Here is a 144,179-nt window from a genome sequence, read left to right as displayed (position 1 = left end):
TTCACTATTGCAAAATGATATAAAACATCCTGGCCAAATTCTTTATCCCCACTTTAGCCCCTTTGCACGACTCCCATGCTGCAAATGGGCCAGAAAACTTGCCTAGGGAAATTCCCAGCTGGTTTACAACCAGCATAGCTAGTTCTGTGACACCAATTCCCAATATTATTGGTATAGAGGGCATGTTGCAGATGGTATGGCTGCAGTAGACTCCAGTCTAGCTATTCTTGCTGACATAATTGTGGCTCCTCTTACTTGTGCCAGAAGCTGAACTGGTACTTATATCAGTACCTATTTCTAGACTGGGATTTTCAAAAACATCTAAGGGAGTTAACTTCCACTGGTTGTTGAACTCCATTAAGTGCCTATGAAAATCACATATCAAGACAGATCATCTAATTATTGTTCTTTTTGGTGGTAGGGAAAAATATATACTTCTGGATTTCAATAAAAGAGGGGTATAACTTATTCAGATTTCCTGAGCTCTCTTACTAAAAATCCTTAACTACTAACAAAAATATTTCCGAAGAGATTTTGCAATGTTTCGTCTAACTGTGCTACTTACATTTAAATATATGAAATTATGTAGTGTAGGCAATGACATTTCATGTTCTGTTAAATGTCATGTTAAATGTCATAAAATGTCATAAATCATTATTGTTTCTAGTTTCAGAATAGTGAGCTGGATGGTTGATAGAGCTTTTGTTCAGAAATATTTTTCTCTAACGCAACAACAGAGCTGGCTTTGATTTTTCTTATCAAAAATATCACCCTGGTAAGTTTTCTGTTGAATGCAAAGCTTGTAAAATTGCAGATGAATTAAGCTCTAAGACTTTTTAAATGTATTTGTATCCATTCACAAATATATAATAAACAAGGGCTGCAGGGGATCACCTTTTTAGCTGCTGCTTCTGGATTTTTGTTTTCAGTGCCTCAGAAGCAACTTGATGATGAGCCATTTTGCATCTTACAGGCATTGAAAATGTTTTAATTTTTCATTTATGAAGAACAAGAATATTGGATAAGAAAATATTAAATCCAAAAGGAAACAATTGCTTTGTGCTCATTGTAGCGCAGAAATAGCACCACATTTGTGAGCAGGTTTTGAGATCGAAATCAGTTTTTATTGTATCAGCTGAGGGGCTGCTCTAACTAATGCAACTGCCTTAGGGTCTCAACGTCTCAAAAAAAAAAAAATTCTGCCACATCCTTTCCCTACCTCTGACAGCCCTGTATTCTGGGGATGGGGACATCTGGTGCAGGAGCTGCCTCCACCAGCTTTACACCAGCCGGGAGTTTCCATACACCAGGGAAATTCCTGCTGCCCACTTATGGCCAGATTCCATCCCCTTTCTGCTGTTTGAGTGGTGCAAAAGGGATGAGTCTCAGTAGAAAGTCTGACCCTCCTTCTCTACAGGCCACCCAGAGATGGACTGTCATATGTGAGCAGCATACACGATTGACTCCAAAACAGCCAACAAAATGCTAGAATAACTGCCCTCAATTAACCATAGCCATTTTTTTAAATTATGGGCCATACACTCAGCTGCTATAAATTGCAATAGGGTCATTGAAGCCAATGGAGTGACACCAATTTACACCAGATAAGGATTGGACCCTATGTGATTAGAATAGATTTTATTCTGTTATACCAATGTAAATCTAGGTAGATCCACTTATTTCATGGAATCACTCCAACTTTACACTGGTGTAAATGAGAGAAAAATTTGGTCCCTAGTGCAGATTATACACCAATAGTTTTAAAAAAATGTGGAGAGTTATAGTTGATTTTCATGGGCCATTGAAAAGACATTTGGCCAAATACAGCAGTGATGTAAATGATTGTGTAAAATATGTATCTGATATAAAGTGGTCGGAAAATAGGAGTAAGAAGGTGTAACTTAGTTGCTCTTCCTGTACTCTCCCCCAACTTTTAACCCTCAACCACTAACGGAAGGCTGCGAGATACACCACCTCCTGTTTTGGGTGGAATTTTCCAAAGTACTTAAATGACTTAGGAGCACAAGTCCTATTAAAAGCCAATGGAATATATGTCTCTAAGTCACTTAGATGTATTTGAAAAATATACACTTTATGTCTATAACATTCTAAAAACATGGTCTCAGGGCTAATGTTTTCTGGATGTAGTCAGCACTGAAGTGAATTATTTTGGGTTTTGCCATTTTTGAGGTAAGTATGTGGAAAACTATCAGGCTTCACTTGTCAAGACTAAAATACAAATAAGCAGTTTTAAAAGGTTTTTGTTAAGGTGTTTTTGTACACAGATTATTCAAATACTGTATAGCTTTAAAACATCAGACTTGGCATAGATATTTGTGTATGATACTTAATGTGAGATACTGGTCAACCACAACTCTGATTGAAGCCAAAGGGAAATGGCGTAGATACTCAGAACCTGGCAGGATCGGGCTTGAATGAGGACTGGAGACTTTGCCTTGTTGAAGAATTTTTATTTGACATAGCTATGATATTGATTTTTTTTTTAACAAAACACACCGCAAATTATATATTTTATTTATTTATTTTTCTGGACTAGGTTCCTGTCAGATAAGGATATTTCTTCATTTGATGTTACTGGCTTGTTTATCTTCTTATATTCTGCACTGTCATTGTTTTCTGCACTGTCCAATGGGTAACATTTTGTAATGATTTTTGCCAGGGTGCGCTGTTATATTAGCATTGTTTGTTTATTTTTAATGTAACCCTTGTACATTAATAACCTGTTGTGTGGGATGGTAAGGTGAATGGTTAAAAAGTGTGCTGGGTGAGAATGCTGAGAACTGGCCAAGACGGATACAAATTTAAACCCAGACTGAGGGCCTGGTTCCACCTGCTTTTTATTTGGTTGGGCAGGAAGGGAAAAGGGCATAAAGAGCCATCTGAGGTGAAATCCTGGCCACACTGAGATAAACGGGAGTTCTGCCATGGACTCAATGGGGAAAGGATTTCATTCCTCTTTTGTGGCATGCATAAGGCCCAGGCAAATTTGCAGTCCCTGTTTTCTGTGGAGTGCAGAGGCTTCTCTCTCTCCACTCCTGTGGAAACTAATACCCAGAAAGGATGTGGGAGGAGGTGACTAGATCATGACTTTGATCCCCTTTATGCACTGGCAAGAGGGACTGGCCAGCCATATAAGGCAAAGTGAGTTGTGTCCCACAAAGGAGCGTGATAGCAGGTGCACTCACTTTGCATGCTTGGAAGCTTCAGAAGTTTTTCCAAATGATATGGTATAGCCCAGGGTTTCTCAACTGGCAGGTTGCAATCACATTGTTGGGGAGTCATAAAAGGTACGGAACATTTTATTATAATTCTAAAACAAAAATGAAAAACATTCACAGAATAACTTCTGGGAGGCCAAAACCTTCAAAGATTGTGATCTCAAATGTAGTAGTAGCTCCGCTCCTTTCATGTCTGCCCAGGAGACCCTGCCGCACTCTCTTGCCCCCCCACACCTTTCTGTGATGGGGTTTTTCCAATACGACCTGCTAGAGAAGAAATGAAAACCCAATTAGAGACATGCTGCATACCTGTGGGGTGATTGACTGATTGATTTCCTTCCATCTGTAGGAGGTAGAGATAGGTCATGAGCCATCGGTCACCTGAGTCTTGTAAGGAGCCTGAGTGAACTCAGTTCAGACCGTGTATGGGAGGAAGTCTGATGGTTTAAGGGTGGCTGTGACTAAGTGGTAGGAACAAAGTTAATTTCTGCAGTGGGCCCCTGGAACAAAGGTGAGCTGTCTAGGGAAGCAGTTTTGGGATCTGTGTTCTGGAAGGGGAAAAGAAAATAAGAGAGACCCACAGGGAGAGGGTAGACTCCTGTTGGGGGAAGTCCTGAGCTAGGATCTGTAAGGAATGGGGGACTGGAGAGAAGCATAGGAAGAACTGTGATCTGAGCCCAGGAGGGGTAAAGAGCCTTTTGTTTGTTTGGACTTTGAGTACCCTGGAAGGTGTTGAATTTTGTCATAGGGCTGGAGGGCTGAGCTGTGGAAGACCTAGAAAGAGGCAGATGGCCTGCAGGAGGTATTAGAGTTGAGGATACTAGTGATATTATGTGCTGATGCAGGGAAGTTTGCTCTAAAGGTGAATGTGCCTCATAACACCTTCCAGGCAATGCTTTGTTAATCTCTCAACACACACAATTAAACTTCTATAACCCTTTCAAAGTCAGATTCAAGGCTCACAGAATTTGTCAAACCACTCTGTTTATTAACAAAGCGCTTTGCCAATGCACCCAGATATGTGAGCTCTCTGCAAAAGCTCAAGCTAACTTATTTATACAGATAAGCCAAAGCCAATTTAACATAAGAGACAAAAGGAAGCAGAAACTGACAAATATACATACATATCTTATTTGCATACTAACATTTACCAATCTCCTAGCTCAATAGGAGCTCTAAGTTAGTTAGTTTGAGGACCCATTGTCTCACACTCCTTAATGTCGGATTTCCCCTGTTTCTTTGGCCAGGGCTCTTAAACTTTCTCCGGTTTCATTTGCCATTATTTCAACTACTGCTTGTAACCTTAGGAGCCTTTTTGCATGGTGTATTACTCCCCCTAATGGTATGAAGGAACCGCCAATGGCCTCTTCCCAGGTTAAGGGGCTTATGTTATTTACATAGTATTGGGCATCTGTTAAGTCCCTTCTTTTTCGCCTGAAATTGTGGAGGCGTTCTCGAGGGAAGGTTCCTAGCACTCGGAATTGTGGGAAGAGTTGGGCGGGATAACAGATTCCTGACCAATTAGCTGGTAGTGCAGTATAAGCTCTGGTACCACACACCCAGTGATGGCCTATTAAGGCCGGGAAGGGTTGGTTGCACCCATTTGTCATATAGGTGTTTGCAAAGGAAGAGGAGTATCTCCCAAAGGGTACAGGGTAATTCTCCTTATGAGGAGTGGTGTTATTTGCATGACTGTAAGGGTAACATGAGATTGATTTCTCTGTTTGATCCCAAGGTGAGAAAAAAATTCATGTCTCCATACCCGGCCCGCCACTTTTTAGTTTTGTTTGAATAATCCCATACACCATTGGCCACAATATGCTGAAGGCAATGGCTTTTCCCCAGATCCAGCCCTTTCCCATTACACACCCAACACCAATGACCCTTTCCCTCCACCACACTTATCCATTTAGATGTATTTATTCCCACCGCTTCCCAAGTGTCATTGCTGTTCCATATTTTGTTAAACGGATGAGGCCCTCCAGTGAGGTCTGGGGACTTGAGTGGGAAGCCAGGACAGGAACACCAGATTGAGACTGGGCTGGGATGTGGCTGCAGACCCAGCAATTAGAAATATTAAGGATCTGAGATATCCACACCTGCTGCTGGATACAAGAATTGTCACTGTGGTCTCCCCAGACCGTAAAATACCAGCAGCCGAGGAACAGGCAGAGGTGCATGTTGGAGGCAAGGCTCTTCTGGTTCTGACAACCTCAACTGAGGGAACCGCAGTCACGGTTTTACACCCACCAGGTTTTTTTTTTTTTTCTCGTCTGCTTCTGGCAACCCTTACGAGAGTGCAGACTGTTCCTCTACGTCTTCTTCTGGAATCAAAATTGACTCTGTGTTGTCCTGAGGTGATGACTGGTTCTCTGGGGATGGTGCCTTCTTACACTGTGAAGCATGTATCCATGCTGCGATGCCAGATAGTTTAATAGCCATCTGTGTAGTAAGCAATATTGATGAGGACCCTTCCACCGGGGCTCCAAGGCATGTTTTCGATGATGGCACGTACGTAGACCCAATCACCTGGCTCGAGGTTGTGGCAAGCGTCGGAGGTGGGTTCCATATGCCAGGCGGCTCGAACCTGTGAATGGAAGTGACTTACAGCTTGCATTAGTCCCTTACAATACTGAAGGAGCGTACTGTGAGTCAAGTTCAAATCTGGAACGGGAGTAATGGTAGTCATAGCTCGCATAGGGCGTCCCATAACAATTTCAAAGGGACTTAATTTATGCCTTTGGGATGGAGTGGATCTCATGTCCATAAGGGCTAATGGTAAGGCTACTGGCCAGCTTAATCCTGTAGAGTCACAAATTTTAGCAAGCTTATTCTTAAGTACACCATTTCATCTTTCAACTGCACCTGCACTCTGTGGGTGGTAGGGACAGTGCAACAGGTGTTTGATATGCAATATATGGTCCAGGTGTTGAACAAGTTGTCCAGGAAAATGTGTACCCCAATCACTGGACAGAGTAGCAGGAATTCCCTTGGCAGGCATAATATGATTTAACAAACATTTAGCAACAGACAGTGAGTCAGCCTTGCGACAAGTAAAGGCTTCAATCCAACCAGAGAATAAACATACCATAATCAATATAAATTCATATTGTTGACACTTAGGCATTTGTACAAAATCAAGTTGCCAGTGCAAGAACGGTGCCAATATTATGGCTTTGGCAAATGGTACAGGCTGCACAGTGGCAGGCTGCAAAAGAGCTAAAATGGGGGGCCCACCATCCTGTCTTAGTTACAGCAGAGACTATCCCCTCCTTTCCGACATGAGAAACACCATGTAGCAGGGCGGTCAGAGATGGGTAGAGTTAAAAGGGGGCTACAAAGGCACCAGTAGGCGAGTGCCAAAGAGAATTGGAATGTAGAGAGCAACCTTGGGCAACCCAGGATTCTTTCTCGGTTTCTGGGGCAGAGTCTTGGAGCAGGGTGAGGTCAGTGAGGGACCAGCAGAGTAAGAGGAGAGCGGAGAACAAGGGAATCAGACATTTAGACTAGGCGCACTGCAGCAGCCACAGCACACAGGCAGGGGGGTAAGCCTTGGGCAACAGGGTCTAAAGTGGCAGCGAAATAAGCCACTGGGCAGTTCTTTTCTCCGTGCATCTGAGTGAGAACTCCAAGAGCACACCTAGATTGTTCGTGGCAGAAAAGGGTAAAAGGCTTAGAATAGTCAGGCAGCCCTAAGGCAGGGGCAGAAGCCAAACCCTGTTTGAAGGAAACAAAGGCAGAATTGGCCTCAGGGAGCCACGGCATGGGGTCAGGCACAGAGAATTGAGTGAGTTCCTGGAGAGGTTTTGCAAGGGAGGCATATTGGGGAATCCATTGTCTGCAAAATCCAGCCATGCCTAAAAACTTTGGGACCTGGCGTGTGGAGCGGGGTTGGGGAAAGCTAAGGATAGCTTGGACGCGGGTGGGAGAAAGTGCATGGGAACCCTGGGAGAGGAGAAAGCCAAGGTATGTGACAGAAGCTTGACAGAGTTGTAGTTTAGAGCGAGAAGCTTTGTGACCCTTATTTGCTAGGGCAGTAAGGAGCACTAAAGAGTCAGTTTCAGAGGCAGACAATGAAGGGGAACAGAGGAGTAGATCATCTACATATTGGACTAGTGTGGACCTGGACAGGAAAACAAGGTCAGCAAGGTCTCGGGCTAATGCTTGGGAAAAATATGATGGGCTTTCATTATACCCCTGGGGCAGTGTGGTCCATGTGTACTGTTGCCCCTTGAAAGAAGAGGCAAACAGGAACTGGGAGTCAGGGTGAACCGGGAGAGAAAAGAAAGCAGAGCACAAATCAACAACAGTAAAATGAGTTGCATCTGGTGGGATAGAAGTTAGAATCTTTGAGAGAGGCAAGTTTTGATTCTGTCCACCTATGATTTGCCTCTTCCCACCACTGCATGAAACAATCAACGTCTCCTTTTGCCAATTTAGTTTTAGGTTGGCCAAGTTTGTCTTTTAAGACGTCTACTCGGTCTTTGTCCCAAGATCCTAACTGAATTTTGGGATTCTCCTGAGTTAGCCTAGACCATTTTTCCAGCAATTTACAGGAGTCTGGACCCTTCCTAAAATACATAAAATGAGCCGGCATTCCTTTAGGGAACTGTCCTGACTTAGACGTCTGGTTACCCATACAGGAGGACTTTACACACCAATCACACAAGAAGGAAAGTCGGGTTCGTCAGAGCGATGCCTGGTGCAACACACAAAAGGAGCCCAGAGGCTACTGCCTCAATCACCCTTGCTTTCATACCAAGGGTTTTATCCAAGGCACAGTGTGGCTGCAATTGTGCAGATTTCACTCACTCAGACTGTGTGGACAGGAACCCTTTGGTCAGCCGATCCCCAGATGGAGACGGCACCCAGACTCAAACACACCACAGGGAGGACGGATAGACACAGAGACAAGACAGTCCTCAGTCTGGACAAAACACAGAAATAATTACCTGACCAGATTCCTGATGTCAGATCCCGGGATCCCTACCAGAACAGAGTGGGAATCAACAGGTTCGATGGCGTAGACTTCACTGTGGTCATGCACCCTTCCGTTCTGGCGGAGGACCGCTTGGGCCAAATGCCCAGGTGCCGGCTTGCCACAGCCGTCCTAAGAAAGGTCAGGAGTCACACGGCCCCAGTGAAGATGGTTGCCATCTCAGTGGGACCTCCAAATTGTCAAAGTCAGATTCAAGGCTCACAGAATTTGTCAGACCACTCTGTTTATTAACAAAGCGCTTTGCCAATGCACCCAGATATGCGAGCCCTCTGCAAAAGCTCAAGCTAACTTATTTATACAGATAAGCCAAAGCCAATTTAACATAAGAGACAAAAGGAAGCGGAAACTGACAAATATACATACATATCTTATTTGCATACTAACATTTACCAATCTCCTAGCTCAGCAGGAGCTCTAAGTTAATTAGTTTGAGGTCCCATTGTCTCACACTCCTTAATGTTTCTCTTCCTGACAACTTTATTTCAACAAACCCACCAGATGCATTTCTTTAATGAATTATAATTTCAATATAATTCATTCTACTTTCACAACCCTTATCACTGATATTTATTCCTATATCGATACCATCTGTAATGGGATAAGTTCCCTTAATTGAAGCCCAAAAAAGGGTTGCTAACCTGAAAGTGATAAGAAACATTGGTCGAGTCCTGCGTCTCTGTTGCTGGAGTGAAAATGGCTCTTCCATTATACTTTATTTCTGCTTTGTATTTTGTGGCTTTCTTGAATTATAAATATTTTCTCTTCCTTTAAACACATAAAGGAAGTTATTGGCAAATGAACTTTGAGGCAGCTCTTCAGCTGGGGTAAATTATTATCGTTTCCTTGAAGTCAACAGAACTAATAGAGCTCACCTGATGAACAGGCCTCGAGTGGAATATTTTCCAAAACATCCTTCACTGTGTCTCGTAGTCTGAGATACCAAATTTCTTTCTCAGGAAGTAGCTTCCTGGTTGGGAGTTTTGTTAATACTTTTGTTAGTAAATATAGTGTTGAGGGGAACTGGAGGGTTAAGTTGATTGTATTGTGCAATCTGATGGCTGATTGGATAGTTGATAGTTTCAGTAACTTAAACTGAGTATTGAACATCTGGGAATGTCATTATTATGTGTTTGGGAATGTATTTTTAACAACTGTGGATGCTTACAGGTGGGGATGGATGCTTTTGTAATAAGAACATCTGACATTGTTCTTTTGTGAAGTTTTGATGGAAAACTAGATTTAACAAACTTTTACCCCAGAAAAAAACGCCTTTGCTCAAGGTCCAAAGTTTTTTGTCTTTGGGGGAAAAAAAAATACCCCCAAACTGACATTTTGGCCAAATACCAAAAAGTTTCAGTTTGGCAATGATACCACAGTGCCTTAGGGGAGTTGCAATTTAGCTGCCTCATGTCCTCATTCTCCTCTGTCAGCCAGATTCCCAAAGTGGACTAATTTGTTCTCATGCACCATAGCTAGGGACTCCTATGATGCACTGCAACACAATGGGGAGCCTGTGGTGCATCATGGAACACGCTGCCCAACCAAGGAGCCTGGATCATAGAGAGAGATTGGAGTGGGAGGGGGCAGGCACAAAGCATCCAAACTAAAACTCCCATGAGGCACTGTGGTGGGCTTTTCCAACTTGTAATTTTTCTGTTTAAACAAAAAGTCTTTGACTGAAATGCTTCAGTTTTTGGACAAAAGTGTGTGTGCACGCTCTTCCTTCTCCCCCCTCCCCTGCCCTTTGTTAAGGAAAAGTTAGCACATGTGACTCCATTTTGGTTTGGGGCCCACCATTGTCTAAAAGCAAGCACATCATGCACCAGGAGGAGTGTTCCTTAGATACTGCATTCCTGTGAAAATCCTCCTCTTTGTCTCCAGCCTTCCTTGACTCTCGGTATCTGTTCTTTGTCAGTCCCTAACAGGAGCCTTGACTCCTGGCCTTTGATGTGATTTGATGTGAGGCCTCCCATCCTGATAATAAAAGTTACTAATGCATGGCTTTAGGACCATGCTGTGTAATTAACATACTAGTTTAGCATGAGGAATGCACCAAGCAGGGATAGGTGGTAGATAAGAAAAGAGTTTGTTTATTGGCTAAGGTTTCCGATGCACGAGGGCAATATGCTTTGCTAAGAGGTATATAACTTTTGTATAATCTGTATTCGGGGTCCCCTCCTGGTTAGCAGGGGGGCACCACGCTCAAGCGTAATAAAGTTGGTGTTTTTTGGGAACTCGGCAGTTGTGGACTTTGTTTATGTGCCTCAGCCTAGATTCGAACTGTGCGTGTCCTACCAGGTGTAATTCGCAGCAGTTGTGTGCATGTCCTACCAGGTGTAATTCGCAGCAGTTGTGTGCATGTCCTATCAGGTGTAATTCGTAACACCTTGAAGACTTCCATGGAAATCTAACACAACATCTTCCTCAGGAAAATGTTTTTCCTAACTACCTCTTGTTTTGACCATTCAAATGGTCATGAGCTCTGGAGCTGCAGATCTAAAATGCTCATTCACATCTCACCTCTAAAATAGCTTTTTTCCCAAGAAAAATAGCTACAGAACAGTATTAACTAGACTGCATTAAATTTGCTTTACTGTCACATGAAAACATGTCAATTAACTTGTCATAACTATACATCCTCTGAAATAACTCAATGAATGGTGTGAAATAAAGGTTTCTTGTATATCCTAGTCCAAAAAATGAATAAGATAAATAGGATGATTTGCCTCCTCTTGCTTGCATCTGAAGCAGTAATGAACAGCCACGGTTTCTTTTTTCAAAGAATAGTTTTTCGTTACTATTAAGGTACCCAAATAACTCTTCCCTGTGGCACAGGGAAATCAAATATATGACAAACCTCTAATGTGCCCTTAAGCATCTGTTTCATTTCATATTGGGCCACAAACAGTAAAATACCTTAATCATACTTGTATGCTAATGGGTAGTATCATTACAGGGTTGTTAACGCTGTTAAGGAGTTAACTATGCATTTCCATACCTTGACATGTTTGGATTTCTTATGTGTCATCTTAATTCTAAATTTCCTGTTTCTAATGCTTGGTTTTTGGATAATTGCAATGTCTCTGTAATTGTTTTACCCCTCTTACATGCATCCAACCTTAACTCCATTTTAGTGTAGACTTTTTGTTTGGAATGTTATTAGTAACTGTTCCAGTTATAGAGTAGAAGCCGTGTTAGTCTGTGTTCACAAAAAGAAAAGGAGGACTCGTGGCACCTTAGAGACTAACCCATTTATTTGAGCATGAGCTTTCGTGAGCTACAGCTCACTTCATCGGATGCGTCCGATGAAGTAAGCTGTAGCTCATGAAAGCTTATGCTCAAATAAATTAAAGTGAGCTGTAGCTCACAAAAGCTTATGCTCAAATAAATGTGTTAGTCTCTAAGGTGCCACAAGTATTCTGTTTCTTGTTCCAGTTACAAAATCTTTTAACTTTTTTGGATGAAGCATGAGCTGAACTAGCACCCGCTCATTCTCTGTAGCTGTATTAGCTATGTAGTGCTAATAGAAGTGAGGTATGTATTTTAGTAAGTCTGAGTACATCCAGGGAGCAGATCAGTTGAATTGTCACTTTTACATAGGGCTTGGTTCTCCAGGGTTGAATGTAGCTTCCCAATTCAATGGGTGTACTTTAATTCACTGCTGACCAGCCAGCTACAGCAGCACACTCTGCCCTAGTCCTAACCCAGTCTGAAGGGGAGGCACTGGGCAAGGAGATATTGGAGAGCAGGCCTGTCTGACACTCACCTTGCAGCAATGGCTCCTGTCCCATGGGGCTGAGCCCAGCTCCCTGGTCTGGCTGTTGAAAGCTGGTGCACAAGGTTGCAATGCCACCCAGGTTTGGCTTGGCTGTCCCTCTGTCAAAGGGGTGACCAGGCTGAATCTGAGTGAATGGAGAATCACTGCTGTGATATGAGTGCAAGGTGGGCTTGTTCTCCAGCCTAAGGCCTCCCTGCTCTATCAGACCAGGACCAGAGTATGTTCACCTGTTTTTTGCACTCTTGGTTTCATGATTTCTGTGGGTGCAATTGAACCTGTGAGCACACACCAAAGCTGCCTCATTTGTCACTTACGTTGCTGTTATTTCATTCACTTCTTTAGTGGAGTTGTTCCTGATTTAAATCAGTGTCCTATAAGGTCTAATCTGAAGTCCACCTGAGTCTTTCCATACACTTTAATGGACTTTGGATCAGGCTTGTGGTCACTTTACTTTAAATTTTTGAACTTTTAGCTAGTAATTCTCTCTGCTGCCAAGATCAAATATCAAGATCAGACATAATTTTCCATTCACTTACACCAGTTTACATTGGAGTAATTCTACTGACATCAGCAGAGTTAGAATTATTCACATATAAATGAGAGGAGAAACAGGCCTCAAGTATCTTATTTCATCTTAAACATATCTGCCCTGTGAACACTTATTATAGTAATGCCCCAGAAATAAATGAGACTCTGGCAATTTTAAAACAATTGGCCTCTTTTACTCATGTTCAGACCAACTGGTAGTATACTAACTTTACTGCAAGTAGAAACTTATTTTTATATTTTCTTTTATAGAGCACTCCTGAAAAGGTAAAAATGTCATAGTTGTGAATCAGAAATAAAGTTGGCAAAGATTTAAAATTACACTTTTTTTGTTCCATTTGTGGTACACATGTTTCTTGTCGTGCAGTAAATCTGGAGACATCTGACAATTTTTAGCTCATAGAAGAAGCAGAGATTTAGAGGACATATGGCACTAAGGACAACTTCTGTTTTGAAAATCGAAATAGAACTTCATTTGGAAGTTGCATAAAAGCCTGTTTAAGCATAAATCTTTGAAACAACCAGTGATCTACTTTTTGTTTTGTATTGCATCAAAAATAGTGTCCTGGATGGACTAGATAGCGAACCTTCCAGTGGATCAGTCTGAGTCTGTGACTGAAAAAATAGAAGGGGATTTCTTTTTTAGTTATGAGATTATTGAAGCTGAAGAATAGAGGTGGGAGCCCTCCCTCCACATTTATATTACTATTTTAAATATTTTTTCAATATCTGAAAAAATAACTAACTGTGCATGTTATTCAGACTATAAGGCACCATCACATCAGTACGCATTTATTGGCCTGTAAACTATGGATATGGTATATCAGCCCATGAAATGATGGGGGGTGGGAGAGCAAATGCTGCTACTCAATGAATGGCAGGTGTGTGTGTGTGTGTGTGTGTGTGTGTGTATATATATATATACATTTTATTCCAACTGGTGAATCTATGAAATTCACAGGCCCAGAAACATGAATCCATAACTTCCCCTCCCCCAGCCATTCTCATCTGTGTGCTCCAAGGACTGGGCTGCAATTGACCTCAACTCTATAGTGTTCAGGGTTCATAAAGATCTCCTACAGGGCCTCTTCACCACTGCAATTTTGCATTGTGGCCCTCGTGAAGCTCTGGTGGCAGGGTAGCATTCACACATGTAATACACACAGGGACTTAACCTGAATACCACAGCTCAGTTTTTGTGTTCCCTTGGTGGCAGAAATTCCACCATAAGTAGGGGTACAGTAGTACAGGTGTCTCAAATCAGGCCCAGAACTTCCCAAAATCACTGAAAGGGTCTATATGGGAAAGGCCATATCAGCAAATCCTATGAAACCTGGAGCATCTTGGATGAGGTGATGGAGCAAGCATCCAGGAAGGATGCTCTAGGCTGCATTCTGGTGCCTTGCCCTCCCACCAGCTGAATCCCCTGACACACAACTTCCCAAACAGGCATGGTAGGGTCTGGTTTACACACTTGCACTTAGTGTGAATCTTGCCCTACAAGTGAATCTACTGTAAAGCACACTCTTTTAAAACTATGTTATCTTCTCTTACTGACCTGCCAAAGGTTCAGCGTTATCTGCTCAGAGGTCTCTATTTTTGCTGTGAGGATTGTTGCTGTCTCTGATACCTAAAGCAGCAGGATGTGTGGTTCCCTGCCTACTCCAGTGTAATCCTCTTTTCAGTACAAGCATGCAACTCTGAGTACAGATTTTGGCAGGTAAAGTTTTATTTTTTAAAGCCATTCCCTTTTACTCTATATTTGCATAATATAAGGCGACACATGTACCATTACTAATTTTAGATTCTAACTGGAATTTTTGCATTTTTAAAATCATCTCTGTCTGCTCTTAAATATATCCAAAACATGTAAATGAAGCTGGAGAAAACCGAAATGTACACTTACCACTGAACTCTAGCCACAGTAGCTGTTATCTCGTGAAACTCCTCAGGTTCCATGTGACCATAAAATTCCCTGCTTGCAGCTAACGTGCTGTGGTGGTCCTGCAAGGAAACCTGAGACTGGGTGAGGCTATCCAGGGAAACTGCAGTCCCAAGCTCTAGATTGGCTTGCCCTTGGGGCCTTGGGAGTGGCAGGGATCTATGAAGCGTCCACATGGCACAGGCTCCACACAGGGGTTTGGGAGATCAAAATGGGCTACTGCCTTGATTTCGATCCACACATTTTAGGAGCAGCCCCTCTGCACATGTGGCCCATGCACTGTCTGTGAACTGGAGAGAATATGGAAGTTCCCATGTTTGTCTCAAACAGAACCCTTTTACCTCGATTACACACAGAGGAGAATTTCACCAGTGCTGATGAATGAGTCCCGCAACCCCTCTGATTTGCTTATGACAGCTAATCCATAGTTAAAACTTAATTACAGTTTATGGCAGGTGTGCCCATGAAAATATTGTTAATCTGGTGCCTGGAGATTAGTAACGTGAAAGAAGCCAACAGAAAATGGCCTTGGAAGCTAGAATCTGTTTTATATCTCTCAGTAGGCTTGGAAAGTAGGAGAGTGGCATTGCATTTTTTTTCTTATTTCTTTATTTTAAATGAATCTGGAGTTGCCACTACCTTTAAGATAACAATTGATAGGTGTCTTAATGGGAATTGTAAAAGCCCTATGAACAAGGCATAACTAACTGAGAAAATGGAGATGGTGATAACATTCCAACTGCACCTGCGATTACAGTTCCATTTACTGCTCAGTTGGACAAAAAGATGATCTTGACCAATTGTAAAATAATATTCAAGAAAAATCTTTGCTTAGCAAGAGAGCAGGCTTCATTTTTTTTCTACATATGCCAGAGCAAACACAGGCATGGTAATGGTAATGTATTGTAAATTCCCAACAGGAGTTCTTTACAAATTGTGCTTTGTCCTTGAGCTATCATGCAGCAAACTGATTTATAACCAATTGAGGACAAAAGTATTTTGATGGGCTGTAATTCAGCAAAACCCCTCTTAGGCTAAAATCATGTTGTTATTAGCACTCTGAAGGATTGGTTGATAAAATAGACCAAGGTACTGGAACAAAACATATCCAGAAAGATGGTTTGGGGCTCAATCTTACAGGGTGTTGAGCAGTCTGGATTGGATCCAATTAAGCAGATGGTAACTTAAGCATATGCATACTCCTATGACTACACCACATTTAAGATAAATGATTTTTCAGTATCCTGCAGGGTCAAACTTTAATGTCTTATTTTAGGTTGGACAGTCATTAAGCTTGTACATGCTCACTTTGGGTACATTTTGCTATGTCCACTATCTATTTTGAAACATTTTTTATTTCCATTGGCACAAACCAGTCCATGGTTAGACATTGCTTTGTACATTTATAAAGAGACCCAACAAAGAACTTTTTTTTTTTTTTTTTGCAGATACAAAGAAATGTAGGACTGGAAGGGACATCAATAGGTCATCTAGTCCAGTCTGCTGCACTAAGACAGGACTAAGTATTATCTAGACCATCCCTGACAGGTGTTTTTCTAACCTGTTCTTAAACTTCCAGTGATGGAGATTCCACAACTTTCCTAGGTAAAATGCTCTGGTGTTTATCTGTCCTTACAGTTAGGAAGCTTTTCCTAATGTCTAAATCTCCCCTTGCTGCAATGTAAACCCATTACTACTTGTCCTGTCCTAAGTCCTGTCCTAAGGAGAACAATTTTTATCACCTTCTTTTTATAACAATCTTTTATGTGCTTGAAAACTGTTCTCTTCTCCAGACTAAAAAAAAAAAAAATTTTCAATCTTCCTTCATAGGTCATGTTTTCCAGACTTAATTATTCTTGTTGCTCTCCTCTGGACTTTCTCCAGTTCATTCACGTCTTTCCCAAAGTGTGGTATCTAGAACTGGACACACTACTCCAGTTGACGCCTTATCAGCACTGAATAGAATAGAAGAATTACTTCTCATGTCTTGCTTACAGCACTCCCATCAATACATCCCAGAATGTTTGCTTATTTGCAACTGTATTACATAGTTGACTTTCATTTAGCTTGTTATCTACTCGATTCCCAGATCCTTTTCTACAGTACTCCTTCCTAGATTGGCATTTCCCATTTTGTATTTGTGTAGTTGATTATTCCTTCCTAAGTGTAGTACTTTGCATTTGTCCTTATTGAATTTCATCCTGTTCATTTCAGATCACTTCTCGTTTGTCAAGATCACTTTGAATTTTAATCCTGTCCTCCAAAGTGCTTTCAACCCCTCCCAGCTTGGTATTGTCTGTCAACTTTATAAGTGTACTCTCTATGCGGCTATTCAAATAATTTATGAAGATATTGAATAGAACTGGACACAGGACCGATCCCTCTCAATTTGTCCTTTCAGTTTGATTGTGAATCACTGATAACTACTCCCTGGGAACAGTTTTCCAACCGGTTATGCACCCACCTTATAGTAGCTTCATCTCGGCTATATTTCTCTAGTCTGTTTGAGAAGGTCATATGAGACAGTATCAAAAGCCTTACTAAAGCTGAGATTGATGCATCACATTTACTGTTTTCCCCATCCACAAGACTTCTTTCTCTGTTGAAGAAGAAATCCTTCTTTGCAAACCCATGTTGATTATTACTTATCTTATTTTCTTCTAGGTACTTACAAATTGTTTTGCTCCATTATCCTCCTGGGTACTGAAGTTAAGCTGAGTGGCCTATAATTTCCTGGGTTGTCCTTATTTCCTCCTTATAGATAAGTACTACATGTGCCCTTTTCCAGTCCTTAGGTATTTCTCCCAGCCTCCATGAGTTCTCAAAGAAAATCTATAATGGCTGAAATCTCTTCAGTCAGCCCCTTAAATATTCTAGGATGTATTTCATCAGACCCTGCCAACTGAGATATCTGATTTGTCTAAGTGATTCCTCACTTGTTCTTTCCCTATGTTAGCCTCAGATCCTACCGCACTTAAACTGATGTTCACTGTTAAAAGTTAGCCATGACTGGAAACTTTGTTGTTGTTGTGAAAACTGAAATAAGCCATTTAACGCTTTGGCCATTGCTGTGTTTTCTGTTGTCTTCTCACCGCTCCCCACCCCTTGAGTAATGGGCCTACCCTCTCTTTGGTGTTTCTCTTGCTCCTCGTGTGTCTGTAAAATATTTTTTTATGACCCTTTATGTCCCTGATGAGTTTAATCTCATATTTTGTCCATACATTTTTTGGGTTTCTTATATTCATCCTTTGTCATTTGACCTAGTTTCTCCTCTGTATGACTTTTTTTATTTATTATTTATTTGTGGAAGATCTCCTGATTAAGCCAGGGTGGTCTCTTACCATACTTTCTAGCTTTCCTACACATCAGGATAGTTTACTCTTGTACTCTTAAATTGCCAACTCTCCTGAATTCTCTTCCCTTAGATTTGCTTCCCATGGGATCTTACTATCCATTCTGAGTTTACTGAAGTCCTTTGTCTTTATTCTGCTGTTTTCCTTAGAATCACAAACTCATCATTTCACGATCACTCATAGAAGGTGTCTTCTACCTTCAGATTCTCAACAAGTTCTTTTTTCTCAGAATCAAATCTCGACCCTAGTCACTGTCTTCACCTTCTGTAATAAGTGGTCTCGATGTGTTCCAAGAATTTGTTGGATAAGCTTTTATCTGAGTAGCTGAAGTCTCCCATCACCACCAAGTCCTGTGTTTTGGATGATATTTTAGGGGTTTTTGTTTGTTTGTTTTTTAAAGCCTCATTCACCTCTTCATGGTTAGGTGGTCTATGGACACCTACCATGCAGCAGCTTTTTTTTTTTTTTTTTTTTGCCACTTTTATCCTTACCCAGAGACTTTCAATAGGTCAGACTCCCACTTCTATCTCAAACTCAGTGCAAGTGTATACATCTTTGATATAAAGGGAATACCTCCTTCCTGAACAGGTTGTACCCTTCTAAAACAATATTCCAATAATGTGAATTATCCCAGCAAGGGTCTCTGATGCCAGTTATGTTGTAAACTTAATTATTTGCTAGTATTTCTAGTTCTTCCTGCTTATGTAACAAGTATGGGGAAATCGTATGCAGACATTTAAGATGTTTGTTGATTTCCCCTCTTCAGTCCCTTTTGTCTCTCTTTCATCCCTACTCTGATTGCCCATGTTCCCGTAAGATTCCAACTCCATATTTTGGATTTACTTGTGGGCTTTTGTCTCCTGCCCCATCAAACATAGTTTAAAGCTTCTTCATCAAAACCTTGTCCTCCAGATACATGTTCTTTGCTTTTTGTCTATCTGTATTGAGTTAAATACTTTGCGTGTACGGTGTTTTCCTGCCTATTGACACAACACCCTTTGTCCTAGACATGTTTGCATCCTGTTGTGATTATCTTCACACTTATTGCAAACAAATCTGGCTTCTGTCAGTGGTTTACCCTTGTATTTTGTTTACCTTGGTGTGCACTCTTAGGTAGATGCACTTCATTTTTCTCTGCTAGCTAACACTTGCATTTGGGAAGCAGTTTTCACTAGTTCTGCAAATACCCACTGTGCTTTGAAGTGAAGTTCATTCCTCACAATAACCTTGCTTTGACCTGCTATACCACATACAATCTTTAACTAGTTTCCACTGGTCAATTTCATATTACTGTGCTTAGCTTTATTACACATGTCTATAACAAATGGTCTTCCTTGGCACCTTGTAAAGCTGTCTTTCCCAAATAACACTTTTTCATGGATCCAAGTATTCTTGAAACTTTTGAAAGACTTTGTGCTTCTAATGGAATGTAGTATAGCTCTCCTGTACTTATGGGGCTCTCACAGTTGTGTGGAGGACTTTCTCATCAGTATCGCTTGATTAAAGACAAACCTGAAAGCACTGCAACCAGCTCCTAATCTTCCCTCGCAGGGGACCTTCCAAAATGCAGGGATTCGGGTGGCTTAATTTTACTCCACTTTTGCCACAGATTCAGGCAAGAAGAGTTTTAATTTCATGGTTCCTGTCACATAACAAGGGGCAGGGTTAAATCCCCTGATACCTAGCAAAGGCTGCTAACCATTAATCCCAGTGGCTATTCTTACAAACCCCACTACAAGTTTGGAAACTTGACTCACAAAGGCCACTAAGGGATTTCTTGGGCATTTGTGGGGGCGGAGATTGTTTCTGGTGGAGGCCAGGGGAATTTTGCTCCCTTCTCTCCCTGGTTGAGTAAAGCAGTGGCACTCCCAAGACCCTTTTTTTGATCTGGTGCAGTGAGAGCTCCCCCTCTTGTTTCAATCTACTTTAACCACTGGCTGAGAGTACCAAATGCACAGGCACAGTCGTTACTTGTGCCTGTTAGCGCTGCAAGAGTGAAATGTGGTGGATATAGTGGTGCTTTAGCCTTGCTCCGGCAAGTGTAATTACATTAGTGGTGTGAATGCCTTTGCTGTTCAATGAAGCTTTGTGTGTAGACAGTGACACTTTAAAAGAGATGTTAGTGCATGCAACACAACCACGCTGTAGAATAGACAGACACGTGGCCAGATTCAGAGGCTCAGAGTTCTTATGGGGAAAATGCCACCTACCTGGGAAGCAATCTGATAGCTGTGTTCACATAACTGTCTGCTATGTCAGAGCTCTGGTCTCCAAGACCTGGTCCTGACATAACTTTCAGGTGCTGCCAGGCAGCTCTAAATTTCACCAATGGGAGATCATCCCAGAGCATCTGCTAAACTCTCAACACTACCTCCCCCTTGCCTGACACACTTCTTATGCTGGAGACCTAGTAGAGAGGCTGAGGTTTGGCATATCTACATCCTGCACTAGAGAAATTTTCTCCTGGAATTTGTGACCACATTACAACACTCTTGTGCTACCTGAGCAAAGTTGCAGGTGAGTCTAGTCCTGTATGTGGGCACAGGACTAGATTAATCAGATCACATTGAGCTTTTCATTAGCCTGGCCCAGAGATACAAACTCTCCCAATCCACAATCTGCCAACCCAGAATGCTGCCTTGGTAAGAGGCAATTTTCCTCTAGAAGTGCTTTTAGCTTCAGATTTGACCCTTTCTATGTAACTAAAACATAGTTACAGCCTGCAACACTATATGTGTATATACAAAAATAATTTTCCTTCACACAATGGAGTTTACTCCAAGCAAGGCTCAAAACTGTGATTTCAAGATCAAACATCCCTGTAACTTTAACATTAAAGTTCACATTATCCTACAGACTTGGTAAATCAAATTTGCCTTTCAGAGCACTTCACTGAACTAGCAGTGCTTTTATTGTGCTACTCCCTTGTATCAAACATATTTGTATTTGATTGTGTGACCATTTGCTTTTTAAAGAACACTAAAGTTCAAAGGTTCTCAGCAAAAGAAGATCTGTGGCCTTTATTTAATGAAAAGCATATCTGAAGAGTCAAAAGAAAAATGTTGTGAAGTTGATACAGTACTTACATTTCCTCAGATGAGAGAGCCTTAGCACTGAAAAGCTTCTAAGGGACTCCTGTAACTATGGCCAGTTTAAAACTTTGCATGCTTTCCTGAAGCCATCAGAATGGGGGTGGGGGTGGTGGAATGCAAGTAATAGAATTAGATCATTAATGCAATTTTTTAAATGGAATTTGTCACTTATTTTTGGAAACTTATTATTCAGAAATAACTTTCACTGCAACATATTTTGTAAAACTGGTTTTCTCTCCCATGATATTTAGCAACACGGTCTAAGTAGATATATCATGGGACTGAGAGTCAGGAGAGCTGGGGTAAAATCCTGGCTCCAATGAAGTCAATGGAAGTTTTGCGGTTGACTTCAGTGGATGCAGGACTCCACAGCTAGATTTTCTTCCCAGGTCTACCTCTGACCAGTTGTGACATTGGGCAAATGACTTCACCTCTCTGTACTGCTGCTTCCCCTCCTACCCTTTGTCTTTTCTAGTTAGAGTATAGACTCTGGGGCAGGCTTTTTTTCTTGATTTGTTTGTACAGTGCTTAGCCCAATGTGGCTCTGACCTCAGCTAGGGCCTCTAGGTGCTATTTTCATACAAAACCTAATAAAATGTAGCTTCTTTTTTTGAGAAAAGCAGAGGAAGGCAGGTGTGCATTGTACTCTGCCTACAGACACTTTTAAACAGTGGTAAATTAATTGACAGTTTAAAAAAAATAGAACATCTTCCAGGGCAATGAAAGCCCCCTGCTGTTTTCCTGAATTCAAACACAAAGCTTACTTTCCTTAATCCACAACATCAAACTGGGCTTCCTGCAGGGAAGCATTAGTTAAAGGAGAGGTCTCACTGAAGGACCATTTGATCATTAAAAAGAAAAGGAGAACTTGTGGCACTTTAGAGACTAACAAATTTATTTGAGCATAAGCTTTCGTGAGCTACAGCTCACTTCATCGGATGCATGAAGTGAGCTGTAGCTCACGAAAGCTTATGCTCAAATAAATTTGTTAGTCTCTAAGGTGCCACAAGTCCTCCTTTTCTTTTTGCGAATACAGACTAACACGGCTGCTACTCTGAAACTTGATAATTAAAATACAGTAGAATCCTACTAATCCACACACCTGATTCACCAAAAAGACTGTCAGTCTTGGTGGAAAAATAATGCAGTAAAGCTCTCACATTACTGCATTCTTATTATAGCATGCTTACAAAACGTACTACTCTGCATTTACTAGTAGTCTATGAAGTCTCAACTCCTGCACAATTCTTAAAATAAATGGGAAATTTTGAAATGTATCTTTCTTGATTTTATTTAGTCACTTGCAAAGGTGCAAAATGCAGACATTTAAGCTCATTTACAGTGCCGAGTGGTCTCTTACATCATGTTATCTGTTCCATCTTTATCTGTATTTGTCTGTGACAGGGTATAGTTTCCAGACTGGAAGAAGAGATCTGTACAAGCTGAAAAGCTTCTCTTTCACCAACAGAAGTCAGTCCAATGAAACATGTCACTCGTCTGGACTCTGACACTAAGCTCCACATAATATCCATAAAGGCAGTACATTTTCTCCTTCAGATCCTTATAACTTATGTCTGCCATGATGTCTAAGAACTGTTGTTTTGGAGTCAAGATGAATGAGCTAATCTCTTTTATTGGACCAACTTCAGTTGGTGAAAGCTTTTGAGATACACTGAGCTCTTCATGTCTGGGGAAAGGTACTCACCGTATCACAGCTAATACAAGTTGGAAGAGATTGTTTAACATAAGAAACTCATGTTCTAAGAGACCATTCAAGGTGTGGTGGCTTTTTAACACCTTTGCATTCATGGGACAAAAAAGGGGAGGGTATTAATGGGCTATAGGTTGTTGTAATAAGCCATAAATCCATTGTCTTTATTAAAACCATGATTTTTAGAGTGTAGCAAAATTATGAATTTAAATTCCCAGGCTCATCTTCTGAAGGTGTTGTGCAGGTTTCCTTTGAAGAGTGAGAGGTTAAATATGGAATGATCATTTTCTGAAAAGTGTTTGCACGGTGTGGTGGTTGGTGGTTTTTTTTTGGGGGGGGATGTTTGGTGGGAATCTATCTGAAAGCATAGTGATTGTCTGGTTTCACCAATGTGGTTGTTGGGCACTTATTGCACTGGCTTAGTTACACTACATATTGCAATAGGCACATGTAGGACCCATGGATCTTAAAAGGTATGTTGTTGGGGTGCTGATCATCCTAGAAGTAGAGATATGCCTGCATGTTTTTCATCTGTTATGGCTGGGTCTGGTGTTGCCTTGAGAAGGTGGGCCTTGGTCTGTGGAGAGCTTATAATAATGAGATTATATGGGGTTGTTTGAAGGCCAGAAGAAGGGGTTCAAGAAAGGCTTCTTTCAGGATACGGGTGGTCCCTACTGAATACAGGTTGTAACTGTTTAATGATAACCCCATCTGGGTGTGGGGTGATAGGTGACAAGAGGGTTTGACAGTTGATGTGATGAGACCACTGTTCATTGCAATAATCATAGCTTTGCTGTTGTCTTCCACCCATTAGCCAGGGGTGGGCAAACTTTTTTGGGCTGAGGGCCACATCTAGGTGGGGAAATTGTATGCAGGGCCGGGGCAGGGGGTTGGGGTGTGGGAGGGAGTGCGGGGTGTGGTAGGAGGTGCGGTGTGCAGGAACAGGCTCAGGGCAAGGGATTGGGGCAGTAGAGGGGTACGGGGTGTATGAGGAAGCTCAGGGAAGGAGGTTGGGGTGCAGAAGGGGTGCAGAGTGCAGGAGGGGGCTCAGGGCAGGAATGCCGGAGGTGGCTCAGGGCAGGGGATTGGGCGCAGGAGGGGTGCGAGGTGCAGGCAGGGTGCTTAGCACAGGGACTTGGGGGGCGGGAGCAGGAGGAGTTCGGGGTGCAGGCTCCCGCCCAGTGCCACTTACCTAAAGCAGGTCCAGGGTGGCAGCGGCGCACACCAGGGCCAGGGCAGGCTCCCTGCCAGCCCCGGTGCCATGCCGCTCCAGGAAGCGGCCGGCACTACGTCCCTGCGCAGCCGCTGGGTGGGGGGGACACAGGGCTCCACGCGCTGCCCTTGCCGCGCCTCCAGGTACCTCCCCCGAAGCTCCCATTGGCTGCAGTTTCCCATTCCCATGCCTTTGGATTTACAACTAGAAAGAAATGTGTCACAGGTACAGTTGTCAACTAGGTAATATTTAAAAACCGGAGACTCCAGCAGGAGTGCTGGAACCTCCCTTGCTCTCCTCTTGCCTCCCTCCTCTTCCCCCCAGGCTCCGTCCCTTCCACTCCTTCTCTTCTCCCCCGATTCCCCCATAGCTAGCTGCTTTTCCCTTCCCACCTCCCTGCCTGGGTCAGGAGGAACTCTCCATTGGGCAGCTGCCGCTCCCAGCCCTGGCTCCACAGAAGGTAGGAGGCAGCCCCAGAAGAGCAGAAGTGGCACAGGTGTTGACCCAGCACTTCACCTGCTGACAGTAACCTCACTTTGGGTGTCCAGTCAGTAGAACTGACCAGATACCATCAGGTCCCCTTTTTGGCCGGACTCTCTGGTTGAAAACTGGGCACCTGGTCACCCTAGTCACAGGGCTGATGGAATGGCCCCATATGCAGTCTGTGGATGTGGGGCCCTACAGTATGTGCATCCTGCAGGGGCAAACTCCTCAGAGGTAGATGGGTTGTCCAGGGATGGTGTAACCCTGCCTCTGCTCATGTGATCTTGCATGAACTGTGTGTGCAAAGTCACACAGGTGTGGGCAGAGCAGTGCACTCCATTATGGTGTCCATATCTGGGTTTGTCCAGTATCAGATGGGGATTTTGTCTCACTACCAGATGGAGGACAAACATTACAAAAGCAGGATTGTCCAGTTTAAAACTGAGTGGCCTGCCTATTGGTAGACGACATGTGGCTTCAGTAGTCTTAGACAAGTTTGCAAAACAAAATATAGGCATTCCCCCTCATACACAAAGACCTAACTGACCCCTGTCTGTTATGATCACCCCACTATGCACAGGGCCAGCCTGAGGATTTGGAGAAGGGTTAGTAAGATTATTTGGGATACATCCTAAATTTTACTAATTCGCTTATAAAATGCATGCATGGAGGAAGGAGGAAAATGTTTACTTCCTACTTCCCCAGCTGCAGATATGGAGGTCAGCTGCTTGTGCTGGGGTCTGTGTTTAGCATTTCAAGGAAAATAATCATGGATAATCTGGGCATGTGGAAGCTACTACATCTGCAGGCACTGGAGTCTTTTGGGTGACACCCAGCCAAAAGTCTGGCATGCACAGGTGGTTCTCTACAAACAGCAACTGTTTAAGTTTCATAGCCTTCTTCCTGTGTGGTAGGCAAGTATTAACTCAGTTTTATAGCTGAGGGAACACAAAGGTCAAATATCTTGACCCAAGCTTCAGAGGGTGTTAGTTTCAGAGAGTGTGGCACTCCTTGTTTCCATTCTCATAATCTAGTCCCTGGTGCTGCTCTGTATCTGGAGTGTGCTCACCACACTTGCCCTAAAGGGGTTAATGTAGGCCAGGTGGGCCAGTTAACCTATTGGGCTGTAAACTGGGGGATATTTAGGTTGGATATTAGGAAAAACTTTTTCACTAGGAGGGTGGTGAAACACTGGAATGCGTTGCCTAGGGAGGTGGTGGAATCTCCTTCCTTAGAAGTTTTTAAGGTCAGGCTTGACAAAGCCCTGGCTGGGATGAATTAATTGGGGATTGGTCCTGCTTTTGAGCAGGGGGTTGGACTAGATGACCTCCTGAGGTCCCTTCCAACCCTGATATTCTATGATTCTATTATATTTAGGCTGAGAAAATTCCTAATTAGGGGAAGTTCACCTGTGCAGGAACAGGCAGGGTTTCTATAAAACCAGGAAGCTGTTGGCAGAGAGAGGGTTACAGTCACTCTCCCTGAGAGAAGTGAGTGAAAAATTTAGACCGAAACAAAAGGGTTCAGCTAGAAGGGTGGAGAATGCAAGCCTGGGATAGGCAAGGTAGGAAGGTAGTCCAGAGGAGTGGCAGAAAGGGTTGTGATTGCCTGGACCTTTGCTGCTGGAGATACCCCAGGGTGGGCCTGAATTCACCTACTGGCCATTGTGTGGCCCAATCTTGGCAGTGTACTTGAAGGCTGTCTCGGACCATGTGAGAGAGTGGTCCAGCCAGGGCAGTGGACTTAAGGACTGCCTAGGAAGACATTGATATTACCCTGGAAGGAGAGGACTCTTGTGTGTTGGCCATAGGAAAAAGCCACAAAGATGAGGCACTGCAACTCCTGAGGAGCAAGAGAGGGGCCGCAGACTGAATGTGAGATGATAGGCCAAGGAATTGCAGGAAGAGAGCATCCAGTTCAAAGAGCTAATCCTAGAGTGACCAGAAGCAGGTGCTCCTGAGTAGTGAGTAGCTGACCCCAATAATCTCTTGTGTCCAAAAGTGTCTCAGCTGCCCCACAGAGGTACTTACTGACTCTGCTGCAAGTCTCTGGCTGGGAGTGATCTTACGGCTGTCATAATGCTGTTAGACAACTAGGTGATGCTGCTCCCCATAGCTGCAAACTAACCTTGGTCCCCACCAAATCTGAGATCTGATGCCATGGTTTCCATGGAACTCAAAGGTTAGTCCAGAGCACTCCTAGCATAGACCTGGCCTAGATAACTCCTTACTACTCCTTAATCCAACTTTACACTAGGATGAGTGATCATGAAGAAACACCTCCACCCACCCACCCCTGAGGGGTGAGATGAACTATGTCAGCAAACATGTAATTTTGCTAGTATAGCTGGGTCTAAGCTACATACGTTTGCTGGCACAGCTGTGTTGGTCAGCAGTGCGATTGCTCACCAACATAGCTATGCTGCCAAGAGTTTGTAATGTAGTTCTGGCCATATAAGGACACATCTGGATCAGGGAAACTTGCTCTAGTCCAGAGGCTCCCAAACTCTTTATTTGTATGTGTGGTGTGGCTCCCTTCAGAGATCTTATGTCCCTTGCATGCCTGCCCCCTTTTAAGGCCACGTCTATACTACCTGCCGGATCAGTGGGTAGTGATCGATCGCTCTGCTGTCGACTCCGGAACTCCACCAGGGCAAGAGGCGGAAGCAGAGTCAACAGGGGAACGGTGGCCATCAATACCGTGCTGTGAGGACGCGAAGTAAGTGGTTCTAAATCTATCTAAGATATGTTGACTTCAGCTACACTATTCTCGTAGCTGAAGTTGCGTATCTTAGATCGATTTCCCGCCCTCCCCAGTGTAGACCAGGCCTTAGAAACATTATTTCTGTGGAAGCCCAATTCAGCCAGCTGCTCCTGACCTGCAAGTGTCCTCTTACTGGGATGTGTTCCAGACAGGCAGCCCCACCAGGACATAGGTTGCACCCACTCTCCACGATCCCTAAGAACCCAGAATCCCTGACAGACCACAGGCTCTGACCTTGACACAATCCCTAGCATACATGCACAAAAGCCTGGGAGCACAGGGAGGAATTACCACTGTGGGGCCCATTTGCATCAACCTCTGGAGAGGTTAGTGAGCTGGAACGGGGTGCCCCCCCACCTCCTGTACAGGGTCTTCCTAGCTTCTTGTTCTTCCAACCTGGCAGCAGTGGCTAGAACAGGTGACTTGGTGGCAAGTGAAAGGAATTCTTATTTTATCAACAATAGCTTGACGAAACAAGAGAATTCTTAACCAGTAAGGTCCCTCTGCCCTCCCAGAAACTCATTGCTCTGCCCCCTGGGGATTGCACTGGACAGTTTGAATACCAATGCGTTAGTGTAACTATACTGAGTTACAGTGGTGCAGACCCCTAAAATAAATGCATTGTGGCACCAGAGCAAGCTCTGCCTTACACTTTTACAGTTCAGCTACAGCTTGGTATAGGTGCTGGAACTGGGGGTGCTACTGCTTGTGCTTGAAATGGTTTCCATTATATACAGGGTTTACAGTTTGGTTAAATGGCTCTCAGCACCCTCACTATACAAATTTCCAGCACCCCTGCAGCATGGGGGTGTCTGCACTGGTTTAGCTACACCAGTGCAAAAGAAATACACAAGCAAAACCTACTGGAATTTGACATCAACATTATGCTTTACTACAGCACTTCTGGGGGAGGGGAGGAAATTTCCACCACACAAGAAATTGCTGAGAAAGATTTGGCAATACATGTAAGTTTATTGCAATTCTGTGTTGATCCTGTGGCTGTTCTCTCAGACTGTCGCACATAAGTCATTGTACTTTAAGCACAAAAAAAGAGGGGAAATACATGCTTTTTATGAACCCGAAAACCAAAAATCAACATGACCTGCCCATACTTCATGTTCTATATGGTGGAATAAATGACAAAAAGTTTACTACAACTACTTTAATCCTTCTGCATATAGCAAAGCCATTCCTCTACACTACTAATGTGCAGTATTTAGCTATTTGAAATGCTAGTAATTTTAAAAATACAAAACAGGATTATGCTTCTGCTACAAGAAGAAAAAGATTACATATCAAATAGCTCCTCTAGCACAAACATGCTGAAGGACAAGGTTTAATGGGGGGGGGGGAAGAAACACAGGGAGGCAATGTTTCCTCTCATTTTTGACAGGCTATGTGTGCAAAAAATTTCTTCTGTGCAAATTTTTTGTGCACGTGGTGTTTCGCCGGGTGCACGGGGTTTAGGATCTGTGTGCGCGCCCACAGCTTAGAGGGAACAGTGCAGGGAGGTGTTAAGATTGGTGTTTTGTTCAAAGTATTGTCTCCTGAACATCAACACTAAACAACGTAAACAATGATAGTGTTAACTTTATGTTTACCTGAAATTATCAAGGAAACTGATGATGCATATTGAATCATGTCTCTGGGGGTGGGGAATCTAACCATGAGAAGTACTTAAACTGCTCAAAGGATTAATCATTCATCTAAGATTTTTATTACATAACAAAAATAGAATGGTTTGTAGTAGCAAATGTGGTGTGTAAAACTAAATCCGTTATAAAGGGTTGAGCATATATGAATATCTCCCTCCTCAAGAACAGACATCCACCTTGCAGTACATGTAGTTACAAATTCAGAGATATATTTTAACATGGAGATTCTTGTTTAAAAAGTGACTGTGTGATAAAGCCCAGAGAACTAAATTTTTTTAGGTTTCAGAGTAACAGCCGTGTTAGTCTGTATTCACAAAAAGAAAAGGAGTACTTGTGGCACCTTAGAGACTAACCAATTTATTTGAGCGTAAGCTTTCGTGAGCTACAGCTCACTTCATCGGATGCATACTGTGGAAAGTGTAGAAGATCTTTTTATACACACAAAGCATGAAAAAATACCTCCCCCCACCCCACTCTGATTATTACCAGCAGGAGAGTGGGGTGGGGGGAGGTATTTTTTCATGCTTTGTGTGTATAAAAAGATCTTCTACACTTTCCACAGTATGCATCCAATGAAGTGAGCTGTAGCTCACGAAAGCTTACGCTCAAATAAATTGGTTAGTCTCTAAGGTGCCACAAGTACTCCTTTTCTTTTTGTAAATTTTTTTACTTTGACTTCAGTGGATTTATATTAGTTTAAATGAGAGAAGAATTTGACCACACAAGATTGTTTGGGGTTTTTTTTGGCACAGATGCGTAGAATGAAATGTATTTAATGGAAAAAGACTTAATATGGTTTAACAAATGCAAATATTTTCAGTCACTAAATGTATTCAGTACAAAGTTCAGCCTCTCTCATGAAGTCTGATGTTGGAATGAATTAGCGCACAAAAATGTGAACTGCTTAAATGCACAATTATTTGTAGCATTCACAATTTTTGCTTCTCCATTACCCCTCTGTGAAAAATCTTACTTATCTGCCATGAAATAAGATTTTTTTTTTCTGAGCATGTTTCTGGATTAGTATAACTAGACTATTTAATTCATGTTATAAACTATATTTGATATGAATTCTTTTTATGTAAATGTCAGTTTTTATTAAAAAAACAAACCATATAATTTCAAGGCATAATTTAGATAGCTTGTTACAGCTGTGAAGTGCGGTTGATGGCCCATTAAAGAAAGGTAATTGGTGAAGTACTAGATAAGAATTTCAAAATTCTTTATACAGTAAACTCCTTTTGTGTTGTAATAAACTGTCATTAGAAATGTACCACCTGGCTCAATTAACTATATGCCTCTGCTTATTACTTGACTACATATGAGAGCTAGCATACAACCTACACAAGAAGGGGAAACAGGGGCAGAGCATCCAGGTAGAGGGGTCTCCCCGCATACTCCTAGTGGGCCTTGAAGTAGAAGCTTAGAGGTAGGTGCTGAAGAGACTGACACACAAGTGCTTTGGATAATGGACTGGGCCAAGTTGAGGAGGGGCCAATAGTTCACATTTGAACTATTCCAGTGGCCAAAAAATCCCTGCATAGTGCATACAGACAGGCTGCAGTCTCCTAACCTGGAATAGCAGCCACAAAAAGGGGCCAAGGGGACTGATAGTACATTCCTTATGCAACGAGAACACCCGGTGATGTAACTGGAAGAAAAGGGATGTTGATAGTAATGAACGTAAATCAGAAGCTAGGAATTGTAGAATATTTGATATGGAAAGCAAAAGGGCATGAGAAATCTATGGCCAGCAGAGTTCAGAACAATAGGGAGTTTAATATTAAAGAAACCTAACAATGGTATTGGTCCATTATTAGCCAGTGGTAATGCAGAAAAGGCTGATGTATTCAAAAAAATTTTCTGTTCTGTATTTGGGGGGGGGCACTTTTCATTTTGCTATTATCTCTGGAGATTATTAAACAGAAGCTACTAATGTCATATTTTTAGATCAGCAGGTCCAGATAACTTGCATCCAAGTGTTTTTAAAAGAGCTGGCTCAGGAGCTTGCTGGACCATTAATGTTGTTGACTTTTTTTTCCAGTAAGTCTTGGAGCACTGGGAAAGTTCCAGAAGACTGGAAGAAAAGGAATTTGCCAATCTTTAAAAAGGGGTAAATAGGATGACCTGGGTAACTTAGACCTCTCAACCTGACATCAAACCTGGGCGAGATAGTGGAGTGGCTGAGATGGGAATTAATGCAAATCTACATGGGTTTATGGAAAACAGATCTTCCGTAACTTGATTTCTTTTCTTAAAGAGATAAGTTTGGCTGTAAGGAATAGTGCTGACATAAAATACTTTTGTATAGTGTTTTGACATGGTACCACATAACGTTTTGAGTAAAGAAAAATACATCATCATTAAATGGATTACTAACTGCTAAGACTCAAAATATAATTGTAAAGGGGGAATCACTGAGTGTTTCTTCTATAGGGTGCTACAAGTTCTTGGCCCTATGGTAGTTAACATATCAAGAACCTGGAACAAAATAAAATAACTGATAGTTTGCAGATGACCCACACACTTGTGGAGTAGGGTTGCCAACCCTCCGAGTCTCCCAGAATCAGGCCCTATCTCTCAGAGGCTACTGAAGCCAAATGAGGAGATTTTAGGCGCTAAAAGTCTGGCAACACTAAGGCAGGATCCCTGCCTACCCTGGCACCCACTGCTCCCAGAAGTGGCTGGCACATCCCTGCAGCCCTTGGGGTGGGGGAGATAGGGATTATCCAAATGCTACCCCCATCCTAAGTGCCAACTTTGCAGCTCCCGTTGGCCACAGGGACATGCCAACCGCTTCCAGAAATGGAGTGGGGCTAGGGTAGGCAGGGAGCCTGCCTTAGGCTATGTCTACATTATGCAGCTTTTAGTGACACAGCTGTGTCACTACAGTTGTGCTGCTAAAAGTTGCCCCATGTAGCTGCTGTTTGTCTGCTCTCCTGTGGACAAAAAACGTCCACCCCCAATGAGCAGTATTAGTGTTGTCGGCAGGCGAGTTATCCTGCTGACAAAGAGCTGTTCACACTGGCGCTTGTCAATGACAAAACTTTTTTCTTTTGGGGCGGAATTAACACCTCTGAAAGACAAAATTTTGTTGTTCGGTTACCAGTGTAGACATAGCCTTAACCCTGCTGCACCATCACCTGGGAGCTGCCCAAGGTAAGCACCTCCCTCCATGTCCTGACCTTACATCAGTCGGGATGCCCTTTGTCCAGATATTGGGACCGTCCAGACCACAGCTGCTGCTCACCGATTCCTGGGGCAGCTCCTGGTGCTCACCCACCGGCAGGAGCACCCATATGCAGGGGCAGGGCTTGCAGGTGCCGAGAGTGGGCAGAGAGACTTCTGCCCCCCACCACCTGACCCGTGACCCTAGGAACCAGAGGGACCTGCCGACTGGATGTTTCCTGGGATGGCAGCAGCCCCAGGTAAGCACCGCCGGGACTCCCCACCTCACCCCCTGGCAGGTCCCTCTAGCTCTTAGGGTTGGGGGGCTCAGCTTGCTGCCGGCGCCTGCAAGCCCCGCTCCGCAGCTCTGGCAGCTCCCATAGTAGCCTTGGAAGATCTCATCTCGTCAAGGTGAAGTGCTTTCTTACCTCTGTTACTTCTGTTCAGATGGAGACCATTATCTGTTGAGTCTGGGTTATCAGAGCAGTAGTACACCAGTTTTCTTTGCTGTTTGATTTAGTTCTCATTAATGTCACTGGTACAACTTCTGTTGACTTCAATGGGTGCTGGTTCTGGACTGGGCCCCTTCTGTAAATAAATATTAGAATTTGTAGATTATTGTAGAATGTAGCAAATGTTAGAGACCCTGCAACAAGAGGGCTTCAGTCACCCATGCAAATGTGTGGGAGAAGGTTCTGCTGCAGTGAGGGGCTGGGGGGACACCTCAGATTCTCATGAGGGAGCTTAGGTATGAAAATTGTAGAGCTCAGTCTTGGAGAAGAACAAATTAACACATTTTAAAAGGTGTGATCTAGGGAATTATAGACCAGCAAGCCTTACATCTGTACTTGGTCAATTGGTTGAAATAAAATAAAAAAAAATCTGCAAGATAATATGTGATAGGGTCTAATATGGTTTCTGCAAAGGAAAATTGTCACTAATCTCTGATGTTTTTGAATGTGTCAGACTAATGGTTAAAGAAGAACTGCTTGATGTAATTTTGGACTTTTTTTTTCCCCCAAAAGGCTTTTGACAAGATTCTTCACAAGATTCTTCAGAAACTAGCAAATTGTGGGATGAGAGACAAAGGTTTATCATGTATCAAGTGTAGGAATAAACAGTCAAGTTAACAGTGGGGTGCCTCAGTATTCTTCACTAGATCTGGAAAAGGGGGTGACTCGGGATGTAATAATTTGCAGATGTTTAAGATAAATAATTGTGTGCCAGTTGAGAAACAACTGAGAGAAACTTTGAAGGAACCTAAACAATGTAGATGAATGGGAAACATGACAAATGAACATTGTTGATTAAATGCAAAGTAATGTACAGTAAAGGAGGAAAAATAAATTACTCTATATGCATGATAGGTTTGTAAAAGGAACTTCACCCATCATCAAGTCCAGTCTCCTGAACATAAATCTATTAAGCTCCATCTTAAACCTAATTAGGTTGTTTGACCCCATAATTCCTAGGGGGAGGCTGTTTGCAGAACCTCACTCTGACAGTTAGAAATCTTCTGTTAAGTTCCAGCCTAAATGTATTCACAGCCAGTTTATACCCATTTGTTCTTGTGCCACTATTAAGCTAAAAGACAAAAAGCTATTCTGCCTGCCTGGGGTTGACTCCTCCCTCCCCACCCTCATGTATTTACCCGGTCAAGCTCCAGGAATTCCCCAAGCAGTTGTCAAAGTAACAGCCGTGTTAGTCTGTATTCGCAAAAAGAAAAGGAGTACTTGTGGCACCTTAGAGACTAACCAATTTATTTGAGCATAAGCTTTCGTGAGCTACAGCTCACTTCATTGACTTCACTTATAATGTCTTCTGCAGTTTCCACAGTATGCATCCAATGAAGTGAGCTGTAGCTCATGAAAGCTTATGCTCAAATAAATTGGTTAGTCTCTAAGGTGCCACAAGTACTCCTTTTCCCCATGCAGTTGATGTGTCAATTCTATTGAGAGAGAGCATAGCAGGGCCATAGGAGAGTAAATACAGCCCCAAGTGAGCCAGGTTTTGACTCACTTTTGATGGTCAAGTTTTACAATTTTCTACTGCCCATGTCTTTTTGTTTGGTCTCCCTCTACCCCAGCTTTACTGGGTATTAAAGGGCCACTATCCATTTAATACCAATTGTTCCTGCAGCAGTCTGATAGTAACAGCCTGTTGAGTGCCAACCCAGATAATAAGTATATACAATAAAATTGAGCAGAGTGGGCTAGGATTTAACTATAGCCTCCTAAAATCTTAGCAGCTGCTGTCCAGTAAGCCTCTAGTCCTGCAGTGGCTTATGCACATACTTAACTTTATGCATGCCAGTAGTCCTCCTGACTTTGATGGGACTACACACATGCATAAATCTTTGCACGATTAGGGCATAAACATGGTCAGTTAATGTTGTTTCCTCTTAAACCAACTCTAGCCTGCCAAGGTGTTGGATCATATTAAAGAAGTTCTGTATTAAAATCACAAATGAGTTTGATTCCCAATAGTTTAAATTCCAGGGTATTACTAATTAAGAGGTCTTTTGGCTTTTGGTACTGTTTCTCTCCCTCTCTGTGTGAAACTTGCAAGCTGCTAATTGTGTTAGTACATTCTAAGACAGAGTCTGTTCTCAAAGCAATTCTTTGTAACAGCTACTCACACAGAGAGAGACTCAAAGCAATACTCTTTAACAACAGAAACAGCACCCAGAGATTCTCCACCCTTTTGTTGTATCATCTCGCTTTGTTAACAATTGTGATTAAAAGAGAGATAGAGGATTTATGTGGATGGATGCTTGGTGTGGATAATAACTGAATGATCAGGGAGGTGCCAGCCTAAGAAGCCAGTGTCCATTGGCTGAAGAAGGCGTCAAGTGGAAATAACTAGAGGACCCCCAGAGGGCAGACTGGAATCCACCCAACAGCCTCAAGAATGGGAGAACCAAAGAACAAGATAACATCTGGCAGCATGGAGCCATCAGGAATGTGCCATCTGTTGATTGATTCAGCAACAGCATGATGAAGCAATTCCCATAGACTGGCATAGGAAGAAATTCCTATAAAAATGGACTCTAGAAAGTGAGAATTTTGGGGGTCTGATTCTGCAAACCAACTTCCAGGAGCATCAGATGAGCATCTGACAAGGCCCTGCTCCCTCCTCATGTCCAGGCCACCTGGCCAGTGGCTTGGCATGAGCAACTCTAAGGCTGGTAACTATGATAACAACCTTGCAGAACCTGTGTGTATGAATGAATATGTGAATAAATATGAAATTGAATGGAATGTTATAGCTATAACTAACTGCTTACTATGATTCTCTCTGTATTCACAATAAATGTGGTATTTTGCCTTTTTCCCTTTAATAAGATCCTGCTGGTTTTTACTTTATTGGTATAACAAAGGTACAAACGTGGGTGCAATTTGTGCTATCACTGCCCCTCCTTTAAAAAAAAAAGTCTCTCCTACTCTTCCCCCCTCCTTAAAAGGGAATGTATTTTCCTACTATCTCATTGCTGCAGGGTGCTTGAAGTGATTTTACTGAAAATTCCCTCTCCTTCCCCTTAAAAACAAGAAAATCAAGTCATACCATCAAGGGCCTGGTTGGGGACATTGGGTCAGGGTGTATTTGAAAAAATAAGTATTACAAAATAAATTGTTTTACACCCTTGTGCCAGCTGTAATAAACACCTTTTACCCGCATCAAAAAAAGAAAAGGAGTACTAGTGGCACCTTGGAGACTAACCAATTTATTTGTCTCTAAGGTGCCACTAGTTACTCCTTTTCTTTTTGCGAATACAGACTAACATGGCTGCTACTCTGATACCTGCATCAAAGAAATTGCTAACCAACTGCAGAGTGGATGACTGAATTCATGCCAGGGGTCAGTGCCAAGCGCTAACGGGATTTGCGAGTAGCGCACTGACCCTAGCGGTGCATGCAGAATACGCAGCTGTCCCCTTGGGGTTGACGGCTCATGCCTCCAGCTGTAGTCAAAGAGGCGGGAAGGGGATCCTTAAGGACTTTTCTGCGGGGCGCTCCCTCGGCGCCCTCCCCAGCTCTAGCGCGTGCAGCAGCATTAAAGACGCTCGGGGCGCCGGGAAAGGCTTTTAAAGTTGGGGAGGCAGCAGTCCCCGCCCCCCACGCCACTTATTGGCCGGGCTGCGCTCATCGTTTCCCCGCCAGGGAAAGGGCGGGGCTAGCGACGCGGCGGAGCCTGGCGCAGGCTGCTGCTGCTGCTGCTGCCGCCGCCGCCTGCTCTGTACACGGGGAAGAAACGTGAGAGTCGCTGGCGAGCCAGAGAGAGCGGCGGCGCGTCGGTGCGCACACGGGCTCCGGGCGGCGCCAGGGGAGAGGCGAAGGACTTACTCCCCCAGCCGAGGAGCAGCAGCCGCCCTCGCCGCCGCCTGGGATTTCTGCCCGTAGCAGCCGCATCTCTGCCTGCTCCTTCTTTTTAATTTTTTTTTTGGCAAATTGGCGTAGAGTCTTTGTCTTTTGTGTGTGTGTGTTTGTTTGTTTGTTGCACGCCCCTGCCAAACAAAGAGACGGGGGGTGGCTGAGGGAGAAGACATGCGTTCCGTCAGGAAGAGGTGGACTATCTGCACGATAAGTATCCTCCTGATCTTTTATAAGACAAAAGAAATAGCACGAACTGAGGAGCACCAGGAAACGCAACTCACGGGGTAAATGCAAAGCCTTGACTTGTAAGGATTTGACAAAGGCAAAGCAGCGTGTGAAATTTAAATGACTCAGGCTCTTTCTTTCTCTGTCCACCCCTCCACTCCCCATTTCCTTAGGTTTATAGTCTAGCATCTATTTCAACTTTGCGTTTCTCAGCTTGGGGATTGCTTTCATGGTCAAATGACAAAAGCAACCATAACGGCAGAATTGTCTCGCAATAAAGAGTTTGTCTTTGATTTGAGATTTCAGGAGAAAAAGTAAAGTGTGATCTGAGGTTTGCTGAATACCCCCACGCCTCACAAATGGTTGCCTTTTTTGCTGCGGAAAGGGGCAGAAGGAAGCCAGTTACTTTTAAACAGGAAAGGGTTGATCAGTGTCGTGTAGTTTTGAAACGGGTGGCACGTTAGATTTGTTGTTTGTTTGTGATCTAGGCAAGAACACATTTTCTAAGGTTAGATGGAAAAGGCTTTTTACTGAGGTCTTGGGGACACCTTTCTGGGGGTTGCACTGACCATAATAAAATCAAGTTATTTTTCGTTTTGTGGTTTGAGTAATAACAAGGAGTTGTCTCTTTCTGCTTTTGTTGCTTTTGAAGTTTGTACAGCAGATTGCCATAACTTTGGTGATGGTGGTCATTGCGTGTACGCTGTTTCTCGGGGATCTGAGAATAGATGAGAAAATCCCCTTCACTCTTCAGACGCTTCCTCTTGCAAACCTCTTCTTGGGCAGACCACCGCCTGTTTGTTTCTTCTCCCGATCCGTGATTAAGACAAAAAACTAAAAGCTGCTTGCTGTCTTCCTCTTGGGTTTATTTTTTTCTCTGTGGTCACTCCAGTTTTGTTTTTTTTAAACTTGAAACTAACGTGAAGAAGCTGGTTTCTTAGCCAAGTCTTTGTTTCCGTCCACCAGAGATGATTGTAGAATTTTTATTCTTCCATGATTTTCTTTTTAAAGAAATGCGATAATGCAGCGGAATTTTATTATTTTTTATTTATGTCACCAGAAGCGTAAAACTCGATTTTTTTGGAAGCGTTCACAGTGGGGGGGGTTTATTCATTAATGTTTGCACAAGCCCAGAGCTCACTGGGGTTGGAGGCGCAATATAAATGCAATATAAAAGCAGCGTCACTTATTGTGAGGGTTCATTGGGAGTGGGGGGGGGAGAGGGAGAGGAAGAATCGGAGATCCCCAGTGAATCATTTACAGGAATGAGAACTCCTTAAAGGGCTCATGGCAAACCTCTGCCCCGTACACGTGCCCCCTACGAAGGTGCCATGTGTGAACGCGGCGGGGCTGTGGAGGTATTACCTAGAGAAAGCATGGACCTCTCCGTATGTGCCTTTCTATTCATGCATACAATATGGTTCCGTTACCCATGTGCGGCTGGCGTGGCTGGGAAGGAGGGTGTGTGCAGGGAGAGCCAGCCGGTGGCTGGTGTGCGTCCTTCTGCTTGCTGCCAGCCTGCCAATGCCTCGGAGCGGTTTGGTCCAGCCGCTGGCGGGCACAGCTGTGCTAGTGTGAAGGAGGCGAGTGCATCGTTCCCCCCAAGCTCCTTTCTATGCTAGAGGGAGGCGAGTGCATCGACCCTTCTCCACCCTCATCTCTCGCATCCCGTTTCCAAGTTCCTTGACCGGTAGCTATGCTGGAAGGAAGCCGGTGCATCGCTTCCCCCTTGATCCCGACCACGACCAGGGTCCCTGACAAGCAGCTGTGCTGCTGGAAGGAGGGGCGGACCCCGCACCGCTGGAGCGCCTCGCCTGCTCCCCCTATGCCTGGTTGCTGTGACCATGACAAGCAGCTGTGCTCAGCTGGTAGAAAGGTTGCTGCCGGCGGGCTGGAGCAGCTGCAGCAGCAGCTCCGGGCAGGCTTTGTGGTTGCCTCGTGCGTCGTGCGTCTGAAAATTTGCATTGCGAGCGTTTGTCGACAGGAAAAGCGCTGACCATCTCTTTCAACCGCCGAGCCGAGCCGGAGCCTTTGTTAGCGAAGACAGGTTGCGAAAGGAGCACCCACAGTTCAGATAGCAGGGCTCCTCCTCCTTCATTAACGCCACTAATTACAGAGCTAGGGTGCCAGGCAGATTGTTCTGCGCCTGCCAGGCTGCAGCGAGCTTGTTCCTTCCTTGCCCTGCTTTTTTTTTCTCTCCCCCTAGCATAGAGTTAAGCGTGGGAGCCCCTTTGTATTTTGTATGGTTAATAATGTATTGTTTGTATCACCTTTATAAAGGGACACATAACTGGGTGTAACTTTTTCTGTCTTGCTGCAATTTGGTATATTAAAATCTCAGGTTTAGTATAGTTTCTTTGCAAATATAGGTATTATAGATACACACTTCACTCCTTTCCCCATTTACACAGGATCAGGGGCATCCACAATTCCTCCACACTCCATTTGGGCCACTTGCAGTTCCTTTCTCTTCAAAAAGAACAGGAATACTTGTGGCACCTTAGAGATTAACAAATTTATATATTAAATTTGTTAGCCTCTAAGGTGCCACAAATACTCCTGTTCTTTTTGAGGATACAGACTAACACGGCTGCTACTCTGAAACCTTTCTCTTCAGACTTCTCTTGATGTGTGTTTGTATCTATATAAAGTTAAATGTTTTAGTCGTGTGCCCAAAAAGACATTTAAAACTAGTTAGGCTTCTTCCTCACTAGCTTATTAAAGATAAATGTCTCCTAATAAATACGTGTTTATATTTATAAAACATATCCTAATAAATGTGTTTTTGGGGCACATATAATACATAAAAATATTTAAAATAATTTAGAAAGTAGTCCCTAACTGTTGTTATAAGACATAAAACCGACATTTCCGAGTCCATGATTTTTAGTGTCTAGCAAACTTATGAATTTAAGATTCTAGGTTCGTCTCTTTGAAGATGGTGTGTAGGTTTCCTTTGAGGGTCAAGAACTGAGAGGTCCGATATGGAGTGATCATTTTATGAAAAGCATTTGCCCATGGGTGATATGGTGTCTTTTTGTCTTTTATCATTTTTCTGTGAGTTCATTTGAGAGTGAAGGGATTGTCTGTTTTCACCCACATAGTTGTTGTGGCATATGATGCTCTGCATGAGGTATACCAACATCTTATGATAGGCATATGTAGGACCTATGGAACTGGAAAGGTGTGTTGTTGCGGTGTTGATCATCATAGCAATGGAGATCTGTGTTCCGGCTTTGCATCTGTTCTGGTAGGGTCTGGTGCTGCTTTGAATTGGTGTGTCCTGGTTTGAGGGAAGCTAGCTTCTGATGATTTTGGTGAAGTTGGGGGTTTGTTTGAAGGCCAGAAAAGAGGGATTGGGAGATTTCTTTCCGGAGTCATATTGGACCATATACAATATAATTATCCATTAATATCAATGAACCAAACAATCAGTATTTTACCCAAGATTGTTTGTTTGATTAATTGATAAATTTGTATATGACCAGAGAGTTTAATATATCTCCAAGGTCAGGAGAGTCAGCATCAAAGTTGATGCTTTCAGGCCTAAATTGCCCTTTGTCTTTAGGTGGATTTCACACTAACATCAATTGTAGTTCCACACAAATCTGGAGGGTAGAATGTAGCCCAAATTTGTTGTTGCACTTGCCAGACTATTTACGCAAAGAAAAATTTCTGGGTGTTTGACACATGCTTAGCTTTACGTAAATGTAGCTTTTTCTTCGGTGTATTTACTGATATATCGGGGTAAAGAAGGGATAAGGAGAGCACTTTTATAAGTAAGCAAAATTTTACTTCATTTGGAGTAGTAGAGCATTAATGCAGAACATTTGGGACTTTAAGCTCCTGAAAACTTGGTTTTTAAAGTTGTTTTATTGCATCATATTTGCAGTTTGTTGTAGCTGTAGAGTACATCTTGAAGACTAAATCAATCACATTTCAAATAGTAGAGTACTTTTTAGGTACAAGTAACTTAATTGCTAATTCTGTTATGTATGCCACTGTGTGAAAGTACTTAATGGATTACTCTTGGTTCAGTATAAACCAGAATCCTCTCCAATGTATTGTTATACAGTATACTTTCTTTGATTTATTTTGTTAATTTTCCTTTAGATGCATGTACTGTGTCGTGTTGCAAGGCAAATATATGCAGTAAATATGTTCACTGCAGTTGTAAAGAAATTTTAGTGCTTGTGGAGTTGCATGAGAATGGTTAAATGAATTCTGATTGAGATCTTTCCCAAAGAACATATGCAGATAACTTTCATTGACGCTAATAGGATTATTGCACGTGGACTTTTGCAACATCCTCCTACCCACTTCAAGTTAAAATAGAATAACTTGCATAAAGGTGAAAATTACTTAGTTGGATTTCAGTTGGTGGCACCTTACCTCTGAATTAGTACTACATCAGTGCCTCAGCATGATAGCAATGGGGCACTGGGTTGCTAATAGTGTTCTCTTTTTGATGAGTTGTGAAACCATGTTTGGCCACTTATGGGCTATTTAATGACCATGCTTGTTTGAAGTGCTACCCAAATTTTAGTTTAGGTAATTACATCCAACCTAACTAAAATCCCACTGCCGTTTAAATTCGATTGGATTCATCACCATAGACTAATCTGTTTTGTACTGTTTGTGTGCTGCAAAATAATATTTTTTTGTAGTGCCTAGGAGCCCCTATCCTCAACCAGGACCCATTTGTTCTAAGCACTGTATAAACACAGAACAAAGACAGAGCCCCCAAGAGCTTACTGTCTGTCAGCTGGCATGTTCCATTTACCTGCTTTGAGATCTATTGATGAAAAGCTCTATACTGGAGCCAAGTATTAATTTTATTATTTATGTCTTATTTCAGAGGTGGATGCATTTCATTAGTAGGCAGAGAGATTCCTGTAGGTAGTTGATAAAGTAGTTTGAAATGCTATTGGATGAAAGGCACTCCAACCCTAAACTATTATCCAATAAGGATTAAAGCAGTGATTCTCAACCATTTGGGGATCAAGATCCATTTGTAAATCTTGATGTACTGTCATGACCCAGCAAATAGCTGGTTTACTAAATATTTCTTACTCACAATATAAATACACATTAATGTAATAAGTACTACATATGTACGCCATGTGTACCATAGCAGCTGCTTCTGTCCTGTGGGACCGGCTTTGTTTTGCTTCCTGCTCTGGGTGTTGTGACCTCTAGAGTTTCAGTGCCGCTCATGTTTGGCTCAGCCTTCCTGATTGGAGGGGTGGGGGACATTTTGAGAGTGGGATTGTGAACGGGCACATGGGGTTGTAGTGCCAATCAGATTTGGCTGAGTTGGTCCCTTGTCGTCATGATGGAAGAGTGGCTGGGCCAACCGTGAGTGGCACTGCGATCCCATGCACTAGGACCAAATTTTCCCCCACCAGGCCTTGACACAACCTTTTGATAAATTCTCGTGACCCAATTTTTGAATATGACCCACAGATTGAGAGACTCTGGATTAAAGAACCTCATATTTGAATTTAGGGAGCCAAACTTTGTCTCGTGTATCTCTGTGCTGGAGTCAGTGGGATTACCTACAAGAGAAGAATTTGGTTTAGTGTTACTCTTGATATTTTTATTTGTAACTTTTTTAGGTGTCCTATTAAATTTGTGTCATTCTTTGGCCCTCAAGCATGCCACAGACCAGGACACCCCAATTCAATTCAATAATTGCAATTATTATTGTCTGATTTTAATTACAGTACCTCCATACATGTTCATGATCATCAGCCACCACTTCCTCTAGTGCACAAGGTTTTTCCACCTAAAAAATGTCCAGGTCTAACTCTGCTTAGTATGTAACTATGATAAGATCATTCTTTGATGCTGTATGGCTGTGTGAAGCGCATGTGTGTGCAAAAGTTCCTAAAAATCAAGCTTAAATTACTCTGGGCATATTCTCCCCTTTGTTTCAAGCATGAACTTGTATGGAAATTCCATGAGCAGACCAAGGAAGAATATGCCCCAGTAGGTTGAAACTCCACATATGGGGGACTTGTAGTATCATTGGGAGACAAAAAGAATCGATGGTTCCCAGCACATGCATGATAACTGAGAAACTGTGTTGGGGAGAGGGGCGGAAAGCTAATACTTAGTGCATCAATTACAGGTTCTGGCCCACATCTGGTCAGTTTGGGACCATATTCACAATAAAAAGCTCATAGTACATTGTTTCCCCTGTATTTAAGGTATATGATTTAAAATAACTTAAATACACTGCAATTAAAGAGCTTATATATTTTTCAGATTAAGTATTTCCTTGTATCTAAAATACCATTTTGTTAGGTGGAATTTATTTTTTTGAACATGTAAAATGTGTGAGGATGGGGAGAAATTCTTGCTGCTTTTCCTAATGCATATAAATAAAACTCCACTCGTATTTGTGATGTGTAGAAAAATCATCCTGGCAGCCCCAACCTTACCTTAATGGTGTCTTTTCCATATTACATTTCAGAGATGGTGAGTTGAGTTTGAGTAGATCAATGCTCAATAGCTCTGATAAAATAATTCAAAAGAGTGGCTCTTCAATCTTTCAACATTCTGTAGAAGGCTGGAAAATCAATTCTTCTTTGGTACTGGAGATAAGGTGAGTGCCTTGAATAACACACAGTTAATTTCATATTACTATAGCCTATAATTCTCTCCGTCTAGCAAACGTATCTAGAACTCCTGATTTACAGTTTAAAGGTGGCTGTTGCTTAACAAAATACTGTGCTAGTTCTATTTAATGTTGCACGGTGAATGACCTGAAACCCTGAAAAGAAGTAATACTTCCATCCTCAATGTATAAGAATGAATAAGATGTGAGCTTGAAATAACTGTGATTGATCTTTGTGAGGTAGTAAAATTGTAGTAGTATTGACATGTCATGCAGTTTCCTTTTTTCCGTTAAGTTACTTGAGGCCATAATGTGCCTGACACTAGGGTGGTCGTACCGCGCAGTAAGAGGAAGCCACAACCTCTCACTCTAGGTGGTTAGAGCAGGGCTTCCTGGACCTTGGGCCCAAGCCTGCGGGCTAAACGAAGGGAGACCAGAGGGCTGTGGGTATAGTACTTCCTCTCCCTGTCAAGAAAGCAGGGATCAGAAAGGGTAGGGAATGTGTGAAGCCTTCGCTGGCAGAATTGAGCCAGTAGGTGTGGTGGAATATGCTATACCCAGCAAAGGACTGTGGAAAGTTGCGTGCCTCCATGCTAGGGCAGCAGGGCAGTCTATGTACAGGCCCATATGTGGGGCATTGAGCAAAAATTCAGTCTAGTCCTTAAAGTGGGGCATCTGTGCCCTTTCTATGTAACCATTTTCTTTTTTAAGGGGCAAATCCTGAAGTCCTTAATCAGGTAAAACTCCTATTTATGCAAGAGTAGTTTGCCTAAATAAAGGTTTAGTGAGGCCTGTTGTATTGGGCCCATCGTTTGTATGTCTTGAATGCTAAAGCAAAGAGAATATATTAATAGCTCAATGATAATTAGCATGTGCAAAGTTGTGGTAAAAGGAATCTGTGGGATAGTTATGACTCTTGAATGTACATCTGAACATCCATATGCTCTCACCATCCCTTTCAGAACAACCTGAAATGTTTGCCATTATCTTGCTCATCACCATCATCTTCCTCATCACCAGTGGCCATCATCTTGGCATCTCCCAAGGGCTACTCCATCTCTCGCTTCCCAAGCACACAGGCTGGGATACAACTTTTATGTTACGCTGACACCACTGTCTCTAATACATATTCAGTTAGGGTTTCTCTCCTCTTCCTTATTTGTATTTCCTCACTCTACTAATGTTGGCGTGCCCTTCTCCTGTAGGTTAGTATATGAATGATCTCAGCTTACTATCATATATCTCAATTCATTGCCCATCAGCAGATGTCTGACCATCCTAAAATATCAAAAGCTGGTGTTGGCTCTGTGCCTGTGGTTGGCTGGTGTTATGGACAAACTTCCCCCTTAAAAGTACTCTATTCTGGGTTCCCCAAAACTAAGGAGTGACCCATTAGGCCATTTATCTGCACCCAAGTTCATAGGCCTCAAGCCTTATGCTAATTACTGAAGCCAGTGTCTTACAGGATAGAGGCCTGTAGGTTCCTTGCATTACTACTGAAAAAGAATAAATGCTAAAGCTAGCTCTACAGGCTACAGTGATTAGTAAATGAACTCTAAAGTGAGACCTTCTACCTTTAACAAATACTTGGTCCCATTCTTCTTTAAGTTACACCAGTGTAAATTTGGAGTAAGTCCAGTGATTTTACTTACTGCAGTTTTATGTTGGTGTGACTGAGAGCAGAAGTAGTTCCACATGTGAACTACTTCTTAATTTAGTCCAAATTTTGCTATTTTTGCTAGTGCTGAGTTGTACCCTTAATGCATGAGTGGCCCCACTGAAATCTGGGCGGGGGGGCGTGGTAATGGGCAGAGTAAAGTTCTGCTTACGTATAAGGGTGGCAAAATCAGACTCTTAAGTTACTTTTTGCTTCTGTTAGTACTCTGGAGCCTATATGGCTCATGCATAGTTAATTAATAACTAAATTTTGCTCTAATTTACACCTAGTGTAAATTAATGTAATTCCTATATCAATGGGATTATTTCGGGTTTAAATGGATGTAATGGATAGAACAACTTGAAGTGGGGATGGTGAGTGAGCTCAAAAGAACACTTCTTGACTTTCAAATCCTAGGTTGTTGGGCTGGCAATTAGCAAAATCATTGTTTTACTTGCAAACTGAGCATATTTGCTATGCAAGTCATTGAGAGAACGTAATTATGAAACCCAGTAATAACTTTTTTAGTCACTTTCCAAAATGTAAACATTTAAAACAAATCTATCTGGTTATGCAGGGCAAACCATAAGTGTGACCTTCAGCATTGTAGTAAGTATTTGGTTTACAGGTTACAGAAGGAAGCGCAGAATGTCATACAGTTGACAAACTTAATTTTCCCCAGTTTCAAGAAAGCAAAATATAACATTAAGACAAGGAGAACAAATGTTGAGGAGAGTGTCACATAAATGCTGCAAAGCCTGTTTCTAGAGCTCTATCACACACGCTATCTTTAAACTACCAAAAATCTTCTGAAAAGTGTAAAGAAAACTATTGTAGAAACAACAGTGAGTCAATGCAGATACAGCAGAAACAAAAATAATGTTACTAAGAGAACTTTTTAAAATACTTTGGGCGTATCTTCACTATGGAGCTAAATCGGCATTGCTGCAATCGAAGCAGCAGCATTGATTTAGTTGGTCTGGTGAAAATGTGCTAAATCGATGGGAGAGTGTTCTCCCATTGATTTCTGTTCTTCACCTCCCCAAGAAGAGTAAGGTAAGATGGTGGGAGAGTGTCTCCCATTGACACTGCATGATGTAGATGCTGCGGTAAGTGGATCTAGCTACATTGACTTCAGTTATGTTATTCACGTAACTGAAGTAGTGTAGCTTAGATCAATTTACTGCGGTAGTGTAGACCTATCCTTCTTTTGAATAAGTGTAAAACATTACATAATGGTTTATTAAAATGACGATGTAGGCTATGGTATCATCACAGCAACACATGTGAAGAAGATCACATGCTTTCTCTTAGTATAAGTAGGAAATATTCCACTACACCAGTGTGAAGACTAAGTGGCTCCTTGCTTTTTGAGCCATAGTGGTAATGAGCATGAGCATCAAGTCATGCAAGTAGCTTTTAGCTGAATAGGACTTAGGCCCGCATCCTGCCCTAGTCCTCAATGCAAGGGGGATCAGGGATGCTGACAGATGCTGAGGAATTGCTTTCCAGGAATCCTTGCTGCCAGGGTACATGCTAGTCAACAATGGTGGATGAAGGTTGGGAACAACTTCTACAGAGCTGACCATGCCTTTTGGAAACAGTCAATTGCTATATCTGGTCCCCTTTCTGATACTCTCTAAACGCTGAGAAGAAATCTTATTCTTCGGCTTCCACAACAGGCTCTCTGTGCAACCTTGCCAGCCCATGAACAACAATAAATAGGATCTATCCCTTAATATTTTTTATACTGTTGGAGTCATAGGGACTAACTTCAGAATGTCTCTAGCAAACTCCTAGAGTGTTTTCACTGCTAAAGTAATTGTTTAGCGTTCCAAAGTATGTTAAATGCACTATGTGGATCATGAAGATGATTCATGCTCCTATTATTGCAACTGTTAGTGTGAATAAAATGTTCGTACTTGTGGTATGAGGTATGCCATAGCAAATAACACAGAGAGAAACGCACAATAAAAAAAAGCTATCACCTACTGAATAATGTATAAAAAGTTGTCAGTTCTTTGCAATGGAGAAATAATTTGTGAAACCCTTAATGTATAGTGTAGAGGCATTTTATAAAACACAATAGATGGCAGCGACTGCTGTGTATTACATCAGCTTGACACCACAATAAAAAGTTCAAATTGTGAAAAACTTCTGACTGGGATTTGCTTTCTACATGGATAGCATGTTTCATTGTGTGACTGGATCTAACCTCTAGGCAGCTGAAAGTCTATGGTTCATTTTGTACTATCTCTTGAGCACTCTCCATTACCATTTTTGACTTGCACAAGTAAATGACCGCTTTCCACCATCTACAGAAGTCCTAACTTTTTTTATTTATTTATGTATATTTAATCAGATTCTTGAGATGGTCATGTTCACACAGGTGGGAGGGTGAGCAGCTGCTAAGCTGTTCCATGATCAAGACTCTGTGGGCAGGTTTATATCTGAGCTCCTGTCATCCATCAACTGGCCCTTGTGGGCCTTGACACCTGTCTCTAACCTGGGAATCAGTAGAGGCGGATATGGTAGCCCCTGAGAACATGCCTGTTTAGAGAGGAGGGGGGGCATAATTAGTTAGTAATTGGAGATTGCAGCAAATCTGCTGCCTTCCCAGTTGTGACCGCTCTGGTGAGAGCGTGATTTTCAGATTGATGGTACCCTTTGCCTGCTGCCAAGTTAATTTCAGAACAGATAGCAGCTCCTGTGCCTGTAGGAAGGAGACTAGTTGGCTCCCTTAGTATCTGCTGGCTCAGTCATATGGAGGAGACTCCACCTGCTCATGGAAATTGACACCCTCCTCATTTTTTTTCCTCAGTCCTTGCTATACTGGATGACAATAAGGTTGTGTGGGTGGTAGTGTCGAAGTAGAGATTGTGCTGTCAGGATGGGGGATGTAGTAGAGTTGATGAGGAGCTTATTGTCCAGGGATGACTCAAGCACATCTGAGATACAACCTCCGAGGTCTTCAGAGTCCCACTCAGGGTGTGTGACCTTCTTTCACCTCCCTTAAACTCCAATAATGTATAAACGGTTGGGGGTTGAATCCTCAGAGGAAAAGCAAGGAGAAAATTACCCAAGTGTCTAGTGTGCTGTGTCAGGGAGCAATGAATGGAGATTCCTGTTAAGTAAGAAGAGTGGAAGCCTGCAAAGTGCCCAGCCAGGGCTTTAGTACAGGAAAAGTCAGTAGCTATTTTTTGTATGTGATCCTGCATCGATACTCACAATTAAAATGATCCCCTCACTTTTTTTGTCTTCATTCGTTTGTGAAGTCCATCAATTAGAGTGTAAGCTCCTCAGAGTAGGGACCTATTTTTTAATGTGCCTTCTGTGGTATGCCTCACACACTGATGTGCACAGTTTAAAACAAAAAATTGATTGGATTGGATATACTTGTGCTTGCTTCATAGGCTTTGCTGCAAGCCAACATGCCAAACGTACTGAATGATTCTGTAGCATCTTTCTAAAGGAGCAGTTAGTAATGTGTGAGGCTTGCTAGTTGCTTTTATATATTTAGATGTTTTGTTTATTCTAGACAAAAATACATACAAGGACCAAAACAGAACTAAAAAGCCCAAAGTTGGGCTCAAGTGAGAAGACATGTAAGGTTTGCTATTTTTGTATTCTAATTAGAGAAATTAGTTTACCTACTGTCAAAATGATCCATTTGATATTTAAAAATCAGAGACTACTTTACAGAGATGCTTTAAGGGCAATTAAAAACACGTGCAGATATTCTTAATAGTGACCATTTGCCTTTAAGTAATCAGCAACAATTCCTTGGAGAAGTTAAACATGAATCTCCCTTTATTTATAGCATGCAAAAAGCTCGTTGCAATTACTAAATATATATTCTCAAAAATGTACAGTATGTAAAAACTGTTAGAATTGCTTATCTGTCTGTCATGTCTGTTAGTGATCACTATGCATAGTGAGAGCATGAAAAGAAATACAGAAAAATAAAAATTGGTTAATCAAATTAAAGTATGCATTTTTTCACTGATTCAAAATTATTAAAAATCAAAATACACTCCCATTTATCCAGATGACCCAGGGGACAGAGGTGACGCTAGCCCATTGGGGGCCCAAAGCAGAAATGCCCCCCGCCCAACACAAACTAAAAAAGCAAATAGAGGGCTCCCTTGAGCTGCTCAGGACCCTAAGCAATTGCTTATTTCTGCTTATGCTTGGAGCCAGCTCTGCTGGGCAATATCCAAAACTTTCAGATAATTGGGCATTTGGATAAATGGAAGTGTTATTAACTAACCTAGGACTACATGGGGGGGGCACTGTGTGGATTTGGATAAATAGTATTTTCAGATAACTGGAATTATAGTATACTACCTTCTGTTTGGATGCACAGCTGAAGGCAAGCCCAGTTGTTCCCTGTGAAACAATAATATTTTTGGTTCTCCCTCTTAATATAAACATTTTAAAAAATCTGTATGAACATAAAGCCACAATCTGCTTTCAGAGACACGTGTGCAATTCCTATAGACTTCATTAGGAGTCAGTGGGAGAGGTGTGAGACTGGAGGGGGCAAAATTTGGTCCCCAAATGCTTATCTAAATCTATATTCAGCCAGATAAAGAAGGTGAGTTGGTAATACCTTTTCAGGGAAAGCACCATTTAATTGATAACTCATCGTTTTAACTAAATCTTCAATAACTAATTTTGAAATTAAGAACTTCCTCTGCATTCCGGGTGGTGTATGCTTAATGAATGGTATCTGGTAAAGCTTTGGTAAGAATTAGGCTATTGTCTTTGCCAGGGGAGGACCTCTCAGTGTAGTTCTAACACCTTTAACGCTACAGTGTTTCTGGGATTGGTCTGGCTTCTTAGATATTTATGGTGCTCTTTGGCAAGTTTCCCTCATGAGTTGTTTCTGCTAGAGACAAATGGAACATAAACCCTGACCCTTTCTGGAAACTAGAACTTCCAGTGCTAGCTACCTTGGGGATGTGAATCTTCCTGGGAGATGTGGTCTCTGTGGATCTTGCTGGGAGATTTGAAGTTGAGAGATTGGTCCATTTTCTTGAACAATCATCAGTGAGCTACAAATTAATCCAGAGCCTTTAAATTCAAAAAGTCTACCCACCCCACTCTTCTTCAGTGTACACAATTCCCAGGCAGAGATTGGAGAAGCTACCATTGTTTATGACACTGTGGCACAGTACAAATATTGCATTTTGAGTTTTGTAATGATAAACTACATATTCAGAGAAAAATGCCAGTTTATTCTATGGACTCCTTTTAATATCTCCCAAAAGCTATAAATAAGTGTCATCGCTAATAATTATATATTGCCTACAAAGTAATCCACAGTTACGCCCACAATTTTGATATAAACTGAAATCAGAAGCTCATATTAAGAGCGAACTCTCCAACAAATGATCATGTCAGCAACAGAGCTATCTTGTAAACTTGTCCTGTAAACAAAGCTGCAAATTGTGAATTACCTCTTATTCAAATTATTCCATATATGTGTATGAAAGACTTCTATTAATTTTAATGGGAGCTGGATCATGACCTTCATGCATTTAAAAATAATTAACTAGTGAATTTAGGTTGTGAATTACCCATATTCAAATTAATAAGTACAAGTCACAGTTCAAGCCAGGGCTCTTTCTATCTAATCTCTTTCATGTTAATTGAGAGAAAGTTATTCCCCACTTGGATGCTTTTACTGTGTGTCTTTTTAAATTTTAAAACAATACATGGGAAATCCTATTTATGTGCAAACATAGCTGCACGTTGGCTAACACACACATAATAGACCGGTCCTTCTTTGATATCAAAAGTGTGTATTAGGTATTGAAAGGGAATCCTCCTGATCCCCCTTCTCTTGTGATTCTTATTTCACTCAGGTCCTAGAGAGTCCTTTTGACATTTTCACCTATTCATTGAGGCTCTCCATTGTGGCGGCCACCTTCAAGCTGTAGTCACCATCTCCTTTAAAAAGCCCCAACTCTGAGGGCTGCATTCCTATGTAATGAACATTTTTACCAATCTGCTTAAATGTTTTTTTTCATTCATTCTTTTTCTAGTCATTTCCATCTCTATTGCAGGTACCCACAAAACTAGACACATCAAACCCACAGGGCTTTTAAGTCTATTAAACTTACGGGCTGAAGAAATTCTTTATCTTGCTTTACAAAAAACAAAACAAAAAAACCCTGCCTTGCCATTTACACCATTTACCAAAAGCTTAAAGCATTTAAGGTTTTAATATCTCCTATTCTGCTTCATTATTCTCAGTCCCTCATGCATGCTACATCATCAGATGTCCTTACTCTGATGCCACTTCATACATACACAAGAGCCCTAAAATAGAATTTGAAGGTTTTCTCTTTATTTTAGGTAGGTTTAAGATGTGTGAGGTAACATTAGAAAAAAAAAAACTTACTATGTTTCACTTTCCCTTAGGCTTTTAAGGTAAATTCCAGTGTTGCAAATGTTTTGTAACCAGTTTCATTATTAGACATTCTCTTGTATCTTGAGGCAGTGAGACAGGATAGCTGACTGGCCTGCATGATGATGTTGTGTTTTTGTCCCTTCACATCTGGAGAATATTTCCCCCCTTTCATTTCCCAGTAGGTATTTCTAAATAGCTTGTACAGCAGTTAAAACAGCAGGGTGGTTTTCTGGTAAGTATTGATCCTGTTCTAAGGATTAGCAATGCAGAGTCCTTAAAGTGACTATAAGAAAATGCTATTTTTACACTCAACAAAATGCTTGTTGTGCATTCAGAGTCTTATCTGCTGACTTGAATGACAAAAATGTCTCTTTTTACAGCTTTTTTTCCCCCTCCTGTTAGAATTGCAGAGCCAATGCTGAGGTAGAATACCTTTTTAGGGAAATTTGCTAATTGATAACAAATCTGCTTCAACTAAATCTTCTTCCATAACCAGTTTTAAAATTAAGAGCCCTCTTCGGCCTTCTGGATGGCATATATATAATGAGCAGTCTCCAGTAAGCTTTAGTAAGAGTTAGGCTAATGTCTTTGCCAGGTCAGGACCTCTCAGTATAGTTCTAACCCCACTTCTGCATTCCATCCTACTGAGCACCTGCTTAACTTTAGACATGTACCGTAGTCCCATTAACAAACATAAGTACATAGCTGAATAGGTATGGACTTAAACATGTGCTTAAATGCTTTGCTGATTTGGGATTTGTAGCTGGTGGTATTTGTACAATTGGGCTCTATGACAGAGTGGACCAGATTCTTTTCCAACTCGTGCATTATCAAGTAAATTGTTTACTAAGGCCCAGTCTACATGTAAAGTTGCACTGTTGATTTTAAAACTGATGTAGCTAAAACGGTGAAACTTTGGCTGCAGACACTCTTCGACTGTTTTAAACCTGGCTGTTCGGCTTGCAGAGGTGCAAGCTAAACTGACATAAACCGGATTTAAATCTTTGAGTGTCCACACAAAGGTACTCTTAACTTGGTTTAATAGTGGCTTATTTTGGTTCATCTTAAACCCGTTCCTAACTGACTTAAGATAAACCAAAATAAGCCAATATTAAACCAAAATAAGTGTCTACATTAGGGTTTGTACCAGTACAACTGAACTCGTTTAATTAAACCACTGTAAGTTTGTGCAGACGAGGCTTAAATTGAACTTAAATTGTTTTAAGTTACAAAACTTCAATTTCTCTGTGTAGACAAGTGCTAAATTCTAATGAGTTATATATGTGCAAGCACACTGAATAATAATACCAACTTGGTGCTTAAAACTGAAGGGCATGGTGATCAGAGGAACTCTGCAAATCTTTTAAAAGTGCGGTTCCAACATGATCATGGATCTGTTTAAAAAAAAAAAAAAGGCATTATGGGGAATCCAGACTTCTCTCCTCCTGATTTCCATGACAGAGCTGCTCAGTTTACAGGTTAAAACAAGTTTTATTTCTCTGCCAGCTCTGACAACTCGACCAAGGCTGTGAGAGCCATGCTAGTTCATTCCTTGATTTTTGACACACGAGGCTACTTTGAAATCCTTTGTAAATATCTTTTAACTTACCGGTTGCTAATAAAATAAGATGATGCAGTTTATTTTGTAATCTGTGCATTAACCCACATGCCAGATAGTTTTCTAAAACACTACTCAAAACCAGTTACTGCGCATATGCACTGTCCAACTTTTAAAACTTGAATCCATCGTCACTTAATTCTTTAACACCTGGTGATTTAGACTGTCTTTGAGTAATTGCTTGTCACATTACATTTTTTAATCAAGACCATAAGGGTTTCTAATGGAGCCCTAACATAACTTTATAGCACCTGAAATGGCCATAGTCTAATATTATGGGAATGAAAATCTGAAACCTCACACTCTCTTTTATGTTATATGTTTTATACCATATTACTAAAAGATGAGCTGATTGTGAGGAATGAATACTGTCTGCCTGTTTCTTTCAAAATAGGAAGAATATTCTTCGGTTTTTGGATGCTGAAAGAGATGTCTCAGTGGTCAAAAGCAGCTTCAAGCCAGGAGACGTAATTCACTATGTGCTAGACAGACGTCGCACCCTGAACATTTCTCAGGATTTGCATAGCCTCCTTCCTGAAGTTTCACCAATGAAGAACCGTCGGTTTAAAACATGTGCAGTTGTGGGCAATTCTGGCATCCTCCTGGACAGTGAATGTGGAAAGGAGATTGACAGCCATGACTTTGTAATAAGGTGAGCTTTCATCTGCAGCTGGGGATAATAGCCTGCTATCTGTCACTTTCGGGGGGAGGGAATGGCAGAAATGCTTTAACCTGAGAGATCAATTTCCGGGATTATTTGGAATTACTGAGTAATTTATCTGAAGTGATATTTTCACTGTGTGATGCCTCAATTTAAATACATTTTGGTATGGAAAAAATAAGATTACTTCTATATTGAAAATGAGAGGTGTGCACATTAGGAGGTAGACAGATTCATATTACTTGTTGCTTGTGTTTGTTCATTTGTTTTATTCCAGATAAAATCATTACTCTGGCAGAAGAGTTGGTCCTATAAATGGAAAATTGTTCTTTTTCCAAAATCTCTTCCTGTCTCTTGGCCAGTAGATGTGGCCTAGCAGTAAACTACTCAATTACTTTATATACAGTAGTGGGGGGCAAAATTTCATTGTGATGCATTGGAATTTAGTCAGATGCTTTCTGGTAAGGTAACTGAAAGCCACACATCTCTCTCACTGCACATTGCACTGAAAATATATCCCTACAGCATGTACAAAAAGTTTATTTTCTTGAGTGTAGATACTCAAACATGTTCAACCGCCACAAAATTTTGTCTTAGGACTTCACAGATCAATGGCAAATTAAGAGCAGTTACTGGCTCCATTTGACAAGCTGTCATTATATGAACATACATAGATAAATTTGAACAAAAAAGATAGTCTGTGCTTTTTAGGCAAAGTCTCCATTGGTATGGAACCAGGAGGGTGAAATGATGGTGATAAAGAATTATTATCTATGTAGGGTTAGCTCACATCACTGCTCCTGTTCTTGTTTTTCCTTTTCTATCTTGTACAAAACTGGTGGTCAAAGAAACTTGAAAAGGACGGGGTCTGTGAAAGGAAAAATTATAGTTCTTTTCTTTTCATAAGCCTGGGAGTTTCAAAAGCTTTCAGTGGAGGTTGGACATTTAACTCCCTTAGGCAGCTTTGAAATGCAAGCTAAAGAAATACATCACCCTTTTCCTAGTAGTCACAATTGGCAGGAATTATTGAGTAGTATTTTCTTCAAAGGCAAGATTTTAGGCTTGAATAGGGAAACGCAGCAAGTTTTTTAGAAAGACTTAAGAAAACCTCATTAGTATATTGGACAATGTAAAATACATTTCATCGTTCTTCATCACAGCTAGATATCCCATTTTATGATGATCTGCAAAAAGAGCACTTTTCCAAAGATGCTAATAAAAATGGATACAGATCCTTTGGATTCTATTATGGAAAAATGCTGCATGTCATTTAGGGTTGCCAAAGACCTCAGATAGTCCTGCACCTTGCTAACTGAAGGGTCTGCCTTTTTTGTTTTGGACAGTGACACTGCAGAAAGCTGGGAGGACAGAGACAAGAAAATTATCAAGAGTTGGAAGCTATATTATAATGTCTGTCTTCATATTCCATTCTGTCCTACAACACGTGACCCAAACACTGCACATACAGATATAGGAGCTATATTTTATTTTTGAATTATTTCAGTGACTGGCCAGAGACTGCCCTTTCCTTTTCCATGAGTGTTCGACTTGTACTGAGAACGCTTTGATTCTGCCAAGTTGGAACTCCTGCTTATAGCCAAGAGAGTTCATTATAAACAGTCCACTGCCTAACTGCACTTAGCCTGTAGCTTCTTTGTTGATGTTATGCCCTCTTGCAGTTTTAATGTGTTTGACTTGACAAGCTGCATAATGATGCAGATACCAGACTTTCTGCAGGAAGTTCTTCTATGTGAAAGCAAACTCGTGATTGTCCCTCAAAAAGGCCTGGATTCAGCAAAGTACCTAAGCATATATTTAACTTTAATTGTGTGCTTAATTCCTATTGAAGTCAAATAACTCATCGCTAAGACCTCCTGTGCCTATCCCCAAAACACATCTTTTCTAGTAGTGAAACCAGAGAATGAGCTCTAATATTAATTTTGAACTAACAAAGACTTTGAGCTCTATGGAATAAAGATAAAGTACGTTTGCAAAGGTTTAATCTACAGAAATTAGCCTGTGAATAAAAGGAAAATGATAAAGCTCAGTATGAACATCAGGAAGCAAAATCTGCAATTTAGATTGAAGGCACGTGTATCACTTCAATGCAGTCCCATCACATCAGAGGAACTAGCCATAATAATCAATATTCCTAGTATTCCAGAATATGGTCAGATTAGCCAAGAGTGAATCCTTCATATGAACAAGAGGCAAGGAAGTGAGTGTGTGACTTTGGAGTATGTATGGTACAGAGATTTTATTCACTGGTCAGACCTTAAAACTCTTCAGAAGTGCACAGAACGTGTATGGCTAAACTGCATTCAGAGACCTTTCACTGCTTAAAGTATGTAGTAAGGAAGTCCTTTAGGAATTATGGGAGAAGAATGAATATATCTTTTTGCTAGAAGGAGGAGAGAAAGGAACCTAATAAAAGTAAACCGCACTCTATGCTTCCTTCATGCTGGATAATTGTATTGCTGTAAGGGCTCAGGTATGAACTCCATGAACTGACTTTGCTGCTGCTTTTGGGTGATGTCTCTGAAAATAAAATATACACATCTTATTCACCACGCTTCTTTGCTTTTCTGAAAAAGCAGTTGTATAGGCTATATTGGACTCACAATTGACCATACAAACTAATGAAGAAAGCTTCTGTAGACTCTAACATTTTTGTGTAGTATAAGCAAACAATTTTAGAGGGAGACTTATATTGGTTTGGTAAAACTAAATAATATTCTGTTAATTTTGGTAATAATGTGTTTTCCTCTTAAGAGATTCATGAAAGGAAATACATAACAAAAAGTATGTATGTGATTTATTAGAACAGGAGTATCTTGATCACACTACCCCTAGTATCAGTGGTCTTCTTAATTTGATGGTGGCAGCGATAGTGAAAATGAGACCAGAGTCTGAAGATAAGGAAGGTACTTCAGACATTGTACAGTATTTGAATTGTGATACAGTAAATCCAGCAATCTTGCATTACAGTATGATGGAATTGGATACTACATTAAGGTAACCTGAAAATATTAATAACCAATGAAATGACTTGGACACCCTAAAAGCATTATCAAGTGTAGAAGGAAGCATTCACTATGTAGCTTATTTAAATTTTATAGTGTCATATCTCTAAGGTAATCATCCAAGGTCATTAATAACTGGCCCCCTTTCTGTGAAACATCACAGTGTGTTGTATGCTGATGTGTCAGACCTATCATAGTCCCTTGGAGCATGTAGCTAGCTAAAGGAGAAAATAACTAGGTTGTGTTTAAAATGTTTCTTAAGCCAGATTTTTTAAAAATAGGTACCTAATAAAGAGAGACAGTGTATGCATACATGGGAACAAACAGGTAATTGTGCTAGTAAATTACAGTTGCATGAATGCAATTATCACTCCTCTTTACAGAGTGCTAAAAATATATATGTAAACACACAACTGTATTTGCAAATGCAGTTGTATGTTTTGTCAGTGTAACTATCTGTTTTTACCATATTTAGGGCACATCTTAAGCAGCTATTTTTGAGGTAAAGCATAACTCTACATATGCACAGGACTTGATTCTTTTCATGCACCAGTGTAAATCAGGAGTAACTTCTTTTGTCAGGGGCCGGATCTTCTGCTGGAGTAAAGTGGCTGAGCTCTGTCAAGTTCAGTAAAGCTACAACAGCTTAAGCATCAGAAGGTCTGACCCAGTTGAGTTAACTTAGTGAGAGAGGAGAATCAGGCCTCTTCTCTTAAAATGGTACTGATTGCAAATTGTTTTCTCTTCAGATTCTTTCCTCGTCACCTTTTAAAGCTAAGTGTATCCAAGTAAATGAGCCCTGATCCCTGCATCCACAGTACTGATGTGGTAAATCACAGCATGTAGCATTTCTGTATGATACCATGAAAAGGTTCCTTAACTCCAAGAACACCTGTCACTCTATGAAAGGAATCAGTGCTGTAAAAAAATAAAATACACTGATTACTTGCAGGCTGCTGAGAAGTGGCCTGGCTCAACTTGCTGCTGTTCTGTAGTTCTCTAGCTGTTGAATCAGACAGATATAAGATGGTGTTCTTGTCTAAGATTAAAACAGGTCAGGCTTGTTCCTCCACTGAGGATGTTTTCTAAACAATATTTCTACTGCTGTTGCTCTCAGGGAAAAAAAAAATACACTTGCAGTAAGATTCAGTAGATCTCTGCAGCTCTAAGGATTCCTTTCCTTTGTCTGCATAGTATGATTGTGCTTTTTCTTTAAAGATAAGTTGCAAGGATTTAGACAGCCAAACAGACAATAGCCATAGGACTACATGTGCTGAATGCCCCCAAATGACGAGGGTGAAATAGGCATTCAGGACACAAACGATTTTAACCTTAACCATTTTTCTGACCAGCTCTCACTGTCTGAGTTTTTCAAGCATGAACTCTGCTAGTGATGTTACACCCACTAAAGAGTATAGAGCTAACCTTAGTAGGGCAAGAAAGTGGCAATTTTTTTTGTTTATATGGTGGTTTTAAGACCTTTGTTTAAAAATATACAATTTTATATTTTTAGACATATATTGTAAGATAATTGTAACGTTTCCAGGTATCAAAAAGAAGAGCCACTTGTGTACGTGCCAAGAAATGAGTTCAGGATTCTGATTTTTCCTATAACAGCTCGTGATTTCATGAGCGCACACAAAAATTCAGTTTACTTTTAAGAACTCTGAGGATTTAAGAAAAACAGCTTTGTTTTGTCCACAGGACTTACGGATTCTGATATTCACTCAGGAAACCTTTGCACTGTCACAATAAACTATCTGCAGCTACACTGCAAAGTAAGGACCAGATTCTGCCTGCCTTACTGACACTGAGTAGCAACTTACTCCACAAAGAATCCAGACCTAAATATATTAGTGTGGGCTAGATGGAGCATTTAGGCTTATCCTTGAGTAAGGGGCAACGCCTACTCCTCTGCTTTAAGAGCAGCTCTGTGAGGAAATTGTAACTTGCCTGCTCCCATCTTCTTTGGTGAGGGGAGTAAGTTGTGAAGTGTCATCTGAGATAATGGTAATTACGACGTGTGTACTAAGCAAATTGTTGTTGTGCATAAAGCTACCAAATATTAATTTTGATAATAAACGTTCCATGGAGATGTCAGCTGAGCAGAGAAGGATTTTTTTTCAGTCTATCCCATGACCTTGACTCCCTCACAGCTCTTCAAAACTGTCCACGTAGTAAACATTTAATCAGTCTTGGGGTTCTGTCGCATCTTAAGTTACATTTTACCAGAATACTGTATTTATGCATATATGATGCAGTCCTTACTTGCACAAGTAGTTCCATTGGCTTTATATAGGAAAATGATGCATCTCTTGCAGAGATGGACAATAGACTTTCGGGCAAGTGTCTTTCATGTGAGTAAGGGTTTGTAGGATCACTCTGCATGTATGGTCAAAAACAATCTCTCTGTGTCTGTCTCCTAGAGATGTATGGACATACAACTTTTGTGCCTATTTAAAGTATTTCTAGTCTATAGACTAGATATGTCTTGAATAAAATGCCAAAATATGAGTCCCTACTTTTTTGAGAATCATTGCCTAAATTGAGAGATGTATAAAGTACCTGTCCAGGTCTGAATGGAGCTAATTCCGAAGAGTTTTGGTGGGCGGGAACACATTGTACTCATTCAGAAAATTTCTTTAGGTTTCTGCCAGCCATTTATTCTAGAACATAATCAGATCCCCTTCCAGTTTGCCCAGGATATGGAAGTAATTACTTCGTAATCTTGTCCACTTTCTGCACAGTCACACTTTTACAAATAGCCTCATTGAAGTAGTGAGGTGTCACCAATTGAGCCTCATTTGGTGTAGTTTAATTTCAGTTTCCCCCAAATGACCCACAGCAGATTCTTTTGTTTTTATGTTGGTTCATGATGATTTCTGGACAGAAATCCAGCATTTTGAGTAGAATACTGTTAATCATGGCTCCCTGGAAGGCCTCCAGTGAAGCCTAGAAGTAAGGGCTACCATCTTGTCTGTGTACTTGGAAAAGTCCTTTTTGCTCATGTTTTTGTGTTTTAGTGTTGTGATGTTATATCCCCCCCCCCCCCCCCATGGCAGGGAAGGTGCAACTTTTTTTATCTCAAAGGGTTTGACGAGCTTTTGATGAGCTTCTTTCAGTAGGCCAGCTAGTCCCACCAATGTTTGCCTTCCTTCCCCTCATTCATATACCCTCCCTATCTGCAGACCAGACCCATCTCTTTCCCAGAGAGAGTACTGTGACAGCACTGCTCAAACTTCATCCAGGCAGCTGGGGGTTCAGGAGGTGATTTTTCCTTTTTCTTCCCTCTGTAAAATAAAAATCCCAACAAATTTGTAGTGTAGTGCTCTCCTGGCTTCACAAAGCTGCTGCTGCTGCTTCAGCAAAAATAGTTCTGTCTCAGGGACACATGTCTTCTGTGTTCCTGAAGCAGGACTAGTGGGGCAGCTCTAGATGGATTTTGGCAGGAGATGAGTGGTTTCATATTACTACAGGCTGTGTAGCTCACTGGATGAAAAAGTGCACATTCCCATGCTAAACATTAATAAAACCCTAAAATATATACAAATAAGTTACTTTTACTAACAAAAAAATCAGTGTGGTTTAGGAGATTCTGGGATATGAAGCCTTTAAACCTGTAGGTTGCCATTGTGAATCAGATCCAAGTAGATCATGGCTAAAGTCCCACTATTGTAAATTGATCTGAGTGGATCGCCCTGAGCCCATTGAAATTAAGGGTCTGCACAGATCAGCTTGTAGGATCAGGGCCCAGATTTTGACCAGCTGACAACTGTGCTGGTTCTCTGAGATGAGTTGAATATCTCAGTCAATTTTACTAGAATGTGTTTGAATGTGTCAATTGATTTAAAAAACAAAGATGTGAACTACAAGAAGCAAAGGGCCATGTCTTCAGTGCTTTTCAGGTTGCAATATGAAGTGTGCAAACTTGGGGAAACATCAAAACATGAATTTAAGTCATTAAAAGGATCACTGCATACCAGTGATTTGAAATGAGTGAGTCATTCACATTTCTGCCAGTTGAGAAAGGGGAGGAAGGAAGAAAGGAGGGAATTGGGGAGTCACTTTCAGCCTTTTGGAAACATGAACTGTAATAATTTTTTTAAATCTGTCGTTATGAATGAGGGTGGTGTGGGGGTGTGTATGGTGGGAGGATGGGAGCGGGGGTTTGAGTCCTTTCCATGTTGGGGGAAGGAGTCTGGCTATCTTTTTAACCTGTACTTTGAATGTCTTATTGAACTTGTCTGAATCTGATTTAACGTATGACAATCCCCAAACATACCATTTCCGCATTCGTATGGCTTAATTTCCTGCTGTGCACTGGAGAAGTGAAATGGCCCCTGGTGTAAATTTAAAGCAGTCTCTAGCTGCTCAAAGTAATGGCAACCCATCTTGGGCTGCAGTGCTGCCCAGAATCCTCACAGTACCAGTATGGGCACACTCCTGATTTGTCTCTAGCCATGTCCTCAGCATGCCCCCTATACCAGGACTAATGGGGGGTGAGGGGAGCAGTATATACCTGCCCTACATTGTGCCTGTACCAGGGGAATGTTTTCATGGTCACTTGTGTGTGGTTCCTTTACAGCAGTTGTATACCTCCAGAACGGTGGATGGAATCTTTCTCAATTTTCAGAGAAATTCTTTAAATTTAGGGAAAAGGGATACCTTAATAAAGTTACCTACTGTACATTTTCATACCTCATTCTAATATATTATTATATTTACTAACCAGCAGATGTTTGTCTTGTATTTTTTTTTTTGTTTGTGTAGCTTCACTGGGAGTGATACCTAAAAGTTAGAGGAACCTACTCTTAGTGGTTAAACCACTTATATCTCTCATAACAGACAGGTTATATTTCCCATATATCATCTAATACAAAACCGTTTTAACCATAGTACTCTACAAAGAATAAAATTCAACACAAAAGCCACCCAGGAAGCCAAATAAAAATGAGAAATCCAATTTCTCTGTAAATCTCCCCAAACAAAAATTCTGCAATCTTCATGAAACAATTTGCTGCTTCTGTAATCCAGTAGGTTCCCCAGATTTGTACTTCTGAGGTTTCTGGTCAGATGAAATTACATTGAAACAGTACTGAAAAATGTTAAGAACTTACTATTTCTCTTCTAAATCTCCAAACTCCTACCCTAATCTTTTTTTTTTTCCCATGAGGGAAAAATATCTGACTTCTCCCAAAAAAGGGAAACAGTCACAACACTTTATCCCTTCTGTCTCCACTGAACTCTACATGCTGCTAATATACTATGTTGCAGAACTCTACTTAAGGTGTGGTAGTAGTCTCAAAATTGTGTCTGTAAAAACAGCATTTTCGGGTTTTATGTTAATTGTCTCAAAGATTTTTAGTGCAAAAGTGCACAGTTTAGAAGTATAAACATATTTGCAATTGCTCTTTCTGCTGTCCCTTCTTTCTAGGAAGCAGATGGATCTTTGTTGCCCACAGGGTGGATTTGATTTAAATCAAATTTAAATTGCTAGTTAGGAAGATTTGATTTAACCATGGATTTCTACATAACACCTTTTACAAGTTTAATACATGTTCTTCACAACTCGGAGATAGACACAGGTATCGTTTTTAGAAGTTACACTCTACACATTTTTAAAGTGATTTTTGAAAACTTTTCAGAGTAGTTTTACAGCTATATCAGAAAATGAATGATTGTTTGATTATTTTTTTCATTTACCAAAGGTAAATGAAGCAAATAGTTCATCTCCCAATGACTTCATAAATATCTCTAATTCAACAGGGTAATCATTAATATTTGGAGGATTTTCTTGCCATGCTGTATTAGGAGGAGAACATCACCAGACAGACATTTAAATTGTTTTATTTAACTAAAACAACAATGTTATGTATTCTGGATTTTTTTCTTCAATAGCAACCATAATAGTTTAACAAAACAAGTATATGAATTTTTGAATTTAAACATAACGTTTGATTTTGTTAATTGTTTTTTTAACTACAATAGTTAAATGAAATATTAAAAAAAATTAAATCTACTACGTCAGCCAGGTCAATACAAGAAACTTAAAATATTGGCTTCTGCAGCTAATTCTGTCATCTCCACCTTTATTTTCCTGTTTGTTCATAATCTGGAAAAGAAAAACAAGCTTTCCTGCTTTTTTAGGTCCCAAACGATTTCTCAATTTGGAATGAATTAGTCCAAAGGAAGAAAATTTTCTTTCTGCACCGGCAGAAGAAACTACTGCTGTTAAAAGTGAGATTATCACTTCAACAGTGTCTGAATCCCAGTGCTTAAGTGACTTCCACCAGTTCACTGGTGTGACTTTCTTTAAAACATCACCAGCAAACATATATTTCTTGAATGGTTCTTATTCCCAAACTGGGAGATCTCTTTTACGGCCCGCTACAATTATAGGTTTTCCCTTCTAGTGAGAGAATGGTATGGTAGATCTTAAATCAATGAAGGCTACACTCAGAAAGACCTCAAGACTTCTGGAATATGCTGCTCAAACAGTTTCACTTTGGTTTCTACTGCCTGTCCCTCCCTTCTCACATTTATCTCCAGACTTCTCCTTGTCTGGATCTATTCCACACCCAACTATCTTCTATTCCTTGAACTTTCTGAAACTTTGCACTTTTAGAGAGAGCTAAGGGATTGACTGTGTACACAAATTTGCAAAGGGACGATAGGGTTGAGGTCCGTTATTTCTCACCTCTAGATATTTATTTAAAACATTTTTGCTGTTAACAAGCATGTTATCTCTGGAGACACAAATGCACAGTTTGAGAACTGGAAAACTAAGCATCTGATGGTATCTTCTAGACTCAGCACTGAGTCCCCCTGGGTAGATAGAAAGATTAATTTAAATAATCTATACAGAAGCCCCTTGAACCGGATAAGATTGGGTCCCTAGTCCATGAACTATTGGAACTCATTTACAAAACTTTTCTTAAACATGACATGAATATATTGTCTCATACTATAGAATTAGAATTTATAATCCCTATTCCATGATGATATCTTTGAGCTATAATGTATCTTAATTAAAACTATCTTTAGATTGCTTTTTTCCCCCTTCAAAGCATTTTATTAAAAAAAATCAGATTTTTTTTTAAATAATTGATTTTTATCCACCCTGGTTGCACATCAGCATTGTCAGTAAGAAAGATTATGCTAGTCAAATTAGGCCCTCAGTTTTCCAGTGTTCATTGTCTTTAAATTATTCCGTTAGGCCTGGTCTACACTACAGCATTAGGTTGATTTTAAGGCAGTTTATGTTGACCTAATTATGTCAGTGTACATACTACAGCCTTACTTCTGCCATTGTAAGTACCCTGCTACACTGACATAGTAGCTCTATGAGAGGCATAGGGATTATGTGGATGTAGTTAGGGTGATGCAGTGTCCTGTAGACACAGCATTACTTACATCTAGTGGCAGTCATTCTTGTCAATTTCTGGCTCCCCAGTCAGGCTGCTGCTCAGTCTCTGCTTCAAGCTAGGCTGCCACCCAGGCTCCCAACTCAAGCTGCTGCCGGGCTATCCACTCCTTCTGGGGAACCTGCTGTGCCCCAGATCCCAACTCTTTGCTCCCAGCTGGGCTGCCCCCAAGCTTCTGGTTTCCCGCTCTGATTTGCTCCCCACTGGGCACATGGCAGCTGACCAGACTCCCAGTGTGAGTCTCCCAGCTGCGAGCCTGGCTGCCCCCACCTCCCTGGGCTCCTGGTTCCCTACTAGCGTGACCCGATTTTTCCCACTTTCTATCTGAACAGGTTGGGTGGTGGTGGTAAATAGGCATCTGTATAAGAGAGGGCTCTGAATATCGTGACTGTCCCTATAAAATATGACATCTGATCACCCTGCTCCCCACTGGGAGCATGGCAGCTGACCAGACTCTGGGAGCACAGCTGCACCTGGCAGGGAGCTCTGTGCCCGGAGGCTGGTCAGCTGCCCCATTCCCAGTAGTGAGCGGGGAGCCAAGAAGCCCGGTGTGGCTACCCTGCTCCAGGCAGGGAACTGAGCTACTGGCGGGGAGCTGTGTGTGGAGCTAAGGGCCTGGCTCTCAGCCCCCAACACTGCCCCTCTGAAGTTGGTGGAAGCACTTCTGGTGAGGGGACACACCGCCATCAAAAGAAGGGCAGTGGTCATGAACTGCCACAATAATTACTGCGGTGGCTGTAATTTGACCTGAGATAGGTTGACTTAAGTTTACAGGGTAGACATGCCCTTAGTGAAACTTGTGTATTCCCCTTACCTTTAGTGAGGTTTGCACAGGTTTAGGTAATTGGAACTTTGATAAACAACTTTTGGTGATTATTCACCAGAAGGAATGGAATCCAGCTCTATTACTCTTAATTCTCCTGGCTTTGTAGGAATAAGAGGTAAGAAAGTTTCTACTACTTCCTTTTCATTGTGAAAGTAAAGTAAGCAGTTACAATGAGAGCACACAGGCAGCAGCACATCTGGTGAGAGAAGTTGCCAATTTTACAGACTCACTCTTCAGAGCAGAACTGCACGTGTGATAGACAATTTCAACAGAACCTTTAAAACTCTCTTCCTCTTTATGTTCTACAAATACTTGAGCCCATTGTCTGTCCTATTTCTGAAAATTGTTCTGTTGTGTGGTAAAATAGCTTTAATTACAGTATGTTAGCAGTGAGTGAGAAGAGTAGCGCCTAGAGCAATATTGCTCACTTCACTGAGTGTTTACCTATGCATAGGCCCCAGCTTGCTCTTACTTCTATTTTTCTCCCCCCTGTGTCGTAGCAAAAATTTGGCTGTAGACTTGTTAGTAGCACAAGATTTAGGGTGACACTTTACCCTTTTTTTGTCTTTGGATAATACTATCTCACCTTATGTTGTATCTTTTATTTATTATTTTATTTAAAATATAGAGTATCATAAATATAGGTGGCACTTCAAAGACAACTTTTCAGGTTCTGCTGACGCTTTCTCCATCCTAGATTCTGATGCTTCTCTTGTTTCTCTTCCATACATGACAATTACTATTTTGCCAGCTGATTAATCTTTTTTCTATTGTGTTCCCAATTACATTTGTCAGACAAAACAGTTGCATAAAAATAACTCCTATCTTCAGTTGTCGCTGTTCTTTATTTGGTGCCTCTGAGAAGTGGGGAGGGCAGAAGTGACTTACTACCACTACTCTGTTTCCAGTCTTCGGGACGGCTGGAAGCCCCTTGTATGAGTTAGAGCAGCTCTGAAATTATTCTTACTTTGTTGCAGCCAGAATGTTTCAATTTGAGTTTCTGCTCCAGTCCAGGATTTCTCTAGCTAGGCCTTTTCCATATCTTGGCATACCCACTGTGCCATAGGCCCCAGAGTAGGTAATGTAGATCCAGCTTTAGAAACTTTTTTCATTACCCGTGGGAATCATCAGTTCAGTGAGCACCTACCATGGTCATTGACTTCAGGTGCTCAGCAGTTTTGAAACTCAGGGCAGTTGTTAAGGGACCTCAGGGTTTAGAAGCCTAATTTAAGACACGCAGTTTCATAAATCTTGGCCTGAATGTGCAATTTGATGGAAGATCAGAGTCTAAATCAATAAAACAATAACGAGGGGTGATTTCAGCTGCACATATGAAGGCTAGTCAAATGTCACAACAGGATATTTAGAGAGACAAGGTGCGTGAGGTAATCTCTTTTACTGGATCAACTTCTGTTGGTGAGAGAGGCTTGTCTCTCTTACCATGAGAAGCTGGTCCAATAAAAGTATTACCTCACCCCCGCCTTGTCTCTCTAATGTCCTGGGACCAACATGACTATAATACTGCATACAACAGGCAGGATTTAGATAAAGTTTCTTGACATCAGCAATGACTGCTTTGTGGAACAGCTAGTTCTAGAACATACAAGATCCAGTCGGACTTTTTTTAATGGTTTTCCTGGGAGAGACACCTAAGTGCCTTAAACACTAATGGAAATTTTACCTACTCTTAAGTTAGTCACTAGCAAAGACATGTTCTAATGCAGAACATCCATTAATATTTTTTCCTTCAGAAGTTACAAAACTCTAAATTTACCTTTTAAAAATTTCCATAATTCCATTATTCTATAAAACTCTCCTAAACAAAAAATATACTATCAAACTGTAATCTGAACCAAACGTTACCAGTTCTGTAATAAGTCTGCTTCCCTCTAGCCCCCTTCTTCTTTTGGTGGGTTTTGTGGTTTAAAAACCAACAACTCCTCTTCGGTTAGTGCAGCTCCACCAGCATAAAAACTCTTCCTTTTGAATATCCAAAGTGCTGCTACTTACTATTCACAACCACAAAGATCCTTTTTCTGCATGACTGGAAAAGGAAGTTCCACTTAACCCTCCCAGAAGTGTAAATAATCATAATATTTAACCTCTCTTCCTCCAGTGAGTGACATAATGGCTCTAAAATTACCTATATTAAAACAGTATTAAAAAGTTAGTGTTGTGAGATCTGCCCTCTAGACTAATTCTCTTATATAGAGTAAGTAAAGCTACATATACGCAAGAAGATGGCGTTAGGGTGGAAACTACAACTTAGATTTTTCTGGCTTTCTGTGATTGAGATCTCATTCTTGATATTTCACTTACTTAGTTTTTTGCATATACTATGCAGCAACATTTCAGTGATATGAATTTATTTCTTTATAACCATGTCAGAAGAACTCTACTGGAAACAACAGTAGCTACTCAGTAACTCATGGGTAGCAGTGCAGCAAGGTCTGCTGCCAAATAAGTAAATAATGTGTTGTCACTTTTTCTAAGTATTTCATACTATTTAAACCTTCCCTGTCACTTCACTGTGTGGTCTCAAATGAGAAGAACCCATATCACAGTCACTGTAACTTCAGGAACAAGGAACTTAGTGGTCATAAGTTTAAATTCCTGTTTTGTAAACAACTTAAAAATAAGGGCACTAGAAATGCGGAAACTTGTTGGCAGCTGACTTTAAAGAAGGCAACGCTTTTTTTAATGAAATCTATTTTGTCTTGAACTCTGAATTCTTGCAACGAGTCTTACAGTAGGGAATAATTAACAAATGATAACATCAACATGATAGACCTTAAGGGGTAGACCTGGCCCCTGTACATCAGTGGCAGATAGGAGCTGGCATTGTGCTGCCACAAAGGGCCTTGGGAAAACTCCCCCAGCACAGGCACATCATATGACTACGATAGGAAGTTCTATAGTGGCTACTGTGCATACCCAGCAGATGGTAGAAAGTCTTAGGAGGGGCTGTGTAGGAAGTGAGACCATCACTTTCAGGGATTCTGGGCTGTCCAGACTGTGGAGTAGCCTAGAGGTAGCTGTTGGGAGCTTAAATTGGAGCAGCCTGTGCACAAGTGTATGGCACAAACCATGCTGGCTCCCAGACCATCCTACACGCCTGAGGGCTCCAAACCATAGGCTTTTCCAATCACTCCTATTGCCAGACCTCTTCTGTTCTTTTAGGAAGAAATACAAATTTATTTTTAAACTAAGGGCTGGGGGAAAGCCAACGGGTGTGGAGAGCACACCATTTGGATAGAGATGGCCCTTAGGGGAGGATCTGTTAAAGGGGAGTCTCTGTATCCTCGAAAAGAGGTGAGGATGGATGTTGATAAAGTCTAGGTAGGAACTGAAGACAAACAGTCAAATGAAAGAGTCCCATTCAGTAACATCACATAATGGCAGACAGCTAAAAGTGACACGTTTTATAAGTGCTTATGTACAAAAGCTAGAAGTAAGATGATGATGATGATGAAACTGGCATTACAGAAACTTGGTGGAATGATGATAATCAATCGGACATAGTAATACCAGGGTACAAAATACATAGTAATGACAGAGTAGGTCATGCTGGTGGGGGAGTGGCACTATATGTGAAAGATAGCAGAGTCAAATATAGTAAAAACCTTAAATGAATCAAATTGTACCATAGAATCTATATAGATAGACATTTTATGCTTGAATAATAAGAATATAGCAGTAGGACTATACTACCGACCACCTGACCAGGATGGTGATGGCGACTGTGAAATGCTCAGGGAGATTAGAGAGGCTATAAGACAGGGGAAAAAAACCTCAGTTATAATCCCCCATTATTATTATCTCTATATTGACCGTGTACATGTCACCTCAGGATGGGATGTGGAGATAAAGTTTCTAGACACCATCATGACTGCTTCTTGGACCAGCCAGTCCTGGAACCCACAAGGAGAGATTCACAGGCTCTGGTCCGAGAGGTGAATATAGATGAATCACTCAGTAATAGCAACCGTAATATTTTAAATATTTTTAAATTTAACATCCTTGGGAGGGGGAAAACATCAAAGAAACCCACCACAGTAGCATTTAACATCAGAAAGGGGAACTATGCAAAAATGAGGAAGCTAGTTAAATGGAAATTAAAAGGTACAGTCACAAAAAACCACCAAAATAGAGGCTCAAATTCATGGTATAGTCCAAATTAAAAAAACTAACAAAAAACGGAGGACCAAAAAGTGCCATCATGGCTAAACAACAAAGTAAAAGTAGCACTTAGAGCAGTGATTCTCCTTTCCCCAGTAATAGAATCTGTGTGCACCCCCTTCCATTACCACACAGTTGGCTCAGCAGAGGAGCTTAGGCTGCAGGCAGAGCTGGGTGGGTGGTGGAGCTGCGGCTGGGGACGGAGCAGGGGGTGAAGTAGAGCTGCTACATGGGGGCACATTGGGGCTGGGTGGCACTCCATTCCAGCCCCCCCAAATATTCCTCTGAATCTTCCACCCCCCCAAATGTTTCTCTGTGCAGTTTGGGGAACACTGAGTTAGAGGCAAAAAGGCATTCAGTAAAAACTAGAAATTAAATCCTATTGAGGAAAACAGAAAGGCGCATGAACTCTGGCAAGTCAAGTGTAAAAGTATCATTAAGCAGACAAAAACAAATTTTGAAGAGCAACTAACTAAAAAAACCCTGCCATTTTTAAAAAGTGATATCAGAAACGGGAAGCCTCCCAAACAATCAGTGGGGCCACTGGATGATTGCGGTGTTAAAGGAGCTGTCAAGGAAGATAAGGCCATTCCAGAGAAGCTAAATTAATTCTTTGCATCAGTCTTCACTGAAGAGGATGTGAGGGATGTTCCCACAGCTGACCCATTCTTTTTAGGTGTCAAATCTGAGGAACTGTCCTAGATTGAGGTGTTAGTGGAGGAGGTTTTGGAACAAATTGATAAATTAAATATTAATAAATCACCAGGACCAGATGGTATTCACCCACGTGTTCTGTAGGAACTCAGATATGAAATTGAAGAACTACTAAGTGTGGTTTAAATCAGCATCTGTACCAGATGACTGGAGGATAGCCAGTGTGGTACCAGTTTTTTAAAAAAAGCTCCAAAGGCCATCCTGGCAATTGTTGGCCAGTAAGCCTAACTTCAGTGGCAAACAAATTGGGTGACTGAAAATGTAGAAAAGAACAGAATGATCAGACATTGGCTGCAGGCCAATGGGGGCTGAGGGAAGTGGCAGCTGGTATGTCCCTCTGCCTGCATCCCCCATTGGCCTGCAGCAGCGAACCGTGGCCAGTGGGAGCCGCGATCGGCCGAACCTGCAGATGCAGCAGGTAAACAAACTGGCCTGGCCCGCCACGGGCTTTCCCTGAACAAGCGGCTTCCCAAGTTTGGGAAACAGTGGGCGAGATGAACCATTGGTTTGATCCAGTATGGCCATTCTTATGTTCTTTCCTTTTTTTTTTTTTTTTTTTTTTTGTTGCTTCATGCTACATGTAGTCCAAATGGAAGGCAGTGAAGCTATTTTCTGTTAAGTATGCAGACATCATAGTGATGTGCTTTCTGTAAATAGACAGATGAGCAGGCATTACTCTCTCTGGTACGTTCTGTGATATCATTGCGTTGGTTTTTTGTTTTGTTGCAGTGTACTTGAGCCTTGAAGTTCAGTTCCAGATTTAGATACATTCTAAAAGTTCAGGGACATCTGAATTCAGCATTCCAGTTTTGGTCCATTTCAGAGATCAGGACTTGTATTTGTATTACCAAAGTTTTCAGGCTGACGGGGAAGGCTTTTGGGGGTTCTTGGTACCAGTTTAGGCCCATCTGTAGAGTTTAGATGACATGAATACATATCAATTTTCCAACATCAGGTTAATCTTAATATTTTGGCTTCCAGAGTACACCTCTAGTTAATACCATATGGTGGGCATATTATTCTTTGATCCACAAGGAATGGTTTGCTAAAAGAGGAAACACTTTCACAGCAGTGCTCTGTGCAGGTTCTGCTTGATGCCAGCAGCTGTTGCCAAACACTTCTATGTCAACCAACAAGCCTGTATTCTACAAATAACACAGATTAGGCAGTCGATCAACACACTTAAAATGTATAGGGTCAAATCCTCAGGTCCTTACTCAGATTTTACCTGTTGCTTTACATTGGAATTTGTCTGAGCAAGTAATGCAGGATTTGGCCCATAAATACTGGAGTTGGATATGTACATTGGGTCGTCTAGCCCATTCCATTGCATCACTGTGGAATAATAAAATCTGTATTTGGCTGTGGCTTCCATGAATGTGATTGCAATACCTTCTTTGTAAGGTTATTCAGTTCTGCAACTTCACTCTGCGACAGGCTTAATTGGGCCATAAAACGAGCATAATGAGCCTGGCATGGAACATTTCTGTATAAGAATGTAGATCGTCTCATGATGTAGGTGACGGGGGGGATGGCCAAAGGAAAAGAAGTATGTGCAATGCTAATCTTTGGCACCATTTTTAATTCCTTTGGCCACTAGAGCTTAAGGAAACTAAGAATAGTCCTCAGGCTGCTCTGACATGGTATGGGGGCTCTTCCTGGACAGTACTGCAGGAGGATTGAGGGTTTAATCACTTTGTGTGCATGCACGTAACCTGTACTCTGTACATCTCAGGATGTGGTTCATTATATGGATTCCCAAATGACATGCAGTGTATTTCGGTACTTTTGTGGTGACAGCATCACATTGCGTGCTCATGTTCAATTTATTCTTTCATGTCACCCCCCAATGGAGTATTGTTTCCTGTGAAGGAAACAGACATTATACTTTAGAATATTTTTTCTCCCCAAGTGAACCAACTCATAATTTATCTGTTAAATCTTGTTATCTTAATTTCTGTCTGTCACTCTAATTTTTTTTTTTTTACAGGTTACTGAATTTACTTGTTCATTGTGCTAGTCCATCCATCATTTTATCAGCAAATCTGATCACTGTACTCTCTACTCCTTCCTCTAAGTCAGTGGTTCTCAACCTTTGCAGACTACTGTACCCCTTTCAGGAGTCTGATTTCAGCCCTGAGTGGTGGGGTCCAGGCTTTGGCTTGAGCCACAGATGGTGGGGCTTGGGCTTCAACATACATCTTAACTTCAAGGGGCACCTGCTTGCTACCACCTAATGGCAGTCCTGCACTTTTGACACCCCCCCCCCAACTCATCCTGTGACACCCCCCTTCCCCTGAGGGTTGCCACACCCAGATTGAGCAACACTGATATAGTATGTAGAGCAGTCCGTATGACATTTTAGTTTGTACCAACTTTGCTAATGCTTTTTATGTAGTCTGTTGTAAAACTAGGCAAATAGCTAGATGAGTTGATGTACCCCCGGAAGACCTCTGCATACCCCCAGGGATACACGTACCCCTGGTTGAGAACCACCACTCTAGGTCACTTATGAAGATACTAAGTAATAATGGATACAACACTGACCCTTCTTGAATGCTTCAAGATAATGGCAACATGTAACAGTAATAATTAAGCTCCTCCAGCCGGGGGTCTGTATCTATCCTTATACTTTTTGCATATTATTACATGAGTACTTTTATCGAAACCGCATTTTTGCTTTCTAATTGAGATTCTATGTGGACCTGTTTAATATCTTCATGTATTATGTTCACTGTGTTTGTCATATAGTTTAGTTTGACCTGAACTTGAACTTACCTTAACTATCTTCTTGCTGCTTACTTATCCTCCTTACTAGGTTCTTGAATCCGTATTATTCTCATAGGTTTTTTTTTTATATGATGTTGAGGTTAGATTTATTGGCCAATAATTTCCTGAATATCATTTTTATGGGATGGTGAACCATCTGAGTTAGGATTTTGGATATTGTCTTAATTCATCCAATAGATAGAGTAGTGAGCTGTGGAATCCAGGTGTGCTGTCTTGTATTCAATGGAGTGGATACTAGTGAACACATGTATTATGACCCTTCCCCACCTGTTTACTTTTTCCCCCAGATAAAGACTATGATAGTTTAAACTTTCTTCTTGGTCTGATGGTGCAGAATCTTTCTAAGAATTGGGAGATAAAAGGAATGAATATAGTTGAATTCTCTAGTCAGTGCAAGGGGAAAACAAGGAGCTAAAGCTGCTAAGCTGTTTAATCCATATAAAAATATTTGTTCTTTCAATCTCAAAGACCAGAATCATTTCCCAATGTGAAATTTAATGGATAAGAAACAAAGAACTAAATAAAACAACCTCTTTTTGTGTAACATTCTTGTTACCAGGGCAATCCCTGTTTACATTGCAGTCCCTTTATAAATAAGCAGCAGTAAGGAATTTGTGAAGACTGCTGTAGCCTTGCAAATTTCCGCAGGATGTGATGACGTTTTGTCAATGCTCATATGCAGAGGCACTCACCTGCTTCCTGAAGTCTGTCTTCTGTGTAGGATATAACTGATATTTCTGTTCTGTTTTCATGTTCCCAACTTCAGTATGTGACTTGAAGGATTTCTTATATTCAGGTCTGTCCTGCTTGGCATTGATGAGTTAGGCTTGCTTTCTTGCAAGTTGACTTAAGTAGTGGTGATATTGTTTTTGTTAAGATGGTCACATGCTTGTGAAGCTTAAAGGGAGTTGCTGAGATCTGGGAGAGAATTGTATTTGAGAGTGGGATTTTTAAACAGTAGTGCAGTAGGAAGAAAACAATATTGGGGTAAGTGGGCAGGAAATAGTCCAGTAAATGCCACTGTAGTATTTATTCTCCCTTGTTCAATCTGGCTGAGTGGTAGCAGGGACACTTATGCAATAGCCTTTTATTAACAGGAGAAATTAAAGTTTAATTTGAAGCTTGTCATTTAATGTCCAGTACTGGAAAATATAGTCATGAATCCACCTTCTTCCCTGGCTGAGCTGGAGTGAAAGGATCTAGCAAATGGAACACATTGTGTTATGCAGTTCAACGCCAGCCAGTAGAAAGCTCCATACAAACATCTGTCAGGGATGGTCTAGGTAAACTTAATCTTGCCTCAGTGTGGGGGGTGCACAAGATGACCCCTGGAGGTCCCATCCAGCCCTACATTTCTATGGTTCTATACTCCCTCCAGTGCAGAAAAGGAAGAGAGTCCCTGAGGTAGGGTGACCAAATGTCCTGATTTTATAGGAACAGTTCTGATAATCATGGCTATGTCTTATATAGGCACCTTATGCTCCACCCCCGACCTGATTTTTCACACTTGCTATGTGATCACCCTTTTCTGAGAGCAGAGGGGAACAGGCTCAGGAGGGCAGCAGAGGCTGTGCCTGTGTGTGAGCAGGAGCAGTAGGCCAGAGTCAGCAGTTGAGGGCTTTGAGGTAAAGGCTGGGTAGCAGGTGGCCTGAGAGCTGGGCAAGGAAGCAACATCTTGCCTGTGGCTGTCGGGAGCCGCACAAGCAGCAGTAGCAAGATACAGGATGATGGCCTGAAAGTATTTGACATGGGACTACATTACATATGGTTGGGAGAATTGTAGTTTGGAGCGGTCCCAGCAAGACATGGTTACTTTTTATACCCCTCTCTCAGACTTCCCCAAGGACTGGGTTAGGAATGGTTGGGTTGACACTTTTTTTTTTTTTTTTTTTTTGTGGTAACCATTTAAAGTAATCGTGCCTAGATTATTCCTCTCCCTTTATTTCCGGCAGCCCTAGTAAAGTAATCTTCAGTTACTTCCTCAGAATCCATGAGTGTTAATAAGGATTCACTGAGGGCTAAAACCTATTGATCCTAGTGCTTGGAGCACTTTCAGTGCTGGTCTCTGAGCTCATGTTACAAAGAACATGCTCCCAGACCTATATAGGAGTCTGGTGTATCATAGCAATACCCTGCAGTGGGGTTAGGTGTAATGCATTATGGTTAAATAAACAATAAGTGGAGTAAGATGCATACGTTTTTAGTGAATTGAACTGACAGCATGATAGAAATGAATTAGTTGGGCAAAAAGCTGTGGTGGTTTGAAATATGGTTAAAAATTGAATATGTGATTAAAATATGACATTTTAATTCAGATACCATTCCTTTTTCACATGTCATTCATCTGAGGTCCCAATTCAGGAAAGCAATTAAGTATATTCTTTCATGTATTTGTATTCTTTCCATGTATTTGTATTCTAGTACAGGAACTCCTCACGTAACGTTGTAGTTATGTTCCTCAAAAATGCAACTTTAAGCAAAATGATGTTAAAAGAATCCAATTTCCTCATAAGACTTAATGTAAATGAGGGGGTTAGGTTCCAGGGAATTTTTTTTTCACCAGACAAAAGACTATTTTATATATGTACACACAGTATAAGTTTTAAACAAACAATTTAATACTCCTACACAGTGATGATGATTGTGAAGTTTGGTTGAGGTGGGGGAGTCAGAGGGTGGGCTATTTCCCAGGGAATGCCTTACTGCTAAATGATGAACTAGCAGTTGGCTGAGCCCTCAAGGATTAACTCTCACACTCTACAAGGCAGCAGGAAAGGGGGGAGGGCAGGCAGAGGCACACACCCTGTGCGTGTTTGAGAAATAGAGATGCCCATTTCCCCTTTAAGTATGAAGAGTGGGGTCAGAAGTACACTGCCTTGTTAATTAGATCAGCAAGCTGAGACCAGACCTCAGCTGTTGCCTAAGGCAGCAGCTCTCTCCACCCCTGTCCCCCCTGCTCTATGGAAGATGGGGTAAGCAGGGTGCAGGAGTGGGGGAAAGGTGGACACCCTGACATTAGCCCCCCTCTTCTTCCCCTCCCCCCCAAAAGCAAGCAGGAGTCTCAGGGAGCAACTCCAAGGCAGAGGGCAGGAGCAGCACATGGCAGTGGGGGGGAGGGACAGCTGAACTCCTGGCAATTGATAGCCTGCTGAGCAGCTGCTGCACAGGGAACTTAAGGGAGCTGATGGGGGAGTGGGGGGCTGCTGGTCCACCCTGGTTCCAACCACCCACCAGCTAACTGCAACGGGCTGCTCTTCCTGCAAGCAGAGGACGAAGCAGGTGGCTGCCAAATGATATTAGAAGGGAGCTGTCAAGGTTCCTTCCCCACTCTGAACTTTAGGGTACAGATGTGGGGACCTGCATGAAAACCCCCTAAGCTTATTTTTAGCAGCTTAGGTTAAAACTTCCCCAAGGTACAAACTATTTTACCTTTTGCCCTTGGACTTTATTGCTGCCACCACCAAGTGTCTAATAAATATATAAAAGGGAAAGAGCCCGTTTGGAAACGTCTTTCCTGCCCCCAAATCCTCCCAAACCCTACACCCCCTTTCCTGGGGAAGGCTTGATAAAAATCCTCACCAATTTGCATAGGTGAACACAGGCCCAAACCCTTGGATCTTAAGAACAATGAAAAAGCAATCAGGTTCTTAGAAGAATTTTAATTGAAGAAAAAGTAAAAGACTCACCTCTGTAAAATCAGGATGGTAAATGCCTTACAGGGTAATCAGATTCAAAACATAGAGAATCCCTCTAGGCAAAACCTTAAGTTACAAAAAGACACAAACAGGAATATACATTCCATTCAGCACAGCTTATTTTATCAGCCATTTAAACAAAACAGAATCTAACGCATATCTAGTACTTACTAAGTTCTAAGACTCCATTCCTTTTCTGTTCCTGGCAAAAACATCACACAGAGAGAGAGAACTTTTGTGTCCCCCCCCAGCTTTGAAAGTATCTTGTCTCCTTATTAGTCATTTTGGTCAGGTGCCAGTGAGGTTATCCTAGTTTCTTAACCCTTTACAGGTGAAAGGGTTTTTTCTCTGACCAGGAGGGATTTTAAAGGTGTTTACCCTTCCCTTTATATTTATGACAGGAGCATTGCACAACTTTAAATGAGCATGTTCCCTAATTGATCAGCAATGTAACAAGGAAACAACCTTAACCGGGGCGACTTTAAGTGAAGAGTTCCTGTATGCATTAAACCTGTGCTTTTCTTTAAGTATGTGCTTAAGTCCATTGACTTCAGTAAGATTTGAGCCCATGCTCAAAATTAAACACATGTTTACTGCTTTCCTTATTCAGGATGCTGTCTTGAAACAGATCTGCAGAATAGACAGTAGAAAACAATTGACGCCAACTAAGAAAACAGTCTGTTTATTTAAGTACAGTATTGCAAGCATGATACATCACAAAGATCGTGCATTAGAGACTCAAAAAAGAGCTTAAAACAGATACAGAAAATTATCTACATGTACTTAGATCTGTGTGCAAGGGCAGTGGCTGGTTTTATAAGGTTCATGTATGTGTATCTGAAAACATGCTGTAGTTTCCATTTAGGACTTAAACTAAAAGCTTTAGAATCTGAGCCTTCCAGAAAGAATAAAAAATGACCTGATTGTGGATTCTTGAGAGTGGAAAAGTGGAAATGTGCAATGTAACTAGTTTATGATCTAGAAAAAGATCTAATGAACTGCAGAATATATGTGAATCTTAATGCCAGATATAAATACATATAGGCATAGGTAGTGATCATTCAGAAAATGCAGTGCTGAATTCCAAGAAAAATCCCAGTTGCACGAAGAAAGAAGAACATTTTGCTGATAATGTAAGAACTAAGTCTCCAAAATGCTAATAATTTTTTCAGAAACCAAAGCATAATGTATGCAAGTGCTGAATCTCTCTATGGAAATTATTCACATCCAAGTTTATAGAAAGGTACCTATTTTTAAGTATACTACTCTGAAACCTTCAGTAAGGCGGATACAGATATCTTTCTGTAGTGTGCTCTCTCTCTTGCTCGCTCCCTGTGACCCCACATTATTGTATTATGTGCGTGTGTCCAAAGTATTTAAAAAATAGATTCTGAAAGGCATCTTAATATCAGATTTCCAAGAATCCTCTGGAAATATAAGTTGATTGGTAGTGGCAGCCTGGTGTCAGAAATACAGTTGATGACTGTTGTGAACATAATCTTGGATGGGTCACTTAGAATGGCAGAAACAATTGTACCATAAGTTGCTTTGTGAAGAACGTGCTATTTTGAATTCAGAGATTTTGCAAGATTTTGCATTGCTTCTAGGCTAGGCTATAAGCTATTAAGCTACTGAGAAAACATTAAGTACTGCTATCTTATGTTCTGTAAGCCACATTTTTTGAAAAAAAAAATCTGTTAAATAGGTAGGAAGTGAGCAAAGTCTGATAATACTATTATAAAGCAATCAGCTGCTCTCAAGGTAGTATTGTTCGTTCTCCTAACACAATTCTATATTGCTGTAACAGCTAGTGTTACATTGGTATTCTACCAAAATAATAATAGTGTAGGCACCATAGCAACATTGAGATATTCTCATGAAATTAGAGTTTCACAGGCATTGTCATAACTTTTACTATCACAAAAGTTTTTCAAACCGAGTTCCTAAAATGATTCTCTTAAATTCATAATTATGCACCTAAAATAACTGACCAGATTCTCAGAGGACCAAGCACTAATATTGAAGACACACAGCATGTCTAACAATAAAACCACTTATTTAAATTCCTCTATCCATATAATGAGGCACCAAGGTTTGAAAAATTTGATTAAGGTGTTTAATAACAATGCAGGGACACGTCCATTACCAAGGAGTGAATTTGGGCTGGCTTATTACCTTTTCTAACCCAGGGTTGAAAAATCTCGAGATGCTGCCTGTTTATAAAACATGTACTGCCAGATACATTAGGCCAAGAAAGTACACCATTATAAAACATAACCTTTTGCATTAGGTATGTTTCTCATGAACTGGTGATAACTCACAAGATACTAGCCTTTATAATTATTTTTCAGGTTTATGGGGAAATTACATTTAGGCACCATTTTCTAACTGCACAAAACTTTTGGAATTGAAGCGAGATGATGCTACTCAAACAGTTGCCAGATCAGAAGAGGTTTGTCTTAAAGACATACTGGCCAAATTTGTGTCAGTGCAGTTTTACATAAAAAAAATTTCAGCACCATATCCTTCACATCCATGTGATTCTAGCAATTATATGTACAGGCAATAGAATTTGCATTGCAAATCTTGTGTCTTGTGAAATGAATCAGCCTCTATTATAATCACTATTATTTATATTATAGTAGTGCCAAGGGTCACGTTCAGAATTAGCCATTGTGCTGGCACCTGTACAAACTCTAGTTACTTCATTTGAGTTACACCACAGATATGAAGTGGATCCAGTATGTTTTTCCATTTCAACGTCTACTTCCCACTTAACTGTCTTCATTTAAACTTACATTGTTCGAGAATTATTGTGAGGAAGGCAGCTCTTGTGGTTAAAGCACTAGACTTGGATGGCAGTGTTGTGAGGATAAATTCAATGTTTTCCAGGGGCACATTTGCGATACTGATGAGCACCATAAAATGGTCACTACATGAATTTTTCTGACAATTTTTGCAAAATTTACATCCCATTTTTGTCACAAACAAAAAGATTACTCAGTAGAAGAGTAGGAAGATTTTGTTGCAAAGCAACAACTGCAGAAACAAAGAAATAAGTAAGCAAAACCCTACCTATTTTGATACTTGTTTGTCCTGTGCGTGTATATGCATTAAATAGATTCTCATATTGTTCTGTAGATATAATTTATATATTAAAAGTTTTAAATGCAATTTATTGTAGAACAGATTTTAAATATTGTCAGGTGTATAATATGTGGATGTGTTACTAATGATGAGCTTAATGGTCAATATGTTACGGGTAAAAATTTAATCCAAATCGTGATTGTCAGAATTTTTCAACCAGCTTTACTGAAAACTAAACAAACCCAAACCAGTTTGATTTTTCTGACAGTTGTTTGTGATTGGTATGAAATACTGTACTGTACAAACTGCATAATAGATAACAAAAATAAATGAATCTTACTTGATTGGCATGACTACCTTTAAGAGCTTGAGCTGTCCCCAAGGAATTTTATCAAGATAGATTATACAAATGCACACTAGTGAAAATCACAATAGTTGTCAGAGACATATTGCGATTGTTACGCACTTGTCTACGTTTTGACAGATTCTGTTTGAATACTAATTATATGAATTTTAAATGTACTGTACAGTATCTTCTTCACTGAGTTGGTTACACTTAATACCTTTCTTAGAACATGCTTGGAACATCCGGGCTGTATACAGCCCTAAGTAATATCATGCAGATTACCACTGGTACTTTTTTGCTCATGTAGTTTGAAACAGCCTTACATGTTCATTTTCAGCTTTTCCTTCATGCATACCCTTATCTAAGTTAATGGTTCATATTTATTTTCATTTGTCCATTAATTTCTTCCTCTTCAGGTGCAATCTAGCCCCTGTGGTGGAGTTTGCTGCAGATGTGGGAACTAAATCTGATTTTATTACCATGAATCCATCAGTTGTACAAAGAGCATTTGGAGGCTTTCGGAATGAGAGTGACAGAGAAAAATTTGTGCATAGACTATCCATGCTGAATGACAGTGTCCTTTGGATTCCTGCTTTCATGGTGAAAGGCGGAGAGAAGCATGTGGAGTGGGTTAATGCATTAATCCTTAAGAATAAATTGAAAGTGCGAACCGCCTATCCATCACTGAGACTTATTCATGCTGTCAGAGGGTAAGTGTCTGTAAAAGACTGGTCTGTCCTTGGCACAATGGAACTCATAACTAAAATTTCCAGTAGATAGAAAAAAGCTCTAGTAAACCTCTAAAAAGGTTTATGGTATATCTATTATTTTCATAATGGATTGCATTTGTTGATAAAGCTATTTGTTTGGTAATAAATGTCCACTCATTGAGTCTGTTCAAAGGTAAACATATGGGGTGTTTTAGCTCAGTAATTTTTCTCTTCCACCTTCATGAACACTTCTATTATCATAAGGAGGAATCAAAGCATGGGTGGAAATCTTTTGGCACACAGAAGGCAATAAAAGTGCTTCATGTCCTTTATTAGGCCAGGCTGTGGAGGACAAAAAGCATTGGTATTTCATGAGAAACGGTTAGATTCCATCTCCAGAAATGGTGTACCACAAAAGAGTCTGTCTGAAAAAACCTGAGCTCCTTTCAAAATGATCCCTGTTTTTTCCTGAATTGAGAGCCTTTTGGGCCATCAAAAACAGCCAACTAGTCAGAATAACTTAAAACTTAAAATTTGTTGTTGTTAAAAGCTATTTATGTGCCCAGTGGATCTAGGAGACTATTTTTTTCAACCAGATAAAATTGTGTATGCTTCTTGGATGTGGACCTTGTAACTGTCATTCATGGCTATCATTTTAAGATTAGATTACCATGATGCAGATAGGGATACACTTTAAAACTATGAACTGGAGTTGGTGCAATATTTCAGCTAATTTATTAGGTGCAATACCTTGCTGTGAACATATTCAACCCATGTTCCATGAACTTCACTCGTGACTTGTAGGTTTCCAGGTGTTGTTTAAGGTGTTTGTTTTGATTATAGAGCCCTAAACAGCTTAGAGCTTGCCTGTCTACCAGACGACTACAACTGAGATCAGATAAGATGTTTGAGCTGAAGTCTCACTAGTAGACCTGAGAAGGAGCTGCTGTGGCGTAGTGCTTTCCATGAAAAATGCTTTACAGTTTGCTCACCTCTCAAACCAAACAGGTTAACTTTGACTACCTTCAGATGGCAAACCTCATCTTTTTTTTTTCTTCAGTCATTTGGGAATAGGACGACAATTGTTAGAGGGAGAGGTAAATTTGGTATTGGATTGCCTGGTTTCTGTTAGTGGGTTGTTTTGAATAGTACTGCTACACTTTAATTACATTTGGGCACTGATTTTGTTGAATTTTTGGGTTGTGTCTCTAGTATGCCTGGAACATATGGATAGGTGATCTTTATTTAATGTGTATAAATCTGAATGAATAAATACATAACATAATAAATCCTTTACAATAAGTCCAGTTTCAGTTAACAAACAACTGCGGTCAAGTTCATCTGTAGTAGTAATAGCTTACATTCTCAAAAGTGGCTAGTGATTAGGGATTTAGGTGACCAATTTGAGGCACCTTGAAGGGGCCTAATTTTTTGAAAGCACTGTGCACTTAAGCTCTGAAAATCAGGCCCCTTTATTGTATCTTAAATTGGTAAACTATAAGTAAGTCACTCAAAATCACTAGTCAGTTTTGAAAATTTAGGCCAACAATTTAAAATCTGTTAGGATTACCCTATTTATGAGACCCCATATTTAGAAAAGTATGGGATTTCAGCTCCTGTGTTTCATGAAATCTGTTAAATCTCTTTCAAATCATTACTCTGAAGTCAGTTTTTTTTGTGGAAGGGATTAATCATCCCATTCATTTGGACTTGTAGCTACACCCCTGCAGCAGGTATGCAAGTCATCATTATTCTCATTTACAGTTTGAATAAAAATGAAAGTTCATCTAATGAAAACAAAAACTAAAAGTCCTGGGTCTGATTCATCCCTAGTCTAATTCCACTGACTTCCACAAAGTAACATAAGGGATTAATTTGGCTTCATGTGCAGATTGACAGGTAGCATACAGATATATTTTGATTAAATTTAGGAAATCTAGAAGGATATTTACTCTAATAAACAGGCTTTTCTGGCTTTTCAAAAAAAAAAAAGGTACAAGTCTATAGCAATAGGTTTAGTACTAAATACAATTTATGCCTCTGAAAAAAGTCCCATCTCTTTCATATTTAGAGATACATATTGTGGTGATAACTTTTGAGATTTATCGGGTCTATGTATTTCAAGCAGAACAATTTGTATGTTATGGCAGTGGTAGAAGTTGATAGGCAAAGATTAATCTTGAAGACTGATTTTATAAAAATAAAATTTATGCCTAAATTTCCGTTCCACATTCCCCAGTGACAAACATATAATGTGAAAACATGAAGTAAACTTTGCCTCCCTTCCCCCCCAGCATGCACTCCCAACTACTTTACAAGGTTAGTGTATATGAAAAGGTTTGTATAGTTACCTTGTCTGACTTAAGTAATAGCTTGAAACAAATACAGAACCACTGATTGCCACTTCATGTAGTAACTATAATTTGCATATTATGCTATAGTAGTTTTGAGGAACATTTAGTACATGACAATTCTATTTTTATTTTTGTTCCATTCATTTTTATTTCAAACCCTATGTGAATTGTGTGATGATTTGTGCTCTCCTGAGAAGACACATTCCAGAAGCAACACTCCTAAAACTCTCTTATGTGGAGGCTGAACTTGTCGTCTGTATAACAGTATTTTTTGCTATGCTTGAGCACAAATCTCCATAAGTTATTGTCTAATAAATAAACTGTGATAATTATTGGAGCCTTCAGCTACTGCAGAAGTGAAAGAAATAGCATGAAAACACGTAGAAGATAGCTGCTAGCTATGTGGTAAAAAGGAAACAGGATATGTACACCCAAATACTCTGCTTGTTTGCTTTAAAAAAAAAAGGGGCGGGGGAAAGACTTGTGAAAAACGTCTAATCTATTGTATACACCAGCTAAATAATCTGTTAGACATGGTATATTTTACATCAGTGTTTGAAACAATCACAGGAGATCAAGTTTTAACTTTTGATGAAAGAAAGATAGGCAAGGCTGAATTCAATGGCTTTTAGCCAGGATGGGCAGGGAAGGTGTCCCTAGCCTCTGTTTGCCAGAAGCTGGGAATGGGTGACAGGGAATGGATCACTTGATGATTACCTGTTCTGTTCATTCCCTCTGGAACACCTGACATTGGCCACTGTCAGAAGACAGGATACTGGGCTAGATGGACCTTTGGTCTGACCCAGTATGACCATTCTTATGTTCTAACTGCAAAAAGTGGTGTTGTCTGTTCAGGTACTTTATTTTACAATATGATGCTAATTGTATATCCACTACTTTTGTGGTCCTTGTTTTGTAAAATATCAGGATTCTTAGAGTTTTCATATTCTTGCCCTTGAATATAGTGTGGTGACTTTCATTAAGGACCACAAAAAGCTTGGAATACACACATGTGAATGTAATATTTAGAATCATTCCCCCAAATTAATATTTGCATTTTCTCCAAAGACATAGAAACTCCCTTTTAACCTTTAAACACATGAATAGTAGTTTTGTGTTTCCTCTCGATTGCATTCACAGTATGAAGGCTTCATTGTTTTACATTTTATTTCGCATTTAAATAATCATTTATGTGAAGGTTATTTTTTTTTTTTAATTAGACTTAATAAGAGTATCAGTCAGCAAAATCGTTAAGGCTCTTATGTTGCTTTTTTTTTTTTTTTTTTGTCTTGAAATCCTTCCAAAGTTATATTAAGTGAAACATGGAGATATTTTTATAAGACCATGCTAGAGACATACTAGGAGGATCTTCCAAATTAGTATCCTGAATTTGAAATGATAATCTAATGGGGATAAATAAAATATGCAATTTGATGTTTAAATGGCTCCATAAAGTTGTTCTGAAGGACATGATTTTTCAGCTCTTATAGAGAAGAGGCCCTTTATTGCTTACATTCACTGTTCTTTCCCTTTTGAAGGACAGAGCTCTTCCATAGTTCTGATTTGCAAACTGAGGCTCTTTAGTGAGACTTTGTTTGTTCGGATTTTTTTAGATTTGCAAGTACAATTCTGCAAAGGCCTGTAAAGTAGAACTGTGTATTATTTGTAAGATGGTAATGCTCAAAGGCTCAGTCAGCCTTATGTATGTCTACACTGTAATGAGGTGGCTGGCTCGCGTCAACTGACTCAGGCCTGTGGGGCTCAAGCTGCAAAATTGCAGTGTACATTTGAGCTCAGGTTGGAGCCTGGTTTAAGAGACCCTGTGAGAGGGGAGAATCTCAGAGCGTGGGCTTCAGCCCTAGCCCAACTGTCGACACTGAAATTTTATATCCCCGCAGCCCGGGTCAGTTGACTTGGCCTCTGAGACTCAGTGCTATGGTTTTCTTATCGCAATGTAGCCATCCCGAACACAATGGGTCTCTGTGGGTGCTTTACAAACACACATTAAGAGACCATCCCTACCCCAATGAGCTTACAATCAAACTATAAAATATTCATTTTTTTGTAGAACAAGCAAAACTTTGTCCTGTGCGACTCTATATTTAATTCAGTGTCAAGAGCCCTGTGGTCTGACTCACTTGAAATTTTCATGAAAAATTTGGCGCTTTAGGGAGACCTGTGGTGTAAAACAGGCTGGATGACTTTATGATTCTTGTTTCCAACTTGACATGTTGAGCAAGGGTTAAAGAAATTTCATGCTTCAACGTGTAGGCTGATGGCTGCAGGGTTCAGGAAGGAATCGCCCCTGTTCTCTGCCTACAAACAGCATTGCTAAGGCATCCAAGGGCATTGTTTTTCCTTCATCTTTCTGTGACTGTCAGGTGTAAGCAGTTTCCAGAGACAGGATATTAGTCTTGATAGACTACTGAGGTGATTTAGTATGACCATGTTATTTCTTCATGTATACTAGCGAATGTAATAACCAGACAGTTTTGCAGTGATCACACATGGCATTAAACCTTTCTCTTCTTACTCATTTAACTCTGTTGTCTTTAATAGGATTACTTTTAGCTGGATCTGGCCACTCTTCTTATTCAGAATGTATCCTAGTCTCCTTCCACGGTATGAGAGAATTTAAAGAAAACTTTTTTTTTTTTTTTCTGGTCACTTGGGGGTTGTTTGGTTCATAAAAAAGGTAATGTGGTGTTTGAAAAAGAAATTGCTTTTTGCAGATTTCATGCTCTATTAAACTTCTGTGAATGATGGGTATTGCTCAGAAATCTCATGATGATTTAAAGCTTTGTATGCACATATTATGTAAATACTGGGTCCAGTATGATAACTGCATTTTTAAGCCATTGCATATTTTTAGTGACCTTTACATTCAGATTCTGACTTAAGCAGTTCTTGCCCAGGATGATCAAGTAGCTTTATGCTGTAATCCATTTCCTGTGGGCAAATACAAAGAAATTTCTCTTAAGCATTGTATTCCTTGCTCAGATATCAGTTTATATAACTACTTTACAATTTGGGGCACTAAGAGTTTCTTTGGACAGTTGTGACTTGCTCATGCATTATGTCGAATAGCTTTTACTGAACTTTTATGTAATTATGCATGCATTATTGACAAAATAATTGAGGTAATCAATATCCCATGGTATTGAAGATTAATGGTAGGAAGTAGAACCTCTAAATTAAAGGTTTAATTGATTAAAATGATTCACTTTCTCTGGCCACTGACAAGAAGGTTAATTATAGGGTAATTCCAGTAAGCAAACCACACAGCTTTTAAAAATAATTGAATTGAACAACAAAAAATTTAGAAAGATGAAACCAGGGTTTATTTATAGACCTGAGACTTCATGCTGAGCTGTTGTTTGCTTTCTTGCTTTTGTTTTGAATGATACACCATAAGACAGCTGAATAGGAAAGTAAGTGCAGTGTGTACATATAGGGTCTTCTTCAAGTACCTTGTTGAGTCAGAACTTCCATGGAAGCCACGTTAAACAGCAGACAAAGAGATGAGTAGAACTTACTAGGACTGGCTAGCATTGTGGCCCAAATGCTGCTCTTCATTTCCACTAATGCAAGGCAATTAAAACTAGCAGAGCAAGAGATGCTCTCTTCCATGGCATGCTGCTCTGCAGACCACATGGATAACTGAGCAGCTGTTAACAGTGCTCCAAAGATCATTAGCCTCCAGTGAATTCCATCTGCTGTTACATGGCCACAGAGAGAAGCAAACAGTGGCACCAAAGCTCCTGTAAGAACCATGCCGTCGGGGGGAGAGGAACCGGCAGGCAACATGGAGGGGCTGGACAGAAGTACACATAGCTCCAGGAACTGGAGAGCTGTGGCACAGTGATCCACAGATCCCTGGGTTCTGTGGGTCTGAAGGTCTCCTCCCCCTGCTTCCTCCACGGTCTTCACTCCTCATTGATGAGAGCACGCAATGAAACACAAAAGAGCCAGTAAAACAATTTTACTCTCTTTTATACTATTCTTCTATTAAGTGAACCTGCTGTGTCCAGCCCGCTCCCTCTCCAGGAGTCCAAAGACCATATCCTCATGTGCATCTTAATTTAAATGTAATGCATCATCCTGAATTTTCTTTTTTTAGTTGCAACAGTTCATTTCCTTGAACTGTTCTCCAGTCAACCTCCATATCGCTGGAAGTTTCTTCACGCCTTTCTAGTCCTTTGTGTAGGGGAAATCACATAACCATTCTTCAGGCTTTCCCTATATTGGGGAAATCACATAACCATTCTTCAGGCTTTCCCTATATTAAGATTTTCATCTTGCCACCTCTTGTGAAAGACAGTAATGAGCTTGATCTTGTACTCCCTACTGATGCAAAATTCCTAATGAAGTCTTTGTGAGTTTGTGCCTATTTATAGCCATTTTTTCATTGCAGAGCCCTTTTCCTTTATAAGTTGAGACAAACAGCTTATTTTGAAGGGAATGACCTTTTATACAACTTCACTATCTCTCTGATGTCCTTCACAGCGGGCAGTACAGAAAAATAATACTCTGTGAAACTCAAACATGCATAAGTCAAATTGTCCTCCTGTAGCTCTATGCTAAACAATTGCTGGAAGTGATCAATATTGCACTTTGTGGTTTGTCCTGCTAACATTCTTTCTCTATTTTTGCTGCACAAAATAACTATATATATATATATATATATAAATTAAGGGACACAATTGGTCTAAAAATCATATATTGTATATGTTTTAATACAGTAAATGCCTTAACCCGTCTTTCTAATCATCTCACAATGAAAGATTTCTTTTAAAAATTTCCTTACTGTTTTTTCTGTTTTTGTTTCCATTTTGTGTCTGCCTCAGGTTGCTAATGAAAATAGACTAGTCAGGGTAATTTGTTTTTTAATTGTCAGTTTCTCCACAGTGTCTCGTTTGTTTTTTATGCAGTAAGCTTGTAGTGCAATATTTCAGTTACAAGGATTTAACTTTTTATTGGGAATCATTCTATTGGGCTTTACAAATGCTAAATTTTTAGTTGAAATGTGATTTGCCAGTGTCTTTTTAATGCAGTAATGGCCTGATGATGTGAGGTGCTGGGCTGCAACTCACATAGGAAGTCACAACCGTCAAGCATCTCTGAGCCCACATGGATCTGACTCTGAATTTACTTATACCAATTTTACACTTGTGTGATTCAGGTTTAGTGGAGTTACTTCTGGTTTACGCTACTGTAAACAATGTAGTAATGCTCAATGCATTACAGGCATGCCACACTGGAAGTATAAAAAGGAAAATATCACTTTCCAATATAAAGTAATGCTAATATAGAATGTACTATTATATTTCCCTTCAGCCTTCACTTAGGATAGCAATACAACTGGCTTTGCAGAGAGCCCTTAAATGGGATACCAGATAGCACTGACTGTGAATTAACACATTGGGCCAAATTTTGTGGTCTTTACTCTGAGGTCCATGCTCCCTCTGCTGACATGAGTAGAAGAGAGGTGAAGCTGCTCTGTGGAGCTCTAGATGTTGGATGGGGTGGGATGGGGTGAGGTGAAATCAGGAATGAGAGCTTTGGAGGGTGAGAGGGTGGAGCTGGATGTCTTGTTTCTTCCCTCTTTGAACAGTAGGAGAAACAAGTACAAATCAATGATCTCAACATGTCCAATGGTTGCCGTGACTCTTTTGTAAACAGACATCTGCAGATGTTCCCATCCTAAAATAACAAAAGATAGCGTTAGTTCATGTTCCTGTGGTTGGCTGGTGTCATTATGGCCAAACTTCCCTCTTAAACTCTCTATTCCCAGTTCCCCAAAACTTAGGAGTGACTGTTAGACCATTTGCATCAAAGTTGATGGTCCTCAAGTCTTAAGCTAACTGCTGAAGCCAGTGTGTTACAAGATACAGGCCTGTAGGTTCCTTATGTCACTACTAAATTAAATAAATGCTAAAGCTAGTTCTGTGGCAGGGGTGGGCAAACTTTTTGGCCCAAGGGCCACATCTGGGTGGGGAAATTGCATGCAGGGCCATGAATGTAGGGCTGGGGTAGGGGATTGGCGTGCGGGAGGGAGTGCAGGGTGTGGGAGGGTGTGCGGTGTGCAGGAAGGGGCTCAGGGGGGTGCGGGGTGTACAAGGGGACTCAGGGCAGAAAGTTGGGGTGCAGCAGGGGGCTCAGGGCAGGGGGTTGAGGCGCAGGAGGGGTGCGGCAGAGGATTGTGGTGCAGGGTGCAAGCTCTGGCCCGGTGCCAGTTACCTGGAGCGGCTCCTGGGTGGTAGCAGTGCACAGCGGGGCTAAGACAGGCTCCCTGGCTCTGTGCCGTGCCGCTCCCAGAAGCGGTCAGCACCACATCCCTGTGCCCCCTGGGGGAGAGTGGGCAGAGGGTTCCGCACGGGTACCTCCCCCAAAGCTTCCATTGTTCCCAAGCTCCCTGTTCCCTGCCAATGGGAGTTGCAATGCGTGCAGGCAAGGGCAGTGCATGGAGCCGTCTGCCCTCCTGCCGCCCCGCCACCCCCCCACCGAGGCCGCAGGGACGTGGTGCTTTCCACTTCCAGCAGCAGCGTGGGGCCTGCAGCACCACGGGGGTGGCAATCCCACGGGCCATATCCAAAGCCCTGACGGGCCAGATCCACCATGTGGGCCGTAGTTTGCCCACCCCTGCTCTATGGGCTACACACCCAAATTGAGGGAAAATGTTGGGGAGAAAGTGCACATGGGGCTGGTGGGACGTTTCTGCCCTTAAAGGTGATTTGCAAAGGATTTAAAAATAATTGGATTTGTGTCATCTAGTGCTTCTACAGCAGTGGTTTTCAAACTTTTTTTCTGGGGACCTAGTTTAAGAAAATTGTTGATGCTCGTGACCCAACGGAGCTGGGGATGAGGGCTGTGAGGTTGGCGGGGGGAGAGCTCAGGGCTGGGGCAGAGGGTTGGGTGCAGGGGTGAGGGCTGTGGGGTCGGGCTGGGAATGAGGGGTTCAGGGTGTGGGAGGGGGCTCTGGACTGGGGCTGGGGTTTGGGAGGGGCTCAGGGCTCTGGGCTGGGGGTGCAGGCTCTGGAGTGGGAGCGGGGATGGGTTTGGGGTGCAGGAAGGGCTTCCAGGTTTGGGGTGGCTCAGAGCTGAGGCGGGGGATTGGGGCGTGGGATTGGGACTTACCTCTGGCGGCTCCCAGTCAGCGGCACAGCCAAGGTGCACTGCGGACCGCGCTGTGCCCTGGAAGCAGCCAACAACAGTTCTGGCTCTGTGGGACTCTTACCCGCAGGCACCGCCCTCACAGTTTCCATTGGCCGGTTGCCGGCCAATGGGAGTGCAGAGCCAGTGCTCAGGGTGGGGGCAGCGCATGGAGCCCCATGGGCCCCCTGCTTAGAAGCCGGACCTACTGCTGGCCACTTCCGAGGCACAGTGCGGTGTTGGAAAAGGTAGGCACTAGTCTGCCTTAGCTGGGCAGCACCGCTGACGGGATTTTTAATGTCCCGATCGGCGGTGCTGACCAGAGCAAGGCGACCCAGAGCCTTACCTGTCGTGGCCCGGTAGTGGGTTGCAACCCATGGTTTGAAAAACACTGTTCTACAGGACATATAAGAAAATCCTATAAGATTTGTTTGTGTTACCGTTTTAAGGTTGATTTTTACCTTAGCTATTTCAGGAGTATTAGCTCTGATGTTCCCTGGTTTTGTGGGAGGTCTTGGAAGATGTATATTGTCAGCTCTCACACATTATTTGAACTTGTAAAGTGACAGGATAGGGATTCTGAATATTTAACCAAGATTTTTTTCTCTAAATTCTTAGTTAATGAAGTGAAATAGGAGTAAAATAAATTAAGAGTTTTAGTCTGACTAAATATCCCTTTCTCTCTTACCATCTCAGTTTACCTTCTTTTGGCTCTTTTGTCATAATTTCACTAGTTCTCCAGTCACCGTTGAGTTCTCCAGACAATATTGGATCTGAATTTCTAAACACATAACGACCTTCCTTTTGAAAAAACAACTAAGTATACCACCACCACCAAAAACATTTTCAGGTCTGTATTACAGAGGATGGAGAAAAGCAACAACCACAACAAAAAAGATACAAGCCTGTGTTTCTTATTTCTATTGTGGTTCACCTTTACACTACATTCCTGGGTATCACTGTTTGACTTTAATGAGTTGGATCCAGCCCTTAAAGAACAATAAAGCATTATATGTATTTCTGCATAGGTAATCATGAGGAATAGATGATGTCACCACAGGACTCTGACTGGTACCTTTTACCTCACTATAAATCATAGGATTGCTTATTACTTTATATGGAATTTTAAAAATAGCCCAATCCTGTTGCCAGTAAATCAATGGGAATTCTGCAATTGACTATAGTGAGAATAGGACAGAGCCCTAACAATTTTAAGCTACAACAAATTGGTTTGGTTGTCCTACTGTTGAAAATGCTGCAAAAGTTCCAATCCAAGGGGGCTTAAGTATGCCTTCAGATATGACCCATAACTCCTCCTGACTTCAGTGGGAGTAATGAGTATATATTTGAAGGAAGGATTTGGCTCAGTCTTTTTTCTTTTGATAGCTCTAACATATAAGTCAAGTAATAAATAATCCATCATTCTTTGCGTAACACATTCTAAATCCACCTTTTTTTAGTTTACATGTAGTTTTTTAAGAATGGTCGTTTGAGGATCTGTTTTTCATCTAACACATATTAATTTGAAACAGTAAGAGGAGACTTTTTAAATGCAAGCTGTGGGCTTAATGCCTAAAAACAGAATTAACTGGTCATTTAAAAGTTATGAACATCACCCCTCTTTGAGACTGTGACTTCCATTTTTATTGTATTTCCTGATGAAATCACACTTGAAAATATACCCAAATTCACGTGAGCACTGTGTAGAGAATGGGAACAGGAGTTTTATCTCATGTAGTTTGCACCCATCAAAACGTAGAAGTACATCCATGACAAAGTTGAAGCATAGAAGTTATTGCTAGCACTTTTTTACTTTTTAAATTTGATTGCTGTTTGTGTGCTAGAGATGGAACTGTCGGATTGCCATTCAGAATTAGTAATCATTTTCCGCTGGACTGTTAAACACTATCTGTAGAAAGAATCTGAGATAAGATGCCATTTCTAGCAAATGCAGTAACCGTTTTCCACAGTGTTTTGTAGCAGCATGAGTTTGTGTCTGTTTCAATCTAAATGTGTGCACTATTGGCAGAAAAATTTGCAAAGAGGAAGTTGTGGGTGTATCAGAGTTTTGCCAAAATGTGAAACAGATACATCTTACACTCATATAAAAATCCATGTCTTCAAGTAAAATCTATAACACCCACAAGGATCTTAAGACGTACATGTGTGGTCTGAATTAGTATGACTTTTATCAAAGCAGTATCCAGTTCCTCATTACATTCCCACACATAAATCTACTTCTGCAAACCTTTGAAACTCTTTGGAAGGAGGACTTATAATCACAGGTTTCTGGTGCGTAGGCACAAAAACCCTTCTCATAAGACATGGTCTCAGTGGTTGTTTCTTTCTGTCTTAGCAGAAATGTCAGTCACAAAAAGATCTGTTAAGGAGAAACCTCAGAGGAGAATTTAGTCAAGATCCTTGTAAGGGTCTCCAGTTTCATAGTGAGTCTGAGATGCATGATGCACTGGTGAATGTTGGCTACCAGCTTCACTGACAGAACTCATGGCCTGATCTAGCACACGTTGAAGTCAATGAGTGTCTTTCCAATGATGTCAGTGGACATTGAATGGGGTCTTCACAAAGGAAGAGAGTCACTGGTTAAGCTGATGTCTCCCTAAATCCCTTGGGTCATTTCACAGCATGACCTAAGGTGGAGGGAGGCAATGTGTGGGAATCTGGGCCTGAATGACTTGTCCGAGGTCAAACAGGAAATCTGTGGTAGAGCCAGGAATTGAACTCCCTAAGTTCCTTAGCCATGAGACCTCTATAAACAATTGTGGGTATTCTGGCAAAATATTTGCCTACTAATATAGTTGAGAAAGGGCAAATAAAAAAAGCAGTACATTGATTTACGAGTGTTAGGCTTTTTCTGTTTTTGTTTTTGGTATTTTTATTTTCAATTTTTATAAACTTCTGGGCATGAAACATCTGGAAACTGTGCCAATATGTACACACACTTAATTTCTATAACAGTGATGACTTGAAGTTGAGTAGTTTGAATTCAAAATAAGGATCTCACTTCAAATTAGTATTAATTATATGGTTGTTGGTAAATAAGTAGGGCCATTGGCAATATGCAATGACTTCCAGCTTATTTATTCAACTAAACAATTTAGTATTTGCTTGAGGGGTATAAGAAACAAAGTGAATAATATTTGCATTAAAAATATATTTAAAATAGATTTGCATGATTTCATTTTTACGAATGTGACTTTCATGCAGTTCATTGGACCTAGTTAGCTAATTTATTGGAAATTAGTCATGACGCTGTTTTATTGAGTTGATTTGTAACATTTTAATGGGCATCTCTCTACTTGGACACCTTTGTTCTGTATTAAAAATCCACAAAACCTGCAATAACAAAATAAAACAAATGGTATAATAAACCACACACACAAGAGCACACACACCTATATTTGCCTGATAAGAATTAATAGTCATATAATAAAGCCCCTCAAGCATACTCCATTATCTCGATGTCCCAAACACCCAGCAGAAAAGATAGCTTTCTGTATAAACCCATCAAATGTGGGTTTTGTCAGACCAAGTAGGGAAGCTAGTCATGGGATCCTCATGGAGAACATGCTGCCAGTCGTCTCCTGGTGTGCATCACAGATTCTTTTGTGGTTAAGTGGTTGCTCAAGAAATTAATAACGGTATCTAGAGCCTTTCATCTCTGTCACAGATTTCATTCTGATCTAGTCCAGCAGTGATTGGCAGTCATTGTCAACTGGTGGCTATGTGGCCTATATAAAACAAGTTGGTGGTCTTGGCCTAGTTGCTGTTCACAATTGGTGCTAATTAGCACTTATGTTAGCTGAGAGAGGCCAGAGACTGAGTGGACATGGAAACTAGGAAGTAGACTGTGGCATTTTGGCGTGATAGTATGTGGAAGTTTGTGGTGCCTGTAGGTGTGCTGTATGTGTTTTATGGATGAATAGAGAACTTTACTTTACCAGGCTGTCAGTCTGGCATCTTTCACAGAATTAAATTCCAGTAGGTCCTGATTCAGCAAACAATGCCTTTTCAGAAAAGCACTTAAGCATATACTTAAGCATCTATTTAAACCCCATTAACTTCTGTTCATAAGGACTCTGCTGAATCTGGGTCCTAGATTGTAACTTGTACCTCTTTGGTTATTTAAGTACTTTATTTGTGCACATATCCACCCTGGCTAAAGCTGAGTGTCTTTCAGGGAGGTCACAGAAGTCACAGATTCCGTGGTTTTCCAGGACCTCCATGACTTTTGCAGTGGCTGATGCGGCTGACCCCAATGCCTCCCGAGCAGTTGGGGCGGCCCGGGGCCAGCCGCACTGGCCACTGCTCAGGTGGCCCCAGGCAGCTGGTTCCAGGTGCTGCCCAGAGCAGCAGTCCAGGAGCAGCAGCAGCAGGGCCCCTGCCCCTCTCCCAGAGCAGCAGTGGCAGGGTGGCCCTGGGTTGTTTCCCCTTCCCTCCCCCCCCAGCCTCCCCTGAGCAACAGCATTGGCAGGGCCCTGGGCCACCCAACCCCAGCAGTGACAGGGCTCGGAGCACCCACCTCCCAGAGCAGCAATGTCCAAAGGAGTGCACCCCCGATCCTCACACCCAGCACTTAGGATTTAGTTAGGTATATTTTTAGTAAAAGTCAAGGATGGATCAGGGGTTGTGACTTTTTGTTTATTTCTCATGACCTGTCCATGACTTTTACTAAAAATACCCATGCCTTATCGTAGCCTTAAACATGGCTCTTCTGATTGACTAATAAAAATACACTGACAACTGGGATGTAGAACTGCAAAATCCATAGTTTTATAACTGATTAATATGTCCTGGTTTATTATATTTATCAAAACTAATTGTCTGTAATGAATATTTTATATATAATAATCTCTAAAAAGGAGACCTTAAATTGTCTTGATTTAAAGAAAAAGTGGTCAAATTTCCAGCTGTATGATTGTAGTTGTTCTAATAAACAACACCAAATAATAATAAGCATGTGTTTCACCATATATATCTGGAACAGACCATTTATTTTAAACTTCATGATGTGTAGTTTTGAACTTCACATCAGATCTAAGAAGTGAAGGCTGTTAACAACATCCTTAATGTATTGAACATCATGCAGTGTATTTTAATTTTTTACATCTTTCCTTTTCATCTTAGTGTTGACAGTGTGCCCAAAAGGGAGATGTATTGGGATATTTTCTATAGGGAAAACACATTCCTTGGATATTAGCATAAGAGCAATTATCTGTGTTATTAGGAAAGACTAGAGCTAATGGTGGAAGGTAGAATCAGTGCAAGTGGTTAATTATACAACTCCAATGGTATGCGTTTGCAATTTAAAAAGAACAAAACATAGATAAAAGGTAATTTGTGATGATAATTGCATAAATAGTAAGATTCCCAAGTGTGGGTTGGGGTTTTTTTGCATTTTTTTTTTAATGCCTGTTTTAAAAATTACAACTGAAGTGTACTGTTTATTGCAAAGCACTTAGGGATCATGAGCTAATCAGACTTCTGCACTGGCAGAATATTCATAACACTATAATTTTGCAGTTCGATTACATCATGCTGTTTTCCTAACTACTCTTACTGCTGGGTTATCATCTCTCGTCTGCCAAAAGGTGTCTCTTTGTTTTTCACTAGGGGAGTCCAGATCTTCATTCTGTGTGACTTTTCCACAGTGAGTGGTGTATGGTTATGTAGTATTGTCCATTCAAACCAAATATTGTCTTGTTACAAATCATGTGATATCCTTGTCCCATTGTGTTTCACACCTCCCTCTCTTGCAAATAGAGATCCGCAGGAAAAGTCAGAACAATGGCCCCCGTGCAACAGAGCACTTAAGTCATGATTAACTTTAAGCATGTACTTGCATCCTATCGATTTCAGGGAGATTTGATACTTGCTGAAAGTTGAGCGCCAGTGCTTTTTTGAACCAGGACCTGAATTCGCGGGGGGGGGGGGGGACCTTTTGTAGTGATCATCAAGGTGGGCCATTTCCAGCAGTTGACAAGAATGTCTGAGGAACAGCAGGGGGTGGGGGTGGGGCGGGAATAAACATGGGGAAATAGTTTTAATTTGTGTAATGACCCCCCCCACACACTGGTAATAGCTCACCTTACCTGATCACTCTCCTTACAGTGTGTATGGTAACACCCATTGTTTCATGTTCTCTGTGTATATAAATCTCCCCACTGTATTTTCCACTGAATGCATCTGAAGAAGTGAGCTGTAGCTCACAAAAGCTTATGCTCAAATAAATTGGTTAGTCTCTAAGGTGCCACAAGTCCTCCTTTTTTTTAGGCTATTGTCTGCAGTCCAACTGAAGGGGTAACCTGCAGCTTGTGTAGTCATATGGGCTTTAAATCTATCTAGATTGCTAAAAACTGGGCTTCAGTGCGGGCTAGCAATGCCACTACGTACCCAGAGCAGCGGGGTGGGTTTGGACAGTCTTGTACACAACTGTAGTCTTTCATGCAATAAATGTTTGCTTGTCTTTCATGAATACGTTTCTATCATTTTGCTGTTACAGGTTTCAGAGTAACAGCCATGTTAGTCTGTATTCGCAAAAAGAAAAGGAGTACTTGTGGCACCTTAGAGACTAACCAATTTATTTGAGCATGAGCTCACTCTCTGCTGCCCCCCCCCCCAGATGTTCTGGTTTAACTTGGATTTAAACTTGGAGAGTGGTCAGTTTGGATGAGCTATTACCAGCAGGAGAGTGAGTTTGTGTGTGTATGGGGGTGGGGGGGATGTGAGAGAACCTCGATTTGTGCAGGAAATGGCCCAACTTGATTATCATGCACATTGTGTAAAGAGTTGTCACTTTGGATGGGCTATCACCAGCAGGAGAGTGAATTTGTGGGGGGGCGGGGTGGAGGGTGAGAGAACCTGGATTTGTGCTGGAAATGGCCCAACCTGATGATCACTTTAGATAAGCTATTACCAGCAGGACAGTGGGGTGGGAGGAGGTATTGTTTCATATTCTCTGTGTATATATAAAGTCTGCTGCAGTTTCCACGGTATGCATCCGATGAAGTGAGCTGTAGCTCACAAAAGCTCATGCTCAAATAAATTGGTTAGTCTCTAAGGTGCCACAAGTACTCCTTTTCTTTTTGCTGTTACAGATAGCTGGTATTACTGTACTTTAGAATGTATCCTTTGTCCACTACTTCCTTTTTTACTCTTTCACTCACTCTTTTGCATGTTTCTTTCCATCTTTGTGTGTATGTGTGTTTACTCACAGCATAACTTTTGCCATTCTTGACAAAATGAGGACCCGTATCTGAATAAATAGAGAATTGTACTTGCCTGATCATTTCAAACATTGCTATGAATAACTAACTAACCTCAATAAATTAGTTTCTGGGTAGAACGTGTTATCTATTTATCTGTCTGTGTGTAGATCTCTCTAGTTTCTTGCTTTTAGTCTGTTAACTTCAATAGACTAGAACCTCTTTATATTGAATTAAATAGGTTTTTTTGTTTTATTTTTAAGTTTTGGGGCTTTTTATGCAGGATTACCAACCTAATAATGAAGGCAAAGTATGAAATATAATTTTTTAAAGTTCGAAATAAAACAGATATTGCAATGATTAGCTACTATAGTCAATCAATAATAGTTTGACTGATTCCTCTACTCATGTTACTTTTGTTTCCAAGTCATGCCTATTATATTCATCTTTTCACAAGCATGTTTTGATGTCTGTCTCATTATCTCTTTGCTGTTCTCCCTTTTCCTTAGTCTTGTGCTGTTTTAATTCTCGTACAACTATGCTTACAGAAGGAAAATGAAATATTTAAAATATATCTAACAGAAAAATCTAAGAAGTGCTGACACTTACTCGTGTGAGTAGTTCCGCTGACGCCAATGGGAGTACCTAGCATGAAAAATGATTACTCAATGGAGTATGTTTTCGTGGGACCAGGCCCATTGTTTCTCCTAATTTTAATCATAACACTACTGTTGCTGCCAAAGAGATTGGCTTTATGCTTGTGCTGTCAGCATGCTTAACTGCTCTGACCTTGTGTTGAATTGGCGCTTCAGTGGACTAAGGGCTGTAGTGGTTCACTAGCCTTTAACCTCTGGAGATTTTTATTAACAGCTGACTTAGCTCACCAGTGAAAATGAGTTTAGAGGTTTCGATACAGTCTCCAGTGTATGTTTAACCACATCAAAAGGAACTGTACAATTCAGCATCGTTTAATGTATGTGATATGAGGAAACAAGGGCCTAGAACAGCAGAGATGTGTCCTAATTGAGGTGCATTGGCAGAGCTACGTGAGCAGTGTAGCACAGCTCCTTGTTCACATTATGCTATTGCCCGAGCTATTCGTTGGTCACTTTTTTATGAGCATCAGCATTAACCCGCATCTCCAGGAAGTATTGCTACCTTCTACTTGTGATTTACAGGAGGTGGCTTTTGTTATGTTGTGTTAGTTACCTAGTGCCATAAGAGTATGTGATGTGTAGAGTGCAGTTGCGTTCAGACTAACCAAACTTCTTGAAAGTTCCGCATTTGTTAAAAATGACATTTTTGCCAGTTGATCAAGTTGCTTCAAATTCTGGAATCTTTCACTAATTTTGAATTAAGATTTGGATAATCATTAATTTGATGTGACCTGATGTGATCAGACTAAAGAAAGCTCTTAGCTCCCTCATATCCCCATCCTCATCTACTCACACATACATTTTATCTGTCCTTTTTGACTGTTTGGCTGTTTTACTTTGCAGAGCTGTTTCTCTGCCTTAAAGAATTCCAAATATTTTCTTTCCTGGCTTTTTGTTAATAAATGTTTTTTAATCAAGTGTGATCTTAGGCCCTGATCCTGTAAACTCACACATGCTTAACTTAGCCTCTGTAGTATCCCTAGCCTCTGTTTGCCAGAAGCTGGGAATGGGTGACAGAGGATGCATCACTTGATTACCTGTTCTGTTCATTCCCTCTGCGGCACCTGGCACTGGCCACTGTCAGAAGACAGAATACTGGGCTAGATGAACCTTTGGTCTCACCCACTATTGCTGTTCTTATGTTTACTACCACTGGACTACTCACAGGAGCATATGTGAAAAGGTTTGCAGTATCAGGGTACTTAGCAAATATTGGTAGAGTAAGAAAACACTAACGCTGATAAGTTTCAACCAATGTTAATGCACGTTTTGTTCACTATGTGTAGGTACAGTCCATGTTAATCAAAAACAGATTCAGCTAATTTCTGTGCTTTAAAAGAGCAAACTTGCATTCTCTGAATAATCAGTGTTTACAAAAATATTTTGCAGAAAAACTTTCAGGACTGTGCATGCGTGTGTGTGAAGAGAATCGAGACCAAAAAATAATTAAATGGGGAACCTTTTGTAATTTCACAGTAACAACTTACCACTTTTAGGAACAAAAATATGATCTGATGACTTTCTTTGGACAGTTGTTTGAAGCCAAAACCTGAGGCAATGCCCAAAGCAATTAAAATACAGTTTTTGAAATGCACAGATAAAGAAACTTGTGAGGAAGATAATAATCAAGCACTACCAGGTTTATATGTACTTCACTGTACCCGTTAAGTGTGTGAACAAATGGTTGTGGAATGAATAAAAAGGACATGTGAGCAACATGGGCCTACAACTTACAATTTGGTATGTGCACATCTGAACTTCATCACTGATGGGAAATGCCATTTCTTTGGAGAAGCTAGCGAGGTGGGTACTTTCTTCAGAATAGAGTGACACTGCATTCAGGAATAGCGGTCACATTCACTGCCAGTGCTTACATCGGTGGATGACATTCGCCCGCCAACATAGCTTCTGCTTCTTGCCGAGGTGAAGTAATTCTGCCGACAAGAGAGCTCTCTCCTGTTGGCATAGTGCATCTTCACCAGACGCGCTACAGCTGCATTGGTGCAGCTTCATTGATGTAGCACTGTAGTGTAGATTTGCCCTGAGATCCAGACAGGACATAGGCCGAATCCACAAAGGGACTTAAGTATAGCAGTGCCTAACTTTTAGGTGTCTGGCCACGCAGTGGAATCTACAAACCCTGAATTAGGTGCTCAGGTGAGATAGACAGGGGAACATCTGGTTTCACCTAGTTTGAGGATCCCACGTGGCCCCTATACTGAGGGGTTGTGTGCATGCCCAGAGCCAAAAACATAGGTGCCTAGGGGACATCTACAGCAGAAATTTAGGCACCATTAAATTTTAGGCAACTCTGAGGGCTAGGTCGCAGTTTAATGGGGATTGTGAGGGTCTCAATGGCGCCTACTTTTTGGATTTTAGGCACCAAAATCCTTTTGTGACTCTGGGCTCAGTTGCTTCCTAGCTATTTTGTAATCTAGGAAATATTCTCCTTTAAGCAACTGTAATGAGCCTTTCAGCTTCTAACCATATATCTAATTGTTCTGCTGATATAAAATTGCATAATAATATGAGTTCCTGAATTGGTTAATTATTGTGATCTTTAAGGACAGGCAAGTTTTTAGAGGCTGGTTATGTTGGTAGACTAAGAAACAGGTATGTAAAACGAATCCAATATATAAAATGAATCTCCAATTTCACCCTGGAAGTAAAAGATCTTAATCAGAATAAATGCCCATTATGAAAATTAAAATAAGAACACAAAACCTGAAATTAATTTTGGTTAACAGTATACATCCTATCTAAATGGTACATTGAAAATGAAAGGTGAGATGAACCATCGAGAAATCTGTGACAGAGCAATGAACTCCATCATATTAAAGCTTTTCATTTTGATAAAAGCAACAAAATTGACAAAACACTTAGGTGGAAAAGACATAACAATGTTATCGGAAATCCTGTCTAGCCAAGGCACAATAGTATAATCTTGCTGAAATAAGTGAAGAATTTGTAGAGTATATTTGAGTCCTATATAGCTTAGAAAGGGGAGTTTATCCGCCTATCATAGAATCACAGAATATCAGGGTTGGAAGGGACCTCAGGAGGTCATCTAGTCCAACCCCCTGCTCAAAGCAGGACCGATCCCCAATTAAATCATCCCAGCCAGGGCTTTGTCAAACCTGACCTTAAAAACTTCTAAGGAAGGAGATTCCACCACCTCCCTAGGTAATGCATTCCAGTGTTTCACCACCCTCCTAGTGAAAAAGTTTTTCCTAATATCCAACCTAAATCTCCCCCACTGCAACTTGAGACCATTACTCCTTGTTCTGTCATCTGCTGCCATTGAGAACAGTCTAGATCCATCCTCTTTGGAACCCCCTTTCAGGTAGTTGAAAGCAGCTTTCAAATCCCTCCTCATTCTTCTCTTCTGTAGACTAAACATCCCCAGTTCCCTCAGCCTCTCCTCATAAGTCATGTGTTCCAGTCCCCTAATCATTTTTGTTGCACTCCGCTGGACTATTTCCAATTTTTCCACATCCTTCTTGTAGTGTGGGGCCCAAAACTGGACACAGAACTCCAGATGAGGCCTCACCAGTGTCAAATAGAGGGGAACGATCACGTCCCTTGATCTGCTGGCAATGCCCCTACTTACACATCCCAAAATGCCATTGGCCTTCTTGGCAACAAGGGCACACTGTTGACTCATATCCAGCTTCTCGTCCACTGTAACCCCTAGGTCCTTTTCTGCAGAACTGCTGCCGAGCCATTCGCTCCCTAGTCTGTAGCGGTGCAATGGATTCTTCCATCCTAAGTGCAGGACTCTGCACTTGTCCTTGTTGAACCTCATCAGATTTCTTTTGACCCAATCCTCCAATTTGTCTAGGTCCTTCTGTATCCTATCCCTACCCTCCAGCGTATCTACCTCACCTCCCAGTTTAGTGTCATCTGCAAACTTGCTGAGGGTGCAATCCACACTATCCTCCAGATCATTTATGAAGATATTGAACAAAACCGGCCCCAGGACCGACCCTTGGGGCACTCCACTTGATACTGGCTGCGAACTAGACATGGAGCCATTGATCACTACTCGTTGAGCCCAACAAACTAGCCAGCTTTCTATCCACCTTATAGTCCATTCATCCAGCCCATACTTCTTTAACTTGCTGGCAAGAATACTGTGGGAGACAGTGTCAAAAGCTTTGCTAAAGTCAAGGAACAACACATCCACTGCTTTCTCTTCATCCACAGAACCAGTTATTTCGTCATAGAAGGCAATTAGATTAGTCAGGCATGACTTGCCCTTGGTGAATCCATGCTGACTGTTCCTGATCACTTTCCTCTCCAAGTGCTTCAAAATTGATTCCTTGAGGACCTGCTCCATGATTTTTCCAGGGACTGAGGTGAGGCTGACTGGCCTGTAGTTCCCAGGATCCACCTCTTTCCCTTTTTTAAAGATGGGCACTACATTAGCCTTTTTCCAGTCGTCTGGGACTTCCCCCGATCGCCATGAGTTTTCAAAGATAATGGCCAATGGCTCTGCAATCCCATCCGCCAACTCCTTTAGCACTCTCGGATGCAACACATCTGGCCCCATGGACTTGTGCACGTCCAGCTTTTCTAAATAGTCCCGAACCACTTCTTTCTCCACAGAGGGCTGGTCACCTCCTCCCCATGCTGTGCTGCCCAGTGCAGTAGTCTGGGAGCTGACCTTGTTCGTGAAGACAGAGGCAAAAAAAGCATTGAGTACATTAGCTTTTTCCACATCCTCTTGTCACTAGGTTGCCTCCCTCATTCAGTAAGGGACCCACACTTTCCTTGACTTTCTTCTTGTTGCTAACATACCTAAAGAAACCCTTCTTGTTACTCTTAACATCTCTTGCTAGCTGCAACTCCAGGTGTGATTTGGCCTTCCTGATTTCACTCCTGCATGCCCGAGCAATATTTTTATACTCATCCCTGGTCATTTGTCCAATCTTCCCCTTCTTGTAAGCTTCTTTTTTGTATTTAAGATCAGCAAGGATTTCACTGTTAAGCCAAGCCGGTCGCCTGCCATATTTACTATTCTTTCTACACATCGGGATGGTTTGTCCCTGTAACCTCAATAAGGATTCTTTAAAATACAGCCAGCTCTCCTGAACTCCTTTCCCCCTCATGTTATTCTCCCAGGGGATCTTGCTCATCAGTTCCCTGAGGGAATCAAAGTCTGCTTTTCTGAAGTCCAGGGTCCGTATTCTGCTGCTCTCCTTTCTTCCCTGTGTCAGGATCCTGAACTCGACCATCTCATGGTCACTGCCTCCCAGGTTCCCATCCACTTTTGCTTCCCCTACTAATTCTTCCTGGTTTGTGAGCAGCAGGTCAAGAAGAGCTTTGCCCCTACTTGGTTCCTCCAGCACTTGCACCTATGTTCTTTATACTGGTGCACACCATTATTAGAATGCCTCCAAAATCTCATTCGACCAGTGGTCTGCTTTCCCTGCCTCCTGAAGCAGTAGAAGCTATTTTTTTTTAATGTATTTACTTTCTCTCTACTTACCTGTCTCCTGCTTCTTTCTCTCTCTCTCCCTTTTTGCCTTCACTGCTTTTTCTTTCTTTTCCTTTTCTGCTGTTCAAAATAGCAGCTGGGGAGTGATAGTTGGAAGTAAATTTAACGCTTTGTTCTGAGGGCAGAGAGATCTGTGGTCCTTCATTTCTGGTGCTGAGTTTCAAAGCCTTGGCCTTGTTTCCAAATAAGACTTTTCACCTACTCTCAGGAACTCCATCTTTAAGCTTGGCTGCTTCATAGTTCCTGAGGAATGTTGAGGGAAATCTTTGTCTTGGAAAGCATCTGCGGTGCATTGGGTCAGTTCCATAGAGGACCTTGAAGTTCAGCACAAAGATGTTGAATGCTGTCTTTAGCTAACAAATTTGGGCCTGCTCCTGATCACATTGCCATCAATAGTAAAACTCTCATTGACTCCATATTGATGATTTTGAGCATTTTGACTGCATTTATTTGACAGCTTCTTAAAAATACCTTCATGTTTCCCTTTTAATTGTATTTACTGTGGCACAAGCTCTGTTACTATCACTCCATAGTTACAGAGGAACAGCCAGCATACATTATTTAACTATTCCTGAAAAATACATGTTATAGCACAATTTTTTTTAAAAAAAGTATCTATTAAGAGTCTGTATCTTAATAGTCAAAACTACCCCCATAGCTTGCTATCCTTCTAATGTTTTTATCCAGGAGAAAACAGTTTTGCAGCTTTTTATATGTTGTTAGATTGTTTAACTAAATTCTTCTGAACATCTGGTTAGGTGGTTTTGTGATTTATCACTGGAGTTCTTAGGTTTGGTAGATTGTGGTCTAGTTTAAATGTTCACTTCTGGTATGAGGCATAACTGTTAATCATATGAATAGTTGCATGTAAGTCAGTAGAACAACTTCCATGAGGGAGGATTGCTTGCATGAAGAGGGAGGATTGCTTGCATGAGTAGGGGCTGCAGGCTGAGCCTTTATCAAGTCAGCAATCCGTGTTGTTTTTACAATGTGTGCTGAGTGTTTTTAGGTCTTTTCTGAGTTAAATAACCCTAAATTGAAATAGTTTAATGCATGAATGTTGATGATTATTAAGCAGACATTCTAAGCATATTAGGATTTTGCTCCCAGATCGTCTGCCTTTGGGTAGTTCTTAAAAACATTAGTAACCAGAAAAGTTAGCTTGGAAGTTTGAGGATAGAAGTATTGCTCCTACACCAAAAGCACAGCATGACAATTACATAACTTTTTAAGAGAATCATAATTTCTTATTTTGCTATGTTTATCATTTCGGAGGCTGCGTCAGTACTCTTTCCGCAGAAACATATGGATTAGATTTCTTATTAGTATTATGCATGGCTTGCAGTTGTAAATATTACAAAAGAAAAACATATAGAGGCTCCTTGGAATAATATGTCTAAGTTCATGTTGAGTATTTCACCTGTACATGAAAAGTAATATAGGATGGTATTTTGCCATTACATTTATGTAGTGTAACACCTGTGTGTTTGATCTTCTAAGAGAGATCAGTACATTAATTTTTCTTAAATTCATCTAAAACTTGTTCAGCAGTGAGGTCCAAATTGAATTAATTACTGTATCATGGGTCAGCTTGTCCATGTGGGATCTTGTCTTCTGAGCTTCTAACAGTCAATTTTAATAATTCATACTCAATTGGCACTTCAGCAGCCATTAGGGATATCAGTCTATTCTGGTTGTGTTTTATTCAGGGATATATATATGCTTATATTGTGATTTTTATTTATTTATGTTTTATTTTTATTTTATTTGGTTATCTAAAGTTAGCCATTTGGAAAACTTCACAAACAGATTATTTTTTAAGAATCATTGATACACCTACTCTTCAGTGGGATTTTTAATGTTAGTTTTGATTTAAACCCTACTTGAATATACACACAGTAAATTCTTGTGTGGGAGCAAGACAGTATACCTGAATGAGTAAATGAAAATTTTAGGCTTACAAATTTTTTTTAAAAAATCTTCTCTTTGATGTTTTAGATAGTGTACAGTTTTAGCTCCTCTACACATTCCTGAAAACATAGAGCTAAATTCTGTTCCCCATTAAACCATAAATTCTGCAGATCTAAATATAGACAGAATTTGCCCGAGAAGGTTCAGAACCACTTTAAAAGGGAAAAAGTGTTTTCAGGTGTTTCGTTTAACATGGCCAGATAAAGACAATGAGCCAGCTGCAGCTGAAATAAACAAAGTGCAGGTAGAGGTAGGTACAAAGGTTGTTTAAAGCTCACATTTGCATTTTCCCAACCCTGATGCTGCTCTGCACAGGGCCATCTTGAAGGCAGTTCTAACATATATGCCAGGTTATAAAGGCAAGTTAAACGCAAGTCAAAATACAGCGAAGGGTTGGTGTGGTTCAGCTGCATGGTAGTCGGGCCCCCTATCTTTTTGCCATGCCTACTTTTCCACAGTACACTGATTGCAGGGAGGGGTGTGTGACATAGGTGCCCGTACATCACATCTATGTTACTGGAGTATATCATCCTTGTAGTAAGGTGGTCTTCTCTAGATGATTGGCTAAATTTGCTCTCGACCCAGCTTATGCCCCTGGAGTGCTGTAAAGCAGCTACACTATATCAGAGAATTAGGCCATTATTTTTAAGGTTGTACAAACGGAGCTTTAATATATTGTTAGATGTTTTGTCAAGTCGCTAAAACTAACATTTGAAATATTTAAAGTTCTCAATAGTGGTGATTAAGATGAATACACAGTCTTCTTAGCACTTTCATGCTTATTCATAACAAGATATAGTGCCTCCTGCAACTTGATTGTCTTTACCGCTTCAATCACTGATTTTTTTCCCCTTCATTCTGCAGAAGAACAAAAACATTATTATCAAAGGCCATGCTAATGGTCTTTTCATTCACCATCTGCTTTATAAGCAGGAACCTAAATGTGCTTGAAAATATTTAGCAGAAACCACTTAGGCCCAAGTTGGTCAAAGAAGGAGGAAAGGGGGCGGTAGCATTGATTGCGCTCATTATTAAAGAGAGACTGACAGTTTGAGCAAGTGCATCTCCCTTTATTAAAGTGCATTATTACTTTGGATAAAAACACTTTGTCTCGTATCCTAACTGCTTAAGGATGCTGTACAGCAGTGGTTCCCAAACTTGTTCTGCTGCTTGTGCCGGGAAAACCCGGGCCGGGCCAGTTTGTTTACCTGCCGCATCCGCAGGTTCGGCCAATCGCGGCTCCCAGTGGCTGAAGTTTGCTGCTCCAGGCCAATGGGAGCTGCTGGAAGCGGCGCGGGCCGAGGGACGTACTGGCCGCCACTTCCAGCAGCTCCCATTGGCCTGAAGCAGCAAACCGCGGACACTGGGAGCCGCGATCGGCGAACCTGCGGACACGGCAGGTAACCAGCCCAGCCCAGCAGGGGCTTTCCCCGCACAAGCAGCGTAACAAGTTTGGGAACCACTGCATTATAGTAAATATTGCAAATTAGCTCATAGGTAAGCACTCAACAGTGCTTCCTGTGCTCTCATTGTACAAATGTAATTGGCAACAGTTTAACCTCTCCTGGGCATGGAGGAGGGAAGCTGCCTGATTCAAATGAAGAAGAGAACAAAATCTGTAGAGGGGCATAGGCTGGGACCTGAAGTCCTGTGGAAAAAATAGCATGTGGTCATATTGTAATGCCAAGTTTTTAAATTGGAGCCAAATTAAGTAGCACGGGCAACCTTAATTCTAGCATTTCCTAATTTTTGAGTGCTTGACTTTGCAACCCTGATTACGTTTTTTTAACATAGGTTTTGTGTGTGTGTAATTATATGTGTATACTCATTAAACAATAGGGAACAAAGTTTGTCTGTCTTTGTACTTATAAACATATTGTGTTATTTTTCATTAGCCTATAACAGCATGGGCTGTACTTCAGTGTGGTTTCAGAATGATACAGGATATGTGCCAAGAAAGTTAATGTGCCATAGTCTGATAGCCAACAGCTGATACTGTTACTTTTTTTTAAGCTTACTCTTGGTTTTTTAGCTATGCTGTATTTTCCATCCACGACTGAGTAAAATGGTGTAAAATATATGAAATAAAACCTACCCTCACCACCATTTTGCATTTGATTTCACCCCTAATAACGTCAGTTCAGATTTTCAGCTGTTTAACTTCTCAAGCAGGAATATGTAATGATATGGCACAATTTTTGCTAGTCACAGTACCTCAGCATCTTTTATCTTACTGAGGTGAAACCACTGTGCTGAAAGGCGGTCTCAAAACTTTGCCACACTTGAACAATGCAAGATGGTGAGGACATGAACCATTAGACAAATCCATCCTTACATCACCTTTCCACTATGATAGGACTTCTAAGAGTCTGTTGTCCCTGAAAACTTTATTCTAAGTGTGTCTGCAAGACTTGTTGCCACTCACTCCTCTCCTAAAATCTTGTACCTGGGACTTCTGCATCAGAAGTTCAATAGAAATTATGCATTAAGCTTGTGACGTAATAATCCTGAATGCTAAACACTGAAAATGTAAACAGGTCTCATTTACATAAATATTTTTGTTGTGTTCTTTCTGATACATAAATAATTTACATCACAAACCTTTTTAAATCTTAGTAGTACAAAATGCAAGGCTTTAATGGCTAAGTCAGCTTTCTGTGTAAATTACACTCAGTATACTGATCTCTGTTTAATGCCATTAACTGAACAGTATTTTGCTAATGACTTCTGTTTTAAGATGACTAATCAGGATATTTAAATTGGCAAATTGCTACTATATACATCCATTGTAAGCAAATATGCAAACACTTGCTACCATTGCTTTTTGAGAGGTAGGAGGGAGTTTGGATGGAAGTAGTTGACTTTTTCACTGCCTGTTGCAACTTTAGGCTGAGAATGGGAAAATTCAGTTTCCTGTCATCAGGCCTATGCCCGATCCATGCTTCCTAGGGCTCCAAGAGTCAATATTTGATTTGGATGACTTTCTCCAAGATCATACTTCTCTGATCATACTTCTCAATGAGAGTAGCTGAAGTACGCTGTTAACGAGAGGATTCACAATCTGTAATAATTCAATGGAATATGATTTAGCACCTGCTATAGTGGAAGAAAGGTGGGATTTCTCTGTTTCTTCAATAGCTAGGACATAAGCTTGTATTCCTTGTACTGGGGCATGTCGATATCTATTTATGTTTTTGGTCACTGATGCACTGTCTTCCTTTTGCCCTTTTTTTTTTGTCAGAGATAATCAGAAAACCATAGAAACCCTTGGGAACTTTGGGGAAGGAGCAAAATTTTCAATGCCAGAATGTCAGCCTTTGTGGTTAATGATGACACTAACACTGAATGGTCATAATGACCTACTTGGTCATCTGTTTTATAGCCTTTTAATGAGTTGAAGTACTATGCAAGGATGTTTTAGAATTTGAATCCAGGAACTTCTGTCTTGCCAGGAGACTTGGGAGGATTCTAATCTTAGTCTGAAGGAGAGAATAGTCTGTTCAGGACTGGTGGTGTTTCTTGTTTTTGCTAAATCCACAGCCAGTTTGAAAATCAGGTCTAGGATGTCGATCACCATGAATGTAGGTCCAGAGATAACCTGTGGAAAAACTAAAGATGCCCCCTGCATTTTCCAGATCCTGAATAGAGCTGTCTTTTCCTTTGCTGCTTACAGGGAACTAATACATCTCAAACCATACTCCTAAAAATAAATAAAAAGAGGCTGTCATTATAGCTTAGATTTAACTTAATGTGTTCACAGACAGGAAGGGAAAGGTGCAAAATGGTTATTGGTCAAACAATTACTTGCAACCTTAAGGAATTTCCAAAAATTAAACCTTAATTGATCTCATAGTGGGGCAGTTATTCTAGTCATTAACAATTTTAGTCATATAATCCAAGACTAAATGACAGAGGCCAGGTAGACGAAAAGGTCTATTTTAAAATCAATTCAAACAGTGATTGGGATCTTGGCTTTGCAGAAGTGAGCTGTGTTCATTCCTGATTAATTACAAATCTTATTTCTAAAGAATGCCTTAAGCTTCAAACTGTTTAAATGCCTCTAACCATTTTATTCATTTCACATCTTGTGTCTTTTGGATCTGTATTTGAGTTGCTCTCAAGCTGCAAACTTCAGCTACAGATTTAAACCAACCCCATATTTTGAGTGTGAAGTTTAGTTTGGGCCCATGTCTCATTTGTATGAGTGGGTGAACAATTACATTTTTCTCAGAATGATTTGGATAAGAGTTTTGACAGGTAGAAGAAAAGTTTCCTTGCAGGTTTTTAATTCCTACTGTAAACTCTACTCGTGATAGATTTTGGCATGCTGGGGGTGTTTTTCATCGTAGCTGTAATAGAATATTCATCTCTGTCTCTTGGAAATAACTTGTATTAATTCCTTGTGCCAAAATACAGAACTTTCTGTATATTGCAGTTTTATTTCTTGAACACTTAACTCTCCCAGTCTTTCTAGAGTCGCCAGGCATCCAGTTTTTGACCAGAACACCTGTCGAAAAGGGACCCTGGCGGCTCCGATCACCCCCTCCCAAACCCCTATCCCTGCCTGGAGCCCCCTCCTGCTCCCTGAACCCCTCATTTCTGGGCCCATCCCACAGTCTGCACCCCTAGCTGGAGTCCTCACCCCCTCCCGCACCCCAAATACCTGCCCCAGCCCAGTGAAAGTGAATGAGGGTGGGGAAGAGCAAGCGATGGAGAGAGAGGGTCTGGAGTGAATGGAGGGTGGAACCTCAGAAAAGGGGTGGGGTAGGGACAGGTCCTCATGGAATCATTGAATCATAGATTTTAAGGTCATAAGGGACCATTATGATAATTTAGTCTGACCTCCTGCACAACGCAGGCCACAGAATCTCACCCACCAACTCCTGTAACAAACCCCTAACGTATGTCTGAGCTATTGAAGTCCTCAAATCGTGGTTTAAAGACTTCAAGGTGCAGAGAATCCTCCAGCAAGTGACCCGTGCCCCACGCTGCAGAGGAAGGCGAAAACCCCCCTGGCCTCTGCCAATCTGCCCTGGAGGAAAATTCCTTCCCGACCCCAGATATGGCGATCAGCTATACCCTGAGCATGTGGGAAGACTCATAGAAGGAACGGGGCAAGGGTGTTCGGTTTTGTGCAATTAGAAAGTTGGCAACCCTAGTTCTTACATGAGTAAGGGTAAGAGGAGGCCATATAAGGTTCCCAACAACAAAACAATGGAAGCACCTGGTTGGGCTTCTGAGGGAAAGGCAGCAGTATAGTAACCTGCAACCTCCTGCATATGGTGAGCCTGCCACACCAATTCTGCATAGCCCTACAACACCTGTTTCGGCTGAAATATCCCTGGGTTTCAGCTTCAGCCTATGTTGAGCAGGTATCTGTATCTCTTGCCTGAAGTTCTTGAACTGGCTATCGCTCAGTCTGAAGTTGTTTTCAGCTCAGGGAGCCTAGCATTTGTTAAAACAAAACACGACAAAAATCTTACCAGTTGTAAAATGCTGGATCAGTTTCTCTTCTGAAAGCAGACAGCAGAGGGAACATCTCAGAGGTCTCTCCTGCCTAAAAATGCAGGTTAATGAAAACATTCAGAATAACCCATAGTAGTATTGTGCAATTATCATAACTTCATACCATAATATTTGCTTTTTTAATTTGCTTTCATTCATAGGTCTTTTAAACGAAACAGATTCCTGAGTCTTTCTCTGCTGTCTTTAAACTGTCAATGGCTCAGCCTGGAGCTGCTTTCAGCTCACAGAATCTGTCAGCTTTTTAAAACTTTGTGAATGCAACGGGAATGATTCGGGGAGGAGGGGGGAAGGTTCTTTTTCTTTTTAAACAAAGGTCAGTTTTTTTTTCTGAGCTGAAAGAACCACTGTCCAAGCCACAGCCATTTCAGAGACTCAGACTGCAAGACACGAACTGAAACTGAAAAGGTCAGTTTTAACAGAATGGATATTTTTAGGATTTTGGGGCTTCTGATGCTTTTAAGACACTTCTGATATTAAAGGCTAAATTTTGCTACTCTTACTCATGTCTGTAAACACATATATTCACACGAGGTCCCAATGTTGCTCTAAATGAATACAATTTGTGTGTCTTAAAAAAACCCCAACCACACGACCATAAGTATGCACCCCAAACCAACATTTCTCAAATGCGGCCACCAGGGGCTTTTCATGCAGTCACGAAAAGCTCTTGGGTGGTGATGGGGGAGGGGGGCAATTATCGGCCATTCCCTCCCCCCTCCCTCCCCCTCCGCCCCCCCGTTGCTCCTGCATGCACTGCCCTGCACCACCTGTGGAGGGCAATGCATAGAGCACAATTTTGATTCCTGGTCCCACGGGCTCCAACCCCAGACTTCAGGTGCGCAGCCCCCAGTTCTGACCACACATTAAGTGTGCTGACCCCTGGCTCCGGCCATGCAGGCTCAACCCAATCGCCCTGGGCCCCCACTACCTTCCCTTGCCCCATATTCACTGCCCCTGGCCCCGCTGCCACTTCCTGTGCCCCCCAGGCTTAATTTGTCCTGGGGCTTGCTGAGAAAAGAGATATTAACAAACATACAAGTATCACTTTTCACAGCAGACTTAGTAGCTAGCTCAGAGGCTGTGATAAGTGGTACTAACAAACATGCAAGTATCACTTATCACAGCCTCCTAGCTAGCTAGTAAGTCTGCTGTGAAAAGTGATATCAACGAACATACAAATATCACTTTTCACAGCATTATTTTTACTACTGAGTCTGCAAAAAAAAAAAAACTACATAAATAAATTATAATGATTTGAATGTGTATATGAGCATATTTATTTGCTTTTCCTAAAGTAAGTGTTTTAGGGAAAAGTGTCAGCATGACCACCAGCAAGAGCTGGTGGCCACACTCTGAGGCCACCAAAAAATTTGTTGTGAGAACCCCTGTTCCAAACAGTGATAATACTTAACATTTACAGAGCTTTACCTCTTCAAAGTGCTCAACAAACCTTAACTAAGTGTTTGAGCAAGCATGAGGCCAGTCCTTACCAAACCGCTAATATGCCAAACCTAATTTAATTAGTATGGCCATATTTTTCAGAACTAGGTGCCTGAAGATAGGGAGACGGTGAAGATTTTCAGTTAGATGCCTAACTCCCATTGATTTTCCATGCAGTTTAGGCACCCAACTTCCATTTGTGTCTTTGAAAACTCCCCCTGGTTCCTAAATTCATATTTAGGTACCGGTATCTATGTAAGAGTGACCTCATTTTCAGTGGAGCGAACAAACATAATCCCATTAATTTCAGTGGAGTTTATGGATATTCAGCACAAAAATCAGACCACTTTTGTTTGTTTCAGTTAATAATAATAATGATAATAAAATTTAGCTCTTTGTTAGCACTTTTCATCCAGAGATCTCCACATGTTTTGCAAAGGAGGGTAAATGTCATTATCCCATTTTTACAGATAGGGGAACTTTTAAGTGTGTATATATATACTTAAAGTATATATATATGAGCAAGACAAAATGTAACTCTTGGCCTGCAGTTATGAGAGCTGTACATTACTGTTATGTCTTGCTCTTCATATTCACTTGTTTTTTAGGCACGAATGATATGTGAAATAGCCTCTGTGCTTGACAGAGGTTCAGTGTGAGGCCAGTCTGCTTGGGTAGTAGAATGGCAAGCTAGTTTGGAGGCAAAGGTTTATCACTAGAGAACAACATGCTGTCTTCCTTGTTCAATGGACGGAGCAGGTTATCTGCAATTTCTTTCAGCACCTGCTTGCCTTGAGAGCTTGTTAGAATTGGGAACTCAAACTCATGTGCCTGGCCTCTCTTTAACCTGGTGTTAATATAAAAATGAATATATCTTAGAAGAAAATAAGTTGAACTAATGAGTCATTGTGTATGTAGCTGTAGCTCTATCTTAATGTTATGTGGATTAGTTCCATTGGCCCTAACAAAAGTGTTTCCTTTTTCATAAACCTGTGAAATGCTAGCACATCCATCTCTTAAAAACAGATTTTGGCAAACCTGAATAGAACCAAGAAAACAAAATTCTATCAAAACATAGTTCAACTCAGTGCTTCCTTCCAGAATACAGTTCCCTAGGTTTATTCAGAATGTACCAGAAAACAGATGTGAATGGTCTTCCAATGGATTGTCATCAGTCAGGATTTCTTTTTGGCAGGCAAGAAAAAAGCCTAAATTTAGCAGATTCTTCACATCTTTGTGTTTCTTTCTCTGTCTGTCATTCTTTGCATCATCTTTTTCAGTTGAGAGGCTCTAAGTCATTGCCAACATATGCTTAAAAAACCTGAGAAACCTGTGATTAATGGAATCCAGAAAAAACCTGCTAAGATGTATGTTTGTCGTTGTGTCTGGAAGGAGAGCTTGCTGCAAACCAAAGAAACAGTGTAACTACAACACTGCACAGTATTTTAGATTAGCAGATTAGATACATCTCTTCTTGGTAGGTAGCACCTTGATTTCGCATAGAGATTTGTCTATCAAGTCAACAAAAGCATGTTCAGGTTTATGGGGGTTTTGTTAGTAAGTATAAAGATATCAATCAAGGATAGAGCCAGTTCATTTTAATGGTGAATTTCTAAAAAAGTTGCAATCCTTGTGATGGGGAAAAGGAATAGTCTCAGATTTGTAGTAAACATGCAAACAAGTTAAAGGGTCAGATTACTTTAATAAAAATGTCCTTTATTTTTCAATGAAACAATTAGGTTTTACAAAAATAAAATTTTGCCTTCATGCGTTTTGTTAAGGGAAGCTAAAGGTCATTACACAAAAGTGTTTATAACTGCTTCTGCTTTTGCACAGCAATTAATTTGCATATTTGTGTGTATTAAATTGGCTAATCAGATATTTATTTATTAAACTGGATTGTTCTAAGTACAAATGATCGGATATATGTCTATGTGGCCAGTTTTGCCTATGAAGTTACCTGATAATTAGAACAGCTACATGCATATTTTTGAATAATAGTCTAAAAGACTTTGTCCCAAAGAGTTCAACTTATTTCACAGTCAAAATGAACTATTTAGACATTTTTTTTGGCACAGATTCTTCCCCCTATCTTAGTGTTTAACTATAGCAAATTATCCTGATTAGTAGGTGCTAATCTTGAATTAGTGGCTCCCAATTTTTTCGATACTATGACCCCATCTCACAACAGAAGAAAACTTAAGACTCTGTCCCATTAAGAAAGAGGGTGTAATTGTTACCCTTGGACCTGTTAACAATGCCCCGGAGGGTGGCAGTCCCCATCACTTAGGTAAACTGGTATTCTAGGTGTTTCCTTCATCTAACGTCTACAAAATAATGTAAAAACAGTGTCTTTTCAAGATGGATGAAATCTCCTTTTATAGCTTTTGGAGCTGGCAGTTCCAGAACTCAAGTGGTTACTTCATTTTCTCTTGGAATTCCTAACTCCTAGTATACAATTGAGCCAATGTAAAGCTTCAGTTCAGGGGCAATAACACGTGTTCGTCAAGGCTTCAACCTCCTCCTCCAAAAAGAAAGTTAACCCCTGTAAAAACTTGTGAAACCCTTTCTCACACAAGTGAGCAGTTACCTGCACAGGTCATACTACTGAAAATTAATGGAACTACTTTTGCAAGTAACTGCTCACCATCTTGCCCTAAAGAAGAAGAAAACCAGCTAATCTGTATATATCCATTCCAAGGAAATCAACGAAGCCCATAAAAAACATGCATGAAAGAAAAATAATGTATATAATGAAGATAAACTAAGGGCATTTTACACCTTGCGTTTACATGGAGTTATATGTATGTTTCATGACTTGTCTTTTTCTTGTTTGCTTTGTAGTTACTGGCTGACAAACAAGGTCCACATCAAACGACCCAGCACCGGTCTCCTCATGTACACGCTCGCTACCAGATTTTGTGATGAAATTCACCTATATGGGTTCTGGCCGTTCCCAAAGGATTTATATGGAAAACCAGTCAAATATCATTACTACGATGATCTAAAATATCGATACTTTTCTAATGCCAGCCCTCATAGGATGCCATTAGAGTTTAAAACTTTACATATGTTACATAACCAAGGAGCACTGAAATTAACAACAGGGAAATGTGTACAGCAATAAAGCACATGTAAAGTACAATATAAAGTACAGAATAGTAACTTCATCATAAAGATGTTGTGAAGGCAATGGGATCCAACAGAGGATATATTTCAATACCCACTAAGCCATTGGGAAAAGGAAGCTTACCTGAAGTCCATGACCAGCTGATATTATACCTGTAAAGTGCTATAAAACTAAGATAACTTGACTGCAAGGGTTCAAGTAAGTGCCACTTTCACTAAGAACAAAGCTTGAATGTAAAATCAGTAGTGTTTACAAGATCCAATGATGCATTCATCGTCAAAGAGGAAGCAAATATCCATTTAATGCTGACTTGCCACCACAAAGTTGAGCAGCTTATAGAAGAAATACCCAGAAGATGGACTCTATCCTTGGGGAAATAAAACAGCCTTTGGCATCAGAAATCATGGTGGAATTAGTGGAGAAAGTGATGTCCATAAGATTAAATAGATCAAGTAAATGCCTTCAGTCAGGGGACTGTCTGACCTTGTATTATAACCTCATTGTTTTTGTTGGTGTTTTTTCTGATTGCTGTTTTGTTTTTTTTTTCTTATTTGGGTATTGGAATCCTTAAAGGATTTTATGAGGATGATAGGAACAGTTAAAAATAAAATCTTCAAAGAGTTGTATTTGAAGAAATAAGTTCTTATTGGGGGGAAATCAAATACTTAAAAAATATTTATGTTGTATCCTGCTGTTGCACAACTCTAAACCTCCAGATTGCTTTTTTAACTGAAATTGTCAGTGCCAGCTAAACAGAACCACTATGAGATTGGTAATTTTGAGCCATTCTTAAGGAAAACGTTCTGTTACTTGCCAACTGGGAGGACGTACTTAATAAAAAGGTGCCCTTACATTTGGTACCAAAGATTACACTGATTTTTTTTGTATACATGGAGAAAACGTACATTTAGTACTGTGTTGCTGTGCTGCTGAAGGAAAAATGTTTCTGGGTATTGTTGTTCACTGGAATATATGTTCCCTATTCTGTTCGAATGAAGAGCCTCAAACAAATTCCCTAAGCTGACTTTGCCTCAAGTGATTTGTTCTTCATAAATATCCAAATTGTTTTTATTCCATGCACTTAAACATGTGAGTGTGATTTTTATTTTCATTGGAGCAAAATTGATATTTTCAGTTTTTTAATTATTGTAATAAAAATATTATGGCATAGTCAATGGGAGGTTTTAATTCTTTGGAATCTGTTTGTTTTCTTTTAACCAAGATGACAAAGAATTAATGTAGCAAAATTTTGCTACATGTAATATCCCTGCCATATTGGAATGGGTAAAAAACTGAATGGAAAATAAAGCATAAACTGAACAAAGTCCTTTTTAAATCTAAATTTCTCATGGTGATGGACAATATACCTGTCTTGTATTAGTCCAACTTGCTGATAAGTAACTGAAAATAGCACATTGCTGTATTATTCCCATATCAGTTCTTTTCTTCCAAACCTCATTCATTCATTTTATTACTCAGAACAACTGTTCTTGTCCTGTACTTGTCCTTGTCCAAGAAAGAGATTTAGAAGCGGTAGAAGGAGTATCGTCAGGATCTAGTACAGAAGAGTCTGAAGTACCATTTCTTAGTCTGTTCATATGACAGACTTGGGTAATTAGAGTGATTGAATGCACTGGAGTTAAACAAAATCAGAATACTTCCTTTTTTAGAATGTGTATGTCAAGAAACTTAACACCAGACACATGAGCAAGGATGAACCTATTTAAAAGGGGGAAGAGCTAGTTTAAAGAACTTTACTCACACCTTGGTAGAGGAATGACTGTAGCCAAGTGAAGACCCCTTGATCCCAACTTCTGGTCTTGGACATGATGGTTCTAGTGCAATGAGCTCCGTATCATATTTTCACTCTGATTGCCCCCTAATGATAGTGGAGTCTGAAGCCTGATTATGTCTCCAGTCACGTCAGGCTCCAGAACTAGCACTTAAGAAAGTTCTAGGAGAGTATCTTTGCCCTTTTGACTAATTCCTCCTTCCTCCCCCTGCATCTATACAACACATGGTGGGTTTTAGCTGTAAAGGACAAATCTTGTTCCTGATTCGTGGGTCCAGAATTCATTATGCATGGCAGGGGAAAGTCTATGATCATGCAAGTCCACTAACCAGACTCCCTTCAGAGGAGGCCACAGAACTTATTACTGCAGCCAACAGATTGAGGTTTGAAAGCACAGCTGTCCATCTCATAAACATAGTCAACATTTCCCCCTCGCCCTCCACCAAGCTCTCCTGCACAACACTTGTTTGCTTTGGCTTTGTGCTGGGGTCCAAGATTTGGCCTTACATGATCAAGGATTAATACCTTTTTTGGTTTTATTCCAGAAATCGTAAGGGAATCACTTAGAGCAACTTGGCAGCACTGAATGTAACATTTAAATTGGGTTTGAAAAACTGCAAAATTGTGTAGGGTAAATATTAAAGGGTTGCATTTTAAAACAGATATGGGTGATACCTTATTAACAGTAAATATGCATGGAGGTCGTCTTGTTCCACCCATTATTTTTTATAGAATGATTGACTGTCCACTGAGAGATTTACTGATACCCAGCTCAGAGCAGCTCAGAGTAGTGCCTTGTTAGCTTATTCACCTACCTTTATTACTACATACTTCATGGTCTGTGAATTTGGTCTCTGTGTTGAGATGGCAGAGTCTACAGTCAAAAAAGGGCTTCTTCGTGGATTAAAACTGTGTTTTTCTGCCCCATCTCAGGGAACTTTTTAATACTCCAATATGAGTTCAATCAAGATAGAAAAAGCTCACAGTAGATGGACGTGCTTTATTTCCCATTGCACAAAAAAAGAAAAATAAATGGCTTTTTTAATAGACTTAGGGAAACCAGTGAGACCTAGAAATAGAATGGTAGATGAGATTTTTCTGTTCAGATTTAAAATTCCATAGATGAAGATTGGGGGAAGTAGGCAGAATATGAATGAGTATTTAAAAGATATGCATGAGTCTATTTTGAAGTGTTCATATTTATTTCTGTTGATGAAACTGACCCCAGTGCAAAAATCACAAATAAACCCAGTAGCTCAATGTAATGTAGGGAGATTCTTTGGTAAACGGAAGAGGGTGATTTCCAGTCCTGTGGCCATTACTGCAACCATCTTCTCCATGGTCCTGTATCTCCCTTTATGGAGGTCAATATCCGGTAAATCTTCTCCACATCAGCAGATCCACGGATGCCAGCCCATCCCTGGCCTGCCATGCCCTGCTCCTAAACACTGCTGCATGGGGATTTCAGAGCTGGTCTCCATAATGTACATGGCTGCCCCTGGACCTCCATTCAAGTTCCCCAAATTCTCCACTCCCTTAACAGTGAAATCACACTGTTTCCACTATTTGATCCTCTTTTTCCTGTGGAGGTCAGTGAAGGATTGGCCTCATAGAACCTATATGGAGGTTAAAATAGGGCATAGGACCTATGCAGGGGAGTGGATTTCACTGTGTGGTTCTTCAACTCACAGTACAACAATCTAGTTCAAATCTGCAAGGCAGCTTTGGATGAGTTCTGTTGTTTTCATTTCCCCATACTGCTTACAGAACTGCTAGTATAAACATCCATTGTAATAATTAGTGCCCAACACTTATCGCTGACTTATGGTAACTAGATAAAATAAAATGAATAAGTAGCCCGCTTGTTATAATGATGCCTGATTTGGTGGGGATATGAAATAGGGCATCAGATTAAGCTGATTATGAATGAGGAATGGTCTCAAATGACTGACTTCTTCCTACACAAGATGTAGCAATCACCAGTAATGATTCTTGCAAATATGTTTAAAAAAATAATAATTGAAAGCAAAATTCTGGAAACAGTCTGTTATGTTGCCTGAATCTTGAGGCAGATCTACAGTGAGGCAAAGTTAGCAGAGGAATTTGTTTTCATTCAGACACATTTGTTGTAAATGATTTATAAACTAGTATTTTCACATTTCTTTGGCAGGGACCCTCTCTCCTTTGGTTTAATGGAGAATAATAGATAATATATTTTCTTGTTAAGTTTGCAGCTTTGGGACAGTTCTCCCTCTCCCACCCCCCACGTCTAACATCTACTGAATGTTTCAAACCTTGAAGGGGTTTGGGCAATTTGACTTGTTTTGCAAACCGAACCACAATTAATAAATCCCACCCTGAAATAAATGTCTCATTAAAAATAAAATCAACACACTCGTGAGGATGACGATTTGTTTGAATTGACTGCAATTTGCAGATAAATACCTGTGGGCTCAGTACAATTTTTTTCTTTTAGGGTCTGATCCTGTGAAGTGCTGAGTACTCGTTACTCTCATTGAGTTCACTGAGAGTTGAAGTGTTCAAAACAAATAGGCGCCTAGCCTCTTGCAGGATTTATGCTTTATATTGCACATTAAGTTTTATTGTTTTTAAGATATGTTGCTTTGTGTAGGGAAAAGCACAATTGTTCTAAATGTGTATATAATAAAGGAAGAGAGTTTATGGAGTAGAGCATTTCTGCACAGTACTATTGCTACTGAGCATTCACAATACCATTTGTGTAGTTTAAAGTGTTAAGATGTATTCTGTCAGGCTTGTCCTCTAATGTTATTTTGTGTACAGCATTTGGGTATTACTGTTTTATTATTTGTATAACTGTAAAATAAATTAAACTTTTTTTTTTCATGTTTTCTGTTACTTTCTTATACTGTGTTCCTATGTACTACAATCAGCCTTGAGTTTTATTTTCACAGGTTTTCAAATTAGTCTTAATATGTTTCAATACCTTTAAAATATATCATATGTCAGGATTTAAGGGTTAGAGAAACTAATCAAACATGGCCAGATTTAATATTTACAGACTCTTCAGAATGTAACAGGGATGAAATCCATAGGGTTATGTAGGAATTAACGGAGTTCTATAAAAGTTACTGTAAAAACCCACAGAGTTAATAGCAAATGTTATCATTTGCCATTTGTAAGTTATACTATAGAATCAAATAGAGAATGTATATCCCTGCTATGGAATTGTATAGATTTTTTTTAAAAAAATATTATAAAAAATACTGTTCTGTAATAAATTTGATCTGTTTCCATAATGGTAGATTCAACTTACACACACTGCTGAAACCTGGGCATATTTGAAAAAGTCATGAAAGTCAATATTTTGCAGAGCTCCACTGTTTTCCACTGCATAGAAGTCAGACATCCTGTTTTACTGAATCCAGCCCATAGTCCTATAATATTACTGGGATTGTTTAAATAATGGTAAGTTTTTATAGGGGCAGTGTTATTGCTTTAATTACCTTCCACTATGAAGATGTAAGCATACCAGATTATATACAACTGCACCATGATATATTCTTGCACTATAATGAAGGGCTACTTATGCTGAGAATTCTGATCTGTTTTCTTGCATAGTTCTCAACAATGGCCTTGTCATCCTCATCTTTTTCTGCTCATTGTATTCCTTCTTGTCCTCTATTTTCTCATTCCAAAACCTATATATATGTATATTTAGCATTGTTTAATTGCTTCCTCAGAATCCTAAGAAACCCTGGTTAGCAAGAATATAAAAGACTATTTCTAAAAGAATAATGCAAAAGGGAACATAATTTTCATGTGTCTTTTTTATGGCACCCAGATACCATGGTATTAGATACCAAAGTGGAAAAGCTGTTGGTGAAGAGAAAAGAAATATTTATTTTCTAGGGACTAAAATTTGCCTAAGGAAAAGTGTGATGAGGAACAAACAGAATGACAAAGACACCCCCTTTGTTGATCCACAGTTTTTTTTTACTCTGGATCATATGGAGGACCAGTCTTACTCTCATTGAAGTAAATACAAATTTTCCCTGAAGATCAGTGGTAGAATATGGTCTTACTGGCCAAATTCTGCTCACAGTTACACCAGAATAAATCTGAAATAACTCCCATTGACATAAACTCCATTGATTCTAATTAATTGACTAATTCTATTGTTGTAACTGAGACCAGAATCTGGTGCCATGTGGTTACTAAAATGAAGAAAGTGCCTATTAATTAAAAGTCTGCCTCTTCATGGAGAACTCGTCATGTTCTAGTGTAGTGCATGGTCTAAAGGTTATTGGGACTGCTCACTTTCACTGGTTTTATACCAGTAAAACTGCAGTAGAAACAATGGAATTGCTCCTGATTTAAATTAATGTAAGTGAGTGTGGAATAAGAGATTATGTTGGTCTTGAAATAGATTGGGAACCAGAATGCAATAGCTTTGGATTAGGGCAACATGTATATCAAAGACTCTCAAGAACAAATTCAGCCCTAAAACAGATCTTTTGACATTAGATCTGATTAGAGATCCTTAGGAATTTTCTTTCTAATTTTTTTTTCCAGTGAAAAATGAGGTTTCCACAAAGTTGATGTTTTCCTGAAATGGATACATTTCAAGTCAGTTTGACATTAAACTGTGTCCATCTGAGTGGCCACACTTCCTCATGGGAGTTGTAGTTTAGGTACCTCATGTCCCCATTCTTACGTATGGCCTTGGCCTGACACATTTCCCATGATGTACTGTGACTGCCTCTCTCACTGAACTGCCTTGATGCGTCATGGGAATCCTATGATGGTGGTATATCCTGGGAGATGTAGTCCAGACAGAGAGCCCATCAGGAGAAGGGGGGGCATGAGGTACCCAAACAATAGTTCCTATGAGGCAGCTCAGGCAGATGTAGTTAATGAACCAACCCAAAATAAAATATTTCAATTTGGGAAAGTTGAAATGATTTACTTTGATCATAAATATGTATTATATTTTTAAAACTAAATATTTCAACATTTCCAAACTGAAAAAAATCAGAACTTTTCTTTCTGCAAAAAGGTTTGGTATTTTGACTTTTTCCATCCTGATTTAGGAAAAAACAAATGTCAAAATATTGGATTTTCTCATAAAATGGCATTTCTAATTTTCTACCAGCCCTACTGCACACACCAAGGTTGATTGTTGCATTTAGAGAGTTCCTTCTGTGGGAGCATCCTATTATAGCCCTGCTTTAGTGTGTCCTACATTGAGTCATTCTTCCATGAATTAGAGCAATTTTTAGGCCCTCACCATTCCTGGAATTTTTAATTCTGTTGGTATTATGCATCTATGAGTGTCGGGGAAACAGCCTAATAATAAACAAAAGGGACAAATTCATTGCTAGTGTAACTCCATTGAAATGAAATGCATGCATGTGCTATGTACTGACTACAACCTCACCTTACCTGGACATGCCACTGGTACACACCCATTGCTAAAGGACAACGCAGGGTGATTCCAGAACTTCTACCTATCTAGGAAACCCCATCCATTACACATTAGAGTTTAAAATCCAATGGACAAGTTATAGAACAGTGTAAAGAAGACAGAACAGAGCAAATAATCTGTCTGTATCTGCCAGGCGCTTAGAGGGCTCAGTGTAACTGAATTGGACACTTGACCTAAAGTTAATATCCCCTTGGGAATGTACTTGAGCAACACCAGGAAGTGCAGAGTTCATTAGCTGGTAGGGGGCAATGTGTTGTGAGAGAAGCAGAGCACTAGGTACAGCTGAGCCTTGATTAGGGGGAAAGGCATCCCTTATTAGGCGGCAGGTCATCTCTAATCAGTCCTATAAAGGCAGCCAGCTAGCAGCACAGGAGTCAGCAAACAGATGAAAATGGGAGTTTGAGAAGATGGGAGGGCAAGGAAGAAGAGAAGAGAAGAGAAGAGAGGTTAGTCCTACAAGAAGAGGGGAAGAATCAGTGACAATAGCTAGTGTTCAGAGCCTCAGGAGGATAGAGGATGACTCTCAGAAGATTACAAGTGAGAACAGAAGACAAGAAGAGTTGCAGCCAGAAAGATCAGAAGGGGGAAGGCCAGAGAATTGCACCAACACCAGGAAAAGGCAGGTCTACGTGGCTGGGGACTCCCTACTAAGAACAGGTAGGCCTGTCACCAGATCTGTTCCAGAGAACAGAAGGGTGTGCTGTCTGCTTAGAGCTAAGATATGGGATATGGACTTGAAGTAGAAGAGGATCCTAATGGGAGCAGAAAGAACCCACTGATTGTCCTTCATGTGGGAACAAATGATACGGCAAGATTCTCACTAGAACGCGTCAAGGAAGACTGTGCCAGGCTGGGAAAGATGCTTAAAAAAATTGAGGTTCAGGTGATCTTAGTGGGATTCTCCCTGTCCCTATAGGATGAAAGTGAAGGTTTTAAGAAAGATGAATTCAAACAGGAACAGGTGCAGAGAAGGGCTACTAGGATGATCAGAAATGGAGAGCCTACCTTATCAGAGGAGATTTAAGGAGCTTGGTATTTTTAGCCTAACCAAACAAAGGTTATGGGGAGATATGATTGCTCTCTGTAAATACATCAGAGGAATGAACACCAGGAAAGGAGAGGAGTTATTTAAGCTAAGAGTCAATATTGACACAGGAACAAATAGACATAAACTGGCCACCAGTAAATTTAGACTTGAAATTAGATGAAGGTTTCTAGCCATCAGAGGAGTAAAGTTCTAGAATAGCCTTTCAAGGGGAGTAGTGAAGCAAAAAACCTAAATTGTTTTATCAAGACTGAGATTAATCAATTTATAGAGCGGATGGGATGATGAGATTGCCTGCTACGGCATATGGCTCATCCATGACTACTATTAGCAAATATCTCCAACAGCTGCAGATGAGACACTAGATGGTGTGGGCTGTGATTTACTGTAGAGAATTCTTTCCCAGTTGTCCAGTTGTTGAGTCTCACCCACATGCTCAGGGTCTAACTCATTACCATATTTTGGGTTGAGATGGAATTTTCCCCCTGCTCAGATTGGCAGAAACCCTGCAGGGTTTCATCTTCCTGTGCAGCATGGAGCACAGGTCATTTGCTGGTTTGAATCGGAGTAAATGGTGGATTCTTTGTAACTTGAAGTCTTTAAATCAAGATTTGAGGACTTCAGTAACTCAGCCAGAGGTTATGGGTCTATTACAGGAGTAGGTAGGTGAGGTTCTGTGGCCTGTGATATGCAGGTCACAATAATGATCATGATGGTCCCTGATAACCTTAAATTATATGAGTCTAAAAGTGCTCTGGGTTTCTTTGGCTCTGGCCATCTCTGATGGTCCTGCTATGTTCTATTCAGTTAGTCCTACTTAATTTTTGCCATCATCCGTAGCAGTGTTGTCAACTTAGTGACTTTGTCACTAGATTTAGTGACTTTTTCATTTCCCTAGTGAGAAAATAAGTGTCAAAGTGACCAGTGACAAATCTAGTGGCTTTCACTGCCAATTACAGTGACATTCAGAGACAGAAATCACCAATATCTATAGCAGGGGTCGGCAACCTATGGCATGCATGCCAAACACGGCACGCAAGCCAATTTTTAGTGGCACACTGCTGTCTGCCGGACCCGGGCAGACAGCAGCGTGCCACTAAAAATCCGGCCCAGCCTGCTCTTTTCCGCCCACCACTCTCTCCTTGCAGGGCAAGCAAGCTTCCCCCGCCTCTTTCCCCAGTGTGCTGGGTTCCTGCCCCTCCTTCTCTCCCTCCCTGCGGCCGATCAGCTGACGGCCCTTGCTACGAGCGGGAGAGGTAAAAGCGGAGCCACAGAGTGCTCTCTGCTCCGGGGACCTTGGGGAAGGGGTTTGGAATCAGGGCATATCCCCCTCCAGCCCCCTGGCATGAGCCACTCAGGGCAGGGGTCTGGGAACACCCCACGACCCCAGCCCACACCCCCAGCCCTCTGCCCTTACCCCTGCACCCACCCCCACAACCCCAGCCCTGACTCCGGCACCCTCCACACATATCCAGCCCCCCTAACCCCCTTCCCTGACTCTTGCACCCCCCACATCCCCACTCCCACCCCTCGCACCAAATGGGAGCTCCTGCACACACACCCCACATTCCCACCTGCACCCCTCGCACCAAATGGGAGCTGCCCAGGTAAGCACTCCACACCCAAACCTCCTGCCCCAACCCTCAGCCCCCTCCCTCATTCTAGCTCCTGGCCAGACCCTGTACCCCAACCCCCAGCCTGCTCCTTCACCCCCAGACCTGTTCTCAGCACACTGCCACCCTCAGCTCAGTGCAGAGAAAGGAAGAGAATGGTCTAGAACCAGGGAGAAGGTAGGTACCTACTCTATGCGGACAGAGCCGGGACCCCAGACTGGCAGCAGGCTGAGCGGGGCCAGCAGCCGGGACCCTGGCAGGCAGGAGCCGGCGGACAGAACCCCAGACCGGCCGCGGGCTGAGTGGCAGCAGGCTGAGCCACTCAGCCCACTGCCAGTCTGGGGTCCTGGCCGCTGGTCCTGCTCAGCCCACTGCTGGTCTGGTGTTCTGGCTGCCAGCCCCTTGCCAGCCGGGGTCCCAGCAACAGGCCCCACTCAGCCCACTGCCAGCCTAGGTGAACCGAACCCCAGGCCGGCAATGGGCTGAGCGGGCCAGCGGCGTAAGATTGAAGCTTCTTAAACATTTTGAAAACCTTGTTTACATACGACAATAGTTTAGTTATATAATATATAGACTTATAGAGAGAGAGACCTTCTAAAAAACGCGAAACCTTAAATTAAAGTGAATAAATGAAGACTCGACACACCACTTCTAAAAGGTTGCCGACCCCGGTTGTTGGGAACACTGGGGCATGGCCACTAGGTAACTCGAGGGGATGGAAGACCACAAGTGTCGATGAAGCCCCCTCGCACTAGGCCCCGGTGTCCTTGCCCCCCCCTCCTGCCTGGAGGCACTCGCAGCAGCTCTGTGTGCTAGGCCCAAGTGTCCTTGGCCCCCCCGCCTGGAGGCACACACAGCAGTTATGCTGAGAATCTGCAACAGTATGTTGCAGAGTCAGACTGCCTGAAACTAAGCAAGGCCAAACAGGGGAGATATGGAAGAACAATGCTGAATAAAGCAGCTTTATATATAGTTTAACAAATGATACAGAGAATCAGGGAACTAGCTGGGAACTGGATTGGCTGGCTATATGGATACTTGGAGCAGCTTGCTATTGGATAAGTATGCTGGAAAAAAGGATGTATAAAAGCCTGTGTAACTTCCTGCTCTGTTGTGCAGGATTTGAGATTTTATTCTCCCTGTACCTTTTTGCAGCTGCAAATAAACTTTTCTGCTTCTCCACCCCGTTGTGATTATTGGGTGCAGCACACCGGGTAACGAACCACTCAAGCTGTTGTTCAGCCTCTCGGCACTGGGTGCTGGCAACAGCTTTTGGCGTCCCTGGGTGGGCTCGAGGCTGCAATTTAGCCTTGCCCGGACCCCTCCTGGAGGTCGAGGATTGCGGCGAGAACCGACGCCCAGCGCGCACCGGTGAGTTCATCGGGGGCCTCGGAGGAGACGCGATTTGATCGACCCCAGAGGGCACAACGGTGCAACGCACTCATATAGTGGAGAAGCTGTTGTGGACGGCGGTGAAGAACCGGTCCCTTAGACATGGGGGAGGAGCAGCTGAAGACCACGGTGAAGAACCGGTCCCTTGGATAAGGTAGGATCCTTTTAAAATCCGGATTATATGCTCTGTTGGAACCTGGGGACGCCCAGAGTTACCCTGTAGGTATGGGACAGGGACAGAGCTCAGAGGTTAGGGCACGGTGTACGCCCCTAGAGTGCATTCTAGCAAACTGGAAGGTATTTGGTGCGGATCCGATGACTAAGAGCCAATTAAAACGATTCTGTACAGTTGACTGGCCTCAATATCAACTAGAGGACCAGGAGTGGTGGCCACCAGGAGGGTCAATTAATTACAACACGATCCTTCAGTTACTCCTGTTCTGTCAGAGAACAAGGAAATGGAATGAACATATGTATGCGCATTTGTTTCTGACTTTATGTACTCGACCAGATATTTTACAGCGCTGTAATCTGACTCCAACTGGTTTGGTAGCAGCTAATGTTAGTCCCCAGACCCCCACCCCCACTGTAATGGCAGAGCCGGTGTCCCCTTCGGCCCCCACACTCCCACCTTATAAGGGTAGGATGCCTCGGGTTACAGAGATTGCCCCCTCGGTGGGACTCTATCCTTTGCTTACCGAGACGGTTGTGGCTTGCCCAGGGGCAGACGGACGTCAGGCTACCACTATGCAAGTTTACATCCATGTGCCATTCAATCCAATAGACTTAGCAGCTTTTAAAACACAGGCTGGGGAATTCTCAACGAACGCAAGCAGGTTTATTTCAGTCTTTGAGGGGTGCCTCAGTAGTCACAAGCCGATTGAGACGACTGTAATATCCTCCTGAGAACCCTGTTGTCTGAGGTGGAGAGGGATCAGGTTACAGCTAAGGCAAGGGGAGCGTCAGCGTTCAAGCGAAAAAAAAAGAAAGGAAGCTATCTGTCAAGTTCCTACCCCAAGTAACCGTAAGCGGCTCAGGGCATTTCTGGGTATGGCAGGCTTTTGCAGGATATGGATCCCAGAGTTTGGACTGTGGGCTAAACCCCTGTACGACTGTGTAAAAGAAGCAGATCATGACCCCTTCTATTGGACCCCAGAGGCTGACAGGGCATTTAAAAATCCTGAAAAGAAAATTGATGGAAGCCCCGGCTCTGGGCCTGCCAGATCTCTCTAAGCCGTTTCAGTTGTATGTACATGAACGAAGGGGGGTGGTCCTAGGAGTGCTCACACAGCTGTTAGGAGCATGGAAGCGTCCTGTGGCTTATTTTTCTAAGCAATTGGATCAGGTTGCAAAGGGTTGGCCGGCATGTTTACGGGCGCTCGCAGCTACTGCCCTATTGCTTGAGGAAGCCGAGAAGTTAACATTGGGAGGGGTTATGCAAATCTATACTCCCCATATGGTCCGAGCCTTATTGGATGCAAAGGGAGGGCTTTGGCTCACCCAGGCTCGGATTGCTCGGTACCAGGCTAAGCTGTTAGAGAACTCTGAAGTCACCCTACAGCCTTGCCCCTCCCTTAACCCAGCCACTCTCTTGCCAGAAACAGAGGAACAGAAACATGACTGTTTAGAGATCATAGATGTCCAGTACTCCAGCCGTCCGGATTTAAAGGATGTACCTCTCCCAAATGCAGATTATGAGTGGTACACTGATGGTAGCAGTACTGTAATAGATGGGCAAAGGAGGGCGGGTTATGCTGTTGTGACCCTCCATGACACTGTGGAAGCTGAAGGTTTGCCTGCTGGGACCTCTGCCCAGCTTGCCGAACTAATAGCCCTGACCTGTGCACTTGAACTGTCAAAAGGAAAGCGGGTCAACATTTTTACTGATTCAAAGTATGCTTTTGGTGTGCTGCATACTCATGCTGGCAGGGAAGCACTTATCCAGCTAATGGGAAAATACTTTATCACTTCCGGACTCCGACCCCTGGCTGCCCAGGTACAAGCGGACTGCTTAGTCTGCCAAAAGAATAACCCCCAACCGGGACATCCTGTGCCACCAGCTGCCCTAGAACCCGCTCTGGGCCCCGGATGAGTGTGGCAAATAGACTTTACTGAGTTTCCCCGGACTCAAGGGTTCAAATATCTCCTTGTCATAGTGTGTCGGTTCAGCGGATGGCCAGAAGCCTTCCCATGCTGTAATTGCACTGCCAGAACAGTGGCCCTCAAGTTTGTTAGGGAAATCGTTCCTCGCTTTGGACTCCCCCTGTGGATGGAATCTGACAACGGGACACACTTCACGTCAAAAATCATTCAAAGCATCTCACATGCCTCACAGATCCCCTGGAAACGCCATACGCCCTGGAGACCGCAAGCCAGTGGGGTAGTGGAGCGTACCAATCAGACCCTTAAACGGCATCTCTCAAAAGTGTGCCAAGAAGCCTCACTGCGATGGCCTGATGCTTTGCCCCTCGTCCTACTCCGTACCCGCGTTCTCCCAAAGGGTAGATTAGGGCTCAGTCCCTTTGAAATTATGTTTGGAAGGGCATGGCCCATGAATGGCACCCCAGTTCTGTCAGGGGAATGGGAGTTGGGTAATGTTTTTTTGTCACAGTGTATGTGTTCCCTGTCTGCTGTTCTCTTGTCTCTTCACAGGTATACCAAGGATTCCCAGCCTCTCCCCTTGGACTCTCCCGTTCACTCCTTACAGCCCGGTGACTCCGTGCTTGTTCGCACCTGGAAAGATGAGCCTCTCCAGGAAAAGTGGAAAGGACCCTACACCGTCCTGCTGATCTCCCATACAGCGGCAAAGATCGAGGGACACAAGAACTGGATCCATCACTCTCGTCTGAAGGCAGTACCCGCCCCCTCGTCAGCAGAACAGTGGACCGTCCAACCTGCTGACTCCTCATCTCGTGACGATCTCAGGCTAAAGCTACTGTTTAAAAGACACAAATAGCGGGCACCTTAATGCTAAAATGGGCCCACCCAGGTACTGGAGACCCTGGGTTGGGAAGACTCTGGTAATAATTAATTGGGTAACATTGTTATTCTCTTTATTGGTATTTCCAAACTGTGCATATCGGGAGCATAACTCCTTTGTTTTGCTTGCGCACCATGTTGCTACTTTAACAAACGAGACTGATTGCTGGGTGTGTGCTCCGACTCCACTGTCCCCCAAAACGGGAATGCCCCTTGACATGCTGCCCTTGACCCTAGCAGAATTAGCCACCACCAAAGAGCAGGAAAGAACGGACTCACCGTTCTGGAACAAGACCTCTTTACAGCAAGCCACCTATCAGGACCAGGAGTATTCAGTTGCAGTACTCACTGAGGGAGTGTTATGTTTTACCCGAAACCAATCTGATCCCTCTGGGCATCCTGTGGGAAAGAGCTCCTGTGTTATTACACAGTGGGCTGATGGGTACTGGATAAAGACCAACAGGGGAGGCCAACAGTGTGGGTGTAATGGTTCCTCCCCTTTTAGGGAAACACAAATAATCTTACCACAAAAAAGGGGTTTGGAAATGTAACTTGCCGTCCAGTTAATACCTCCAATGTAGCAAGCCAATGGTGGGTTTGTAGTAGTCCCTATGGCGAGTGTAATTTGAATGGCACAATTAGAAATGCCCCCACTTGTACCCAGTCAGGAGGATGGGATGCCCCCCTAGGGGCATATGAATTGTTTAAAAAAGCAGCCAAAGCAGCCTTAAATATCCCAGAAATCCCCTTAAGAAACAGTCCTTACTGGGCCCTACAGAGTCACTATTTTGTATGTGGCCAAAAGGCTTACAAGGTGCTGCCAGCCAACTGGACAGGTAGCTGTTATATAGCTCATGGAGTTCCTCATCTTTCCATAACTGCCACACTGCCCAAAGGAAAGATTAGAAATGCCCGAGACACCTCTGTTGAGTCACGAGAAAAGACCCTGCGGCGACTGACTAAGGCATTGGCGGGCAATATGAAGAATCCCCTCACAACCGAGAAGCTGGTAGGGTGGTCTGTACTGGGAATAGCGCCACTGTTTACTGGGCCAGCCCTGGCATGCATAGGCCGCTATACTGTAAGGCTGCAGATGGTACTTGAGAAAGTGGCCTTAGAGTTAGAGGACTCGGTTAGTGATTTAGGGTCAGCAGTAAAAACATTAAATAAAGAGGTACAGCAGCTCAGGACGTTTTCCCTCCAAAACAGGCTGGCTTTGGACTATCTCTTGGCATCCCAAGGAGGGGTTTGTGCCCTCATCGGGCCCCGATGTTGTGTATATGTAAATGATAGCAGTTATGAGATCTATGAAAAGGTGGTACAGGCTGAGGCCCATGCCCGAGCCGGAGCACAGGTTGCCTATACTGCCCCAGAAAACAATTGGTTGCAAACCTTGTTTTCAGGCTGGGGTTTGTCGTCTTGGCTTGGTGGTTTATTTAGCCTGCTATTGAAATTTCTCTTTCCTGTACTGCTTGTATTACTGGTATTGTGCTGTGCAGTATCATGTGTTAGGGCCCTTTTGCAAAAGTTAATAAGTCCTTTTCTTCAGGCTATCACAAAGTGCTTATGCAAAGTCATATTGTAAAGAAATAAGTAGCCCAAGTGAGAAAACTCAGAGCCAAGGCTGTTGAGTGTTCTCAAAGGGGGGAGTTGTTGGGAACACTGGGGCATGGCCACTAGGTAACTCGAGGGGATGGAAGACCACGAGTGTCGATGAAGCCCCCTCGCACTAGGCCCCGGTGTCCTTGCCCCCCCCCCCCGCCTGGAGGCACTCGCAGCAGCTCTGTGTGCTAGGCCCAAGTGTCCTTGGCCCCCCCACCTGGAGGCACACACAGCAGTTATGCTGAGAATCTGCAACAGTATGTTGCAGAGTCAGACTGCCTGAAACTAAGCAAGGCCAAACAGGGGAGATATGGAAGAACAATGCTGAATAAAGCAGCTTTATGTATAGTTTAACAAATGATACAGAGAATCAGGGAACTAGCTGGGAACTGGATTGGCTGGCTATATGGATACTTGGAGCAGCTTGCTATTGGATAAGTATGCTGGAAAAAAGGATGTATAAAAGCCTGTGTAACTTCCTGCTCTGTTGTGCAGGATTTGAGATTTTATTCTCCCTGTACCTTTTTGCAGCTGCAAATAAACTTTTCTGCTTCTCCACCCCGTTGTGATTATTGGGTGTAGCACACCGGGTAACGAACCACTCAAGCTGTTGTTCAGCCTCTCGGCACTGGGTGCCGGCAACACGATCTATAGTTACAAAATCATTCACAAGCAGCTCAACAGTGTTAATAAAATCCATTCCATGCTCTTCTCACTACATTCTGTTGCACACCAAGTCAATGTCATTACGTCTCAATTGAGCATGGCCTCAGAAGGAATCACATTCTAGGGCTTCTTGGGCTGAGATCACTATAATCTGCAGGTGAAGAAAAGTTTGTGGAGGCTAACTGAATACTTTGCTAAAGCCAGGCGCACTTTGGAGAGAGCAGCACATTAGCCAGGACTTGTTTTTAACCAAATGTGTTCTTTCTCACCACTCCATAGCACACCCTGTGATGCAGGGAAAGATGGCTAATGAAGTGGTCAGGGCGGGGGAGGGCAGGTTAGCCAGCGAGGAGAGCTGCACGGATGGAAGGTGGGGTGGAATGAGACAGGCCCATGTGCCCCAATGGGGCGGAGTGGCACCTTGCCTCTTGCCTCCAGGAATGAAGCCCTTACTACAGAATCAATGGTGGAGCTAGCTTGATTTTGGCTCCCCTTTACTCCTTCCCCTGGCTTGGCCTGGGGTCAGCTGCCCAGCTGTTTTCAGAAATGAAACCCTGGAAGGGGCCCGGCCAGCGGATTTTTGTTTTTTAATCTACTTTCTTGGCTCCCTACAGCACCGAGCTCAGGACAGGTGAATGCCCTCTTCCCCTAGCTCTGGGACCTCCTTTTCACTAACCTGGTGATTCAAATCCAGGCTGGCAAGAAAGGGAGGTTTAGCTGAAATTAACTAACCCCAGCCAATGAGGTTATGATGATTCCTAATGAGCAGAGGCATAGACACTGACTCCATGGGTGTTCTGGGGCTGGAGCACCCACAGGGGAAAAATTAATGGGTGCTCTGCAGCCACTGGCAGCCAAGCTCCCCTCACCCCCTGCCCCACCATCTCCTCCTCCTCCCCCGAGGTGTTGGCAGCGTTGGTACACTCTGGGAGTGGGGGGGAGGAGTGGGAATGTGGCACGCTCAGGGGAGGAGGCGGGACCAGGGCAGGGATTTGGGGAAGGAGTTGGAACAAGGGCAGGGACTTTGGGGAAGGGGTTGGAATGGGGGTAGGGGCAGGGACTTATGGAAGGAGTGGAGTGTGGGTGGGGCTGGGGGCAGAGTGGGGGTTAAGCACCCATGGGAAAGAGGGGAATTCGGCGCCTATGAGCAGAGGGCTGAACTTTCCCTCCCAATAAGCAGAGCGTGCCCTCCTGATGATGACAGTGTCCTGGTGTAGTTGCTTCTGGTGTGCAACAGAATGTAGTGAGAAGAGCATGGAATGGAGTTTATTAACACTTGAGCTGCTTGTGAATGGTTTTGTGACCATACTTGTGTATGTGTATATATACACACATAATTCTCTGGAAATTTTGTTCGATGACATTTCTGACTCCTTCTGACTGCTTAAACAGCTACATCTAGTGACTTTTCAGGGTTTGTCTGGTGACTTCCTGCTCTATGGAATTGGCAAACTGTAGCATGGGAGGGGAGGTTGTGGGATTTTAAAATTAATATATAATTACTTGAGCAATTATCCAGTTTTTGTGGTCTTGGAGGTTGTTTCTGTTGAGAGAAATTCATGGTGGAGTCAGGTATTTCTTTGATGCAGTTCTGTTTTATTTACAAAAAATTGTATATAAAGCCCCACACAAAAGCTTCCCTGAACACAGTAGCAATCAAATGGCAGGAGACAATATCTTTGCTCAGTTCCAAGCCACTCTTTAGCCAGCATTCTAGACACAAGCTCTTTCTTTTAGCTTTTCTCAGGGCCACACTACAAGTGCTTCTCTGGCCATCTTGCAGACTTATGTCTGGATTTATCTCTGGTTGGCTACTGCATTTGTAGGAAAAAGGATAGATGAGCACCAGTTACCCACTTTCCTCTTCCTTTCCTCCTCACTGATTTCATACACTGAACTTATGGTAAGGGTAGGGAGAACCATGATGGATGATTCCTGATAGACTGATAACCTGTCAGTAAGAAATGAATACACCAATTACAATTCCACCCAGCAGAGGAATAATTTTTGCTCTTGGTCCCTTGTGGATCACAAGATCATTTTCTGACTATGTAGTCTTTTCTAAATGGCTTCAGTTTGAGCAGGTATACAAACAATAACTTAATTTTGGCAAGGGACTGGAGGAAGGCCAATGAATTGCTTATTTTCAAGAAAAAGTGCATAAGTCCATGTGACAATCAGTTAAACACATACCAATTAGTCTGATCAGGGTTTTCTGAGCTAAATGCACAATTAAGGATTGAGAACTGGTTTGGGTGCAAAGTATCAGTGGAAATGGGAATAAATCCATTTGGAAGATGATGACATTTGGGGTTCATCCCCATTCAGTGCTGGAACCTTTCTTACTGTATATGATTTTTAAAAAAGAGAATGAGCAATATGGTTTCAAAACCTGCAGATGACTCAAAAAATAGGAAGGATGGAGTATTCATTCTTTTGATAATGCCGTTGATCAACAGAATATATGCGCATAACATTTTAGCAAGGAAACAATTTGCACAGGATATATTCCTTTGACTTCTCTACATAGAATACAGCCAAAAGATGACAACATACCAACTGCAATCCATTTGCTACAATTTAAAAAAAAAAAAAACAACAAAAAAAAACGTAAATGGGAGTTTGCTGAGTAAGGATTAGATAAAACTGAGTAAGAGCTTCAGGTTTTGGTGCATTGACTGAACTGTGAGTTTTACCTGAGTAAACCTGCAGAACATGAGTGGAACAATTTGCCAAAAGAAGTCTTTTTTGCTTTGTTTGATTTTTTTCAAACAGAAGCCACAAAGTAAAGGGAGCAGAAAGGCTTTAATCAGACACTTGGTGAGAGGTCAGGAGAATCCCGTGAAGGTGAAAATACATCTATTCAATGCATCCTTTACAGCTCAAAAGCCATCTCCAGCCCACCATGGCTTTTACATTGGCACTTAGATCTATATGACCAGGGGTCCTGATCCTGGGTGAGGAATCTAGGAACAGCTGCATTACGCAGCATGCTTCTATCTCAAGGCAAAAAAAGTTATGGAGCACAATGCATTATAAGATACTGCAGCCCAATGCAGAAGTAACTTCTTTTTTTGCAGGGTGGGATCAGGGAGAGGAAGGCTAGGCTGGCAGCTAGTAGAAGACTTACCAAATGGCAACAACTCATTCTGGGATGTATTAGCAGGAGTGTTGTAAGCAAGACACAAGAAGTAATCCTTCCACTCTATTCAGTGTCAGTGCTGACAAGGCCTCAGCAGGAGCAGTGTGTCCCGTTCTAGGCACCACACCTTAGGAAAGATGTAGACAAATTGGAGAATGTCCAGAGGAGAGCAACAAAAATGATTAAAGATTGAGAGCTGATCTACACTACCACGGTAAATCGATCTAACTTACCATGTCCCCTGTCAACTTCCCTTACACTTCTCGGGGAGGTGGAGTACACAAATCGATAGAGTGCTCTCTCATCGATTTAGCTGGTCTGGTGAAAACACGCTAAATCGATATTCACTGCATCGATTGCAGCAGTGCCAATCTACTGGTAAGTGTAGACATGCCTCTAGAAACCATGACCTACAAGGAAAGATTGAAAAAAACTGTGTTTGTTTAGTCTGTAGAAGAGAAGACTGAAGGGGGGCATGATACTAGTCTTTAAGGTTGTTCTCCTTATCCACTGAGGCCAGGACAAGAAATAATGGCCTTAAATTGCAGCAAGGGAGATTTAGGTTAGGCATTAGAAAAAGCTTCCTAATTGTAAGGACACTTAAGCATTCGAACAAATTACCTAGAGAGGTTGTGGAATATCCATCATTGGAGATTTTTAATAATAGGTTATACAAATTCTGGGATGGTCTAGGTCAGTTCTACTCAGACCTCAGTGGTTCAGGAGCCAAATTAGTGATCAGCATTACCCAAAAGAGCCACAGTATTGTGAATTCATTGTTTCATTTACTATAGTATCATATAGTCATATTTAAACAGTATGACCAGAGAAATATTTAGTTTATATAAATTCTCACAGCAAAATGACTCACCAAGTACTATTATTTTATCAACTACAATTGGTTAATAACATAGTAAAAGCCTCCTGATTGGTTAATAACTTAGACTGGTTAATAATTAAATCACAGTGTTTTAATATCATGTGCTGCAAAGAGCCGCAGGAGAGACATTAAAGAGCCACTTGCAGCTCACGCCTCAGTCTGAGTATCACTGGTCTAGATAATACTTAGTCCTGCCTCAGTACAGGGGACTGGACTAGATGGCCTGTGGAGGTCCCTTATAGTCCTACATTTTTATGATTCTATGATTTAAGCTACTAAGTCCATATTTATTATGTGAATTACAGTGTACAGAAACAAAGCTAACAGGGTATGTCTACGCTACAAAATTAGGTTGATTTTGTAGAAGTCGATTTTTAGAAATCAATTTTATACAGTCAATTGTGTATGTCCCCACGAAGCACATTAAGTCGGCAGAGTGCGTCTTCACTATTGTGGCTAGCATCGACTCACGGAGTGGTGCACTGTGGGAAGCTATCCCACAGTTCCCGCAGTTTCTGCTACCCATTGGAATTCTGGGTTAAGCTCCCAATGCCTGATGGGGCAAAAATATTGTTACGTGTGGCTTTGTGTACATGTCGTCAGTCTCCCCTCCCTCTGTGAAAGCAACTGCAGACAATCATTTTGCACCTCTTTTCCTGGGTTACCCATGCAGACGCCATAGCATGGCAAGCATGGAGCCCGCTCAGCTCACTGCTGCTGTTGTGAGCATTGTAAACACCTCATGCATTATACTGTAGTATGTGCAGAACCTGGCTAAGAGACGGCAGCACGAGGACAATTATGAGGAGGACATGGACACAGACATTCCTGAAAGCATGGGATGTGGCAATTGGGACATCATGATGGCAGTGGTGCTGGTTGATACAGTGGAATGCCAATGTCTGGGTGAGGAGGATATGGAACTTGTGGAGGAGGGCAGGCAGTTGTACATAGGATGCAGCAGCGGTCTGTGCTCTTGTTGGCTTTCCTGCAGCTCCACCAGATGCCTGAGCATGTCCGTTGGCTTCCCATTAGCCTCAACATTGCATCCTGCCTCTTCTCATTGCGCTCACTTAATGCTTTCCTGGATTCTGCCACTGAATGCCTCCATGCATTCAGCTGTACCCTATCAGTGCAGGAGGACTGCATGAGCTCAGAAAACATGTCATTGTGAATGCATGGGGTTTTTTTTGCCTTCTAATCTGCAATAAGCTCAGGGACGGAGATGATAGGGGGAGCACAGAAACATTTGCACCTGCAAGGGGACAAAAAGGGAGAATAAAATGTAAGATGATACATTTCTGAGAACAAAAGGGAGACTCTTTCACAGTGAATCAAGCAATTCACAGCAGATAGCACATGTGCTTTAGGTACAACGTTGCATTTTGCCTTTTATATTGAGTGCCTGCTGGAATAGTGACACATCACACATGGCTGGGCAACAGAATTCAGTTTCCAGGCAACCATGGTAAGCCAAAGGGTACTTGGGTTTGGCTTCTAACATCTTCATAACATGTGGGAATGTTTTCAAACTGCAGCGTCCTCCTTTCCCATAGCAAGCAATGCCGGTTGGGTTTGCCATTTAAAAGGAGGGGCTGCAGTTTTTGGGTGGATGTGCAGCACACTCCTCCCCGCACCCTTCCGCGTGGCTATTTGGGATGATCCCTTCACCCCTCCCCTGCTGCGTGGCTATGGGATATTCCCTTTTAGCTAAGCGCAAACAGCCCAGCATGAATGGGGTCCTTTGACTGTTCCCTTACAAAATTTCCCCTATTTCAACCAGGTTACCATGAATGATATCACTCTCCTGAGGCTAAAACAGAAAGATAAAGACTGAATGTTGCTTGAATGCTACCAAAACCGAGGACCATTCACTGCCATGCTTTGTGCTGCAATGAGACCAGATCACTTGCTACTGGTTTGGTGTGGTACAGTGTCCTACCGTAGAGGACGAAATAAGGCAGCCCTCCCCAGAAACCTTCTACAAAGGCTTTCAGAGTACCTCCAGGAGAGCTTCATGGAGATGTCCCTGGAGGATTCCCGCTCCATCCCCAGACACGTTAACAGACTTTTCCGGTAGCTCTATTAGCCGCGAATGCATCCCAAGTCTTCAGGGCAAATCAAACATTAAACACGATTGCTTTTAACCCCTGTACTGTAGTTACAAACGTGCCCTCACCAGATGTGCCTTCTCCGCCTTCAGGGCCGGGGATCCAGCCTTGGGAGGGTATTGGCTCCAGGGTGATGAAAAGGGCCTGGCTGCCCAGGAGAACAGATTCACCACTTGCCTGCTGCACATTCTCCTCCTCCACAAAATCCTCCTCCCTATTGCGTGAGACTCCCCCCTTGCAGGTGTCCATGGACAGTGGTGGGGTAGTGGTGGGGTCCCCCCTTAGAATTCCATGCAGCTGATCATAGAAGCAGCATGTATGGGGCTCTGACCCAGAGTGCCCCTTTGCCTCCTTTGTCTTTTGGTCTTTTGTCTTTTCGACCTAATCCTGTAGTGTAGACTAGGGCTCAGTCTTGGTGGTTTTACCTACTGTTTTCAGGAGGCTGAGTTCTTGGGAGACAAGGCTCCTGGCCTTTGTATAATGCTGTTGAATGCCAGGTTCATGCTAAATAAAACATCAATTATCCGTGATTTAATGGCGGCTTGTTGAGGATATTCCCAAAACCTTGTTGGATCACATTGCTAGAATGGTTGTTTTCTGGACATGCTGCAAAAGAAATTTTGAGAAAGATTAAGGATATGTTCCTGATGCTGGTTAAAGAGGACTGGTTTGTTGCTGTGATTTATTGACTGGCTAAATTAATGTATTATGTGTATATGAGTATTTAATGCTGCTGAGTAGCTATCATGTTATCATAACTCTAATTAATTCGCAGGATACTTAGATTTTTTGTGTATGTGTATATTGTTATATAAATCTACATAAATACACTACTGGACAATGTCCCTTAAAATATAAAACTACTGGTAATTATTAATTTAGAAAATACTTGATTTAATGTTTTAGATTTCCTGGAATCATAAAATAACAGTAATTGGTCAGATAGAGCATAGAATTATTGTATCTATGAGATGAATACTGTTAATTGCATTTTATTCTTAAAAGGAATGGGCTTTTTTTTTGTTTTTGTTTTTTTTTAAGAAAAATACTTTTTGCATAGATGCCCAGTTTCTATGTTCCTGTATTGTAACTTTGTTAAACTAATTGGAGAAAAAAAAAAGGCTTTACTTTATAGACATGGAGTGTCACTGTGAAGGCTGACAAGTTCCATATTCAACCTACTTTAAAAATTCCAGGGCTGGTTGTCATTTATATCAAGGCCTCTTTACATCAACCTGACAGTGTAAAGGGGCTTTAATGTGGCAATAAGCTACATTTACATTTCTTTTCAGGGCATTTTGCAAAGCTAGAGAAGTGTACATAATGTACAGAAGTGTACATAATTTCTCATGACATTAGTGTAAATGAGAATCAAGTCTTACTGGCCATGAAATATAAAGAGTTAAAACTGCTTTTGCCATGCAATGCAACAGCAAAATCTGTGGGCTAACAGAGATGGTCTTTAACTAGAAAGTAAAGCAACTTCTACTAGAGGTCTTCAGACTTTCGGGGGTATTCTTTAAATGGCTGTTTGAGAGAAGTTTGTCTAATTTTTTAGAGTGCATTTTACTGTGCATAACTTCTAAAACAAAGGATAATGTGAACGCTTCAGCTTTTCAGGTAGATGACTTTCCAACATCAAGTACAGGACATGAGATTACTTTCTGAATACAGGTGGATGGATGTACTCCTTACCATCTTGTTTGTCTGTCTTCCTTTTTTGTATAGGCCTGTTCCTAAGAAAAATCCTTGTTTATTTCAGTGGTCAGAATGCTCACAGGAATGGAGCAAACAAGCAGGTTGAGGGATGGTGCAAACAAAACAAAGCTGATAGAATATATTCTCTGCATGAATAGAAGGTAATATGTTGGAGATGTAATTTTAGATTTACCAGCGCTAAGAAGATCTCTTTCAGCATTGATTAAATGTACCCTGACAGCCAGGATAGAAAACATCGCACACCATAGATTCAGTTTTCAGTAAATAAGGGATGGGGAAATTTCCCCATGTGATTTTAAGTGATGACTATTGATGGATCTTTCTGTGAAAATTCTTAGCCTTAGGTGGTGTACACACGTGCCATCTCATTGTTCGTAAAACCTCTTTCTCTAAGACCATTTTTACTGGTAGCTGCATTATTTCAGCTCCTACTTAACTGAGAAATCAGTGATGTCCTAACATGTTACTGGAAACCACGGAAAAGCCCTGCTATGATCTTATTAGTAGCACATACAGGGCAAAATTCTGGCTTCACTTGCTCCAGTGTAAGTCTGAAGTAACACCATTGGATTCCAGAGGCTCTCCCAATTGATCCAGAGATCAGAATTTGGGCCACTTATTGATGGCAATAGCTATTGCTAATATAGAACCAAAACATCTTCTCCTCCATTAAAACTCAATGGGGGGCTTTCTGCTCGGGGCTCCTCAGAGCTATTCCTCCTCCTCCTCCCATGTCATCCCTTTGAGAGGGTGAAGGAAATAAGCCACCAAGCCTCCCCCTAAGCCAGACAGATTCCCAGCTATCTAAGGCTTCATCCACATTAGCGATTGCACATGTGTCCAGCTGTGACATAAGCTTGTCCACAGCTAAACCCTGAGAAGCACATGTCTGAATCATAGAATATCAGGGTTAGAAGGGACCTCAGGAGGTCATCTAATCCAACCCCCTGCTAAAAGCTGGGCCAATCCCCAATTTTTGCCCCAGATTCCTAAATGGTCCCCTCAAGGAATGAACTCACAACCCTGGGTTTAGCAGGCCAATGCTCAAACCACTGAGCTACCCCACCTCCCCTAAGGTGACTAGAGGGTGAGTAAGGTAGCACATCTGAGGGGTATCAGTACATACATGCCTCAGACCAGTGTGCAGTGTAGATGGGGGTAAGGGGCATATACTAAATCTCAAGTTTAAATAGTCCTCCTCCCCCATTCCCATAATGCACTGAAAACTTTTCTGCCTGAGTCTTACCCAGTCCATAAAAGTCCCTGTCCCACTATTTTCACCAATAGTAGCAAGCTGCCCATATAGAACAGCATTCCAGAGCGCTCTTTTGATCAGTACAGGTGAACCAAGAATCCTACTCCAAGAGCAGTCATCTGGACCACCAACCACACCCAGGGGTGCCAGAACAGGAGAGTCAGGGGGTCATGGCTCTCCCACTTTTTACTGGCCATAAGGGAGAGGGGGAGGGAGCAGAGAGGTGTGAGCAGGGGGCAGGGTCTTGGGGGGGGGGGGAAGAGGTGACATGGGAGAGGGGTCTCGGGCAGGGGATAAGGGGTGGCAGGGGAGTGGGTGATGAGGGTGGGGCCTCAGGGAGAAAGGGTGGCTTGGTGTTGGTGGAGCTACAGTTCAAGCACCAGTGCCTCCCCACTTTTAGGGACTTTCTGCCAGTCCTGATCACACCCACATGCTGATCAATGTGGTAAGAATACACCGTCCTCCACATGTTCACTCAGAGTGGCAGGAACATACAGGTCTAAGGGAAATTTCCTGGATGCTGGAACAGGCAGGCATTGAGTGGACTCCAGCTCAGTGCTAGGAACACATCAAGCACCTGAGGCTCCTGTACAGGAGGGCAAAAGATTCCAACTGTCACTGCAGGACAGCTTCTTGTACATGCCCCTTCTGTGACAAGCATGACTGTGTGCTTTCACGGGCTCCCACTACAGACCCCCAACTGGCTCATAACCCCTTCCTCAGACAAAGAGGCGCCCATTAGGGCCAGGATGAGGAAGCAGTAGTGACTCTGAATGCCCTATAGGATAAGGAACATATGATTCTGCATCTCCACCTGGAGCAGCCAGTTGAGGGAAACCCCTTTGTCCCCAGTGAATCAGAGGAAGATCCTGAGCTGTGGCATGAACCCCAAACCAAGGCTGCTAAGTTATAATTGGACCCCCGACCCCATCCCTATCCCCTCTTTCTCTGGTGCTACAGGCCTGGTTTTAAGCCCAGTCTGTGACAGATTTCTGTTACCAATCTGTCTGGGGTGTCAGGTGATCAGGCTGAGGCCACAGGATCGTTAAGGGAGGAGATGACAGAACGCACCAAATGTCTAAGTTTTAAAGCTTTATTGATAAAATAAAATAACAGCGGAGAGTGCTGGTGGGGGGGGGTTCCCCACATCATTCAGAGGAAGGAAGAAAGCTTTAGTGCCCCAAGCCCTAACCCACTTTCATACTCACACCCGCACTACCTGAGGCTGGCCAGGCCTGGGTGTAATGTAAGAAGAAGAGGGGGAGGGATGGACGGGAGTTCTGTCCTGTGCGCACAGGTCATCTAGGGTCTGCTGCCAATCTCCAATTTGCTTCAGCTCTAGGGGGGGTTTTAAACCTTAGGGTCCTTTGGGGGGCATCTCAGTCTGGGACTTCATGCTCTCCCCCCCCCCCCCCCCCGTGCTCTTTGTACTGGTCCAAACCGGCCTTTCATGCTGTCTTCAGTTTTCCCAAAACATCCTGGCTTTAGGGACGCTACATCAGTTGTTTTCCCCCCTCATCAGCCTTCACTGTCTCGCTCGGTTTTGCAGCCGCTGCATGTTTATGCAGTTGAATCTTCTTTTCTCGCTGCTGGTCAGAGTTGGAATCCAACACCCCCTCCCCACCCCCACTCCCCGGTCTTTGGTTGTGTGCTGTCGCCTTGAGCTGGAGCCAGCATCTTATATTCAGACTGAGCTAGCCAAAGTGTTGAGTGAACTTGTTCTCTGCTCTCTCCCTCCTTCCCCCTTTGGCCTCTTACAGCCTGCAAAGGAATGTTCACTCCCCACTCACACCTTTGACCCTCCCCAAAATGCTTTGCGATGCTTGCAACAGCGTTAGCAACATGCAGTGCTGATCTGCCTTCTCAAGGAACCCCCTGGGCAGGTTCATCAACCTTTATGTGGTCTCCCCACAAGACACAGCTAGACAGTTGTGGTCCATGCCAGCTCCCCACAGCTGCGTGCATGGCTCTTACCCTGACCTGGCTCCAGCAGAAGGGCAAAGCCTCGGACCCGCAGCCTGGCCATGGTAAGAGCCACATGGGCAGTTGTGGGGAGCAGTGGCGGACCCCTGGTGTGGGGGTCTGAGAGCAGCCCCCTGCCTGTGTCCCTCCCCACCCCCCCAGGACTCCACCCCAGAGAGGTGGCAGGTCTACACCAGATCCCCAAAGCTGTCCACATGGCTCTTACCAGGGCCAGGCTGTGGCTCCAGGCCCCACCCCTCAGCTGGAGCTGGGTTGGGGTAAGAGCCACATTGGCAGCTGTGGGGAGCCTGGGTCCCTCTATCTGCTCTCGGCGGAAGACCCAGTGGACAGGAACATGGGCAGGGAGCTGCCTTTGCCCCCCAGCCCTCCCTGAAGGGACGTGGTTGGGCTCCCTGGCCCCACTCTGACTTCTGGTTTGGGGGCGAGCCTCGGTGGCAGGGCTCCTGGACCCCTACTTTTGGGAAGGCTCCACTGCCCATGATGCTAGCTGAGCACATCATCAGTTTCATCAGAACTGCTTCCCAGTTCTTCTGTAAGTTTTTTTCAGCAAACTTCTAGTGCAGAAAGGAAGTCCAGCTGGGTCTTGAGGTTCAACAGCCATGCAAATCTGCTTGGTCCATCATTATAGTTGGCCAAATCTCTCCATTCTGCAATAGGTAGAGGAGCGACCATTAACAAAAACATCTCTCTGGCATGGAGTGCCACATCTCCTCTACAGGATCGGAACAATTTTCCATTTTGGGACCCTGAAAACACTTTACATACTCCAAATATTGGCAACCCTTAAAGAAGAAATTGCAAACTGGTAATATCACTCCTGAAGGAACTACCCCCAACCCCATGAGACACTATGAAAATTTTATTTTTTTAAAGAACACTATGACATGTGTCCTACTATTAACAGCCTCTGCTACTTCTTCAGGAGCTGCAAAAGTTGTCTGAGACCCAATGATAGTCTAATAGTCATTTCTGGAATGCTGAGAAGTATCTGTATTGTGGACTCCCACAGCAAAATTATTTGTGGTGGGGAATTCTCAGCTTCATCCAAACGGAATATATATAAATAAAATGCTAGCTACCCTGGTCTTTGCATTGGCAGGACCCTCAACTCCTGAGAGGGAAAGCATTCAGCCCAGAGGGCAGGGAACATTACCCCACAGGCAGCCTGAGAAGCGTCCTGGAGGAGCTGCTCATTGGCATGGACAGAAGGAACCAGGAGCAGTTTGAGTTCCTCAGGGCACAGGGTGATCACAGGGGCTCTTTAGCAGGAA

At 41.8% G+C, this 144,179-nt stretch overlaps 1 protein-coding gene across 1 annotated transcript; it reads left to right on the top strand.

The window, feature by feature from the left end:
* Nucleotides 1-36,106: 36,106 nt before the first annotated feature.
* ST8SIA4 (ST8 alpha-N-acetyl-neuraminide alpha-2,8-sialyltransferase 4) lies at nt 36,107-116,768 on the top strand. Its single transcript, XM_073344594.1, has 5 exons — nt 36,107-36,599; nt 43,019-43,150; nt 53,250-53,507; nt 80,017-80,310; nt 114,977-116,768. The coding sequence occupies exons 1-5, from the start codon at nt 36,487-36,489 to the stop codon at nt 115,257-115,259; spliced, it is 1,080 nt and encodes a 359-aa protein (XP_073200695.1). The 5' UTR covers nt 36,107-36,486; the 3' UTR covers nt 115,260-116,768.
* The last annotated feature ends 27,411 nt before the right edge of the window (nt 116,769-144,179 follow it).

Source organism: Lepidochelys kempii, chromosome 5 (assembly GCF_965140265.1).
Source record: "Lepidochelys kempii isolate rLepKem1 chromosome 5, rLepKem1.hap2, whole genome shotgun sequence".
Taxonomy (NCBI): Eukaryota; Metazoa; Chordata; order Testudines; family Cheloniidae; genus Lepidochelys; species Lepidochelys kempii.
This window is presented reverse-complemented; position numbering and strand designations above follow the sequence as displayed.

Coding starts and splice junctions, on each gene's coding strand:
- ST8SIA4 (XM_073344594.1), top strand. CDS start 36,487: ATGCGTTCCGTCAGGAAGAGGTGGACTATCTGCACGATAAGTATCCTC. Junction 36,600..43,018: donor CAGGAAACGCAACTCACGGG/GTAAATGCAAAG, acceptor ATTACATTTCAG/AGATGGTGAGTTGAGTTTGA. Junction 53,508..80,016: donor AGCCATGACTTTGTAATAAG/GTGAGCTTTCAT, acceptor CTTCCTCTTCAG/GTGCAATCTAGCCCCTGTGG.